This window comes from Phoenix dactylifera, chromosome 1, assembly GCF_051530095.1.
Source record: "Phoenix dactylifera cultivar Ajwa chromosome 1, Ajwa_hap1_PhDact_Kaust_v1.1, whole genome shotgun sequence".
NCBI lineage: Eukaryota > Viridiplantae > Streptophyta > Magnoliopsida > Arecales > Arecaceae > Phoenix > Phoenix dactylifera.
In genome coordinates this window covers 15016815-15159243 of record NC_143190.1, presented here as the reverse complement: position 1 = coordinate 15159243, position 142429 = coordinate 15016815, and the positions used below count along the sequence as shown (strand labels likewise).

Genomic DNA, 142429 nt, shown 5'->3' with positions numbered 1-142429 from the left:
ATATTCATGGTTGTTTTTTGCTGAAAACTTTTGCAGAGGAGGATGGAGGGATGGAGTTGGCGGAGACGACGAGGCTCCGGGATCGAGGGAGCAAGAAGGATCGGGATCGGGATAGATCTAGCCGGTCCAAGAGGAGGAGAGGCGAGCGGATGCTGCACGGGAACAACAGAGACGAAGGGGATGATAGCTCCGAAGAGAGCGTCGACGAGGAGGAGGAGGACGAGGAGGACGACGTGTCCGTGGCCGTCCGGCTGCCGCCGCCGGCTCCTCCTCCGCCGAATCCGGCTTCCTCGTTCTCTTCCCTACCTCAGAGCAACCACCATCACAACCACCAGCAGCAGAACCGGAAGAGTTTTCCAACCAAGGTCTCGACGAGGACTCCGCCGGTCTGGAAGCCAGACGAGATGATCGGATTCTCGGTGCCGAGAAAAGCCCGGTCAGGTAAGGGGAGAAGAGAGTCACAGGGAGTAGATATGGCTTGGGATTTGTAGGGCGAAAGTTTTGCGTTTTTTGATTTTTTTTTTTTTTTTTTGTTCTTTTCTATATCACGGTCCGACTGGTTGAAGCCTTTGGTTTTATTTTTTCTCTTGGTTGGTGTTGCAGCTTCTACGAAAAGGTCACATGAATGTTGGGTTTCAGGTGGCTCTGGAAGTGGAGAGCAGGTTCCACGGCAAGCTCCGGCCTCTCCGTCGAGGCTTAGCCCTGCCTCTACCACCCAGATCTCACCCTCCTCCAACGCCACCGCTCGCAAGAAGATGGTCCGATTCTCTCTGTTTCATTTGATCATCTTTCTTTAGTGTTAGTCCTTAGCGAGCTTATACTGATGGTCTCATTTGTTTCAGAAACCGATGAGTGGACCCAAGCACCGGCCACCGAAGGTCTCCAAGTCGCCGTCTTTGATCGAGGAGGATATCGAGATCGAGGTCGCTGAGGTGTTGTTTGGGATGACGAGGCAATTCCAATGCCCGCCGAAGCAGGAGAACTCCAAGATTGATTCCAAGGAAATGAATGGCAGTGCGGGCAACGAATCTAAGTCGAGAGTCTCCTCACCAAACGCGATCTCTCCTCCTCCCCCAGTATCCCAGACATCTGTTCTTCCTCCCTCGAATTCTACCTCTAATCCCAGTTCCTTGTCTGCTATTGGTGAGCAGAGTGGGCCAAATGCTTACTTTTTTTTCTCTTCATTTTTCCACACACTGTGACTAATGGCGTGACGCCGATGTTGCAGCTCCGAAGAGGAAACGGCCAAGGCCTGTTAAATTTGAGGATGAAAGCCCTACGAGTCCTGTTGGCCTAGACGCTCCTCCAAGCACATCTGTGTCTTCTTCAGCTAAGTTGGAATCTGAGCAACCGGGGAAGACCGAGGCTTCGTCGCCCAGATCAGAGAAGAACACTGCTTCTCCTGCCATCGAGAACGGTGGCGGTTCAATTGATGTCTCTGTCCCTCAGGTGGCTGCGACCGCTTTGGATGTACAGCAAGAATCGGCAAAGACGGAGAACAATTCAGTTCCTGATGCGAAGCTCTTGAAGGGAGAACTGAATGGCCAGAATCGGACAGAGAGCCGTAAAGAAGCTGCTTCACCTGCAAAGGAGACTTCCTGTGCCGATTTGGATGTCAATCATGTTGAAGAAACTGCAGCAAAGAGGTGAGCTTTTGAGATCTGATTGGTGGTCATTGATATTTATTCCAATTTAGGATTCTGGAGAGGAATTCTCATTTTTGTTTTGGTTTAATTTTACAGATCTCCAACGGCTGACAGCGTTCGGGAAGAGAAGTTTAATATTGATCTTATGGTGGGTTCCTCTCTGATTCTCTTAAAGTCCGCGAAAACTATTTGGGCAGCTTCACATATTAAAAAGAATTTTTTATTTTGCAGGTTCCTCCTCCAGAAAGGGATGAATTGTGTGATTTCGATGCATATCTCAAGTCGCAAGTTCCAGAGATTGACATGGTGGGCGATCTGTCTGCAAATTTGTTGTAAAGGTTTTTAGAATGATTTAGTTTAAGTTCCATTGATTCGGTTTTTTTTCTCTCTTTTAGGTGTCAAAAATAAGCAGGGAGAAGAAGGAAGAAGGAAAGGCGGTGGAGAGAACAACCCAAACAGATGAAATTCCTGCGGACGACCGGAAGGTTGAGAAATCCACCAAGGAGGAATCCAATTCAAATTCAAAGAAGCAGATGGGTAAGGAGAGGACTTTTGACCTGCAACTTGATTTGGAGAAGCCAGATAAGGACAGCCTTGATGGTGGCAGGCTGCCGTTCCAGAAGCAGCAACCAAAAGTCCCTAAATCAGAGCCTGAACCAGAGAGGACTGGTAATTGCCTTCGTTTCTATCTCAGTATTCTCTATTTGCTTTTACCTTTGTTATCTGCAGAGGTGATTTTTATTCTGTTCCTCCAAAATTGCTTGCAGCATCATCTGCTTCCGTGCCTATGCCGATGGCTGTCGCAGGCTGGCCTGGAAGCTTTCCATCTTTCGGGTGAGCAGTTTGATCTTTTTCCTTCTTCCCCTGTCGCTGTCGAGATTTCTGGTGATTTACCTTCTTCTCCATGGACAGGTATATGGGTCAAGTCCCCTCTCTGCAAGCAGCCGTTCCAATGGATGGAACGCCAGGGTCTTCTAGTATCTTGCAGGTATTACATGCTGCCTTTTTTCCCTACCCTGCTCCCTGCTTTCTGCCCTCCCTCTAAATCTCTGAATTCTAATTGATTCTGATATTGCAGCCTCCTAGCTTCCTTTCGCCGCAGCCCCGCCCAAAGCGCTGTGCTACACACTGCTACATTGCACAGAACATATCCTACCATCTGCGACTTGCAAAGATTAATCCTTTTTGGCCTGCAGCAGCCGGCAGCACGCCACCTATCTACGGGGTCAAGCCATACAATCTCAATGCTGTGCCACCGGCAGATGCATTCGCCGGCGGCTTCCCGGGAAGGAATGCGAGCTCCTTTCAAGACAATAAGAGGGCGGCTGCATCAGTGTCTGCGCTCTCCGTGCCTCCCTCAAAGGAGATGATGCCATCGGCCAAACATAGTACCGCAGAAGCTCCCCAGAGGAAGCAGCAAGGCCACCAGCAGCCACCGCAGCCTGGATCGGCAGCCAATTCTCTAGTGAGTCTTCTACCCTCATTTCCATTTATTTTACTCTGTATATGTTGGATTGAGAAGTTAATTATTCTTTTCTTCCTTTCCCCCCTATTTCTTGTTTTCAGCCTGGCCCTGCATTCGTTTTCCCTCTCAACCAGCAGCAGGCTGCTGCAGCTGCCGTGGCCGCTGCTGCCACCCGATCTGGTGTGTCAAAATCTACTCCAGGGCCGCCGTCTTCTGGTGCCTCTTCTTCAGCAGTGATGGGCTCGGCAACTGGCGGACCGGCAGCACCCATGAGCTTAAGCTTTGCGAGCTTGCCCCCAAATGAGACGCAGTACCTGGCTATATTACAGAACAATGCGTACCCTTTTCCTATTCCTGCTCATGTTGCAGGAGCTCCACCTTATAGAGGAGCAAGTCCTGGCCAAGCAATGCCCTTCTTCTACCCTTCCCAGGTGCTCCACCCGTCGCAACTCCAACAGCAGGGACTGCAACAACCTCCCCATGCCCAACAAGGCCGCCAGAATACGAGCACATCGAGTGGATCATCATCCTCCCAGAAGCACCTGCAGCAGCCACAGCAGGCTTTGGGAGGTGGAGCCAGTGGTGGCGGGAATTCACTTGGTTTTCCAGCCACAAACCAGAGGCAGCACCTGCTCCCCCACCAGGCTCGGCAGCAGGAGTCTGATAAGGGATTGGAAGACAGCCCCTCCACCGCGGATAGTAGGGTTTCTCAAGCACAGAAGAGCATCTACAGCCACAGCTTTGCAATGCCGATTTATTCTCAGAATTTTGCCTTGATGTCTAATGCCAGCACCGCTGGTGCATTGGGCACTGTTGGGGGACACAGTGACAAGCAATCTTTGCATCATCATCAGCAGCAACCACTACAGAACCAGACATCGTCCCAAGCTTTTCCAATGCCCTTTGCATTTAGTGGGGCTGGAGCAGCTCCACCGGGCCTTGACTTCCCTTCCATGGCACAAAAACATGCCCTTTTTCAGAGCTTCCCAGAGCAAGCGAGGCATGGATACCACCACTTCGCCACAGCTGCTGCCGCTGCTGCTGACCAAGCAGCGCAGCAGAAAAAGGCCATGGAAGATGGGAAGCCTGCTGCGGACTTGATGAATGCAAGTGCTGCGCCTGAAGAGGAGAGGAAGATGATGGCCGGCAGCAAAGCTCCAGCTAGTGGTTCACAGCATTGCCTTAACTTCTCCAAACCAGATAGCGAGCCTCCCATTTCTTCTATCATTGGCAACAGTGTCATTGAGAGCTCATCTCGAACACTGAATCTCATTCCAGCTGCTTCAAATGCTGGTCGAACTGCAAACCGGTCCGGTGGTGCCGCTCCCTTGACCACATTGGCTGCCACGGCTTCGGTCAACCTTTCCAATTCCCAGCAACAGCAACAGCTGCAGCAGCAGCTATTTCTGCTTCAAAGGCAGCAGCAGCTTCAGAATCTGCACCAGCAGCAGCAGCAGCGACATCTTGCATCAACCCATGTGAAGTCCTCTACATCAAGCAACGGTGCAAGTGTTTACTCCGATCGTCTCCCTGGAGGCTCTACCAAGTACCCACAAACTCTTCCCAATTTCCCTCAATCTCTCATCCAAGGAGGCAGCCCCACCCAGTCACCGCAATGGAAGGCCTCCGCTGCGAGATCCGGCACGCCTGCCCCCGCCCCTGCCCCTTCTCCTGCCCAGTCGGTAGTGAAGAACAACCATCTCCTTCAGCAACAACCTAGTAGTAGAGCGTCCCAGCAGCATCTTCCAGCCGCAGGCCACCAAACTCAGATATCTTTTGGTGTGAACTCGATGAAAACGGTATCCACTGGAGGACAGCACCACTCCGGGGCAACCGGCAATCCATCTCCATCTCCATCTGCCACTCCCATGGCTGTTGGCTCCCCCTCAAATTCACTTTCTAAGACCGCCGGCGGCAGTCCCCGGGCTTCGGCAAGCGCAAAACCCGGTCAGCCACCAACCGCAGTGCCTCTTCCCCCACAATCATCTGCCAAGAGTTCTGCGTCGAGTTCAAGCTGCAAGTCATCGCCGGCAAGGAATCAAAACGTTCCATCGATTCTGGGCCATCCCCACATTACTTCTGCCCCTAGCTCTGGTTCTAAACCCCACCAGACGCAGCAGCAGCCTCAGCAGTTCGCTAGACCGCATCCATTCCCTAATGCTCCGCTCATGTTTTCCAACGTCTACCCGCTGCTTCAAGCACGGTCTCCTCAAGCCAACGCTGCCGCGGCTGCAGCTGCTGCTGCCGGGTACTACCAGAGACACCCATCTGAACAACAGCTACCACAACAGTCTCAGCAGCAGCATCAACACCAGCCAAACGCGTCAGCAGCCTCCACCGGGATGCTTGCCCTCGGCGGCCCTTCTGCTCTAATGATGGCTGGTGCCTCCACGACAAACGACCTTGCAAAGGCTGGGGGAGCTGCCGCTGCAAGCAACATGAAGGGATTTTCCCCTCCAGGCCTTATGCATGCTGCGCAGCTTGCTGCGGCTGCCCAGTCTGCTGCTGGCGCTCCCCACCATATTATCCCCGGCTCATTCCCTTATATGATGCCGCCGGTCCCCGTGAAGCCTGCAGCTGATCAGAAGCCTGCAGCTGGTAATTAGCCATCTTCTCCATCCCTCTTTCTTACTTAAAAATGGCTCTCATTAATTGGTTGGCGGCGTTTGTCCGTAGTTGTTATGGAGGTCTCGATTTTTAAAGGAACGGTTTGATTTGCCCAGGGAATGACAATTTGCATGCGTGCTGGCAGCCTGAGAAGAGATGATGGAGCTGACGCTGCTGCTGAGGCCGAATGGGACCACCGATGCCCAGGCACGCCATCGGGGGGCCATCTTCTTTCTTGTTTGGGTCCAGCGGTGCAAGGGGGATGCTTGGTAGGCTTTTGCGTCCGCCATTTCGGAATGATGAAAGAGGCCGTTGAAACTTCGCCTCGGCGTTTACACAGGTGAAGAGTTTGCAAGAAAGGAAGTTGGTGGTCGGCCATAGTCGGGGGACGGACGGGCTTCTTGGTCTGGGTAATGCCTTGGTTTTCGATCCTTCTCTGCTGCCGTGAGCCGAAAAAGAATACGGGGCTGAGACCTAGAGGAGGGGGGTAGCGGGCGAGATAAGGACAAGCACCGAAGAAGACTTCGAAACAACGGCATCGATGTGTGTAGAATTTCCTCCTATCTCAATTTTGTATTTGGTGCTCTGATGCCTGCTGCCATCGTTTCCGCGCCTCTCTTTTTCCTTTTAAATTTATTCTAACTTCATATCAAAAAGAGAAGAATGACAGTGATTATTTTAGATTATTTTCTTCTTGATGATTGCCTGAACTCAAGCAGGCCAGTGCACCCAACATTTGGTTTGATCGTTCATACTAAGATCAAGTTGGGTGCCCGATTTTAAAACTGGGCCGCCCAACATTGGAAGCTAGAAACTGTGTGACAGCATGGTTGGCTCTACTGTCGGAAATGTAGTGAAATTTGTTGGTGAGGTTGGAGTATCTGAACACAATTGCAAGTCTCGAATACTCTGAATGTAGTGTATCCATGGATTGATGTTGGTTTATAGGTTTTTCTGGATGGTGAGATTGATTTCCTTGTTCCTCTTTATCATGTTTATCTGACAAATCTGGCCCTGACTGGGCAAATTATGCCCCATACTGCATGCTCCGATGTGGTGGTGCGTCATGTTGATTTAGCTTCACGGCATCCAAATAAGCCTGCTGTCCTGAAGTAGTAGGGGTGGCTGCAGGAGAACATCCTTCTTTTTGTTAACAGAATTGAAAACCCTACTTCCTAAGCTAGAGGTTTTCGTGTTGCAGTTGGTTGGCGGTTGTTTCAATCAATTTATTAGCCTTCGAGGTCTTTACATAAAGTGGATTGCTCATGGGCACACGCGACCCCTCCATTGACAGTAATGTCCCATGGACCTTGCTGCCTTTGCGTCTGTTTATCTTCAGGGTTGATAATTCTACTTGCTTTTCTTCGTTGAGCGGTAGAAAGTTGCTGTGTACTTCTTACAAAGTGCAGACAGGCTAACTAGAGAATCTTCAGTTTGTTCATTAGACTGACGTTGTTATGAAATAATGAAAGGCCACCTTTATTGCATTGTGTTCGCTCTCCACTAATTGCGTGTATGCGTATTTGATGATCTACGTCTATTTACGTATTCTTTTTATTAGCTTCATTTAGCTATTTAGCGTAGGTGCCTTTCGTGCGACTTTTGAGTCCTGATCTAACTTGCCATCTGGCCCCCTAATGTACCTGTTCTGCCGGGATGTCATCATGCCCAGGCGTCAATTCTCTTCGGCACGACGAGGAGGATTAGACCGCGATAGTGATGAAATCCAAGGGGATGGGGCACTTGTTAATTACAATCACTGGTGGTTGAAAAGTGTTAATTAATAAACAACAATGTTAATTACAATCACTGGTGGTTGAAAGTGTTTAAAAAAATTAAGCCAAAGTAGTCTCCTATGAAGGAAGTACTCTAGTTGTAATGCTACCAGAAACTTTCATCCTTAGCATCCCAATTATTTCCTTCAAAACGAATGAAGTATTCTACTTTTTCTTTCAGAAGGAATGAAGTATCCATGGCCTGCAAAAACTCCTATGCTGTTACTGGCTCCGAAAGCCAACCGTTGTCCCCATGATCCAATGAAGTAATCTGATCATAATTGAACTCATAACCTGTTTTTGATTAATCAAAATTTTGAACCAGCTAGCCTCCTCCAGAAAAAGCGACGTGGAACATACTTCTAAAGCAGCCCACTTAACAAGGGCTCTAGAAACTATCGTTGCAAAGCATTAGTTTGTTTTATGTTGATATCAATATATCATTAAATTTTATTGCTTATTATGCAGTAGACATCAATGATGCTGATATTAATGTGCTCAACCATCACTAAAATCAATTACTTAATATGCAACAAAAATTTTGATATCAAACTCTTCTATTTATTATAATTTATATTATTGTGATATTATATTTTAAGAGTAATTGAAAAACAAGATAAAACCATGCCCTGTACTAATTATGTGGATATTGACTATCAAAATTTTTGCATAGAGGCTTGACTAGTGCAGAATTCTCCATAAGCCATGTGGACGCCAGCACTAATAATGTATGTTTCTACTTGGCCAATCAGTTTCTATTATCATTAAAGTCCTTTGCTTAATATGCAATATCTACTAGCAATTCTACCATTAAAGTGTTCAACCATCATTAAAATTCAATGCTTAAGATACCATAGAAATTTGGTTATTACAGCATTCTATTTATTATAATTTGCTATATTGTTACATTGTATTTATAATTGAAAAAAAAAATTAATACCTCGTGCGTCATGCACAGTCAATATTAAGCTTAGCTTGTATAGAATTCCCCATTCACTATATAGATGCCAATAATAATGACATAAATTTTTGTCTGGGCATTATTAAAGCTCATTATCTTAATATGCAACAAAACTTTAGCTATCAAAGTTTTTATTTGTTATAAATTAAATTTCTAGATTGTACTTTAAAAATAGTTAAACAAAAAAGAAAAAAATGCTGTACCATGCGTATTGTGTGGCTTCTAATTAAACCTCAGATCCCAAGATCAGTTCAAAGCTGTCTCTTAACCAAGCATGGTACATACTCTTGCTTATTTCTAATGTTTTATTTGTTTGATGAAGCTGGAATGGCGCAAAGAGATTGGATCTCGTAATTTTGAATTAATTTGGAAGGAAAGTGAGGAGATATGTTCGTACAATAATTACCCAGACTTAGATCTTTTCTAAGACGCATCATTAAAGAATTAAACTACATCCAAATTCTCTTGTCGTTAAGGAGAAGGTTATGATCATTGGAGCAAGCCCCGCTTCACTCACAAGGTCACAATCTGAAATCATCAACCAAACCTACCGATGAATGGATATTATTATACTGATTTAGCCGGTTGATTAGATTAATGTTTGATAACACCTCAAAGCACCGGCTGCAGTTCCGGACACACGAATCCCACGTGGCCGCTTTCTGGCCTCGCGCAACATCCGACGTGGCATCTTCCTAACCTGACAAATTGCGGGTCGATGTGGGCCCAGAATCCACTGCAGTCCCTGACGTGTCAGCTGTCGGAAGAAGATGAAAACGTGCGACAGTGCCCGCACCACGAGGAGATCTCCTCCCCCAGCAGTAGATTCTCTCCTCCCTTCCCCACCCAAAAATAAAAAAAAAAACTGCCGTACGATTCGGAGCTCCACCAACCACTCCACCGTTGGATCCTTCCCGTTTAGTACTGCCATTATTACTCCACCACCATGTCCTGTCTTCTACTCCCCTTTATCTTTTTGGAAAATTACTTCCCTTTGTCTCTGCGAACAGAGATTTTTTCTTTTTTTATTTTACCGTGACCGGAAGCTCTGCAGCTAATTAAAAGCAGCCAAATCCATGCGGTGGGTGGGGCCCTTCCCCTCTCCTTCACCCATCTTCCCTTCTTTAATTTTCATCCCCGGTCGCAGCCAAATTTCGCCAGCGTCTCGCCCAGGCGATCCTGATCCGCAAGTCCTCTCTTCTAGAAACAAAGAAACAAGAGCCTTCCTCCTCCCTCACCTCATGGGTGGGCCCCAGTTGCTTCCCTCCACGTGGCGTCTGCTCTCACGTGGGACCCGTCGCTACAGAGCTTTTGTCCTTCTGCGACGCTTTGCCACACGTGGACCACAGGCCAGAGAAAAACCCGGTACCCCATCCTGACGCGGGGAGCGGGACGTGACCCCTGCTCTCGGCCCCCCATCCCGGCCGTCCAGTTAGAAACCAACGGGCCCAACCATCACGGGCCCATGCTTTTTGATAAGACGTGCGGATGCCAGCTGCTTTATGGGCGTGGGGCCCACAATATACCCCCGGCTTTGGTGGGCCCGCCGAGGGCTGGGGTTGGGATTCCGGTGACGCCGACGGCTGAACCAAAGCATCTGCCTTTTTATCCCTTTCCTTTTCTCTCATGCGCGGAGCACTGGAGCCACACAAGACAAGCTAACTAAAATGAGGGTGCTGCCGTGGGCCCGCCGGCTCCCATCCCATCGTAAATAAAAGATATCTCTAGAGTTTGCGTGAAGGGGAGCTCACCTCCGTCGGCCGGACCGGGAACTACCAAATTGGGGGGGGGGGGGGGGGGGGGGGGGAAGAGCCGCCTACGGCCTACCGCTTGTACGACTACTGCTGGGGCCCGTTTCTTGCCCTGTTTTAAAGAGTTTAATAATATTTATATGATAGGAACAGACAAGGAGACAAAGTGGTAATCTATAATAGAGGTCACGTGGAAGCATGGAGCCGAGAGAGAGAGAGAGAGAGAGAGAGAGAGAGGCACGCATGGCTTCTTCATTCACCAAACCCGGGACTCACGTGAGAGCCACCCAATTACATTCAAAAATCCAGTCCCGTACCCAAACCCAATCTTGGGAGCCATTAAAAAGAAAGTGCTTACAACTGTAGTCCCCACCATATGCAAGCATGTACTGTTTAACAATAAAAAAATAACGTAGTAGATAGAAACATGAAGATAGAGACCTGGGAGAAACTAAATTAATCACCTTCAGTATTTCGTCTTTAGAAAAAAAAAAAAAAAATAGAGATAAGGGGTAGGAGTGGTGGGCATTTTGACCGCCGCACGAGGAAAAACTGAAACAGTAGGAAATCTAATACACATCTGCAAATCCGATTTCCTTCCTCTTCAAACTGTTCCCCGCCCACTCAGCTCTTGCACTCTCCCCACCTCTTCCTGGTTCTAGTACCCGAATTTCAAAAAAAAGAAAAGGTCAAGCTGGCCCCTCCTTTTCCGCCAATGGTGGCCGACCACCACCTTTCCTTCCCCAATCCTTTGCTTTCGTGCTCTCCTCTTTCTGCATCCTTCTCTTCGCAAGCACTTCACCAAGCAGCAGCAGCAGCAGCAGCAACAGCAAAAGATGAAGTGGGGCAGGGGGAGGGTAGAAGGATACAGCCTTCTTTCCAAGACGGTAGGCATCCCGGCCAGGTCCTCTCACATCAATAGCACCCTTAGGAGGAACAAAAATGGATGAACTCCGCAGGTGCGCCTCTGAGCAGCAGCAATCCCCATCTCCATCATCATCTCTTCTCAGGCTGCCAGCACGCATGCAGATTGTCATTTCCTGGGCAAACCAACCGTTACTTTACAAATGAGACCTCCATTAGTAACCACCATCTACTACTACTACTACTACCATCACTACAACTAAAAGAGGCTTTAAACTCTTTTCGGTTTTAAAGAGCGCTCAATAGAGAGGAAAGAGGGAGGGACGGTTACCGGCTGCAGGCTTCTGATCAGATGCAGGCTTCAGAGGCCCGGCCGGCACAGTCATATAGGGAAATGAGGCAGGCATAAGAGGGTGGGGAGCGCCGGAGGCTGACTGGGCAGCCACAGCACGATGAGCAGCATGAAGAAGGCCTGGTGGAGGCATCACTTTCATGCCATTGGCAGCTGCCGCTGCTGCTGCTGCAGCTGCTGCAACAGCCTTCACAGGATCAGTCATGGTGGATGCACCTCCTAATGTCGCAGCTGTGGGACCAAGGGCCAGCATCCCAGAAGAACCTGGCGCAGAGTTTGACTGCTGCTGAGCTTGCTGAGATGGTGGTTGCTCGGATGGACGTCTTTGATAATACCCAGCGGCAGCGGCAGCACCAGCATTGGACTGAGGAGACTGGGCTTGCATGCAAACATTCGAGAAGAAGAATTGAGCTTGAGAGAATGGCTGCTGCTGCTTCTGTACTTGCTGAGCTTGCTGCTGTTGTGGTTTCGTGCTCGAATTGGGGGCAGGATCAATGTGCGGATGGCCAAGTATCGAGGGTGCATGTCGGTTGTTCGCTCGAGAAGACTTGTGGCCTGAACTTGATGCAGAACTCCTGACAGATGATTGGTGAGGCAGTGGTAACATGGCGGACGACAAACCGGGTTTCGCACTAGCAGAAGCCTGTGGGCTTCCATTGGCACTCTTGGACACTGAATTTGGGGGAGAACCAACGGTAATGGCAGAAGCAGATGAGGATGATGGGTTGCTTGTCCCTCCAGCAGGCACTGCTTTCATTGAATTCACACCGAAAGATATCTGGGTTTGGTGGCTTTGAGCAGGACAAGACTGTTGAGGTGCTCTGCCTTGCTGCTGGAGGGGAGGATTGTTCTTCACCACTGTTGGAACACAAGATTGGGTAGGGGCAGGTGTTGCCGCTCTAGTAGTAGAGGCCTTCCACTGGGGTGAGTGAGAGGAGCTGCCACCTTGCATGAGAGATTGAGGAAAGCCAGCCAAGGCCTGAGGAAACTTGGTTACGCTAGAGCCCGCACGCTCACTGGCATTATTGCTTGAGCCAGAAGACTTCGTGCGGGATGATGCAAGCTGCTGCTGCTGCTGCTGCTTTTGAAGTTGAAGAAACTGCTGCTGCTGCTGCTGCTGCTGCTGAGAGTTGGGAATGTTAACTATTGGCACTGCAGCAGCTGAAGTGGTTGTGGAAGCGGCACCAGAAGAAGAACGGTTCGCCGGAGCCGGAATGAGACCCAAGGTCCGAGATGAGCTGTCTATGACATTGTTGCCAAGCATGGAAGAGAAGGGAGGTCCACTATCCGGTTTAGAGAAGCTAAAGGAATGTTGTAAACCACTACTTGGACCTTTGCTGCCTGTGATCATCCTCCTTTCCTCTTGACCAACAGCATTTGTACCCATTGATTCTCCACCAGCAGGCTTCCCATCCTCAGGGCGGGTCTTCTTCTGCTGTGCTTCTTGGGCAGCAGCTGCTGCTGCTGCTGCAGCGATCTGGTTGTAACCATGTCTAGCGGGGTCAGGGAGGGCCTGAAAGATAGCTTGGTTTTGTGCCATGGAAGAGAAATCAAGGCCTGATGGAGCAGCAGCAACCCCACCAAAGGAGGCAAACGGCATAGCAAAAGCTTGTGAGGTTGCGAACTCCACTTTCATACCGTGGTTCTGCTGAGGTTGCTGCTGCAACATAAGCTGCTTATCACTGTGCCCCCCACCACTGCCCAGTGCTGCTGCCGTGGCAGTAGTAGGCATCAAGACAAAATTCTGAGGATATATCGGCACCGCAAAGTTGTGCGCATAGGCATTCTTCTGAGCTTGAAAATTCCTACCATCTGTGGTCGATGGGCTCTCTTCCAAAGGCTTATTGCCCTCCTTCTGCCGCGCCTGGTGGGGAAGCAAGTGCTGCCGCTGGTTCATTGCTTGAAACCCATTAGTGCTTCCACCAGCACCACTGGCCCCACCTCCCGGAGCCTGCAGTGGCTGTGGGTGCTTCTGGGAGGATGATGATCCGCTAGATGTGCTTGTGTGCTGGTGCTGGCCTTGTTGGGTGTGGGGAGCTGGTTGCGGTCCCAGCAGCTGCTGCTGCTGTTGAAGCTGTGAGGGGTGAAGCATCTGAGAAGCATAAAAGGGCCCATTGAAGAAGGGCATTGCCTGGGCAGTGCTTGCTCCTCTGAAGGATGGAGGTCCCCCGACATGCGTAGGGATAGGAAATGGGTATGCATTGTTCTGTAGTATCGCCAGATATTGAGCCTCGTTTGGGGGGAGGCCAGTAAAGCTTAAATTCATCGCAGCTGCGGATCCCCCACCAGTTCCATTGCTCGCTACTGCAGAAGTGGAGGCACCAGAAGACGCACCCTCCTTGCCAGTCCCTGGAGCAGATTTTGACGCTCCAGATCGGGTGGCAGTGGCGGCAGCTGCAGCAGCAGCAGCAGCTGCTTGCTGCTGGTTGAGAGGGAAAATAAATGTAGGGCCATGCTGAAGACACAGAAAAATATTGGAGGAGGAAAGAATTAGAATAATTGCTTTCTCGAACCAGCATTTCACATTGTTACAAAGTGAAAGGAGGAGGATGAAAGCCTTACAAGCATGTTGGTTGCTGCTGATCCAGACTGGGGCATCTGATGGAGGACTAGCTGCTTCTTTTGGGCAGCTTCAGTGGTGGCATTATTTGCTGCCGGCATCCTCTCCTGCGAGGGTGGTCCTGTAAATGCTGCTACTATTGGTGGTGCCCCCTTGTTATCTTGAAAGGAGGCCTTGGTCCTCCCATCCGAAGGAGGCACGACACTGAGATTGTACGTCTTGGCTCCATACAGTGGCGCACCGCCAGCCGCTGCAGGCCAGAAAGGATTCATCCTCGAAATTTTCTGGTGGTAATCTATATTCTGTGCGATGTAGCAGTGTGTCGCACAGCGCTTTGGTCGAGGCTGCGGTGAGAGGAAGCTGGGAGGCTGCAACACCAGAGTCCGTCAGACAATAAGCAGGGAGGGTACAGAGGGAGAAGTTTGGAGAGAGGACCGGAGGAGACCTGTAGGCTATTGGAAGCTCCTGAAGCCCCATCCATGGGAACCACCGCTTGCAGAGATGGGACTTGACCCATGTACCTGTTAATGGGAAAGATGAATCTTCTTTCCAAACACCATGATAACAAATCTAGAATGAAGAACAAGAACAGGTTGCTCACCCAAAAGGAGGAAGGCTTCCTGGCCAGCCGGCAATTGTCATAGGCATAGCAGGGGGTGGCGCAGATGGAGCTACGGCCAATTAAAGGAACAGAGGATCCATATTAGATCCCTGGGACATAAGAAGGACAAAGCTAGCAAACAAACAAAACAAGTCATTCAACAAGAATTATTACCAGGCTTCTCATGTTTAGGCTCCACCTTAGGTGACCTTTGTTGCTGCTTCTGCAGCTGGAGTTTGCTGCTGCTGAGGACGTCCTTATCCGGTTTCTCCAGATCAATTTGCAGGTCAAAAGTCTTCTCCTTCACCATCTGCTTCTTTAGATCGAATTCCTCCTGCGTGGACTTGTCGACCTTCCTATCCTCCAGAACCATTTCATCTCCTTTTGCTATCTTCTCCACAACCTTTTCTTCTTTCCTCTCAATGTCAACTTTCGGCGCCTACGAAAATAAATAATAATAATAAAAACTTTAGACCAAACAGAGCGCTAACTTGTGCAAGTAAATTTACTCAGGTCTCTCACCACTTCAATCTGTGGACCCTGAGACCTGCGATCTGCATTGAATTCGCACAAGCTGTCCCCCTCTGGAGATAACTTCCCAGGGGGAGGAGCCTGCAGTAAACACAGATTGCCTCAAAATCCATGGCTGCCGAAACAATTCTGAAGAAATATTCGTGGATCGAAGAGGTACCCACCATTAGGTCAATGCAGAATCTCTCTTCCCGACGGCTATCCATTGCCGGAGCTCTGCAAAATTAACGAACAAAAGGAAAACATCAGGAATCCATCTCAGAAGTCTAAATAATAGCCTATAAAATAGGGGACAAAAAACTGGTCGGATCTAAAGCTTACGTCTTTGCTGTAGTTTCTTCCCGACGGTGGACATCCAAATCAGCACAGGGAGTTTCCTTTACAGGAGGAGTAGGTTCTTTCTGGTTCTCCATCCGATTTTGGCCATCTGGTTCGCCCTTCAAAAGCTTCGAATCAGGAACTGGATTGCTTTCTATCTTTGCTGATTCCTGCTGTACATCCAAGGGGGCTGCTGCAGCCGAAGGGACAGAGACATCAATTGAACCACCACCATTTTCCGTAATTGGAGATGCCGTGCCCTTCTCCGATCTCGGAGACGAAGCGCCTGCCTTCATCTGGTGCTCCGATTCCATCTTAGAAGTTACCGGTGCAAGTGGGCCCCCCGGACTCGAGGGGATTTCCTCCTCAAACTTCACAGGCCTTGGTTTCTTTCTCTTTGGAGCTGCAGAAGAGCAATAACACTATCAATCAGACAAAGGGAAAACAAAATTAGTGGAGAAAATTAGATCTTTGGTGCACGCTACGCACCAGCAGTAGGCAAGGAATTAGGGTTAGAGCTAGAATTGGTGGGGGGAAGAACAGATGGTTGAGATGCTGGAGGAGCAGGGGAGATCGAGTTCGGAGAGGAAACTCTGGATTTGGCTTCATTGCCCGACCCACCATTTGTATCCTTGGAATCAATCTTGGAGGTCTCCTGCCTCGGTGGGCATTGGAATTGCCTCGTCATCCCAAATAACACCTCAGCGACCTCGATCTCGATATCCTCTTGGATCAAAGACGGCGACTTGGAGACCTTGGGAGGCCGGTGCTTCGGTCCACTCATCGGTTTCTAAAACAAATGAGGCCATTAATGAAAGTTAGGAAGGATTAAAGCGAGAGAAGGACGAGCAAATGAAAAAAAAAGGAGTCGGACCATCTTCTTGCGAGCAGAGGCGTTGGAGGAGGAGGGTGAGATCTGGGTGGTGGAGGCAGGGCTGAGCCTCGATGGAGAGGCCGAAGCTTGCCGTGGAATCTGCTCTCCACTTCCAGAGTCACCTGAAACCCAATATTCATGTGACCTTTTCGCAGATGCTGCAAGACCAAACAAGAGAAAAATAAAACCAAAGGCTTCAACAAGTCGACCGTGGCATAGAAAGACAGAAAAAAAAAAAAATCAGAAATGGAAAAATTTCTCCTTCCAAATCCCAAGCCATATTCACTCTCTGCCACTCTCCTCCCCTACCTGACCGGGCTTTTCTAGGCACCGAGAACCCGATCATCTCGTCTGGCTTCCAGACCGGCGGAGATCTCGTCGTGACCTTGGTTGGAAAACTCTTCCGGTTCTGCTGCTGGTGGTTGTGATAGTGGTTGTTCTGAGGCACGGAAGACGAGGAGGCCGGATTCGGCGGCGGCGGCGGCGGCGGCGGCGGCGGCGGCAGCCGGACGGCCACGGACACGTCCTCCTCCTCGTACTCCTCCTCTTCGTCGACGCTATCTTCGGAGCTGTCATCCCCTTCGTCTCTGTTGCTCCCGTGCAGCATCCGCTCGCCTCTCCTCCTCTTGCTCCGGCTAGATCTATCCCGATCTCGATCCTTTTTGCTCCCCCGATCCCGAAGCCTCGTCGTCTCGGCCATCTCAATCCCTCCATCCTCCTCTGTAAAAATTTTTAGCAAGAAAAAAAAATTAAAATCCAGAAATGGAGATGAAAAAAAGAACTAAACAGTAGCGAGACGGATCTGAGGAATCGGACCAGGGGAGTCTCTCAAGCTGCTGCTCCTCTGCCTCCTCCTCGACAACCCACCGTTCACAGCCGCCACGGTTCCTCTCCTCGGTTCCCTATTCCTCTCCATCTCTCCCTTCGATCTCTTTCATCCAATCAGATCATCTCTCCCCGCTTCTTCTCATCCTCCTACCACTCTCTCCTTCGAGAACCGATCTCGTCAATAGATCTCCGCCGTTTCTTTACGGATTTTCGCCGGGAACGCCCAGAAAACCGATCCCTCCGAGGTATTAAATCGGTTGGCCTCGTCGGAATCCTTCAAGAAATCGGAAAAAGGAGGGTTTTTTACGCGAAGATCTTCCTCACCTCGACCTCTTTGGACACTCTTCTCTCTCCTCTCGTCTCCGGCTCCTCTGGTATCTTTCTCCCCTCTCTGGTTTGCTTTCCTCTCCTCTCGGTTGTCCCCCCTCCCTCCGGTTTTAGTCCCCCCCAACCCCACTCCGTGCGCCACCTGAAGGCCCGGATCGATTCCCCATTCCGTCTCTCAATCTCGTGCGTCGATTTATCGTCTCGATCCGATGGCTGTGATTTATCATGAGCCACCGTGGCTGAACTCCGACCGTCCGATTGTTTTAGGCAATGAGAGACCAGACTGCAGCGGCGCCTGATGGCCACGTGTAGTAGATTTCGCTCCTTTCCCTGCAAGGATCGCCAATTACTCGTTTTGGATTAGTTAAACGCTTTATCGTCGCCAACCGACACGTGTCCCAATTAGCGTTATAGAATCCCCAATTGTCCGGTATCAGCACCGGCTGTAGCCAGTTGCTTGGAGGTCTGGAGCCATTCTCCTCCCCATCCCGGGAGGACTCTTTGCCTTCCCTTCTCGGGCTTGATTGCGGGACCCATGTTGAAAGCGACCGAAGCGCAAACCAACGGGTCGGATCACGTGATGCCGCCCCTGAATTGCTTGCATCCGTCCGATCTCCAAGCTGACGTGGCGACAGCCTTGCAGGTATGGTCAAAACTAGGGCCGCAACTTTCGCGAGGCCTAGCTGGCAGCCACGAGCACCTGCTCCGGCCGCACCGACCCATTCCGCCCGTTCATCTCGATAAATCCAACGGCTGATATGCCCTTATCTCTACTCCGAATCAGGAAAAGTCGCGAAATTATCTCTACGTGCCGGTGGGACCCGCCGATCGGGCAGCGACTATTTCCTCGCGCGCCCACCCTCCAACGTCCCGCTCCGGTGACGTCATCCGGCCCCACCACGTCACTACCTCCCCCAAAAAGTACATTAAAATAAAAAATTAAAATTACCATCCCACTTTGGACGGCCGTGATCGTCGTAGGCGCGGGTCCGCCCCTCCACCCGCCCGCCCCCTCCGTCCTTGTACCCTGTTGCAGTCCACGCGGTATCGGTGCATCACGGGGCCCTGCCAGATCGACACGTGTCCTAATTACATATCTTATCCGTTCTGATGGAAACGTGGCGACCACTGGGTATCTCATTGGTCCTCTCGGACCTGTTTATTATTGGGCAGCGGCTCCCACTTTCCCAGGCCAATCGCCACCAAATATCTTACAATTATCACGTTATTATATTTAAAACCGGCAGTAAATAATGACCTTAGTTTAATAATATTTAGTATTAAAAAAATTCGTGCTGTGGGCCCGGGTGTTGGTGGGGCCCGCGAGGGCTTGGTTGTCGCATGCGCCCGCTCATTCCCCTCGCTTTCCGATGGATGAGTCTCGATAAACGTGCGAGGCTTCCACGTGTTCCATCCTGCCACGTCAGTAATGCCAGCGTCCCCCGCGCGGTGGATGCGGGCCCGGGGCAGCCCGAATAAAGAAGGAAGTGAGATTATTATAACCATATAAGAGAATAAAATACCACTTCTTAGTTCTTATCCTTTCTCCTTTGAATCCAACAACCAAATATATTATCCTGTGGTCTCAACGTTTCACCTTTCTCCATCCTCGTGCCAATCTCCCACTAGAAAAAGAAGTTTTTTTTTTTTTTTTTGAGAGAGAGGCAGGGTGAGAGCGAAACTTTGGTGCTATATTAAATTTCATTCTTTAATGGGAGGGGGGTAATTAATTGATTAACTATGTGGAACAGCTGAACTTGTGGGTGATCTCCAGTGACCTTCGTGCTATTTTAGCATTTGAGGTTTGCTTAAATGGAAAGCATGCCTCTTGGGAATATTTAAGGGCCTATTTATTGGAAAGATCGAATAAATTAATGTAGATCATGCTTTTATAGGGAGGAAATCCCAAGAGGGACGCCTTGCATCTGCACTGCACAAGAAACCCACGTTACAAAAGCACGAGCTTTTATTATATTATATCAATACTTTATTGCATTAGGATTATGCTATCATGTAGCATATTTGTTTAATAACCATCCTATAGCACTTTTTTTTTTTTATTGACTTGTGCTTATAATAGTGCTGATAGATCAACAACGATATTTTACAGGTTAGATGGCGAGTTGCCCAAGAGAAGATTGTTGGAGTTAGATTATTCTTGTCATGGAATCGATACTTGCACACCTTTCCTAAGCAGATGCTGCATTCATGTATTTGTCCGAGGAGAGTGCATATATTAAAAGAGAGTATTTGTACTGTCGTTGTTTGAAATAATTATTTTAACATCAAATTCTGCAGTGGTCTAAATTAATGACTTTAGGGTGCCCATTTTGGCCCCCGAATTGTCAAAGGTGAGGGAGGGTTCCCGTAGAAGACTTAGAACATTGTGGATGACCATTCCAATTAATATATTCCCACTTTCAAAAGCAATTGTAAAACTTAGTATATTATTAGCACATCAGACTCTACTTATATATATATATATATATATATATATATTTTTTATGAGTATCATGATGCTAGGGATATGAAATTGGATAATCTACTATACGAATAAAAAAAAGACTGCGGTGGAATTATTTAACAAGTAATTTTATAGTGCTCCGGTCGGTCATACAAAGAGTTATTTTATGCCATAAGATTCATAGGGATTGGCATAATTCATTGGTTTGATTTGAATCAGGAATAGCCACATCAGCATTAGCATGAAAAAAAAGATTAGGTGAACGAACTAGAACCCAATCATATTTTTCTTATTTCTAATTTACATAAGTTTTTGAAAAGAGGATGACTTGTGCTTGGAATAAGATTGTTCAGTTTAAAAATATTTAAGTAACCAATAAATCCCAAAAGATTATAACCAGATTAATTAAATAAATAATTAGTCTAGAGGGAACCCGAACGAACACAAAATCATACCAATGTTGAATGATCCCGAGAGTTAGAACTGATGGGAGAAGAATCCCGAATGCATATTAAGTTTAACAACCAGGGTGGTTCGACATTGTTCAGGCCTATTAAAGGATGGCGCAGCCACTTATAAACTACCATAACTAAAAACTGGAGATATAGGATTCTCGCTAGGCTTAGGATTCGCCCTCTTTAAGCCAAAACTGGAGATATGGGAGGGTGGTCCGCAAGAACGGCGGAGAAAAAGACTTTGACTTGGTTGAGTGCGAAAGTTCCTAGTGCCGTGGACCATTCACTGTTATCCTGAGAGTCGAAGCCACTCCACCCAAATAAATTCAAAGAGAGATGCTTTAAAAGATCCAGCGAACATACAGAGGAAGTGTGCTTTCCTCTTAGTTTTTCGTTAGGACATTTCTTGCAACGCTGGATATTTGTAATAAAGCCTTTCTACGTGTGGCCACTCATGCCCTCGGCCTTCCCCACGACTACCACGCTAACCAGAGGCCACCTTAACCCCCAAGAGTTTAATAGAAGCCTGAACTCCAAATATAAGGCCAATCAGAAGTTACACGCTAAATGCAAGAAGGAAACTCGGGATCACAATATAAATGGGAGAGACCCCCCTAGTCCGTTGGTCTAACACCAACACGGATGGATCCAAGTGGCCCAACCACGAATTGGTGTTTCATTATACGGCCACTGCTAACTTGTGTTTGCCCGGAGCATATTTTAACAACAAATCTCGAATTGTGCTAAGAAACTATTGGATGTTCAATCAACCAATATTTAAGCACTCTTTTTACTTGTGCTATATATGTGCAAAATATTTTACAGTGATATTAATCAGTCTTCTGCAAGTTACCTCGTAATCATGGGCAACAAAGAGTAGGAACAAGCGAGAGCTAGCGTGCTGGAAGAGGTCTTGTGTTATTCCAAAGCCATTCACGAGCAGAACCATCAAGCAGAGGTGATACCTGCATTGATAATGCAAGAAGTTTTCGATCATCAGCAACATCAAGTCAATTGGTTGCCAATAAGGCTTGCCAGAAAATTGAGAATATCTAATGAATAATTTCTGCAACCCATGCAATCATGCACAATAGCAGAAGAATATTTGTTGGACGGCCATCCCATCAATCGATGAAATATTGGGAGAGTTTTGGCCATGAGGTTCTTGTATTTATAAGACGAAATCGATGGATGTCCTCAGCACTCAATCTCCATGATTTCTAGAGACAATCAAGCAATGTATCATTTGTTTAGATTCATCTCGTAGAATTGATACATCCACTCCCACAATGTACGAATAGATAAAGACAGATTTCTTAGTTAGCAATGTAAGAAGAAATGCCAGGGGCATCAGCAGATTTGAAATTAACATGTTAAAGATTTGTAGCGGCACTAATCAGATCACAGGGTCAATTTCACATATGGCCTATGGATGCAGGTCAATCATTCAAGATGTTGACTTTTTTCCTTCTTACCAGTAAGCAAGGTATAGTTAACTTTTACCAACTGATGAATCAAATGATAAAAAACAACCGGAAGGAGTTGATGTCCCTTCTTAGGCAATGAAGTAGTGAAGCATATATAGGACTCGGCTATGCTTTGTTTCTTGCAGCCAATGAACAAGGAAATATTCCCTTAATAAAATATTTTGCTTCTATGTTTATTCCCCCATTGTAACATCTCTTCTACAATTCTACACAAAGATCAAGCAATATAATACAATAGTTAGAGCAAGGTACACCATCTCTATACCGGGCCTTATACCGGTACCACTATATCCACTATGTCAGTACACCCAGTCTGTGGCCGATTTGGCGTACCAAGTGTCGGCACGCTCTTTATACCATGTATTGGTACCAAACCGGTACAATACCGTATGTTCTGTACTGTCTGGTTCGGTACAGTATAATGTACCATAGTTTAGAGCTATTCTAACCAACACTGTCAGTATACCACTAGCCGGTATATATTATATAATTGTATGATTGCATACTTGGTAAGTTTTACTAGATTGTGAATATCAGATTGGTGAGAGCATAGAGAAAATAATGGCATATTAGGATATAGGATTTTTAAGGTAACTGACCTTATCCCAAACTTGTGAATGGTAATCGTTGAGCCAATTGATCTCCATAGGAGATAACAGGGATACATCAACTAGTTTACTCTGCAAAATAGTGCCAGTAAGGAAGTAAAACTAGCATAGCTGGAATAGGACTTCTTATAATAAATTTTAACAAATCTTGATACCATGCAGCAAAAAAATCCAAGAAAGATGACAATAATAACATAATATGGGTTTATCAAAAGCCATTTTGGTGCTTCACAGATTATATCACTTTGTGCTACAATGTCGCATAAAGCATCAAATAGGAACCCACTGCAGTATGTTGTGTAACTAGTCCAACTGAAACTTGAACGTTTTTCTAATATCATATGCACTATATTAGAAAACAAAGAAATTCAAGATAGTCTAAACCAAAACTTTAGCGCTTATTAAATCCAGCTGAAATGTGACCTTCCTTGACAATGGTATATGCCATGATTCAAGTACAAGATTAGCTACTAAAACAAATATTGATACCAAGAATTTGAACCCAACAACTACATAAAGTCATGGGAAACCCAAGACCTTGTTCGTTTAATTTGATCGATATTTGTACACAAAAGGAAAGACAAATTTTTGAGCTGCCACACATTTGCATATATTCAAATCTTTTAAGAAAGTGCTATTTCACATAATGAATGTTCCAGTAGTTAATAGTCTCATAAAATTCCAAGTCAGTAAATTTAGTAGATGAACAAAACCATTTTTGATCAAGCCTAAAAACCTAATTAAAATACACATTCTGAAAAAAGTTTTTAAATAATGCATAACCCAAAATGTCCACGAAAATGATCTTGCTAGAATATCTATTTTCGTTCAATTGCATTGCTCTTGGCAAGTAAATAACCAGACCTCATATTAGCAGTATGAAAGAATTCAAGATGAATAAAAAGTCAAAGATGAGTTGTTAGCACTTTTTTGGACTGCAGGATTCCAGATTGTCCTGGAAAATAGGAAGGGTGTAAATAGTGATGGAATAAAAATTTTAAGAACAAAAACTCAAAAGATACCTGCCTCATTGGAATTTGTTTAGGAATAGCATTGGTGTGGATAGTGACTTGTCTAATGGATAGATTGGTTTCATAGCATTTTGTTGCTTAATAATGACAACCATCCATTTACAAATGTGGATGGGTGGCACTAACTCAGTATAGTTTGACACTATTCTGAATAATATTGGAAGCAACCTTTAAATTGAAACCATTCCCTAGGAGCACCATCCATATTTGATTCAACATAACCCATCAATTTTAAGTCATAACACAACTCTAATCCAAGTGATAACAACAAATAAAAAATCAAGGTATTTGACAACCCACCGCAATAATTGGTGAAGCATAGAAATCCTGTAACCAGCCCCATCCCATTACCCCCCCCCCCCCCCCCCCCCCCCAAAAAACACACAAAAAAAAAAAAAAAAAACTATACATGCCACTCCCTGGCTCCAACCATGGGTGTAAATCTGGTGGTAAAGATATATGGTAACATTTTCTACATATTAAACCATTACAATTATGTATGCCAATTAACATAAATTACACAATGCATAAGAAAACAGAAATATAACAAAATGTCTAGATACCTGAATTGGGACAAATGTAAGTTTTTCAAAACCAAGATATCCTATGCCTCCAAAGCAATTTGGTAATTTAACCACTTCAACAAGAAGGAGATTCTGCAGAGAAACATGAAAAAGTGTAACATTTAAGCAACAGCTAGCAACCACAACAATTTTTTTTGGAAAAATTAGTGTCCTGCCAAGTCAGATAGAACATACAAACAATGGATCCATTTAACAAAGTAAAAAGACCACACAGGAACAACGATGCAAGAACAGAATAACAATCTGCCACTTCAAATTATGGAGGAACTGGACCTACTCACGATAATCTGGACTTTCAAAATTTTGACATTACTTAAATTGGATCGAGTAATAAAAAAAAATTACATTTAAAGCAGCATCAGGAATATAGTGTTCTTGTTAATCTAACATAGATACACTAAAAAATAAAAAGTTTAAGGATAAACTAACAAATTAGATAACTTTCTACAGAAACCAGCTTCAACAAACTAAAAATAAAATATTGATAAATCAGGAAACATGTTGGATTGGTGATTCTAAAGTTTGGAAAGTAAAATAAGCTCGATATTTGAAAAGATGAAATGTAAGAAAATGTTGAAACAGGTAGCTAAAAGTTTTCAGGTTGTTTGTCCCCATAAAAAATGTTGGTGGTTTCAAACCATCATTATCTTCTCCCATGCTCCACCTCTCTTCATATTTTCTACCTTCCAATTACTCCAATTTATCTATATACTACTATACAGGTGAATATCTTAAAGGAAATTCTTCTAGATTTTATGAAATACAATAATTAGGCACAAGTGAGTGAGCGAGAGCTAAACCAATTTGCTGTCTAACCAGTTGGCTCGTCTCCATACCATTTCTACATATATAATTGAAATGAAATCCTTAGAACATATCATGAAAACTGAAATAAGCTCAAAGAAAAGGCCATAGAACGAGAGGTCAGAGAACTGTAGTTTAGACATAAAAGCTTATAAGAAAAATTCTATTAATGGGTGTAAAGGTTTCAAAAGAAGCTGAAACGCATTCCTTTTTCTTATGTGCTACAATTGATGGCAGGATTTGCAAGCTCAAGGTACTAAGCTTATAGGCATTCCAACATAGTCATATGGCATACCATGGTTAAATGATTTTCTAAATTTTAAAAGAACAGAAGTTCTTCATAAGGAGGGCGAGCCTTAGCATAATGGTAAGGTTACTCCAATGCGACCTAGTTGTCATGGGTTTGAAACACAGAAATAGCCTCTCCATATATAGGAGTAAGGTTGCGTACATATAGCCCTCCTTAGACACCACAATTGCGGGAGCCACGTCCACTAGGATGTCCTTTTTCAGAAGTTTTTCAAAAACGAATATTTACTGCATCACTAAAAAAGGGTTTCACCAACTAGGAAATTTTATACATCACTTTGGCAGTTGCATTCGTTCATCCACATCTACAATAGTACTACATCTGGATTATTAGTAAATAAGCAAGAAATTAGGCATAAGACATTTGCTAAATGAAACTTTATTGTAATTAGATGTACAATAGGCATGAACAGGCATTGAACGAATGAAGTATGGATAGAGTACTTTCAACGGCTTGCAGAAATTTTTGTGTTGAAATGTATAAATTGTCCAAATTGATACCTACCTTTTGTAGTCAGTTGATTCTATATGTCATATTATATAACATCAATATATTTGCAGACAAAGGAGATTCATGAATCTTATCTTTCAGGAATCAGACGAAAAGATTGCTTTGTGAACTAACAAATGAAAAATCACAATTTTTTTAGATGAAAAATAGCACACATATTAATTTCTTTGCAACAGAGAAAAAGATTGTCATAAACTAACATTTTAGCCAGATGTTAGTAGTACTACATGATTGTATACTAATTTAAGGAATTAACATTCAAGTGAAAGAGTTTGAAAGAACTGGCTCATATACCTTTTCGCTTAAATCAATCATCTTTTTAAACAATTTTGTCAGCAGAAACTTAAAGTTTACCTTTCCATGTAGGGCACAAAAACTATGAGCCATTGGTTGTGCATGACATTGTTTTTGGGAAAGGAATTGGTCATGTAACTTACATTATAATTTCATATGGGTAAGATACAGTATCTATAATATAACAGCACAGATGAACATAAAAACAAAGAAAAAAAAAACTATGAAACCTACCTCAATCCGAATACCAAATGAATTGTCTTCGTAATAGCCAGGTTCGTTGCTTACAACCATACCCTTCTGCAAAGCAGTCATATTTCCATATCGGAAGCTTATACTTTGAGGGCCTTCATGGACATTTAATGCAGCTCCCACCCCATGACCAGTCCCTGAAACATGTAAAGGTAAAATCCAACTTGATTACGTAGAAAGTATCGGTCTTTAAGCAGTCATAACATGTGAAAGATAAATTTGACATAGATCCTTCAAGAAAATAAATAGCTGTTTGAAGAGGAAACTACCATGTCTGTAATCAAGCCCAATTTTCCATAAAGAAGAACGTGCTAGTACATCCAGTACAAAACCAGGAGTGTGCTCAGGGAATACTGCCTGATCAAGAGCTATATGACCCTGAATGAATAAGATAACTCTATTTGTAAGGCCAAAATCCAGTTCAAATTACAATCAAGTGTAAATAACAAAAAATCTAGTAGTTTGCCAATGTTTACAAGCAGGCAAGAAGATATCTGGACAGGATCAAAACAAGTTAAACATCTTATTTACAGTTTACATACTATAGCATCTGTATACCTTAAAGGGAAAATGTCAAATGAACAATTTACATTAAAAAAATTCAAATAAGCAAGTCACCTGTAGAACTCTTGTGAAGCACTCTTTTTGTCGTGGTGTAGGTTCACCAAAATGTACTGTTCTTGTTATGTCAGTTGTACCATCAACATACTGACCTCCACTATCTAAGAGGAAGAGGTTCTTGTCATCAACAACACTGCAACTATCTGGTTCTGGACTATAATGTATTACAGCACCATTTGCACCATAACCTGAAACAAGAGTTACTTGTTGGTTAACTATTGAGACACTTTGTTCCATTTTAGCCAGTAATAAAGAAGAACTTAAAGCTAAATTACTCAAAAAGACCATACAGAGATATGTAGTGTAAGAGCTATAGCATTTATTCAAAAATTCCAATGGAGGATGGAACAATAAACCTGTCTTTCATGCCTACAACCTAAAGCATAGCACATCAAATTTGAAGTGCTAAACATGGAAGATAACAGTCTCTTGTCTGAAGGGGGGTTGTATGACAAGGCCAAACTATGAAGAGAAATATGAAATTGACAGGGATGGTAATCAAGTAAAGCTACGTATACAGCTTCGTTGATCCCTACAACAGACCAGGCTCAAGAAATAGCACAGCGGATATTCAAGAACAAGTTAAATAAAGGAGAGGGCTAGATAAGATTCAAGGGAGAGTTGGAGACAACTTTCAGAATCTGTTGAAATCGAAATATAGTGGATCTATAAATTTAGAAAGAGAACCAACCATGGTGGAAAGCAACTAAAAAAAGTTGGAAGAAACAGAAACTTTCAAGAAAAGCCAGGCATCTTAGTCAACAAGATCTAGAATGTTAATTGCCCGAAAGAGCGATTTAAGGGAATAGAGGTTAAGTCTGATATTGCTCAAATTACTTAAAGGTAAACTAATAAGTCTGAAAACAAAGATTATATAATTAACTATAATCTTCATAAAGACAGTTTGGCTTGTGAAGAAAGTTGCTATCAACTGAATGATTGTAACTTCCTAGAAACAAATGTAGCAAAAAATCATTAATTTCATGTGTGAGAATTTACAACAAAAACTGGTGGCTTATGGTCATACACAACAGATCAGTCTAGTAATATCTATACACTTGTGATAGATTACTTTACAGGTGATCAATCTGAAATTATGGTTGACCTGTAATTAGTGTTAATAACTGAGATGAAAACAAAGATGAAAAATGAATCAGAATTATGACAGGAGAACATACAATTGATTAAGGGTTACAAATAGGTCTAACAAATTAGAATCTACTGAGTGCAATTTCTGGGAGAATTTGAATTAAAACTGAGACCATTACAGAGATTGACAGCCAAGAAATGCCTTAGAATGATTACATTCACTATATCAGATCCCTGCACAAAAGAAATTTATTAGAAGTCAGAGAAAATGATGAAGTTATACCCAGAAAAGTTAGACCAAGGCAAATAAAATGAAGGACGGAAAAGAAAATGTCATTGTGGGCGTGAAGGATGTTTCAATAATATAAGCACAGCATTATAGAGAAGATGAGATCAAGGTGGTGTGCAGTAGAAGTAGAGTTACAAATACATATATTCGAGGAATTCTAGATTGCTGCCATAAAGGATAAATTGGTGTATGGCTGAAATGACACTGTTTGAATATCCAACATACTTAATGTACAAGTAGGAGTCCAAAAGAACATTGTATGACCTAAATAGTTGCATCAGTATCAATGAGAGAATCTGCAAAACTTTTGTCAGAATACATTTTAGTTTCAATAGGAAAAATGACAAGCAAGGGGCCATACATCAAAACCAAGGGGATAAGTTGAATTGCTCATTGATATGGCAAATTAAATCAATTTCCCTTTGTTATTATGAATAAACTAACATAACTTTCTCACAATGAATTTTGAAGTTCCATATTAGAATAAAATCTTGTGTAGACCTTCTCACAGGATCAGAAAATATTAAATTGTAGCATAGAAGACATGAAGAAATTAGGGAAAAGAAAAGAATGAAATAAATTTACCACTAATAGTATCAAAGCTTGTGTCCATGAAACCAGCTTGCTTTTTACGAAATTCAAGTAGCTTATCAGCCACTTCTACTTCTGTAAGTACTGCATTCTTATGAATTTCCTCTTCCATCCAAGCCCAAAACTCCACCAGAGCAGCTGCATCTCTGCAAGAGTTTGCATTACCAATGATAAATTTTGTGGCATACCCCTTAACTTTCATCTCTGAGGATAAAAGAGAAGGGTTGATGCAGTTGAATCTTATCAGTTCCGCTAACACTGTCTCAAAGATAACTACATACCAACATCTAATGTTGTCACATAAAATATATGGAGAGAAATAAGACTCCACATGCAACCCGTAGCTCATTTAGTCCTATTTAAGCAGGGTTTCAAGCATCTAAATTATTGTTTACTTGTAGCTCATTTCCTCTGCATGCCAACCCAACAGATAGAGGGTGGGATTGTGGGAGCAATTGTCATAGCAAGTGGTAGGAGTTCCAATAAAGTGTTTGCATAGCATTCTTGCACATGAGATACTATCCTAATTTAAGCTTGCTTCCACCTTTCAGTAAATTAATTAATGTAAAAATACCAAGGTTTCAAACTATATATAATATCTTTACTTCAAATCATTTTATACGGACTCGTGATAGCTATAACTGGTGGTAAAAACTAAAAGAATCTAGAAGCATCTGAAAGTGGGAGCTGGAGTAACAGAGAGAGTGGTTCACACAGCTAAAATATATTCAAGAGTGCAGCTTGTTTTTCAAATGGGTGCAAGCTGCTGCTGGTGGTAAAAACTAAAAGAATCTAGAAGCATCTGACAATGGGAGCTGGAGTAACAGAGAGAGTGGTTCACACAGCTAAAATATATTCAAGAGTGCAGCTTGTTTTTCAAATGGGTGCAAGTTGCTGTGCGTAAATGGATGCTTGCAAGAGCAAAAGCCATGGACTCACAGAAGCAGCCTTTCATTTGCAAGTGAACATGCATCCCACCAATCCTTAATGATGGAGCAGCAAAACACAAGCTATTTTATTTTATTTAAAAGAAATATATAAAGAATAATCAATGTTATGAGATAAAGAAACAAAAAGGATGTTAGGATTGCATCTAGACTTGCTCACTTTTTCAAATTTTGCTAAATATCCTGTGTTGCATGCACTAAATGTGCAGAACCAAAAAAGAAACATAACAAAATGTGTTATGTTGATCAACACTAAAGTACATACGCTACCATAATTTGGCATTTAGGGGAATATTATTTTTACTATTTGTTGTGCTATGTCTGATATACATTGTCAATACTTTCCCTATCAATTTAAGCTTTTGCGGTATAGTAAGTTACATTGGTATTAGAGACAAAGATCATGGGTTCAAATCCCATTCAGGCCAATTTTACCCATTTGGTTTCTTTTCTTATCTAGACTCATTTCCAGCTATTACTTGAATCATTGTTGACTTGTCATCTTGACTTCTTCATGCCTTCATCTGCGTGTTCCGGGCTGCACAGGTGTTAAGGCCTGATATGAATTGTTGATCCTATCCCTACTAGTTTAAGCTTTAGGGATTAGGTGGTTATTTAACAGTGTCAGAGCTCAGGTTTGCTGTAAGTCATGAGTTCAACTCCCCTCAAGTTCAGTTATTTACTTAATTATCCCTGATTATTTGTTATTCTTATACCGATCTTTCTTGACTCACTTACCCCACCACATTAATGGTCCGGGCCACATGTGAGGAGGGGTGTAAAGCCTAATTTACATTGTTGACCCTTTCCCTATCAGCTTAAGCTTTTTTGAATTAGTTGGTTAGTTGACACATTGGCAGTGAAACAACCAAAGCCTGGTGCTTCTTGTGCCCCACATCCAAGGCATAAAATGGCAAGACTCAAGGTGTCCGTCTGCATATGCTTTGTATGTGATGCATCTGTCTCACCTAGAATGTAACCTTCCCATGAGCCTCAAGGCATCTCTTCAGAGCCTTCCCTTAATGTATGAGGTGAGGCAAGTCCCAAATAGATCTTTCTAAAACCATGCTGTCAAATAATTTTTTCAACACACAAATGCTTATATAGATAAAATGCATGTATATGCTATGGTAGAAGAATTTCTGTTTGGCTAATTCATGTACTACTCTAAAGAACTTTAGTTCTGACTAACCTTTTCAACACATTTCCTTCTTGGCTGCATAATTCATCCAGTTGTAATTTGCACCACAACTAAAAATTCGTATTATATTCTACAGGTTAAATCAAAAGGTACCTTAAATGACAACTGCGCATCCCGTCAATCTCTGACTTATTTTTCACTGCTTTGGCCAGGGTGACAGGGGAAAGCTTGTACAATCCAGTTGGCCCTTCAATCCGAATATCTTGATGCTTGTTTGTTGCCATATCTGGAGATGTTTCTCCGTCAACTTTTTTGTCCCTTGCTTGCTTTTCAAATTTTGCAAAATGTTTATTACAAGCAGATTTAAATCTGCTAACAATTGCAGCATTTACACTAGATGTATCCAACCAGAGTTTTGCTCCTCGTGCTGCCAAACTGAATAATGGTTATTATGAACATAAGAGCTTAAAAATAAAAAGAAAAGAACTACCTTATAATGGACACGACAAACTTAAAGTTTTGAAACTAAATTGAGAGATGAGATCATTTTTCCAGTTTAGATGCTTGGATGACGATAAAAAAAAAAAAAAACAAACCTGTTTGCCTAGTAAAGCCATTATACCAACAAGCTGTTGCAAAAGCATGTATGACACCAAAGTAGCTGCCTAATAAAAAATTGCACACTGAAGCAAGATAAAAAGCAATTTCCTATCAAACTGATACATGACTCTTTTTTGTTTTAATTTTTAACAAGACTCACAAGCATATTCCTATGACCACTCAAGCTAAACCAAGTCAGCTAGTTAAGAATAGTACTATGAAGAGTTTTATAAAAGTGAGTGAGAAGAAACACGGCCACCGCAAGACAGTGAGTGTCTAATGCTTAAAGAAATATATCAGAAACTGAAGCAATCAAAAGCAGGACAAAAATCGTCAAACTCTAAGTACCGACTTCTGATATCTGCTATGTAACTAATGAGGCCAACTCAAGATGTCACATAATACTACTGTTATGTAGCATCAAATTTTTGATGCTGGGAGAACCTCGATTATGCTTTGATGGTTGTTTGAGTTCAACTCATTTTGCAAATAAGCCAGATAAATCTGACCCATTTAAGATAAATCAAAAAAATGCCATATATGGCAGTATATATTGTTCGCAAATATCACAGAAATATAGTTAGCTGAGTCAAGCCAACTGTGACACAATCAAGACAAGACAGTCTTTTAAAGCCTGGTTACACAGTTACCAGTTACCATCACATTGATCAGCCAATCGATGTTATGTCCGGTTGACTCATCTAACTGAAAATCCATCATTATTATGTAGGAAAGGGAGAAGAGGACTTTTCAAGAAAGATTTTGTTGAAGGGCCACTCTATCAACAACACTCACATCTGAGAACCAAAATCACAGCCCTTGTAAATCATTTATTTCTTCCACATTCATTCTTCTAATCTCGCTAAGGCATCACTTGAACTTCATGCTTTAAGCAAAGTTAAATTTATAATGAGGCAAACTTATTTTTTCCAATCCAGAATTAAGAGTAAGCTATTGACTCAAGATCCAGAGAAGCATTTCATCTACGTCTATCATCTAATTCTCTCTCTCCACTTCAGCCGAAAACCTAAACATCCACCTCTCCACTCCCTAAAATTCATCCTTTTTATGCTCGCAAAACTTATGCTGCTAATTGAATAATTGATTGTCACACCCCGAGCCCGAAGCCCGACAGACGCCGCACGCCCGCACGGTGGGCCGTACAGGCGTGCAAGGCTGATCATAACAAAGCTATTATAGATGCTTAAAACTTACTTAAATATTTATATATATTCAAAACAATTTTACAAAGTTTCAAAATAGCATATGTCAACATAATTAAAGTATTTCAGCTAGTCTAACCAAAATTCTGATTTGAGCAAAATCTTCCAAAAAAATCCATCGCACTCCCCAATCTTGTGCAATCAAGCCTCTGGATGTGAAGAATAGACAGAATAGGATAATAAGCTACACTAGCTCAGTAAGCAACATAATACCTCAAAGTGGGGTCAAAGCATACTAGATATTTAATCAAAACACAAAATAATGACTGAAAATTAAGTCACAAATAAGCATATATTTTTTTCAAAACTTATTATCATTTTCACAATAACTCTGATATCAGACTCCTAACATTAATAAACTACGGCCACGTAACCCAGTGGCATGGGTTGCACAAGTGCCAAAAACCACTATTATTAACCATCAGTGGCAACGATGTCCAAAAACCACTATTCTAATCATCGGTGGCAACGTTGTCCAAAAACCACTATTCTAATCATCGGTAACAACGGTATCGAAACTAGTGTCTCACAGATACAAGTCGACAGGGCCAACAAATAATCTCCATTGGCGGGGCCAGAACATAGCCATACTGGGAATACATTCATACAAAATAGGTAACTTGCCCAGTCAAATTTTACATATTTCATAGCATATAACAAAATTTTCAAATGGTATTTAATATGTCTGACCCATTTTACTAAGTACAAAACATATCTCAAAATTTAATCCACTAATAATTAATTTATCAAATAATTTAGAAAATACACTTTGAAGTATTAAGTTACTTACCTCTTTTCGCTTAAATCCCACTTCACACAAACAAGTCAGGTGCACCTATTTAAATATCATTAGAATATAATTATTTTTTCATTAATCTCAGAGCTAAGCAAAACCAAAAATACTACTGGACACGGTCCAACAGGATCCCACACGGTTGAATTGAGCTGGGCTCACAATAGATACGACCCAAATAAGGCCCAACAAGACTGGACTGGGCCCAAGTTAGGCCCACAAAGGGTACGGCCCAACTGGGCCCAACATGGTTGAACTGGGCCCAAGTTAGGCCCGCAATGAATAGAGCCCAAGCTTGGCCCAGTTCGGCCCACGATGGGCCCTTTTTTTCCTTTTCTTTTCTCTCTTTTCTTTTTCTTCTTCTCCTTTTCTTTTCTTGTTTTCTTTTCTTTTCTTCTTCTTCTTCTTTTCTTTTTTTCTTTTCTTCTTCCCGAACCTTCCTTTCCTCTCTTCTCTTCTTCCTCTCACCTTCCCCCCCTTCTCTCGTGAACACAAGGGAAGGAAGATCCCAACCCGGGGTGCTCAGGAGAAGAACCCACGGCGGAGAGGGAGCTCGGGAGGGGAACGGCATGAGGCCGGCAGTGCCGGCGGCCGGCCAGTGGTGCCTGCGGTGCCCGCAGCCCAGCCTCCTCTTTCCCACGAACACAAGTAGTCCCTCACCGGAGTGCTCGAGAGGGCCAGGCCGAGACCGGCGACGCCTACGGCGGCCGGCCCTCACCTTCTTCCCGTGGAGGAGACACGTGCACGGGTGAGCCCCCCCTTCTTTCTTTCTCTCTCTCTCTCTCTCTCTCTCTGTTATCCCGAGTAAATCAGGAGGAAGCACGGAGAAAAAGAAACGAGGGGGTCGGGAGGCTCACCTAGTTCCGGAGAGGAGTCACGAGCACCTTCTCCGACGACACAGACGTCCGTTCAGGAAGCCCCGTCTCTAAGGAAGGAGGAGAACAGTTCGACGACTGAGCCACCGTACATCAATTTTTCCCCCTCGAAGAAATAGGTAGTGGCCTCCAGATGGGCTGCCGACTTTGGTCCAGGTCAGCCCATCTGGCGGCCTAGTAGTCACATTCTTTCGTCCTTTAAAAAAATTTCGTTCTCGAAATTTAACATACCTTAGCTTGCAAAAAGGTCCGGATATTTTTCCATCTCGTCCTCCAATTCCCATGTAGTCTCACGTTTTGAGTGACTACTCCACTGGATCTTGACATAAGGAATCGTGTGCCTCTTTAATACTTGTTCCTTTCTATCAATCACATGTACAGGCTGCTCAGCATAGGTCAAATCCTCTCTAAGCTGCATAGGAGCTACTTCTACCACATGGCTCGTATCTGGAACATACTTTCTAAACATGGAAACATAAAATACATTATGAACTCCAGACAGTGACGATGGATGTGCCAGCCTGTATGCAACAGCTCCAACTAAAGGGCCCACATAGCGCGGATTGAGCTTTCCGCGTATTCGAAATCGCATTACCCCTTCAGTAGGAGACACTCTCAAGATACATGATCTCCGACCTGAAATTTCAATTCTCGCCTTCTATCATCTTCATAACTTTTTTGTCTGCTCTGAGCTATCCGGAGGCGTTTTTTGATTAGCTAAATCTTTTCTACTGTTTGTTGAACAATCTCGGGTTCCATAAATTTTTTTCACCTATATCATCCTAACAGATACGAGATCTGCACTTTCTCCCATACAGCGCCTCATAAGGTGCCATCTGAATACTTGCATGGTAACTATTATTATATGCAAACTCAACTAAAGGCAAGTGACGGTCCCAAGAGCCTCTCATATCAATCACACAAGCCTTCAGCATATTTTTTAAGATCTGAAAGTGGTCTCCAAAGCTTTATGCAGACTATCTCAAAAGTGAGATACAAACCGCAAGTCCCTAACGGAAACAATGGATATGGGTACTCCATGCAACCTCACTATCTGCTTAATATAGAGCTCCGCAAACTTTTTCAGTATCATTCCCACTTTGAATGCCAAAAAATGTGCTGACTTAGTCAATCTATCTACAATCACCCATATAGCATCATAACCTTTAGGAATACGAGGCAACCCAGAGACGAAGTCCATTGTGTTGTGTTCCCACTTCCATTCAGGAATTGAAAGGGGATGTAACAATCCTGCCAGTCTCTGGTGTTCTGCCTTAACCTGCTGACAAGTCAAACACTGGGCTACAAACTATGCAATTTCTCTCTTCATGTTATTCCACCAAAATATATTTTTCAAATCTGTATACATCTTAGTACTCCCAGGATGCACTGTATATCCAGTATTATGAGCTTCCCTCATAATTTCTCTCTTTAAATCAGAGTCATTTGGAATACAAATTCTGTTCCTGAATCTCAATGATCCATCCTCATGAAGTCTGAACTCTAACTGAGACCCTGATTCAATGTCACGTCTAATCTTTTGCAACTGAGGGTCATCTGCTTGAGCAATCCTGATCCTCTCTATCAACGTAGGTTGGACACGTAGATTTGCCAAATGTGCATCAAGATCATGCCAACATAACTCAATTTCTGCTCTCCTCAAATCTTCCAAAATTTTCCTCTGAGAGGTGAATAGAGCAGCAATACTACCAGTAGTTTTTCTGCTCAGTGCATCAGCCACCATATTAGCTTTTTCCGGATGGTAATGTATAGACAAATTATAATCTTTTATTAACTCTAAGCATCTTCTCTGTCTCATATTAAGTTCCTTCTGAGTAAAGAGATATTTTAGACTTTTGTAGTCCGTATACACTTTACAAGATTCACCATATAAGTAATGTCTCCAAATTTTCAATGCAAACACAACCGCAATAAGTTAAAGATCATGAGTGCGATAATTTTCCTCATATGGCTTAAGCTGTCGAGAGGCACAAGCAATCACCTTATCATTCTGCATCAACATACAACCTAATCCTTTCTTTAAAGCATCATTGTAGATGATATAACCTTCACCACTGGAAGGAAGGGTAAGGATGGGGGCTGACACCAAACGTTGCTTAAGCTCCTGGAAGCTCTGTTCATATTTATCTGACCACTCAAACTTAACTCCTTTACGAATTAGTCGAGTTAAAGGCGCAGCAATGGGAGAAAAACCCTCAACAAATCGTTTGTAATATCTAGCTAGGCCCAAGAAACTACGAATGTCAAAAACATTGTTTGACCTACTCCAGTTGACCACTGCTTCGACCTTCTTTGGATCCACATAGATTTCCTCCTTAGATATCACATGTTCTAGGAACATCACACTGTCCAGCCAAAATTCACTTTTCTTCAATTTACCATACAGTTGCTCATGTCTTAGTGTTTACAGTACTGTCCTCAAATGCTGCTCATGCTCGGCCTAACTTCCAAAATAAATTAAGATATCATCAATAAAGACCACCACAAATTTATCTAAAAGGGGTCTAAACACCCTGTTCATTAGATCCATAAAAGCTGCAGGGGCATTTGTCAGCCCAAAGGATATGACCAAAAATTCATAGTGCCCGTAACGAGTACAGAAAGCAGTCTTAGGCACATCTTCAGCCCTTATCTTTAACTGATGTTACCCAGAACGAAGATTAATTTTGGAGAATACCTGAGCACCCTCTAACTGAACAAATAGGTCATCAATTCTTGGTAGAGGATACTCATTCTTTACTGTCACTTTATTTATCTTCTGTAATCAATACATAACCTCAAACTACCATCCTCCTCCTTTACAAACAATACTGGAGCTCCCCAAGATGAAACACTGGATCGAATAAAGCCTTTATCAAGCAAATCTTGCAACTATTCCTTTAGTTTTTTCATTTCAGCTGGAGCTATTCTATATGAGGTTTTGGAGATTGGTGTGGTACTTGACAGATGCAATCGACAATGTACTTGACACCACAATGTTGGATGCCTGAGCATCCTGCTGAGTTAGTGCGTAAACACAGCCTGTGTGCGCGGTCTCTCCCCTTTCTGTTGCTTGGGAGAAGAAGGCTAAGCCGACTGAACTGGAGCAAGAGAAGCTTGCACTTGTTGGGTCCTTTTAGCTTGAGCCTTTGAACTGGTTGAGAGTCTTGTTGATTGCAAGGGACTCCGCTATCTTATGACCCTGATGGCCGCATCTAAAGCAGGCGCCAGATAATCGTCTGCAATGTTCAGTCTTATGCATACCACCACATGCATCACATTTAGGCTGGTCTTGCTGATGTTGAGTAGCCTTCCCATAAGATCCCCGCTTCCCTGATTGCCAAGATCTATTGCGAGATTTTGTAGACCTGACAGAATTTTGTCCACTACGATTATCGAAATCTCTGCTCCTCTTCTTTTGTTTTCCTTCTCTAGTATCCTGAGTCTCCTTCCAGATAATTTCTATATTCTTGGCCCTGACTACCAGATCAACATAGTTTACTGAGTGCACTACGGCCAAACCTCGACGTGAGGCTTCAACCCTTCTTCGAATCTCCTCATCCTGGATTCTACATCCATGATGAAGGTGGGAGCAAACCGAGACAGCTTATCAAACTCTACCTTATACTCATCTACAGTCTTGGTTCCTTGAGACAGATTAAGGAATTCCCTCTCTAGCTCCCTCAGGCGACTAGGAGAAAAATATTTGGAGTATAAGGCTGTGCGAAACTTCTGCCAGGTAACTGGCTCATGCTCGTCCGCAGACTTCCACAGACTTCCACCAATGATGAGCTCGGTCCTGAAGCATATAGATGGCAAATCTGGCCTTCTCTTCATCAGTGCACTCTATTGCCCTGAAGGCTTTCTCCATTTCATCTATCCAAGCTTCGGCCTCTTGAGGACTAGTGGTGCCCTTAAAGGCCATACAAGAACCATTTTTTTGAATTCCATAATAGTCCTTTGCTCAAAGGAACCAACATCCTGCTAGACTGATTGCTGAGGTTGCTACCTCTGTTCACGTACTAGCCCAACGACCTCTTCGATTAGTTTGAGCACCTGGGTCTGGTTTCCAACAACATTTCCTAGTGTCAATGTCGACTGACCCAGGGTTGGCTGATTCACCATTGATTGACCAGCCCCTCCTGGGTGAATTTTGAAGGCCTCATTCTGGTTAGACTAGCATAAATACTTGAATTACGTTAACGTATGCTATTCTGAAACTTTGTAAGATTGTTTTGAATGTATTATTTTGAATGTATTAATGTTTAAGTAAATTTTTAAGCATTTGTAATTGCTTTGATATGATCAGCTGCCTTGCACGCCTGTACGGTCCGCCGTGTGGGCATGCGGCGTCTATCGCGCTTCGGGCTCGGGGCATGATAGATTTGGTGGTATCAGAGCCTAGGTTTTAGGATTTCTAGGATCCGTTAGAAAGGTTGAGTGATGGGTAGAATTTAGACAAGGGGATAATATTAATTGTTTTTTGCTAATAACCTTTTGATTAAACTGTTTGGATGATCTTATGACATTTGCCTATTTTCACTAAATCAGAATGTCGCCTCGCCGTACTCGTAGTCCGAGACAGATGGCTGGGCACTCTTGGAGTAGAGTTCCTACTAACCAAGCGGCCGAGGCATCGCAAAGCCCGAGGCCCCAGAATGAGGCCTTCGAAATTCACCAAGAAGGAGGGGCTAGTCAATCAATGGTGAATCAACCAATCCCCAGTCAATCAACAATGACTCCAGAAACTGTCGCCGGAAATCAAACCCGGATGCTCAAACTGATTGAGGAGGTCGTTGGGTTAGTACGCCAGCAAAGGCAACAACCCCAACCAAGGTCCGCCGTACCGGTACCGGTCGGCGTACCGGTGGCCGGCCGGACCGGTACGGTACCGGTCCGGTCCGGTACGTACCGGCTGGTACCGGTCCCGTACCGGCCGGTACGCGGTGGTTTCAAAAACCACAGCGCGCGGCGCTGTGGTTCTAAAAAAAAAATCGTACCGGTGCGAACCGACCGGTTCGCACCGGTACGAGGCCGGTACCGGCCGGTTCGGATAAAAAATCGGAAAATACCGGTTTTTTATCCGTTCCGGTACCGGTCCACGGCCGGACCGGTACGTACCGGCCCGTACCGGCCGGTACGGACCGGTACGTACCGGCCCGTACCGGCCGGTACGGGCCGGTACGGCATTCCATGACCCCAACAATCAATCCAGCAAGATGTTGGTCCTTCCAAGCAAAGGAGTGTAGAGGAATTTAAGAAATTGGCTCCTTCAGCCTTTAAAGACACCACTAGTCCTCAAGAGGCCGAAGCTTGGATAGATGAAATGGAGAAAGCTTTTAGGGCAATGGAGTGCACTGATGAAGAGAAGGTTAGTTTGCCATCTATATGCTTCAGGACCAAGCTCATCATTGGTGGAAGTCTGTGGGGCGCACATTGGCACATGAGCATGAGCCAGTTACCTGGCAGAGGTTTCGCACAGCCTTCTACTCCAACTATTTTCCTTCTAGTCGCCTAAGGAAGCTAGAGAGAGAATTTCTCAATCTGTCTCAAGGAACTATGAGCGTGGATGAGTATGAGGCAGAGTTTGATAGGCTGTCTCGGTTTGCTCCCACCCACATTATGGATGCAGAGTCCAGGATGAGGAGATTCGAAGAAGGTTAAAGCCTCGCTTATGTCGGGGTTTGGCTGCAGTGCATTCAGTAAACTATGATGATCCGGTAAACAGGGCCAAGAATATGAAAATTGTCTAGAAGGAGACTCAGGATACCGGAGATGGGAAACAAAAGAAGAGCAGCAGAGATTTTGACAACTGCAGTGGACAGAATTCTGTCAGGTTTATACAATCTCGCAATAGATTTTGGCAATCAAGGAAGCAAGGATCTTATAGGAAGGCTACTCAACGTCAGCAAGAGAAGTCTAAATGTGAAGCACGTGGAGGTGGCCATAAGACAGAAGTTTGCAGACGGTTATCCGGAGCCTGTTTCAAATACGGCCAGTAGGGTCATAGGATAGCGGAGTGCCTTCATAATCAACAAGACTCTCAATCAGTTCAGAGGCCTCAAGCTACAAGGTCCCAGCAAATGCAAGCTTATCTTGCTCTGGTTCATTCGGCTCAGCCTTCTTCTCCCAAGCAGCAGAAAGGAGGGAGACCGCGCACACAAGGCCGTATTTACGCACTGACTCAGCAGGATGCTCAGGCATCCAACACAGTGGTGTCAGGCACATTACTAATTGCATTTGTTTATGCTCACGTGCTGTTTGATTCTGGTGCTACACATTCTTTTGTGTCATTTACATTTGTGCAAATACATGACCTGCCTTGTGTGCCATTAGATTATGATTTGCATGTTGGCACCCCTGCTGGGGATGGGTTGATCGCTAATCAGGTCTGTAAGACTTGTTCACTTCAAATAGTCTGTAGAGACATGACTGCTAATTTGATAGTCATTGATATGCATGATTTTGACATAATATTGGGTATAAACTGGTTAGCGACACATTTTGTTACCATTAACTGCCATGAAAAACGAGTAAACTTTCAGATCCTTGGAGATACTGAATTTAGCTTAATGGGTAGTATATGATTTTGACATAATATTGGGTATGGACTGGTTAGCGACACATTTTGCTACCATTAACTACCATGAAAAAGAGTAAACTATCAGATCTCTGGAGATACTGAATTTAGCTTTATGCGCAGCGGTGCATATGCTTCCCCTCGAGTTATCTCTGCTATGCAAATAAAGCGGCTACTCAAAAAGGGGAATATGGCATATATCGCCACGGTAGTGGATACCAAACAATCAGACCAAAGATTGGAGGATATCCCAGTAGTGAATGAATACCCTGATGTCTTTTCGAAAGATCTTCCTGGCTTGCCACCAGATAGAGAGATTGAATTTGTAATTGATTTGATTTCCAATACCACACTAATCTCCAAAACCTCCTATAGAATGGCTCCAGCTGAAATGAAAGAATTGAAGAAGCAGTTGCAAGATCTGCTTGATAAAGCTTTCATTCGACCTAGTGTGTCACCTTGGGGAGCTCCACTATTGTTTGTAAAGAAGAAAGATGGAAGTTTGAGGTTATGTATTAGGAGATAAATAAATAAAGTGACAGTGAAGATAAATAAAGTTTGAGGTTATGTATTAATTATTAGGAGATAAATAAAGTGACAGTGAAGAAAAAGTAGCCTCTACCAAGAATTGATGACCTATTTGATCAGTTAAAGGGTGCTCAGGTATTCTCCAAAATTGACGTCGTTCTGGGTACCATCAATTAAAGATAAGGGCTGAAGATGTGTCTAAGACTACTTTTCATACTCGGTATGGGCACTATGAATTTTTGGTCATGCCCTTTGGGCTGACAAATGCCCCTACAGCTTTTATGGATCTGAGAATAGGGTGTTTAGGGCCTTTTTAGATAAATTTGTGGTGGTCTTTATTGATGATATCTTAATTTATTCCGAAAGTCAGGCCGAGCATGAGCAGCATTTGAGGATAGTACTAAAAACCCTAAGATAGGAGCAACTGTATGGTAAATTGAAGAAAAATGAATTCTGGTTAGACAGTGTGATGTTCTTAGGACATGTGATATCTAAAGAGAGAATCTATGTGGACCCAAAGAAGGTTGAAGCGGTGGTCAACTAGAGCAGGCCAAATAGTGTTTCTGAAATTCGTAGTTTTTTGAACCTAGCTGGGTATTACAAACAATTTGTTGAGGGTTTTTTCTCCATTGCTGCACCTTTAACTCGACTAACTCGTAAAGAAGTTAAGTTTGAGTGGTCAGATAAATGTGAACAGAGCTTCCAGGAGCTTAAGCAACACTTGGTGTCAGCCCCCATCCTTACCTTTCCTTCTAGTGGTGAAGGTTATATCATCTACAATGATGCTTCAAGAAAAGGATTGGGTTGTGTGCTGATGCAGAATGATAAGGTGATTACTTATGCCTCTCGACAGTTTAAGCCATATGAGGAGAATTACTCCACTCATGATCTTGAACTTACTGCTGTTGTGTTTGCATTGAAAATCTGGAGACATTACTTATATGGTGAATCTTGTAAGGTGCATACGGATCACAAAAGTCTAAAATATCTCTTTACTCAAAAGAAACTTAAAATGAGACAGAGAAGATGGTTAGAGTTGATGAAAGATTATGATTTGTCTATACATTACCATTTGAGAAAAGCTAATGTGGTAGCTATGAGAAGATAATCCACTGGTAGTATTGCTGCTTTACTCACCTCTCGAAGGGAAATTTTCGAAGATTTGAGGAAAGCAGAAATCGAGGTATGTTGGCATGATCTTGATGCACATTTGGCAAATCTATGTGTCCAACCTACCTTGATAAAGAGGATCAGGATTGCTCAAGCAGATGACCCTCAATTGCAAAAGATTAAAAGTGACATTGAGTCGAGTTCTCAGTCAGACTTCAGACTTCATGAGGATGGATCATTGAGATTCAGGAACAGAATTCGTATTCCAAATGACTCTGATTTAAAGAGAGAAATTATGAGGGAAGCTCATAATACTGGATATACAGTGCATCCTGGGAGTACTAAGATGTAGACGGATTTGAAAAATATATTTTGGTGGAATAACATGAAGAGAAAAATTGCATAGTTTGTAGCTCAGTGTTTGACTTGTCAGCAGGTTAAGGCAGAACACCAGAGACCGGCAGGATTGTTACATCCCCTTTCAATTCCTGAATGGAAGTGGGAACACATCACAATGGACTTCGTCTCTGGGTTGCCTCGTACTCCTAAATGTTATGATGCTATATGGGTGATTGTAGATAGATTGACTAATTCAGCACACTTTTTCGCATTCAAAATGGAAATGACACTGAAAAAGTTTGCGGAGCTCTATATTGAGCAGATAGTAAGGTTGCATGGAGTACCCATATCCATTGTTTCCGTTAGGGACTTGCGGTTTGTATCTCACTTTTGGGATAGTCTGCATAAAGCTTTGGAGATTACTCTCAGCTTTAGCACAGCTTTCCACCCTCAGACTAATGGCCAGTCGGAAAGAACCATTCAGATCTTGAAAAATATGCTAAGGGCTTGTGTGATTGATATGAGAAGCTCTTGGGACCGTCACTTGCCTTTAGTTGAGTTTGCATATAATAATAGTTACTAGGCAAGTATTCAGATGGCACCTTATAAGGCACTGTATGGGAGAAAGTGCAGATCTTGTAGGGCCAATCTATAAAGTGGTCTGGTCAGAGAAATATAGCTCTAGCTTATAAATATATACACGTAGATAGACATATAAATGTAGGTTTAGTCATGACCTGGTCGGAGAAATATAGCTCTAGCTGTAAATATATACGAGCAGAAAAACATATAAATGTAGGTTTACTCAAGACACCTGTTCGCTTTAAGGACCATGCTGCTACAATCACTACTTTCTACTCATATCTTTTTTATACATGAAACTGCATAATATGCATAAATTCTAATTAACAAAATGAGAAGAATGGTTCGCGTAGAACAAACATATACGTGAATAAGAATATTAAAACATCGACCACCATTTGGAAGTAACATCAAGCACTAAATAGATATCAGAGACAAGAAGTAGTTTCAACAAGCAATAGCTTCATATTCACAAGATTACCTTTCTATTTCAGAAAGAATGGATTCATATGGTTTCAATTCTACTCCAGCACTTTTCAGGTGGTCCATTACTTCCTTGGTGACTTTAGCCTCATCAATAAACAGTTTAGCACCGTCGATCTCCACAATTAAGTAAGAATAGAACACAGGTGAATGTGGAACATCATTTCCTCTCTACACAATATAAAGGTGGGATGCATCCATCAGTCGAATAATTACAATGATGCATATCATATTAATGGAAAATCAAGACAAGATAGAAAATTTTGAAAAATAAGTCAAAATATCATGCTAAAGGGCACATGGTATTTTAAACAAATTTTCTTTGACATGATGTGGAAACCTCCTATATATCTCTATAAAAGATAATCATATATAGGAAAATCATTTTCAATGAGCCAATTGCTATGGATTTACCCTATTGATATCTGGACCACTTAGATACTATCACGTTGCATTTATTAGTGCTTCTGCACCCAAAAACCTTTCACTATTGCATATAAGACACAAATCAAAGTACTTGTATCATTAAATATGGTAGGAGCTACCATGACTTTGATTATACACACAACCACATGAGGTATCATACCAAAAGAGTAATAAATACAACTTACAGTGTTGAAAAATAATTTGCTAGAATCTATACAATATATCTAGATATACTGTAGCAAATCTTTGGGCACCTCCCCATGCATATACATGCTCACACATGTACCTAAGAAAAAAGATATGGAAATGGGTTTTTTCCAATACACATATTGGACTGGATACAAATACTATATACAGACATGTAACTCCTAATGCACAAGTGTTTTTCCCCCTTATGACTTCTACATGTAACCCTCCGCCTGAGATTTTTATGCCCTTAACAATTGAATGCATCTGAAGATAATATTAACTACCATCCGCGTGAAACATAATATTCAGCATATCATATCAAAAAAAATTCAGCTTCCAGTTAATTCATATGCTCCAAATTAAAGTGAAAGCTTTAAATCATAAAAATATCTACCAACAAACATGTTCAAATGGCATAGGAACTTCCAAAAAAGTATAAAATCAAAATCAAACAACACAAAGCAAAATGCTCATGAGATGCTATCACACATTATAATCAAGAAAAGTCAGCAAGCAGTATTTTGCTTATCATCTAATGTTATGACATCACTTGGCAAATAGCATGATAGAATGGGTTAGAAAGTTTACCATATTTAAGAGCCAGGCAACTTCATCAAGCATTGATATAACAATAGCTGTACAACCAGTTTCAATCAGTTCAGATCTTAATGAAGACAATTTTGCTGAGACATCTACACCAGCATACTTAATATCATGGACTCTTGTTGGTTTCATGGGAGGTTTTGGTCTTGATTTCCCCCAAATCTCATCAACAAGATTATAGCCGTATATAAAAACTAATTCATGATTCTTCTTGGAAATTGCCTCCTTCAGTTCCTCTGCTGCATCAGAAGAAAAAAGAAACTGCTCCCTTCAAAAGTCATAAAGGACATGGCGTTATAGGAAATGCAAGTGTGATGAGAAAAATTATTACAACTTTGAAAATGAAAATTGTATATTATGAGAAATAAACTGAAATTTGATTACTCTGCAAATCCTAATAAATGGTTAATATATGGCATAAGATCGCCATGTCTGAAAACTCAGCACAAAATATAAAGAGAATAACGAGATCTTGCAAACTTTTACCTCGAACACATAAGGTGCTGAAAAGCTACAATTCTCGATATGTTGATTAACAGTTGTGTGCAGGAATAGTACATAGCTGAAGTAAAAAATTGAGGGTTAAATTTTTGTCATTTGAATATCAAAACTACAGAGTACATAAAAGGTCTTTCCATTATGTTGGCATTGATGCCATTAGAACGGACGGCTAGGCGCAAGGTCCGCCGAACCGGTACCAGAACCTATGTACGGACGAAACCAGCAAGCTCTTTTTTTTTTTTTGAGTATTCAAGAATATTTAATTGGTAATCACTCTTTTTGGACTTTTTCAATGATTTTAAGTCAAATTTGATATTTTTTTGGTATTTTCTTGATTCTTTTTAATATTTTTATGATCCCGATTTAACCTAAATGATGTATTTTATTATTTTTAAATGATACAAATCATAAAATGATTAGTGAGATGTTGCATGCTACAAAAAATAACATAAAATATCCTCAAATCAAGTAGTGACATGAAAATTATAAAATAATACAATTAATTACATACATGTAAAGTACAACATACATACCAATATCTAAAATCATGTCGAGTGGCGATGACTCTTGTAGATATCCGGATCATCAGCATAATCAGAAAGCACATCAACCCATCCCTCTAACCAAGTAGCATTGTAGTCTTGTACGTTCATCCCATAAGGAACACGTATCAGGTTATAAGCACTCTAAAATCCCTTGCTAAAACTGGCTCTGAGAGCTGTCCTCTAGCTGATAATACGGCTGTGGAGGGATCCATCCGAATATGCCAACAGCAAAATCCAACCCATGAGATTCTCTAGGCTGCGTAGGGTAGTAGCCACCGGAAGATGCCTCAGATGCACCATATTCATATTCGTATGGGCTATAAGCTGATCCAAAATACGACTCGGAACCTAATACATCTACGGATCCTACTCTACGTGTAAGGTCATCTGCAGTTACATCATGTCCTCCTGAATAACCTCGAGAATCCTGTCTTCTATATGCAATCGTATCATCCGGGCTCTACCAGATCGTGAATCGAAGACCACCCAGCGGTCATGTCTCATAATCAATGGTCTTCGGTCCTCCACTCTCTTCCGGGCCAGCAGATCCATAACCATCAAAACTGTCATCGCTGCTACTCCTGGACTCTAAATTTGAGTGTACTGACTCCTCCTCAACACTTTCGATTAGGGCTGCAGGTGCCTTTTGTTTTTTCTCTTTTGGTGTGCTAGGCAGCTGCCCCCTTTCTGTGGTTGATCAGCTGAAAGAATGCGTGGAATATTGTGCTCAGCCCATTGCCCTGCATCGATCCTAGCATCCCTAGCTATGAAAATGGTCGGTTGTGGAGGCGATCCTCGCTCATCAAGCTCTGACTCCTGTTGCTGGCCCATAAGCTATCCGATCATAGGATCATCCTCATCATCAACGAAAGCACTATGGATCGAATCTATATACTTAAGGTTCACTTCCTCCTAAATGCACTTCAGCCTCAACCTCATATTGTAATGAATATATACAAGATCGTTGAGGTGCTTCTGTGTCAAACAATTCCTCTACTTGCTATGGATGAAGGCGAAAGTGGACCAATTGCACTCACAACTACTCGAGGAGACCGTCTAAAAGAGGATCTGTATAGCTAACCGCTTAAAATTTCTTGCAAATAGCCCAAAATGAATCCACCATTCAGCTACAAAAATATTGAAAAAATTAGATATAAAATAGTATCATATTAGTAACCATATAACGCCAGATAAATGTCCTTCTGATATATAACATACTTGAATTCATCTTTTCTTACTTACGACAGCTATTGAGACTCCAAAGTTGCCACTACCCTCTCTACATATTTTAGTCTGTGAAAAAAACCGTTAATAATAGAAGATAACAATTACTTACACATGTCACTTAAGTTAACTTACCTCTTCTAGATATAGATCTGCGACTTCTAGATCATGCTCCATCTTGTAACTGACATTACGTAAAGCGGCCAGAAGTTCATCATTCATATCGATTCCAACTACATTGTACTAAAACCGAGAGTTATAGTCTTAATAAAATTATATAAGTACAGGAACAATCTAATTTTTAATGTTCTTGCTTACCTGTTAGATGCAAGTTCCTACCCATCTGATAGTCCCACCGCCGCTCAATGATGCCGATGTGCTCCTAAGCATGGGCTAGATCTGCCTCAGTGATCTGAGTCTTTATCCTCTCCATCATGTGATATAGAAAGCTCATATTGGGATACCTCTTACTGTCCACGGCCCAAAATACTTCATACGCTGGTCTCATAGCCTTCACTATCACAATAGCCCGCTGTCAGAATGTTTACCTCGTCACCAAGCCCTCGACACTACTTTCTTCAATACCGACCCTTGCACATCTACTTTTCTGCTACTTGAGACTGACAAACATCTGACGTAGGATTGCTTTCTTCTAAAAAAGCTATCAAGCACAACGTAATTAATAGCAAACCATGTGACTTCTAGTCTCAAAATCTCTTCTCTGCATACCTCCTCATCAGTGAAAGGACCCATATATGGTTGTAAATATACCTAGTGCCGGTTTGAGCTGTGTCCATTGTCTGCTGCACCCTACGAATTTTCACAATATCCATCCACATGAGGTCGATACAATGTGCAACACATGGAGTCCAGAAAATATGTAGCCGTCGGTCCATTAAAATCTCTCCGACGACCTTATATTGTGGCCCATTATTAGTGATGACATGCATGATATTTCTCTCCACCCTGGTCAATCACCTCCTCCATCAATTTGAGAATGTACTCAGCGTCGTACACCTCCTCCATCAATTTGAGAATGTACTCAGCGTCGTACACCTCCTCCATCAACAGACTTATTGAAAAAAATCTTTGTATCACAGTATGTCAAAAAGTTGATGCTCCGCCTGGTAGGATCGGCTAACCATCGCACATTACAGTCGGTCCATATGTGGGCCACTTGCTCTTATAGAAGGCAATCCATTTCTCTAGCTCCTTATTACTATCAAGAAGCTCACCGTAGATATTCTTTGGCCCTGAAGGATCTACACCGGAACTGACTATCTATATGGCGAAAATGGCATACCTGTAGTACGTATTATCTGTCACATTCACTGGGATGTGGCTGAAGTAAAACCAGAATTCAATAGCTCACCATATATCCTTCTTCTTATCCTTCTTCAGTATTGAGTCAACTCTCCACTGCTTCGAATCTTTGTTAGAGAAGGCATGTGGATCTAAATCATGAATTCGTGCTCGCCACATTCGCACCGAGTCTTCACCGAGCCAGTCGCCACATGACTCCTTGCACATTATATCAACCTCATGTTGATGTACATTGCAACGATTCATAGGGTGAAGCAGACAGTGGAGACAACCAAACCATCACCAGGTATATTTATAACCATACGCGAGTCCTTTCACTGATGAGGGGTATGCAGGAGGAGAGATCTTGAGATCAGAAGTCACAGTTTGCTACCAACTATGTTGCACTTGATAGCCTTCTTAAAAAAAGCGGCCCTACGTCAGATGTTTCTGTCCCGAGTGGCACAAAAGTAGATATTTGAGGGCCAGCACGGAATGGAGCAGTGTCGAGGACTTGGTGACGAAGCAGACATTCTGGTAGCAGGCCATTGTAATAGTGAAGGCTATCATACCATTGTATGAAGTGCTTCGGGCCGTGGACAGTGAGAGGTACCCCCAGATGGGCTTTCTATATCACATGATGGAGGACAAAGACTCAGATCATGGAGGCAGATCCAGCCCATGCCCAGAAGTACATCGGCATCATTGAGCGACGGTGGAACTACCAGATGGGTAGAAAGTTGCATCTAGCAGGTAAGCAAGAATATTAAAAATTAGACTGCTTCTGTACTTGTATAATCTTTACTAAGACAATAATGAACTCTATGTGCAGCATACTATCTGAATTCTAAACCCTCAGTTCCAGTACAGTGTAGTTGGAATCGATATAAATGACGAACTTCTGGCCGCTCTACGTAATATCATTTACTAGATGGAGCTTGATCCAGAAATTGCGGCCCTATGTCTAGAAGATGTAAGTTAACTTAAGTGACATGTGTAAGTTAATTGGTATCTTCTATTACTAACATAGTACAACATGTTTCTTTTTCACAGATCAAAAAATTTAAAGAGCGCATCGACAGCTTCGGGGTCTCGACAGCTGTCGTAAATAAGAAAAGTATGAATTCCAGTATGTTACATGTCAGGAGGACATTTATCTGACATTATATGGTTACTACTATGATACTATTTTATATATATATTTTCTCAATATTTCTGCAGCTGAATGGTGGATTCATTTTGGACTGTCCGCGAGTAATCTTAAGCGGCTAGCTATCCAATTTTCTCGAGTGGCTGTGAGCAAAACTGGTCTACCTTCGCCCATCCACAATAAGCAAAAAAATTGTTTGACACAGAAGCACCTCAACGACCTTGTATATACATTACAATCTAAGGTTGAGGCTGAAGTGCATGCCGAAAGAAGTGGACCTCAAGTATACAGATCTGATCTATAGTGCTTTCGTTGATGATGAGAATGATCCTATAATCGAATGGCTTGTGGGCCAGTAGCAGAAGCCAGAGCTTGATAAGCAAGGATCGCCTCCACAATCGGTCAGTTTCGTAGCCAGTGACACTAGGATTGATGCAGGGCAATGGACTGAGCATAATATTTCATGCATTCTTCCAACTAATTGACCACAATCACAACTACAGGAGAGCCAGTCACCATATGACTCCTTGGCCGGGTCAGATTTTGCTGTCGGCATATTCGAATAGCCCTCCACAGCCGTTTATCAGACAAAGAATAGCTTTCAGAGCCAGAGCTTCAGCGAGAGATCCGATGGTGCTTATAACCCGATGTGCATTCTTTATGGGATGGACGGACAAAACTACAACGCCGCCTGGTTAGAAGGGTGGGTTGATGTGCCTCCTGATTATGCTGATGATCCGGATATCTATGAGAAGCATCGCCACTTGACCTGATTTTAAATATCGGGCGTGCCAGTATGGAACCACACCCTACCCGTACCGGTACCGGTTCGGTACCGAACCCGACTGTCGACCGGTACTGGTTCGCCGGACCTTGTAAACAACAGTATATGCATATGCTTATGTTGTCTATTATTTTTTGATATTGGTCTAACACAAAAAATCAAATAGGTTTTTTTCATTCAAATAGGCTAACATCAAACTTTGATCAATCATGGTTGAGGCGTCAAGCTAACATTCTCATAGAATTTACTACATAATCACTTCCGTTAACTGAATTATTCATAAACGACCATACCAGAAACTAAATCCATTATAACTAGTGTCTGATCTCTATAACATTTTCAGTATCCTGTTTGGGGAGTTGAAGAACCTAACAACCGCTATTCTCTCTAGTTTCTTATAGAAAAGTTACAAGAACACAGCTATCGAGACTCCAATATGTACCGTATGGGACAAACATCAAAATGGTAAGAATTTTAGCATCTGATTTTTGTGTTCGATCAGCTTTGCTCCAATCAACTACTAGATGATGGTGAACTTTTTTTTTATTTCAAACCTAGACATTTTTGTAATCTTTTTCTTTGGTTTTGTTTTGTAGAGAAAAAAAGGTAGAGTCCATAGACCCTTAATGCCATGTAGACTGTTCCATGAAAAACTTTTGCAAATTGAACTGAGAAGAAGTGATGCACATTAGCTAATTGATTTACAATTGAACTAGAAAAAGTATATGATCAGCACTTCGGGGTCATCGACTTAGGTCTATCTGCAAATAATTCAAAAAAAAACAAAAACAAAAACAAAAGCATGTACATAGCTAATCTAAGTATTTAGTCAAAAGAACATGTCATTTGCATCAGTTAGAAAAATTTGATAAAGTGATTACATTTTTCTAAAATAATGTTCAATACTAAAAAGTTAATATGACACCAAATAACCTAAAGACTCACAGAAATCTTAGACATCGGGTATCATCAAGAATGTACAAAAGGAACAAAACATATTATTCAACCACATCAAACATTTGATTGGTTATCATAAAATTCTGAAACCAAATTACTGTTACAACACCATTAAGAGGTGAAATGAAACTCACAGGATCAATGCCAACTCTGCAACCAGGAGCCAAGACATCATTGAGCCACTCAGGAGTTGTAGGAACGCCAAGATTTCCACTGCGCATAAGCTTCCAATCACAACTCAGCTGCTTCTCGGCCTATTCATCATAATTATAAAAAATTGGCATTCCAAGTGCAATCAATATGCAAATAAAAGCTAATTCTTCAACATTATCAATGCAAATTTTAAAGTAAACATCAAGTTTTGTTTTGGAAATATCTAAAATGTGGATTTATTACCTGAAGAAAATATCGGCCATCAGTCCATAGAGCAGCCTTCTCTTTCGTTACTACAGCAGTACCAGCACTACCAGTAAAGCCTGTTATATAGGCTCGTCGCATGAAACATTCAGCAATGAACTCACTCTAGAAACCACAGCAACAGACATGGCGTAAAGACTATTTGTGTTGGGAAAATCAAATCAATTTTACCAACTTCCACGCTAATGTTAAAAATATGCTAAAGATGTAAAAAATATTAAACAAGCTCCTCACATGTTATAATGTGATTCTTTACCTGTTCCATATATACAATTAGAACCAGCCCATCATGACACTGGAACAATCTTAATACTCTCATGGCTAAGAACTATAGCTAAAGTGAAAAATCATAGTTAAATAGATTTTTAAAAAATCCCATATAAGGACCTCCAGAAATTTCACTTTATACACCTCAGTTGATCATTGTCTTTTGTGACCTGAAACAAGCATTACCATGCAGGAATATCCTTGGAGAGTAAATTGAATATTCATAATTTAAAAACTAACTAAATACACAGTTATTTATAAAATATTGATACGAACTTCATGCAATGAAACCTAAAAGCCACATAATCCTCTCCTAACCCCCAACACCTGCACACACAACTCACAACTCCCACACCCTCAATTACGCTACTTTCTTAATGTCATAAAATTTTTCATCATTCCTGGCATATTTAACATTCCTTCAACTTTAAAAATTCACATGTTAAGGATGGCATGTTTCCTGAATTCTTAAAATTCTAAAAGCCAAAATCTTGCAAATAAATAATTTCTACTCTTAAAATTGAGTTTAGGAAAAGAACCATCTTTTCCTATCTAATTTCTTTTATATCTTGTCTCTCTAGACGCAATGTTGCTCAAACCATTATGCCTAATAGGTTTAAAGAGTACTAAAGTGACTACAAGATTCAACTGAAGGCAATAGAGAAAGAGGTTACATCCAAAGGATAAATAGTTTTTGCATATTGTTATAGAAAGGAATGTAAAGCATCCTAGAAAAATACATATTTAAGGATGATCTTTAGAGATCGCATCATGTGGAATACAAACAGAACATCAAAGTTTACTTGACAATGCCACAAACTTCCAAACTAGGATACAGATGCAGGAGCATATACAGTTTCAAGAAAAAGGGAATAAAGCCGCGGGGTGGGGGTAAGGGGGGATAAATTATGCATATTTTGCATCAAATAGAATAAAGCATACTAGAATAAACCGATAAATATTAAGGATGATTCGAAGAAATTGCACCATATTGTCTGCAATCAATATTGAGGTTTTCCTGGCAATGCTAGGAGCTTTCTAACCCAGGAAATAAATTCAAGAGAATCTTTAGCTAAAATTGGAAAAAACAATACAATAAAGAGATAGTTTTATTTCTCTCTTCAATTATTTGTTTTGCAAGATTTTTAATTCTTTCAAGAGATACGCATCATTTTTACTTGGCTCTCTGAATTTTCTTAGTTAATCCATGAGAAATCAGGAAGACTGGGGTGCCAATGCAAGACAAGGGGAGGAAAAATTGAATCTAAGAAGGACATAACTGATTACGAAAAAAAAGTTAAACAATTTAGCAGGAGAGAAAATTGCAGTTTAATTCATGGTTTTGAATGTTTATTTCCCGGGCACATGGAAGGCTAAAGCTATTTTGTGATTGATCTCCTCAAGTTCTATACCAAACCAACAAGAATGCATATAAGATCAAAGCTAAGAAGTTATTGGGGTTTCAGTGGCCTTTAATGCAGAAATTCAAAGTTTTTTAAGATCAAAGCTAAGAAGACACAATGAACACATCAGCCAACCAGCAGCAACCAACGTGGATAAGTGGAAAAAGGGCCAGAAGGCATCCTTATCCTTTACTACGAAATTGGAGAGGTCTTAATCCATCTCATTCATGTTAGAAAACAAAAGTTTTACTTGGTTTTATAAGGAATAGTTGACATTTTCAAACTGTTTCTGGGTGTGTTGGACAAGGTATTAAATCCTATTTTGTTTGTTCATCGATGGGTTCTTGCACTTGGGGTTATTTCATGCTTGTTTTTTTTTTTTTTGGGTACAACGGCCGCTCACACATATCGTGTGCGGGTAAGGCCGATAGAATCAGAGAAAAGTAAATGTACAGGGCGTGGGGCACCTCGGCGGTGTCGACCAAATGAAACCTCCAGCATGGTGGGTTACTTCATGCTTGTTCTCTGAAACTTTCTTAAGAAGTTTTTCACGTATACAATTGATAAGAAACAGGGAGAAACCTAATAATGCGACCCCCTCCTCCACCCCGAAAAAAACAAAAACAAGAAAAGGAACGGAATCACTAATATCAACTGGCTCCTCCACAGTCTCCCAGGTTCAAGAGTCAGTTTCATCCAAATTGTATTAACCATCCAGATCTAGTTATAAGGAGAAGGGGCAAGGAACGATATCCTAAATTACTTCAATAACATCTAGTCCAGCTACTTTCTTTAACGTCTAATTTTTATATAAACAGAATCAAGAACCGTATAGCACGTTGGAGTTCTCGATAAGGAAGGGAAAACCCTAACCTGGTGGGCGTCCTGAGAGGGGATTATATAAACGTCGATCCCGATACCGGGCCTGGAGAAGAGCTCGCGGAGCGCTCGAAGCTTATCGTCCTCGGTGAGGCTCCCGCTGGATTGCTTCTTCCGGAGCTCCGACGACGGCCGGGCGATGATCCCGTCGCCGAAGCTCCGTGCGGCGACGGAGAGCCGGAGATAGCGGGGTCTCAGGGCAACGCAGCGCCGCGTGTGGAGCTCGCCAAGAAAGGGGACGGAGAGGGCCAGGAAGCGGAACCCGGGCGGCCGGAGGCGGGAGGCGGGGCGGGAGAAGAAAGCGGAGAGAGGGGAGGAGGAGGCGGCCGCCGCTTCCATCGGAGAGGAGGAAACGATGAACGGCTTGATTAGACTAGGGGAGTGGAGTAGCTTGGAGCGGAGGCAGAGAGGAGGAAGCGCTGGCGATAAGAACCAAGTGGCAACCCGGCCTCTCTTTTTTCTTTTCTTTTTTTTTTTTTGACCGATACTTTATAAATTATAATGTACGAAAACATCCACTAAAAATAAAAAAAACACAAGCTCACGGTGTGCATGTGGCAGCTCCCCCTCTCCTAACTATAGAATGTACCTTAAGTGGTGGGCCGCATAAGCAATCACCAGTCGGCCGCCTAGTTGGCTTTTTTGAATACATGCTTGGCCTAGAAAGCACACCCCATCTCTTATCACCATCCCCATGTCCCGGATCAGATGGTGGTCCGTGCTCTCGCCCCTCAGCCCCCCCGAATCTATCTGATAACCGTGGCTAAATCGCCCTCTAGGATAATCAAACTGGCCTGCAGCACCTTCCGTGCATGTTGGAGACCTGCCCAGGCAACCTGCAACTCCGCCTCGGGAACTGACGTGTCAAACAACTAGCAGCCACCCGCTGCCACCACTCTAGAGTGCGGGCTCTGTATAACAAAGCCCGCACCGCCCCGCATATCTCTATCTAGTATCGATCCATCGAAGTTGACTTTGAGGAAGCTCGGGGATGGGGGATCCCAGGTGAAAGACACCGTCTGAGGAGCTGCCTGAGCAGAGAGGGAACTTCAGGTGTTCCGAGTTGTCAAAGATCTATCTAAAGAAAGGATGGGTATGATCTCTGTCGCCTGTACTCGAGCGGACTCCGCAACAAACCTCGGTGACACCTTGCACTCTCCGAACGTACAAGCGTTCCTTGCCAACCAGATCTGTTGCGCAGTGCAAGTCGCTCTAATGGCCTCCTGACATGTCTGCGAACTGGCCAACCATTGTCGATCACCTATAGAAACTGCAGCCTCTCACTTCAGGCCTCTTGCGGGATTCCTGTTCACTGCCATGTCGACCTCGCCTATGTGCACTGAAATAGCACATGATCCACCGACTTCTCTGCATCGTAAGTCCCACACTCTACGGGGATCCTCAAGCCATGTCTGCTCAGTACTGCTTTCGTCGGAAGGCGGTCCTATGTTATATTCCATAAAAAAAGTGCTGCCCTCGGATGAAGCCCAGACCTCCAAATTCAAGTACAGTCTGAACCAGCTCGTGCTCTGCCCTACCTTCTCAGAATAAGAACAGGAGTTCCCATCGGTCAAGAATTTATAATAATGGGCTAAGCCTTTAACGGCTAGTCGGGCCTTCTCAAATAACAATAGGAGCTCTAATGGGGGCCAGCTAGCCCAATAGTCAGCGGGCTGCGTAACTATAACAAACAGATTAGATTTGTTTTTGTTTTTTTACTGGAAGAGTGCAGCTTCAACTTACAGAGAGGCATTATTTTTTAAAAGAGAGAGAGAGAGAGATTTTCACAGGTTACTGAAAAAGTGCAGCCCCTATCAGAGAGGCTGCAGACATTTACGGCTCACCACTCTGAAGGGATCATTTGGGCGGACCGTAGGTCAGTGCTAAACCTCTTATATATATTTTTTGATTTTATTTGGCCGCATCACCACCACCGTTGTACCAAAAAGAGAGAGAGAGAGAGATCGGTCCAAAAGGCAAAAACATGAAACACTTCAGAATGTCCGCAGGACAAATCTAACATAATTCCATTTTTTTCTTGAATCATGACAAAAGTTTTCCCAATGCATATTATGCAATATGTTGTGGGTGATCTACGGTCTCATGCAGGGTTACCTTAACTCAAATTTTCGGCTCTCTAAAGTCCTCATTTTTTTGTCATCGGCCCCGGGTCGTTGTTCTGGGGGTTGATACAAGCCTAGGATTAAACCCGCTTCAATGGGTAGCGTCCTTATGTGGTTACCCACCTGAGAGTAATGATCCAGCAGGAGGCAACACATTTATCCAGAAAAACATTAGTTTGTCAGCAAGTTGAGCAATGCAGCTAGTACTCCCTGTTTCCAAAATTATCAAAAAGATAAGGTAATTTATGCTTACCAGCTAACTAATCGATCCCGGGCTTCACAACTATCTGCAATATCCAAGCATTTGATGGGGTTTAAAGGGTTATGCTGCACAGCAGGGTGTATTAGCAGTGAAACTTTTGTCAGCCTTCCACATCAAAAGTAACATGTAACAATGAGCTTTCGCAAATGAGCAAATTACTTCTATTGGATTTCCTGAAGAGTAATAAAATAATTCTCTTTGAACAATTGATAAAGGGCACAATGCAATGCACAGTAAATTTCCCTCCCCAAGAAGGCAAATTAAACCTGCCTCTGCCAACTTAAATATTTCTATCGTCATTCTCCATACACAAAAATATGGTGAGACCAATGGCAAGCTTCAGTAATAGGGTAAAATAGCCTCCACTGTAGCTGATCAGTTTGGAAGAAACTAAAAGTCTCGAAACAGGTGCTGGGAGATGCTGTCTTAATCAGCACTCGATTGTGTTGATCTGGATAACTTGTCAGTCAATTCTAATTCTTGTTGTTTCTTCAAATATTTCTGAGCAGTAGATTGCACTATCTTAACGGCGAAGTTCATGAGCATTAGCCATATGAAAGCATTCCAGATTGTCGTAAAGCTAAGATTCCACTGCTTTCCCTAAAGAAAAAACAAGATATTCAACTCGTTATCATCAAAGAAAATATGGTAAGTTGAAAATGGGCGGAATTTCAGATAATATGGACAAAATTAAAGCAAATCTGCTTGATGACTCCTCAGGTTTGGTGTCATGAAGATATATTCAAAAATGTAAATGCTCAGTCTTACCAGGTAAACAACATTTACGTAAGAAGTTCTACCTTCACAGTTGAGGGGTCTGGAGCTGGAACAGGCACGGAAAATTTTTCCTTGACCACGTGCAATTTGGCAATAATGTCAGGCAGCATAACAGAGAATGCAGGAACCTCACCAAAAATCCAAATCAACTTGTTCTCCACCAGTTCTAAAAGTTGGTTATTGCATACAGAGATGATAAAAACTGTCTGTAGTAGCAATAAAAACAATTACTGGATAATACAGAAACACAGAGAAAATTGAAGAGCTAAAAGCATTAATTCTGTATTAAACTGTGTTTCAGCAATTTCAAGTGCAAAACCATGTTTGCAAACCCTCCACAAAGGGGTCAATGGTACCAAAGGGAAGGGAAGACCCACCGCATTTGCAGAATCCATTAACTTCCATAAAGTATATTAAAACTTCCAAAGAATGTGGAGAGATCAGTAACTGGCTGACAGCATACCTGTATGTGAGCCTTAATGATTGCCTTTCCAGTCAATGTTGCAAGAAAGAACTTCCAGAATGGGATTCCAAATTGTCCACACATGATACCAGCAAGATCAAAAAGCGGGTTTGGCACCTAAGCACACAGAAGCCATTGTAAGAATTACCATTCTTCAGCTACTAAAGCAACAAGTATATTAAGTAGAATTTGTCTTGGAATCAAAATGAATGCAGAGAGGCCTTTACAATATTGTTATGCAAGTTCAATCATTAGAATAGATGAAAGAAACATGGAATTCTTTTTAAGTTAGTAAAGACAACTTGAAAAGTAAAGGTGCAAGATAACTGAAAGGGCATTAAAAAGCTACATTACACTCTTCTCATACTCTCTCTCTCTCTCTGTCCCCCCCACCCCGCATGTATGTTTTCAGTCAGAACCCTGTAAAATCCCCAGCTTGCCTGCTTTAGAACCAGATCTTTTAAGTAAAAATTTTTAAGGAACGCATTCTAAAATTTTTTGATTCAAAACTTGTGCCATTCAAGAACTACATACCATGTTCTTCCAATAAATAGGGAAGATAACAAATTGAGAAAAACCTTGAGAAAATAATAGGGAATATGCAAACTAACCGAAGCAAGTACTAAAATTGTAAAAAAGTTGAGATGTTGCGAGTGAGAAACAAGCCAGCGTTTAATTTGCTTTAGAGATGAAGATACAAATCCATCTTCTTTTGAGGAAGCAGCATCTAGTTCCTCCATGGCTTCCACTTTACTTCCTGACAAACGTGCTGCCACACAAACTTAGGTTAACATATTACCTCCACCAAGAAAAAATTGGATCACATACAACTAAAACATCCAAAACTCAAAAACTTTTCATGCAAAATAGATATAGTGCTTGCTTTCATCTACTTGACCAGAACACCTGATCACGGTAAATAGGCGAAAAATAATTAGAAGTCCAATGAACAATAAAAGAAAAAATCATGTCTTCTACCAAGTAGGGTTGTTTCATTAAAATGGAAGTAATTGCAAAAGATCAAGTGTCCGCTGCTGTTTATTACTCTAGTTTACTGTATTTCACGTGTGCATATCTTTGGTGGTTCTGGTGGATTATGTACAGTATAGTTTATGGACATGAAACAAAAAAGAACAATCTAAACATGGCATCTGAAATTCTATATAAGGCACAGCTATAACATCATTTCAAAGGGCAAAATTGCTACAATTCAAAAGGCACATCAGATTTACCTGCAAAGAGAAATATTTTCACAATTTTTATTATCTAAAAGACACAATGTCATTGACAATTTTATCTACGTGAAGCTTGCTGAAGGCCAAAGTCAAGCTGCAAATTTTGAAGAATTGCTTGACTGCTAAGCCAATCTGCTCAAGAATTTTAAGAGATAATGTGCAATGCTGTTGAATACAACTACAAACACCAAGAATTCTCGAGTACAAACTGCAATGTGTCAAGTTCATCCCTACCACTGAATGCTAAAATATTAAATTGGCTACAGGTTCTGCATTCATCATTTAATAAACTACATGCAAGATAATATTTTGGGAAGCTACCTGCTCTTGAGATAAAATAAGGAGGAAGCTCCCCAAGCGCAGTACCAATGCCCCAAAGAACAGCTTCTAGTTGAACCTGGTGAAGTATTCTGCTGACTGGAACCCTAACTAGAGAATTAGTTGATGACGGATACAATGGAGGCCCAAATTCTAAGCAATCCTTTTCGAGCCATGAGGGTCCTTTCTTCAGCTGTATGGTATCATACGGAGCAGTTTTCAAATCAACTCTACCACATTGTGTGGCTTTAATTGTAAATAAGGCAATATGGGGGCCTAAGTACAGCACAAATGTGTGTAAACCAGATCCTGCATAGAAAACAATAGAAGCCGATCAGTATTTTAGAAACTTGATTTCTGCCACTAATAAATATATTAACTTACATACACAGAGAGACAAATGAGCACATGCAAAAGCATACATGCACATAGACACACACCTATGCATGCACATGCACATGAATGATACATTCAAGTGAATCTCTTTTGATGCACATAGTATGTGGACATGAAGATGTGCCACTCGATATAATAAGAATTAGTTCCGCATGTTCCAAAGAGAAAGCAAGAAAAATGGAAAGAAAATTATCTCAAAGTCAGAAAATGAAATAATAACAATAGGTCACAATGGCAAAACAACATATTAAACTATATAACTTACATAAAATTAAAACACAGTTATACTTTGCAGTTAATTTATAACCAACAAAGGCTGATAACAACATTGCAAAACTGATGCAGGTCAGCTGGAAAATGAAATTTTAAAAATGGTATTAGTTTATAAGATTAAGGTAGTTACACTAAAGATTAACAGAAGATTTTACAAATCCAAAAAAAAAAAAAAAAACTCACCACTTGTGGTTTGGTTGAAGAATTTTATTGCATCTTAGATCTGAGAATTAACTTAGCACCCAGATACCTCTATCTTGAGCTCTGCACCAATCTGGAATTCCACTCCAGCATGGGCTTTCTGAAGCTTTTGCACTGTCTTAAATCATGTATCTTTTACCATTAACATTTTTTTATCAAAAATAATATTCCTCTGTACATAAAATAAAATTCATTGTTTTATCACAATTTTATCACCCGTATGTTTTTAATTACTAGAAAGTTTAAGTATTAGGCATGCATACTACAAATAATTCCATATTATTTTGTACCATTGCTCTATACTCATTTACAGCTCTACTTCGCACTCCCAAACCTGCTACAATTCTGGTGAACAAACTCCGTTGCTAGTATACATGGAATCTGTAAATCATATGTAGTGTAAGTTTGCAAGTATACATGGCATCAATGCATACAAGATGCAACAGGTTGTGAAAGAAGGCTTTGCAAATGATGGAGATAAAAGTATGCCCTTATAGCAACCTTAAAAGAACTGTATATCTGTTTCCAAACTCTTGGAAATATCAACAAAAACTGATAATTAGCCCCTTCTATTCTTATTTGCTAAGTAAAACCTAAATTGTTAGAGTTTCAAGAAATTGCTACAAATTAACCAACTTCTTCAGCTATCAATGAAAACAGATAATTAGCCTCTTCTATTCTTATTTGCTAAGTAAAATAGCATACAGAAGTAACCCTAAATTGTCAGTGTTGCAAGAAATTGGTACAAATTAGTCAACTTTTTCAGGTTTATGAAGTCCTTCAAGCTATCTACTATGTATGGGAATACCCATATAAATTTGATAATGGAATGCTAAAGGCTTGGTTCAATGTACCTGACCGAACCGGATAGTACAGGGCGTACTAAACCAGTACGGGTGGCGTACTGACACTCAGCATGCCGAAAAAACGCCATACCATACCGTACCAATACAGTGCTAGTGTGACACTGGTTTAGGGTCCGGTACCGAAATAGCAAACCATGGCTAAAAGTCAGATTAAACAACTGAAAGGTGCTTTCAACTTAGTTCCTCTAGATTAGGGACTGACTTGCCAGATTCAGCAACTCTCCTCAGTGTAAATATGCTACATAGGTTCAGTTCATGAGTCTTTTATCTTATTCTGGAAACATGCATTATGGCTGCTATATTAAATATCAGATTCTTTAAATTCATTTTCTATGTTGCTGAACTCTAAATATATAAATTTGATATCTAAATTACAAAATGAAAATTAAACAATCAAAAAATAGAACAAAACAAGCATACAATAGAAGGTTATTGAAATGTGTCTTCAGATGGGAGAATGAGGTCAATGCAAATTATTCAAGAACAAACGAACAGGGAGGTTAGATAGAATATATGAACAACCAAAATACTGATTCCACTCACCTAGTCCAATAGATGATGCCACACCTAGCGCCACCCACCACAAGCCAAATCTGGCATAGCAAAGAAACTCCTGGACATGCTGCAACAATGGCACAAAACAGGTTAACAGCAACTAATCAAATGATACATTTGAAAAGCATAAGCAGAAGCACAATCAGGTGAAGTAGACAAAAATTTATTTATGCCAACATGATAGAAGCCATTTTCTACCATTAAGCCATTTTCTACCATTAAGAAAATCATTGATAACAAACTTAGGAAGACTCATGAAATTTCCATCTCAATTAGCCTGCCATTGGCAGCAAAGTTGCCTCCTAAATACAGGATTTATTCGTGAAGATCACAACTTAGCAAAATAAGTTTCCATTTATACAGCATAAGAGGTTTCGAATTAGATATGAATTTGATATAACATAACCAAACCTAGCTTATAATTTCAAAAGAGAGATGGATACCTTTTCATGAGAGCCATCAACAGCCACGAGCACAAGAGCAAAAGCTGCTATCAGGATACTCAACACCTTAAACCAACCACCTTTCCTCAGAATATATAGAAGTGATTTTTTCAGATTTTGCACCGTAGCAAAAAAGAAAAATTTTAGTGTCCTAAAAGGCTGCATGATCAATGTTAAATTTTCCAGTTCCAATCGATGCTTCTTATGAAGTTCTGCAAAATAAAGGACATCTATCAAAATCAAGAACAAAATAATATAAAAAGCTTCCACTTAGCTCAAATTATTATTTCGTATATTGTTAAAGGTATTTCAGACTCCTTTTTTAACCCTTTTTCTTTTATCATTAAACAAACATACACCACATACTTCACATCTACGAGTTTCAAATCGTCCTCTTTTAGATCCTTTTTTTATACGAGGAATGATTGATTTTTTCCCTGTACAGGTTAGGTTATTGTGCCCATCACACTTCCAAACACCAAATTCACATGTCACTAAGTTAAATGTTGACTACTAATTGGGAATATCAACAATCAATCAAAAATGGCTCTGTACCCAGTGAGAATTATTGCTATGATTTATACCAACCTGAAAATCTAAAACTGTTTATTTCCTTTTTCTAAATACTCTTTGCTCAAGTGCCTTGCTTGTGGTACAAAGTTGCGACTATGGCGTACTGTTTGGGACAATAATTTTCATCAGTAATAACATGCAAGTTAAAGGTCAAACAATGTGATAATGTTTGAAAATTTTGTTACTTCATTGTATACAAATTGAAGACTGATACATTTAAGACATATATGTGTCTCCCTTACAAGCACATGCAAATCATTGGCATGGTCCGACATGGTACTGTTTTCTATTATGCTTTAGCATGAGAAAGAAATCAAGATGTTCAAATCTTAAAGGGTCTATTGGTAGTTGGTCGCCAAAATCTGTTCGATTCAATTCGTTCATTGTTTAGATGGGAAGGCCTGGACAAGGCACAGGACGCGGAAAATGGTGAGTCAATATGAGAGCCCTTGCTGGTGGGTAATTTGGTTACTCCCCTGAAGTTGCATAGTTAGAGCACCATGTCACATGGCGATGCATGATAAGCTTGGAGAGCACATAAAACCTTTATGAGTAAGAATATATCAAGATAAGAAAAAAAAAGATAAAAGAAGGATAAGACAAGAGTTAAGAAGAGGAGGGATTATGGAGAGAATTCATCACCAATTCAGTGTGTTACCAATCTCAAATCTCGAAGAAACCTTCTTACCCCCTTGTTGTTAGATATATAGATAGATCTCAAAAATATCAGTGCTAGAGAAATTCTAATCCAGACACTAGATCTGACTAAATGACTCTAACTATGAGTAAAATACCAAAAAATGGAATAAGTATATCAAATAATTACAAATGCAGCTATTGACCGGTATTTAACCCTGAAAGCACAGGAACATGGCCAAGGTCATGATCAATTGCAACGAAGACATATTTCAAACATGTTCAAGATCATTTAAGTATGCAAAAGGTTCCAGAATGTTGCTGATTTTTAGAGAATGCAGAATGCAAAATATTTGGACCATTCATTCAATAGATCTCCCAATCCATGCAGCACCAAAGTTTGAAGATGCATTTATTTCTCTACCTATTCTTGACATTAGCTAAAAATTAATTAATCTGAAAATGATGCATATGCGAGTCTTTGCAGTTACTTCTAAAATACTAAGGCAATCACATTTTGCACTTCATGTTTAAAGAGTAAAAGTGACCGCTGAAAATTACAACTTTGTCAAATAATCATGTTCTGCCTGAAATGAAGTGTGCAACATGCTGCGCTGACTATAATTGCATCGCTCATAATTTTATTTTATTTTATTTTTACATCAGCAATTGCCCATGGAGAAAGTGATAAGACATTCTTAGCACAAGGCAACACTCTTACGGTCATTCAGCTGTATCAATTGATCTGGAGATGATTTGGCTTTGAAATTCCAATTGTTTTTGACCATTTCTGCTAAAACAATGTGCATCTTGTTTCAACCATCAATGATCATGTTGCATAAGTCCCACATGTTGACGTTGATTCAAAGATTCAATTGTGGAATTTGCATCAAGATTTTCTTATAGTGCATCCTCTTCTTTTCAAAAATGAGCAATATCAAAAAAATTTGTTGAGCTCTCGACTGTAGAAGTCATCTTAACACTTGCATCTCTACAAACAGAAACTAGTCTAGAAGGCAAACTAAGAATACTTGAGAAGGATGCAAATCTCAGCTTGCAAAGAAAAGCAGATCTAATAAAACTGCTTTGAAGAAGGAGCTTCTCTGATTCATGTTCAGAACTGCAAAGATGGTTAAGGAACTTCAGCTGCTTCAGAATTTGGTGGTTGGTGTACACCTGAAGACATAGGTTAGGTATTTTCTTTGGGTCACCAAAATACATGCACAACAGGAGCACGTCCTCATCTCAAACAGAGCATTGATAATAAACACATCACACCTTCATTCTCAGATGCTCCTAAACATAAGCTAGGTAGTTAAAATAGCATGTTCATTTGCATCTCATCCATTTTCTGTCTAATATGCCAGGTAAATCCAACAATGCATCAGATAGAGAGATTGCATTGATGATAATGTGCTTACTGATTGATTATTTTCACTGTTTGTTGGGTCACTCTAAAGACTACCCTGCATATGCTCAGGCAAAATCTGCTTAGTTGCAATGAAGTAGAAGGCAGAGGAATACAAGCAACTGGAGAGGTACAGAAATTAACCAAGCCTAAAATCCATAATGCCTCTGAAATTTGGAGGGTGTGGTAGCACTCCCAGTTTGGCAAAGCGTAGAAACTAAACGAGCATACATTGTGCTAAGGATTTGCAGTATTTTGTTCAAAGAAGCAGCAGCCTTTGTCAGTCCACAAACTATTGCGCAGATCCGGAAGGTTGTGAAGATTAAAGGATTAAAATTTAGCACTGCAGTATATTGTCAGGACAACGGATTTTCAGTAAGTAATGAAATCATAAATGCAAAATTCTTGATAAGGCACACCAAGCAACCTCACCATAATTTCTTTAATTATTTTTCAAAAGGAGACTAAAGAAGTTAACACCAAATTATTCACCATATCATCTTAAGGCAATGCCAAAGCAAGTTCTACAATATCAATGCTTCCAAACAGCATTTCTTCATTAAGGTCCAGAAACATTTACAACCACACCCCCCAAAACCTATAAACCATAACTAGCAAGGCAAGAAATAGATAAATACAAACAAACCTCAAAATTACTGCTTATGAAGTTGAATTCAGATTATGATCTTAAATCCGCGGCCCTCTTTCGTGACACTGTTCTATCTCATCATTCACATTTATTAACAAATCACCGGATCACCAGATATCACTCGCATTAATCAAGAAAACAGCAAGCAAATAGCAATAGAAGCAAAGGATTCAAATTCCTCAGCCGTGTCCATAAGAACTTAGATCATGAACAACAGAGAAGAAGAAACCCACCCGAGATCAACGGGTCGACGCCTTCCGACAATGAGGGAGACGCCTCCGCTGCTCCGCCGGACCCCATCGTCGCTCTCTACCTCCCGTCCCCGAACCCTAGAATCTCCCCACACATCAAGCCAAAACGATCGCCGGAATCGGATCTGGAAGCCTGGAATCAAGGCCGATCTCCTCGTTTCTAGGGTTCGCGAGCCGGATGGAGGATCCAAGAGGGCAGCACTGAGGGCAAAAGAGGAGGAGAGAATCGTTGCGCAGAGCCAATATCGCTCTCCGGAGCATAGCGAGAGAACGGGATGGCTTAAAAAACGTTGTTTCCGTTTAAAAGCCCGGAGGCCGGACGCTGGGAGTCACCCACGAATTTATTATAGATTTCTTCGGCCTGCCGCTTGGTTCGGCAATTTCGTGCACGGGTTATCCCGAACAAAAAGGGCGTATCCCTTCTAGGCTTCGATAATTTATCGACAAAAGGACGGATGGGAATTAGATTGGGATAAAATTATCCCGGATAATGGGGTGCAATCACTACCGTTGATGTGCGGTCTCTGATGCCGAAATTTTCAGGAAAGGACGGACGCAAGTTCCAACATTCCATGGTTCTGATTGGTTTGAATGTCTGTCTGAAGCCCATTGGTTCAAGTAAACGACCGGCCGTTAAAAGGCTCCAGATTTCAGAATCATCTCAATCTATGTTTATTAAGGCTAACCTTCCCATATAATAAGCGGGTCCAGGGAGGAGCTGCCTTTGTACCCATCAACCATTTGGGAGCGTTGAAATCATCATTTATTTCAAAAACTTAAATTTATAAAATAAAATAAATTTATTTATATATTTTATATTTTTTTATACTTTTTCTCATATATACCGAATTTTTTTTTAATAGACGAGTCCATCATGTTTAAATCACTATTTGTCCCAAAAATTTAAACTGATGGGATAAGATAAATTTATTTATATATTTTATATTTTCTTATACATAGATGCCCTGTGAGTTGAAAAGAATGAGTTATCTAGAGCGCTCCAAAAAATATTATTTTTTATTTTTTTAAATATATTTGTATTAAAATTGTATGATACAATCGTCTTACTAAAAAAACAGAAAAACTAACCTTGGACATGCATTTCCAAGACAGTGGTGTTGAAGAAAGAGATTTTTTTTTGTCCAATATATTTGATGCAGTACACACAAACTTCATGAGAGTACAACCTGACACTGTTAGGATCAGAATGGCTCCTACATAATATTGTTATCTAACATGAGCTTTTTGTAATAAGTAGCTTGTTATTGATCAGCAATTCCTTGATCTATTTCAAAGAATTCAATGAAAAGCTATAGCGAACAAGCAAGGGCTGTACTTAATTTCACTGTAACTATCAATGAGAGCCCCAGATATTTTTGGAACAATTAATGCTTCACTGCACCATACTATTATTCCCCGCTTCAATCCCCACTGTTTGGTGATGGATGAAATGGTACAAGAGATGCACCTGTATCTGTGCTCTCAGTGGGGAATAGAGTGGTGCTGAAAAGCAGCACTCATCTCCTTACGAGAGAATAAAATGAGTCAATATGATGGAATAGTGACATTTTCTGGAACCCTGTCTGATGTTCCTTAGATTCTTGGAATTCTTCCAGAAAATTGTCCCATTAATTTTATCTTTTACCCCTTCGTTTTTGCAAGCATCACTTACTTATTCCCTTGGAGGAACAATCGAATAAAGATCAAGGAGTGGATTGTGAAGGTGAATGCAATAGCAAGGGAGGGCTAAGGTGCCTTCCACGTTGCTCCACATACCATTACTTCAATTCCACCTTACGTTAGTGGATTCACTAAGAAGAGTGTTCCCGGCCAGTAGTATATCGATATGAACTCACTGGTGCGACGTGACGTATCATGCCAACTGTACCCGATAATCTTCCCCGAAGTGGTGTAAACCGCGATATTTTATGCCAAACCCGGATATTAGGAGGAGGTCGTTGCAGCGGAACCGCCGGATGCTCGTCATCGGCGAAAGGGACGAAACGGGATGGAGGGGAGAAAGAGGAGGAGAAGTCTCGCTTCTCCTGCTCCGGCGATTTGCTTGTTCGATGGCTTTTCCCCTCGCTTTGATTTCGGTGCAGCACCAGCGTAATAACGCTCTTAAAGGCAGGCTTATTAGCATTGGGACATGTTACAAACAAGATTTTATGCCCATGTGGTAGAGCTTTTGATGAAATAGAGGCGTTAGTGAAAAAATATGGAGCAACTATTTTAACTTTCTAGCAAAATTAAAATAACTTTTAGGAAGAACTCCAAAATGAAGTTTTTTGGAAAAATACTTTTAACATACATCGAAAAGCTATTTTAATTTATAATTTTTTATCAAAATACTCATAATAAAACATTCTAATTATAGAAAATATCTCTTTATATTTATTAATATATAATAATAATAATAATAATTTATATCTTTATTATTGTATTATACTATAAATATAATATTATATTACTTTATATCATAATATATTGGTATATTATGTTATATAATATCAAATTATATTATGTTATTATGTTTTAGTATACGATATTATATTACTATATTATAATAATATAATATTACATTATAGTAATATTATACTATATCATATATTTATTATTAATATATATTATATTTTATTATACTCTGTTGTATAATACTATGCAATATTTTTTAGAGTTATTTTGTCATACCAAAAGTATTTTCTTGGTTTATTTACCAAACACATATTAAAATTTCACACCACTTTATAAACATAGTTATCAAATAGCAAATAGTTTTTTATAAAAGCTTTATTTTAAAAAGTTTTACTTTCGAAAGCTCTATAGCCAACAGCTATGCCAAACAGGACTTTAGTAATCGCATTATTCTATTTTAGCAGGTTTCATTGCAAAGTTGCTTCTTGATCGCTATAATAGTTACAATGTTGGTTATTTGCCTCAATTCTACAAGCATATATATTATCTCGACTTTCTAGTATTAAAATAATTACTATTATAAGAGTAAAGAGTTTTTATGATATTCTGTAATAAAAAATAATAGATAATGAACAGAAAAGACAGAGGTAATATTTTTCCAACAACCTCTCCATCTCTTTCTGAGGAAAAGTTGATAAAAAAATCAACTTTGAAAAATGATAATAGTAATGGAGGGAATCTGATATTGTTACGATGGTGGTTTTCGTAAACATCGGCTATAAGCCTATAACTGGATGGCTGTAATCCATCTGCTCCAAAATCTCTTATAGTGTGAAAAAACCAACCCCTCCTGACACGTGGCCTTGAAGTTTTTTTCTTGATATCAGGTTTGCACTTGAAAGCATTTTCCTCCTATCTATGTAGCACTGATAAATGCATTCAGCGTGCGCTTCTTTTTGTTTGAAGAGAGCATGAAACCAGGTGTCATGGAAAAGGAGGATCAGTATGCAGAGCTCCTGTACAGGAATGGAATCAGTAGGTTTCGGTTCTTATACGAGATCACTAATGAACAAGTCCAGCCAAAATAAAAAAAATTGTGTATTCAAGTTGCTGAAAATAAAACTTAAGATCCTTCAAGCTACTGAGTGCTACAATGTAATTATCCGACTACCTGGCTAAAAAAGTTTGAACCCAATCAGGGTTCACAATTTTCTAACCATCTTGATCGTTTCACTACATTCTGACATGAATGCAAACACTAAGCCTGATCAAGTGCCCCTGCAAGAACTCTTAAACAAATTTGAAACAAATAATAAGTGAAAGGCAACAGTAAATGCTCACACTCCAAAAGTAATTGCTGCACAAAATAGTCATCACTATTTTTTTTTCAGGAACCAGTATGCTCCATGAAAAATCCACAGATGACGCTCACTTCCCATTTACCACCAGCTGCTGCGCAAGAGTCGAGCACAAGGATCTAAAAGAACATGTCCAATAAGAGTGGGGATTAAAATCCTAGTAAAGCACAGGTAATGCTTAAGATGGCATTTAAGTCCGAATTTTGATAGCAGAGGCAAGACAAAAAAAAAAAAGAGGCAGAAGCTTCTCTTTTTTGTCAAAGCCTGTAATGAAAATTTTAAACCAGTCTTAACAGAGGCAAATTTGATCATGACAAAACATTGAGATCTAGCCAAATGACCTATAAACAATCAGGTGGAATATAACTATTTAGAACATCAGCATACATCTTCATGGAATATCTATACTGGTTTCATAATAGAATATGAAAATTATTCCTTTGTTGCAGGCATTAACTGAAGCCTTTCCTCCGATGTTGATTTGCCCACCCCTCTCTCCTCTGCTAGGAGAGACCGTAGATCACTCCCGTTAGCCAGGCTATTAAACTCAACCGATTTGGATGGGTTTGCTGGGTAGCGACGTTGGCAAAAGGTCATTAGTCTCTTCACAGACTGCAAGTACTTTCGAGTTGTCTCGTCATTCATGATGTGGGCCACACTATTAGTGTAGATCTTCTCACGAGCCGATCGCTCGTGGATGCCAACCATAGTCACACCAATAGGCCAGGGTCCATTTCCAATAGCCAATTTAATGTACTGATCCATTGCTGCCAAATAATCTCGTTTCATGCAGCATTCAACCACAACCAGCAATGCGTGACAGATGTCATCTGGAAGAACCTATGATAAGAAAAAAAACTTAGTGTATCACTACATGGTTCATTCATAATTCTTATTGCCGTGATTAGAAGAAACATCACAACATACATGGTACAAGACTCACTAATATGCATAGCAATAACTATATGGGCATATGTAACCCAAAAAGGACTATGGAAACATAGCAGAAAGAATGGAAAAAAAAAACTTGATAATTAAATTTGGAATTTTTTTTCTGAGGGATTCCATGGTTATGAAAGTTTAAGTTATGCCCTAGACCCTGATCATTCTGCTAGGTCAAAATGGATTTGAACTGAGTGTGCCGACAATGGAATAATTAATCAAACATGAATGAAGATGTCATTACACGGACATTTCAGTAGACTTTCAAATTGTTGGCCATGTAGGCTGAAGATACAAGTGTTGGATCAATGATTAGCATATGCTTCCCTTTTGCAAATGTACCAAACATTTAATGCCTTTTGAATTTCACGTCCCTATATTAACCAAAGATAACAAAAGAAGCAGTCAAACACCTTTTTTTTGGTGAATAAAAATTATTCATTAAGGCAACACATGAAAAAAAGAATAATGGTGATACCAAATGGTGGCTTGAGGACCACCATGAGAACATCATGATCACCAGAATTGTAATTACGAGACAGAATATCTAATATCATCAGCAAATCAACCCTTATATGGTTAGAACCTCCAGGCAATGATCTAAACTGCTTAACTGCTAAACCAGAACAAAATAGACTTGTGAACAACAACTTCCTCATTCGAGCACATAAAAATGATCAACTTGGTTGAAGTCCTCAAGTTTCAATTCATCAGACTCTTAACAGGTATCTAGGAACATTGGAATTAAAAACAGGGGATAACCTTTATTGGGTTCCCAACAATAAGCTGGCACTCCATGTATCATGTATGATATGGCTTCACAGCTAATATTCATTTATCATCCACCAATACTCTCATGGTTCTCCATGTGGCCCATCCAATCTCTCCAACATCTGCTCCCTTAAGCATGGAAACAAACAAACATCTCAAACTCTCTCATTTATAGACAGGAACAGTCAAACAAAGCCACTTATAAGTTCCTACCCTAATATAATTAGAAACCCTGCAATTCTTTCTCATATATGGATCCTGATGCAGCCTCTATTAAAACACACACTCTTGGTCCTGAATTCTTTCTGTCTTATGTGAAGCCAAGATAGTAGGCTTCTCTGCTTTTTTTCATTTCTTGTAAGATTATACATTCTAGTTAGTTGTTTTTCTTTTCGTTGCTATTGTGATAATTTTCACGGTACACCAATCCCTACGTTGAATCTATGTAAGATGTTAAACCAAAATCTTATAGGATTCAGCGTTCTAGTAAAAGCAACCACTTATTCTTCAGGCTATAATGAGCATAATAATCCACTAGCTTAAGAAAGGATTCCCCCCTCATAAGCATAACGTAACTTTGCTTTCCAGATTCTGTGAATTCTCAAGTTACCTTAGTGGAAAGAGCCAATCACATTAAACAAGCTTTAAGTTTATTATATATACAATAACATGATGATCGGTACTATATTTTTTGCCTGAAATTATAAATTTGGGATGAAATAGGTTTAGTTTCATTTAGCATAAGCTCTTTAATGCATCTAGCGTCCATGAACGTTAAAGTTTTGTTGTGCCTTACACTAGCTAGAGAAGATTCTTACATGGACTGACCAAGCCAACAAATCCATTGCTTGAAAATCAACACGCACATTGGTTCCCCTAAAGTTGCTGTAAAGAATTATAAATATGGTTCAATAGAATTCGGTCAAAAGGTTAGACATGAAAGACATACAAAGTCTCCAAAATAATGTTTTGACCTAGCAAGGCGTAGGCTAAGTGCCCTCACTTGGCCTTCAGCAGGCTCACAATATTATGGAGTTTACTAGGGTTTAAGGTCGCCCTCGAGATTTTGTGTCAATCTTGATAACACTGAAAAATCTTTTTTGACCTGGGAAGGTATAGCTCAAGTGCTCTAACTTCGCCTATAGCGAGTTTAGAATATCCCAGAGTTTCCTTTGGTAAACTTTCCTTGTGTATTGGGGTTTGATGTCTTGAGATTTTACCTTAATCTTGATAATTCTACGAGGGAAATCCTTTATCTTTCCATGTTGTGGGGGTGGGTGAGTAAGCGTGCATGCGGAAGGGGGGTTGGAAATCAGCACACGGTTGCAAGCATCTAGCCTTGACCGTCAAAGCTTAGGCTAACAATCTCCCTAGCTATACCACTTTTATTGAGCACTTTAGGTAGTGAGCAACCATCTGACAAGTTCTATGGTCATTATCCTAATTCAACTCCCACTTCCAACTTTCAACCACCTTGAATTCTAAACCCAGCTTCCCATAAACTCTATCTCAATGTGAGATTCCAAATCCTTCACAAATGAACAGTCAAATATCATTGTGTCACCTCCCAATGTCTCTCTTATCTTTCAAGCACCAACCATCTCCCAAACTTTGTGCTCGAGCAAATTCAGCAATCCCTTGTATTCTCATGGTTACAAAAAAATGATGCAGCATCAATATTCCAAAACGCTCATACAAGTGTTAGAAGATTTAAATAAATGTTATCTATTTCATGCAATGAGGAGAGAATCTACATTTCATGTACGAAGTAGCCCCCTTCACTCTTTTTTCTCTCTCTTCCATCCTTGCTTTTAGATCTGGAAACTAAAACGGGTATCAAAATCTCTAGAAAAATGACACCATTTAAGCTTCATTTGTTCCTCACATAATTCCAGATTTACATGCTAGTCACATCAAAGAGAGAGGGCTTACAACCATGCAATGCAATAAATTATAAATCTGCCAAAACTTCAGCATCAATTTTCCATCCAATAGTAGATGGCAGCATGGGCTGAAGGGGCAAATTTCTACATCAAAAAAACTTAGAACTAGTATAAGAGATGGTAAATAACAAGACTCGTTATGCTTGAGGTTGGTGCCCTGCATTTAATTGATCTCGAGCTTGACCACAGACAGTTCAAAGCTGGCATAAGTCTCTCCAAATCTAGCCTACTAACAACCATGGAACCATATGCCAAGTAGCTAGTTGGTTGAGGCATCATAAACCATGAACCTGAACCCCCCATCCCTGGATCGTATTATTCATGCATATTTTTTTAGATAATTAACTGACTTGTTCATAAGCATGCTTTCAGTGAGAATCTAATAATCATACAAAAAGCATAGATTGACAACGTCGAGAACATCCGTGATGAATCAAATATGCATAAAAATAAAGAGAAATCCAAGTTGCTAACAATAACAAGAAGAAGAAGAATGAGGCGGAGGAGGACTCCATTACCTTTTTCCTGCAGAACTTGAAGAGGGGATGCAGGTAACGAGCGCATTGCTTAAAAGTGGCGACCATCGACTTCCCCTTGGCCGTCCTCTTCTCCGCTTCCGTCATCTCCTCGAGCTCCAGATTCCACTCATTCAGAAGTCTCTTGAAGAACACTAGAATCTTGTCCTCATCACATAGATCCTCAAATTTGGTCTTCATCCGCTTCAAATCCTTGTCGGTGTTCTCTCCTGACGACCCTCCGTCCGCGCTCAGATTCTTGCCCCCATCCGCATCAGCCCCATCGTCCTCCAATCCAGCCCCGTCCTCCCTCTTGCTCTTGCTCCGGTCATGGAGGAAGGACACCGAGCCGGACTTCTGGCGCTTGCGGAGCTCGTCGATGTCGCGGAGGAAGTCGTTGGTCTGGCCCTCGATCATGTCGCTGTCGATCTCCAGGACGCCTGACTTGAGGGTGAGCTTGAGGCGGTCGAGGCGAGCGTCGTCGTCCTCGCCGAAGAGGGTAATGGGCTGCTTCAGGATGCGGAGGCGGCGGATGACATCGTGGCGAGGAAGGACGAGGTCGTCGATCCTCTGTTCCTCGGAGCGAGCTTCGGAGGGCTTCTTGGAGGAGGAGGAGGAGGAGGAGGAGGAGAGGGTGGGGGGGAGGGAGGCCTCGGAACTAGGGTTTTGGCCGGAGGATGCGGTGGAGGGGGCGGAGGAGGGGCGTGATTTGGAAAGGCGTTCGCGTTGCTCCTCGGCGCGAAGCTTTTGGATCTCCTTCTGTTCGATCTCGGAGCGTTTGAGGAGCTTCTTGCCGCCGAAGTCGGCCTCGAGTCTCTCCCTCTTCTTCTGGAGCTCGCGCTTGAGGAGATCCATGGCGGTCGTTAGGGCTCTTTTTCCGTCGTCCCCAAATCTGAACGCAAGGGGCCTAATATGAGGCGTATCCAGTGGCCAGTCTCCGGACCCCAATTTTCATAAAATTATTTTATAACAAATTATGATAATTATTATGATATAATAAATTTTATATCGACTCATATTTTCGTTTAGCTATATTGAATCCAGAATCCTCCTAATTCTAACATTGAAAGCAAACTCTCACTCTCTCTCTATATATAACATAAGTAAATATAAAAATATAAAAAAATTGGCCATACTATTGGTGTTAATTTAATTTTTTTTTCTCGTGTATGTTCTATTTAATTTTGACCGGTTATCATTATAGTTTTAAGTATCAATTGATATGTAGATTTTGATTTTGTTTCAATCAAACTAAATATAAGCAAAAATTTAAATTTGTTCTAAAGCAATTTGATTTTTCCAAAACCAATCGGCTACTTCCATAATTTCTTTTATGTTGCAATCTGTTTCAGACTATTATAATAAATGTTCATTAAGTTTTGAAAATTGCTAGCTCTTGATTAATTAATCTACTAAAATCATGTGCTAAAGTAAATCTAAAAAAACTGGACTCGGAACCGAATATGTTTATTAGTTACGTTTACTGAGAGTTTGAAGCTTATGATCCAAATACAACTGGATTTGACTCAAATTTGACCCATTTACAACCCTAGTTGCACAAATTAACCCTTAGTTGTAATTTTATTAGATATAACTGCACGCACTGCCTGCATTAACTAATAATTTATTGATGTATTATATATTTTTATTTATAGAAAAGGAATATTGGGTGGATGGATATAATACAAATAATTAAGTTCAATAAATAAAATTAGTAAAATATTTGCATAGAATATTCACAAGTTTTTATTGTATTTGCCATAAATTTTATATTTAGAAACGAATTTATAAGAAAATATATGCAAGAAGAATGAAGATACATGCCTACTTTCATAAAAAAATATTTGTAGATTTTGCATAAAGATCTATTTCTTTATCAATTTTATAAGAAAATATCAAATTAATTTTTTCAAAAATATATATTTTTAGGGATTTCTAAACAATTGTATCTTGGGCCTAAGAATAAAACATGCCATAGTCTACACAAATTTGTATCAAATATTAAAAATATGTATCACCCATATTTAAATTTATCCAAAACATTCTAAATATGCATTTTTTTCCAAAATAAAAAGGCGACCATTTTAACAAAATCAATAATTAAGTAGAACTTTCATCCAAAATTTATAAAATATTTTGTGCTTAGAATTATGACAGGAGCTAAATAAATAGAGGATGGAGACACATGAGCCCCTTTCCTCTTGCTATTCTTGTTATTAAAGTTAAAACTGAGCTAACATGTATTGATTAAAAATTTGAGTATATCTTGAGATGTTGAGTAGAGATTCACAACCACATGTATAGGAATCAAGGACCTCCATCATAATTTAGGATGTTGGGGCCCAATGATATTTGGGACAAGGAGTAGCTAAACGATTATGGGCTTCCTTTAAAAAAAATCAAAAAAACATAATAAAAACCACCTAATTAAAATTTTGATATTTTGATAATAGAATAGCAATTGTCATATCAACTATAACTAGACCTTACAGTGGAAAATAATCGACAATAGTTTCCGAATAATTTATGTCATTAGGGTCAACTCAACCATGAAAATCTTCCAACAAAAGCATTAGGTTCTGATATAATACAGATGTGCTGCCTATAACTTTGTTTTTACTCCTGCTAATCAACCAGTGAAACAGAAATAATCCATAATTAGATAAAAGTAATTTAAATAATGGCATAATATCTACCATTATAATGGCAAAATCTTTGCAAATGAACTTGGCAATTATGTAGAGAGATGAATATGAATTCCTGTTAGGGCCAGGTTAGAAGTATGAAAATGTTCCAAGGGATTTACAAAAGTTCAAACTGATACTGATTTATGGACCAGATCATACATGGTCACAACTTTGATGGATAATGTCATGCCCCAATCCAAAACTCGGGTCCGAGCATGCAATACGGCTGCACATTCTCTAGGACAGAGCCCTAAAGAATATACAAAGCCTAAAAATATAATACAACCTCAATATCCGTAACCAACAATGATCTCATTCATACCAAGCAATAAAATTGATCCAATTACAAAATTTGATCATCCAACCTAGTATCGGAGATACAAATTACATAGTACATGACTATGATTGAGATTATAAGTGGAAGTAATAATAAAATAGAGTATCACTGATTATGGGGTTGGATGATCAAATTTTGTAATTGGATCAACTTTATTGGTTAGTATGAATTGAGATTATTGTTGATTGATTTTGATGTTGTATTATATTTTTAGACCTTGCATATTCTCTAGAGCTCTGCCCTAGAGAGTGTGTGGCCGTATCGCATGTTCGGAACTGAATTTTGGATTCGGGGCATGACATATAAAAGGTTTAAACTGAGGAAGCTAGTTCAGAGATATTTTCTAGCAGTAGATTCTTCTCCCATTCCCCAGCATGGAGGCTCCCAATGCTTTACTGAGTAAATTGCTTCATTGCTTTGCTAAGAGAGCCGCCATTACTTGGCAAGTATGGGAAGCTCTGGTTTCACTCTTATTTGCACCAAGCTAACCTTTGTGGAGAGAAACCAGGCTGCAAACTCTGGATTAAAACAGAAACAGTTCAAGTACCCGACGACACGTCCACAATATCTTGCTCCCAAGAATTGCCCCTTAGTAAAATTTTGGATATGGAACAATCCTAGTTCCCGGCAGTATTCCTTGCACCACCCTGTGAGCTTATAAGGTTCATTAGCAACTACATTAATGCTGGGTACCTGTGGCTTGAAGCAATTACTGAGCATGCATTTGTACTCACATTTTTATAGTCCCCTGCAAGCTTACATGCTTCATGAGCAACTACATGAATGCTGGATACCTGTGGCTTTAATCAATTATAGAGCATTCATTTATACCCACTCTTACAGTGCCCATCAGTTCATGAACATTTAGACAGATTCCAGGCATCTGGTTGGAAGGCATCAATTATTATCCCATAAGCTAAAATTTCCATTACTTAGTGAAACATAAAGTAGTATTTGCAAGAACTATTCCATCGAATGACAAAGTCTAGCTACATTACAAAAAGAGCTTTTTAGATCTCTCCATCTCCACCCACCAAACTCACTCACAACCTTCTATGTAGACTGGAACTTGGGACAGCTACCGTGACCGTAGATGAACTTAGCTGTGTGCTCTGTGTACACTTGAGTTTCTTTTTCTAGGCTGCCAATCCAAATCAATCAGATAATATTCTTAGTAACTCAATGGGGCAGGTTATAAGGAGATGGATAAGAGACTTACGATTTCCTAACAGCTTTGCTTAAGATTGCAGCAGATGCAAAGGTCTTGCCATCAAGATATCTGCCTTCTCCTTTAATTCTTTGTCTGATCCTCGCATCAAATTCCTCCGCATCCAATGTAAATGGACAATCAGATGCCTGCATGTTTCACGCACTATTTAGGAATAATTCTTCATATACATGCTAATGATCATGCTAAAAGTTCCCATTAGTTGTATCGTAAAAATTTCGTAAAATATCACCGCCAATCATCATTCAGCGAAAGGATAATCACAATTATGGGCTCTGGAACTTGAAGAAGCCAGCTAAGGGTACTTACTACTAAGCCTTGAACACACTAAACCAAATTAGCTATATATGAGGCTATGGAGAATGAGATGGAAGTTATGATTATATGTATGTGTCCTACCATGACCCAGCCCCAAGTGTCGGCGTAGGAAGGGACATGAGCTGAGTAAGGCACAACATCTGCACACAAAACAGTAATTCTCCAAGTCAATGCTGAAGCTCTAAAAGAGAAGGGAAGCAATTCAGAGCACCCTAAGGTGAAGTATTGAGTGGCTCTCTAGTCACTACATACATCTGAAAACCTGTCTCAGTGTGTTGTAGATGCAAGAGAAGACCTCTGTATGTGTAAAGACTCCTGCTGGCCCTGCCTGCATTAAGAAGAAGGAAGTCAATATATTCATATGCACCAGTCATGGAGGTTTTAGCAGGGGTTGAGTTCATAATTAATGGCTTCCAACACGTACCTGCGTCACAAAGATGCCACCCTCATTTAGCTTAGGTTTGACTGTTGACTCGTAGAAGGATTTGGTGTAGAGTTGGTAACATGGACCTCCCTCGAGGGGATCGGCCAAGTCTCCTATGATCACATCAAACTGATCCTTACTCTTCTCCAGCTGAGCTCTGTATTTGCCATCGATTACTTATTAGAAAATTCCGAAGCTAACATATATAACATACTATCCATTGCTGATCATACTGGTATCACTAACAAAACTAGCCATAAGTCGCTCAACAGATGAGATCTTAGCTATAAGGAAATTGAATTCTACAATGAGATCATAAACTAGAACAGTGGAACATATCTTCTTTTTTCTTTTTTCTTTTTTCCGAACAAGTAGTTGCAAATCTTCTACACTAGAATAGGTTGGTGGTCTGCCTTTAAAAATTAGAGAAATGATTGAAAGTGGAATTACTATTTACGCCAAGATTTGAGATTACCGAGCATCGTTGATGACGAGTTGAAGTCTTGAATCAAAGAATGCATCTCGGTTAGCAACCAAGTGCGATTTGCAAAAGTCCACCACTTCCTGCCATGAAAACAAATTTAAATAAACCAAAAAGACTGTAGCAACAGAGTATATAGCCTTGGCCGGTGATTCTGAACTACCAACCGCAGCGAAAGTTCAGAAAGTAAATTTCAGTTATAAGCCCACTTTGAGAATAAAACTTATGTCTATGAGAAAACCCAAGATACCAATTTTATGTCACAAGAAATAGTACAAACAAATCCAATCCCAAAATCGAATTTGTAATCCATAAATATATATTACAGTGATAGAATTTCCAGCAATAACTTGAAAAGACTGAATTTTAGTAACATAAAGCTAATATCTTTACCTCATCTATGTCACACATGACTACCTTCTCCACTGTCCTGTGCCTAAGGATCTCTCTTGCAGTGGAACCTTCTCCTCCACCCATTATAAAAATCATTTTGGGACTGTAAAAGATGATCTCATGTCATTCTATCTCAATTATATTAGAAAGAAAAGAAATATTAAAGTTTCACTTTTCTACGAGGAAAAAACAAGGAAATCAATAAGAAAAGGTACCTTGGGTGGTGCAGAAGAGCTGGATGAACAAGGGATTCATGGTAGATAAATTCATCTATCTCCGTGCTCTGAAGCTTTCCATCAATTACTAAAGCCTGCAAGAAATATAGAAAGGAACTAAAATTCCATTTTTTTTTTTTAAAAAAAGAAAAGGAACCTAAGAGATATATATACTCTTTTTGATGTACAAGAGGTATATATACTAGAATAAATATTAGTACAACCGTTTAATTCTCTGTACAGACCTTTCCAAAGGGTTTTGTGTCCAGCAAAGCAATGTCCTGATATCGAGTAGCTCCAGTGTGCAGGACGCTGACAACAAGAACATTTAGACAAAAAAAAGTCGAATTAATGAATTTTTCTTTATGAAAAAATAATGCCTTTTTCTATTCTTTTTCTTTTTTTGTTGTTTGTTCACTGGTATGGTTGGGCACTGGAAATTTTAACCCTCTCTTTCAAAAGAAAACTGAGTTTTACTTCGGGAATGGCAGATTATTTGCAGAAAAAAAACTAGAGAAAATAAGTGAAAAGAAAACATAATCCATTCCAACATCTGAAGAGCCCTCATTGTAATAATTATAGTAGCATGCGTCCAAAAAGCAACATCAACTGCTCCAAAACCACCAAGCAAAAAGCCACTCCTTTTTGTTCCCTTCTCCCTTCTCAGGGATAGTGTACTGCTAAAGTATTAAAAAAAGAGGAAAAGAAACTCCTCCATGTTTCAAAAGGTACAAATAAAACTTCATTAAAGAGAAAACTAGTAAGTCTGCAAGTGTGTATATCATCTATAAAAAAAAAAATGATAAATGCATGCGAAATACCTGTTGAGAGCATAACACCATCTCAAGTTCTGTGCAATCTCTTCTTCATACCAACAATTCTTCCTCGCACCCTCTCCATGAATTCCATTCCCACTCCCATTCCCCTTCCCATTAGAGCTCGAGATATCACCCATTTCCCTCGACCAAACAAAAACCAATGCGAAAGAGAAGAACCGAGACGACCCTTCTTTTCCGACTTCCAAGGACAAGGGAACGAGAACACTCGCTAGAAAAAGTGATACCAAGTTATCAACTTAGCAGAGGAAGAAAGAAAGGAAGGAACGTGAAGCAGGGGTGGAGTGGTGGGTTGGAATATAAGGAGAGCGAGGGAGTGGCGTTGGCAGCGGAATCGACAAGGAGGTATGATTTCAAGCGTTTGGAATGAGATAGATCTTTATCATTAATCATACTCTTTCCCTGGAGATGATAAAACAAAGCGGTGGGGCTTCTTGTTGCGCTCGATTCTATAACATTTATTTGACTACGAGGGGGCAGGCGTCAAGCTGGGAACGACGGAGAGAAGGGAAGCGGGGAAAGAAGTGGAATGGAAACGTGCGAGGAATGCATGGGTACTGGAGAGGAGGCAGAAAAAGAGAGAGAGAGAGAGAGAGAGCCCGGGTTCTGAGGTTGATTTGAGGCGCCTGCCGCGCGTGGGCGCGAGTTTTCTCGGGGATTGGCCGCTGCCGCGCGGCGTTTTGCGATGGCCATCATGGCCGTGATGATAACGATATCCATCACACCTGGCCTTGCCTGACACCCGGATCGCAGCGGATTTCGTCCCCACCCCCGGGCGATTCCTCGGCAAAACATCGCCGGCCGAAACGTCCGGAGTAACGCCGTTTCATAAAAACCCCCGGCACCACGAAGATTTCCACATCTGTGAGCCACCATTGTACCAAAAAAAAAATAATAATAATCTAAAGTAAACGCTATTTCATAGAAACCCACCATTTTTTTGTTTTATACAATGGCAACTCACACGCGCAGGAGTACACCCAATATATATATATAATAGATATAAAACTCTTTCAAATTTATTTTTTTTGAGCATGATAGGAGACAATCTAATCATCAGTAACATTGTTCGTCTCTTAAAAAAAAAATCTATCATGATTTGCAAGCATGCAACAACTCTTACAACCATTTTAATGTTATAGCAGGCGTTACCCTGCTAAATAATTTAGGAAGCCATGGCGATGCCTTAAGTTACGGTCATGGCTGATAATTAAAACTAGGACCACATTAGAAGTGCAGGTGCTGCTAGAAATCCGTCGTGTTCTGGAATAACTCGCTGACACACTGTAAACGTTAAATTGATGATGTATGTACATATCGATGATGATGCATGATTGCTTTGCATGATGGTGGTGCAGGAAAATACGGGAAAGAAAGCTCAACAAGATTTTAGAGAGAGAGAGAGAGAAAAAAAGCTTGTGAGGAGACGAGAGTGAGCGTGCCACTGGCCATCATCATCGTCGTCAAGAAAGGAAAAACAAGAACATTATTAATATGATATCGAAATAGATGGCGTGCCAGAGCAGGGGGCATGCCCTTATAATCGCACAGCTCCATCCCCCCTGCCATCTTCCCGCTATTAATTGCTACAGAGACCAGAAAAGAGCCATCAAAACACACCCACTAACTTAAAACCAACCACTACTGAGCTGGGTCGTCACTTTGCACAAGCATGACGTCACCTCGATGTATAGCATTGCTGCTTTAATTCTCTCGCCGAGTGCTGCAACCATTTGATCGTTCCCGATTGTCATGATCTTGTAGAATAGCTCTGATCAAATATCTTGTTTTTTTTTTTGGGTTCATTTGAGGGAACAAGGATTAAAAAAAGGACTTAGGCTATGGAAGACCCCTGAAGTACATGTCAAGCATGTCCAGGAGAGATAAAGGTTTTTTTTCTAGTACTGTACTTGATCAGAACTAAAACCTATTGGAATGTTCTTAGGTGAAAAATGCTAATCTAAAACTCTAACAATCACTTGGACTTCGTCAAGTTAAAGCATGGGGAGTTGATTTTATGAGACAGGAATTCACCTACCATACTTCTGCTGTAGAAAAATCATTGTCGGGTTCAAGCTTAATTATTAGTAAAAATTTGAATAAATATTTTTTTTTTTATTTTGTACTGAAGCGGATGACTCCTGCAGTTCTAATATTAATACATCCAATAAGATTATAAAACAACAAATTCCGAAGTACTCTAGGCATCTTCTCTTTCCCAATTTATAGGATTCTTTCGGAATGATTAGTCACATATGAAGCCACTCAGTCTGAAGCTCCATTTTACCTTTTTAAAGATATGTTTGGCTGGAAAGTCACACCACCATATTACTGTAAATTGTTGAAAGTTAGTTTTGTCCGTGAGTTTTCAGTGGTTCTGCAGGTCAAAAAAGTACTCATAAAATCATGGTAAAATCATTATTCATGGCATTATAAATTCATTTTCGTAGCAGGTGCTATTGATATCAATACTTTTTTTTTCTTGGCTTTCTCAATATTACAATTTTGTGATGTTGCCGACCAAGTAAAGCTAAAAAAATTGCAACAGCTAAAGAAAAATTATGAAAAAAAAATATAAACATTATTTATAAGAAGACAGGAGAATGCGAGGCAATAGCACCAAAAAAAATAAATATTCTCATCAGAAGCTTTTCAAGATGTAAGACATGAATTTCACATGGCAATTCATAATAGAGATATTGAATGCTTGCAATAGCCAAGTAATCAGATACAAAAAACTCAATTGGAAAAAATGTTGTCATGCATGATAATCTGAAACTTTTTTCTCATTCAATTCACATTTCTACCAGATTCTGAATTCTCTCAGATATAAATTTTCAAGTTCTGTTGATAGATTGAGATAGATTAGAGACTATTTTATTGTGTCTTAGAGATTCGGTTGTTCCATATATTTTTATAATAGGGAATCCATGGTCTTGGGCTGGTAAAATGGAGAACATAACACAAAGGCAGCATTCACAGCTGTCCCCTGTCTGTGCCATGATGAAGAGGCACCTCACCGCAGATCCGGGCAGCAAAGTCTCCCACTGAATCATGCCTCCCAAAAGGGTCATCATAACTCTACCATACTAATGGCAAGTACCTCGCAAGCCACCAAGCGGCTTGTGGTGATTGAGGAGAAAAGAAGGAGAGATATCTCTCTTGGAGATGCCAAAGCTTTTGTTATCATTCCAATTCTCCTTGTAATACGTTCCATTTGTTAATAATGACAGGGTGTGGACTGTGGAATAATTCCTTGATGTTAGAAAGGCCTTACATATCAATGCAAGCAATGTTGCAAACACTATGGTTTTAGCTGTTCTACTTCTACAAAGACATTTATCAAAACCATGTTGTGTGCTGCATATCCCAATTAGATCTTCCAAAGTTACAGCTTAATTACAACAACCACATGCCTCTGCATTATTAACATAATGATTGTTGTGTATATTTGCATTATTTTAATTTAATTATGACTTCAAATACAATTTAAAATTTTTCATGACACAATTTTTCAGATACTAGATTTCATTTGTGAGCAAAATTGTGTTGTTCTTTTTTTTTAATGAAATTTTTTTTTTCTTTTTTTGATTGTAAGGGAGGCTAATACAGACATGCATGCCATGAGGACGCTGTATGGAAGTTATTAATTACAATGAAGATTAATGTAATAGAGTGACATGATGCTTTATGAATCTATACATGGTACATATGTTTGTTAACTTGTTGTTTGGTGAAATTGTTGATTAACATGTTGCCATAATATGTAGAAACTTATTAGAAGACATAGGCGATGTTGGTCATATGCAGATTATCATAGGGGACGCACGAACATAGGTGCGTATCAATGGTTAGGTCTGAACATGTGGCTAGGAAACAAAATCAGGCTTCATTCTAGACTGGGTATGGTCCAGAGCTAGGACTATGATTTTTTTTTTGTTCTCTTTACTTTTTTTTTTGTTTTTTTTTTCTTTTTTTTTTGTGTGTGTGTGTGTGGGGGGGATTTTCAAATCTATGCAGGCAGATGAATGAAAAAGTTCAGCATACTTTGAGATCTGTGCAAAAAGCGATACAATAATTTATGTCGTGAAAGACATCATTCTTTCGCACAAAAGATACAACTTGAACCGACCAGGCTTGGGCAAGCTTCGGCATCAAAACTGATCTAGCTTGCATATACCCTATCTATCTTGTCCTTCACAAAAAAGATGGATATTATCAGGCTAATTTTTGAGGTCGTCAAGCATATTTTCCCATAAAAATAAATAGAAAAAGATGCAAGTATTTATGTCCATTCATGTTGTATGCTGTAAGGGATTCATGTAACCTACTTGGTGAGTGTGGATTCTCTGTAGCCGAAGTCTCTTGGCAATTTCTTTGAGGTAAAATCTCTTGGCAATTTCACCTGCATGGCATGGGCCAATTACCACACTACACTACACTACCACTACAAAGGCCATAAGCAAGTATAATTCATTACTGTGCGCTGCTATATGTTGCACCTCTTAAAATGACATTTGTTTTCAATAGATTCGTTGGATCCAAGTTCCATTGTTCATGACGAGACATGCACGAACTAAGTGGTTAGCTCAATTAGCGTCTGATTAGGCTGAGTTTGATAGAACTTGGTTAGGTTGGGTTGGGTGAATTGAGTTCCTTGAATTGATTGGTTTGCCAAAAGTGTTGGAGACTCTTGTATCTAAAGTTACAGGCATGTTTCATCAAACAAAAAAAAAAGTGACAGGATATTTAAGAAACTCAACGTCTTTTAGGATTTGATCCTTCTCGGCACTTTTTTTTTGGTTTTTAGTAAGATGGAGGGAGGCCTCCACGCTCAGAAACGTTACACAAAAGTGCTATCACGGTACAATAAGACTCTCTATATATCTCTTCAATAAACCCCTCCCATTATTCCAAGTGCTCAATGCATTGCTGCGAATTTGATAAGATATTTTAGTCTTGTTGGTGAACGCATGCTCAATGTGTTCTAGCCAAATACTCGAGTACTTGAACACGCGCGCATTCTTGGACACATTTTCAGCAGGTGGATACCTGATCATTTCATATCCTTTTGGATGGATTTCATCAAAAAATATTCCTTTGGATGGAGAATAAGGGGGGTTATTTCCAAAAGTGGAGAATATCCTGCGAAGGACCAAAAAATTGGAGATAAAATAGGTTTAATACCAGAGGAGAGGATAAGTAGGTGATCGAATTTATAATTTTATTCCACGATTTAATTTTGGTGAAACAGACTTTTACAATGGAATAGAAAAAAGTGATGGTAATTTTGATTGTGTAACAAAATTCAAATCATTGTGAAATCCGATGCACATCAAACGCAATTTATTCTCTGCACTATCCCTTGAACTAAACATCAAGATCCCTTGAATAACTTTAACCATTGGTATTCATTATCTGGTTGCTGCTCCCATGATCAGTGAGATAAAGTTTGTGGAAGAAATGATAATGTACAAATAGAGAGCGAGCTACATTTAGATGCTGAATAGCTAGCCATCGCTCGAATAGCTTTAGCCACTATTCACCCTCTAACCAGTTAACCAACCAAATGTTATTTCATTATTTGGATGATGCTCCCAATGGTTCGTGCATGGGATAATGTTGTGCAAGGAGTGAAAAAGTAGCGTGAGAGAGTGCTTTGAATGGTTAAAATTATTTCCTATGCTCTCTCGAATAACTTCAATCAGGTTAAGTACCTTTTTTTTCAGACGTTGATCAAACATGTTTATTTATGACTTTTTTGGTGAAGTTTGGCTGGTTTTTTAGATAACTTTATTTTATCAGCCTTTAACGAGCAATACAAACATAACCCAAAAAACCTCTACTAGCTAGTACATAAGTTCTACTCCTCCAATAATATCTGAATAAATTTATTCATCTACCAAATACAACCTTAGGGTGATGTAGAATATAAGCCCCTGAGTTACACCCTTTTCACATTGCAAACACAATCCAATTTCAACCTGTAAAAGCCAGGGCACTTGAGTGTGATACATAGATCAATTTTATAATTTAGGAAATTATAGTTTTTAGAACTTTACACAGTTGAGCACCATATTGTAAAAAATGAGATTCATTTTAAACATTGAATTCAATAAAAAAAAAATCATTAAAATGTTTAACATTTGTTGAGTTCTCTTCTTTAATATTATTTAAACTTTTTCCTTAGAGGTTTCTGGTTTAAACAACCAAATACTTTCAAAAGTATAATAGCTCTCAAAAAGTTAAAAATTGTGATCTTAAAATTTTAAAATCTGCAACGTAATTAATTTTAATCATTCAAGAAATTCATAAACAAACCAAGCAACAACTTAAACCCACCAATTAATACCACCCTAACCTCAAAAATCCATCAGCAATACCGGCCACCTAATTGCACGCAAGAGAAGAAATTCTCCTTAACCAAAACCAAAGATATATTTCATAATATGAATATCAAAGGAGGAGAGAGAGGGGCGAGATCATAAAAATATAGAATTACAAGCGTAGCACCGATCACGAGATCACAAATCATACACCTGCTTGCCCGTGAACTTGACCTCGATAGGACTAGCGTTCTTCCCGATGGAGCGGAAGTTCACTCCCACGCCCTGCCTTCCCGGGTTCACCTTCTCCGGGAACACCCCGTCCTTGGGGTGCAGGTACTGCACCTCTCCGTTGGGGAACACCCGGTAGAACTGGTACGTGATCTTGTACTTGGAGCGCAGCCTGGTGCCCAACGCCAAGCACTGCTCCTTCCGGGCCAGCTTCAACAGGTTCGGGCCCTGCCGCATGATGGCGGCGCCGCCCGTCGGCATCTCGAAGATCTGCTCCTTGGGGGAGTCCCATGTTATCACGTAGAACTCCTCCACCTGGGCCTTGCGGAGGAGGCCGCCGGTGCTGCCGCCGAAGATGGGGGAAGGGGTGTTGGGGTCGAGCTGCGGCGGAGTGAAGCCGGCGGGGGCCTCCGTCTTTTCCTCGGTGGCCGAGACTTTGATGGTGGCGTTGCGAGGGGCGATGGAGAGTGTGAGGGGTCTCGGGGAGGCGGCGAAGGGGGATTTAGTCCATGGAATGGCGGCGGAGCGGGGAGCGGCGGGCTTGGATGCGGGGAGAGTGGGAGGGGTGAAGAGGGAGGCTTGGGTTGCCATGGCCATGGAGATAGATAGAGAGAAAGAGAGAGAGAGCGTTTGCTCGTTAGGATGGAGATCGAGTGGGTTGGAGTTTGGGGAATGGGGGAAGGTGGCAAGGTTATGTGTGGAGAGGATGAGAATACTAGGGATGGGTGGTTTGCCTGGGAAGTAGATAAGGTGATATGGGTTGGACCAATGGGAAGGGGTGATTTTGATACCTTCGCTTGCCCACACCACAATTGGACCTTGGCCTTCTCATGTTGCAATTTCGTTTATTGGTTATCATATCTAGAGTTATTTGTTATTTGGAATTATGTTTAAATGGGAACGCAAGCAGCTAAAACTAAGTAGCAACAAAAAATTAAGTTGCATAACTAGTTTGATATCCTGATGGATGGTTTGGATATCCCAACAAATTACTAAACTATAAGTTTGATGTCTTAATTTGCAAATCATTATTTGATGGAACCATAACTAAGTCATTGACCCTTCTCATTGATCCTCTTCCACCTCTGAGTAAAGTTTATTCCCCGTTGTTACAAGAGGAAAGACAGAGAGAGGTTGGAAATAGCCCAGTCCTAGACTCTGTTGCTATGATGGCTAAAGGAAAACTATCACTGCAGGAAAACCAAACTTTTCCGGCGCTTTTTGCAACCTTTAGCGGCGCTTATAAGTGTTGGCTAAAGCTCCCAGAAGCGTCGGTGATACTAGAGTGGTCTATATATACACTGGGTTCATCGAAGAAGGAAAAATTATTCTGTACTCACTGTAAAAAAGATAACCATACCATTGACAAATGCTTTGTCGTTCATGGTTATCCACCCCGGTACAAGGAAAATAGATCCAAAGGTTCTTTTGGTTTTAATGCTCTAGTAGTTGCTGTTATTGGTGCTAAAGAAGAAGGGGCTGAACCAGCAAATCATCATTAGCTTTTTCATTTACTCAGGAACAGTGCGACCAGCTTCTTGAACTCCTCAAGAGTAAGGGTTCTTAGCCCCTCACTTCTACTTTCTCGATAGGTACTGGTTCCAGTTCAAACATGATAGGTATTCCCACTTCTCTCGCTTTGTCTGCTCATATCATACTTTTGGTTTTATCTTCACAAAACAATTTCTCAAATGGTGCCTGGATCATTGATACGGGTGCTTCAGATCATATCATATCAAATGTCTCTTTCTTAACTCATGTCAATGCACAACTGAATTCCAGAGTTCAACTTCCAACTGGACAAACTATCCAAGTGACACACATAGGCAGTGTTAGATTAACAAGTCACCTCTTATTAAAAAATATTTTATGTGTCCCAACTTTTCATTTTAATCTACTCTCCGTTCAAACACTTGCCTCTGACCTTAATTGCCAACTTACATTCGAATCTTCTTCGTGTCATATTCAGGACCTATGCAGTAGGAGGATAATTGGTCAGGGTAGTGTAGTTGGTGGACTTTATTAGCTGCAGGTGTCTGGCTCTCAAAGTTTAACAAAAAATTGTTCTACTTCACCTCCCTCTTTTAGCTGCCTAACAAAATTTTCTACTGTAGACCTTTGGCATTATCACCTCGGTCATTTATCTTTTCCAAAACTTTATATGTTACACAACATTGATTCTGCGATGAATTCTAGTTCTACACATGTTTGCCCTATATGTCCTTTGGTTAAACACACTTGGTTACCTTTTTCTTCCAGCATGATACGTACTAAATCCTCATTTAAATTAATCCATAGTGATGTTTGGGGACCATATCCCATTCCTGCAAGAGATGGTTCACACTATTTTCTTACCATTGTTGACGACTTCACACGAAGCACATGGTTATACTTAATAAAGAATAAGTCCCAAATAGAACAAATCTTTCACAATTTTAGCATGCTGGTGCAGACACAATTCAATAGCAAAATAAAGGCCATTAGGACTGAGAATAGAATCGAATTCATCATGAAAGACTTTTTTCAAAACTATGGGATAATCCACTAGTTAATATGTGGAGCCACTCCACAACAAAACTCAGTCGCAAAACGGAAACATAGACATCTTCTTACGGTGGCTAGAGCTCTTAAGTTTCAAGCCTCACTGCCTATAAAATTTTAGGGGGACTGTGTTTTAACCGCAGTATACATTATCAATAGAACTCCTTCCAAAGTTTTAAATAGCACTGTATGAACTGTTATTCTCATCTCCACCAACCTATGATCACATGCGGGTTTTTAGATGTCTTTGCTATGCATCCACCTTAGCTCATGACAGAAAAAGATTTGATACTAGGGCTCGGACCTGCATATTCATTGGATATCCTTATGGAACAAAAGGTTATTGTCTTTATGATCTGCATAATCATTCTGTGTTTGTATCTAGAGATGTCATCTTCCATACCATCAGAGCGACCGTGCAGCCATCCATGTATCTAGCAGATCCTTCGCCGGTGATGTCTCTTGTCTTCACACTATCGGCTAGACTAGGTATCTGCTGGTGAAGAAAAGAGAAAATGGCAAGACCCCAACTATATGAACCTAAGCGGTCTAAATCATCAACATATGAACATAATGCTTTAGGAACATAGTAGTGTATAATTGGGAAGAGGATAGTCCCAAAGAGATATAAAATCCATAATTTTGTGAAATCCTCCACATCTTGTCATCCGGTCTTACCAATAAGGTATTGTAATCTATTTTTAATTGTATCTCTATCAGCTTTTTTGTGGTCACCCTCAAAAAATCGGATGATGAGGTCAGACGTAACCCTCCCCTTCCACTTCATCACCCGTGGTATTCAAACCAAGGATTAGTGCCAAGTCAATCCCTACAAAAAGCACTAGAACCCTACCAAACCAAAAACCCTCCTCAACATCATCCCAAAAGGAGAGCAATGTATCCAACACAAGCCTACTCTGTATTATATATGATAGACCTAGCATGTGCCCAAAAGGAGTGCTACTCACCCTTTTTTTCTGTTCACGAGACATACACGGAATTAGGATGACCATAAAACTTGCAAAGTGGGTGAAGTAACAGCTTCATTGACCATATTAATGGGGCCAAGAACAGGTGTTTTGCCTATAATCTGCTTTAGGACCATCTACGATGTCTGCATCAGAAATATAGTCAAAAAGAAATTTGAATAATATCAACTCAAAATGAATCATCTTAAAAACTATAATGAAGAACACAATTAGCACGGAATAGTCATATTTTTTTATAACAAATACCTCAAATGTGCTACCACGACCTCTCTGTCCATTAATTCTGCAAATCCTAACCATTCCCATAATTTAAAAAGTAATGCCCCAGAATACTACATATCATGTTGGTGTTCAAAAAAAATAATTGGAGAAAGTATGTGGCAACGGTTGACAAACCCGTTGAAGAAAATGCAGAGATGCCTCAGAGAAGGTTGGAACGAGCAATGTCGACCGAAGCTTCCGCTACAAACAAACAGGGCGAAGTCGTTCGAAGGTCGACTCCGAGGCCGGACGGAAAATATCTCCTTGCTCCAAAAAATCGGATCGAAAGGGTTCTCCTTTTCGATGAGGAGAATGGCTTAACATGAGAAAAGATAAAGATTGAATATTGGTAGGATACGGTTTGCAGTTGTGAGGTTTGAAACCGAGGCATAAAAATCAAATGGAATCAGGCGAGAAGAAGAAGATTTTTTTTCGTTCGAAGAGAGGATTACCAAAGGAACTTTGGGGATGAAACGAGGGCTGGAATCGGTGAAGAGAATAGGGCTTCTGTTCAAATGAACAAAGAAGTATATAGGGCTCGTTTGGTTCGCGGGAAGCATTTTCCTTCCTAGGAATATGATTCCTGGGAAACAAATTCCTAGGAAGAGGATGCCTAGGAAAGTACTTTTGGCATGTTTGGTTGACCATGGGAAAGTGACAAATTTCCAAGATGCTTATGTTTGGTTGGCCATCCACTTTCCTAGGAAAGTTATATATAATTCCTATTATGCCCTTAATAAAAATTAGGTTTTTAATGCCTCTTTAATGCTTCTTTAATGCTGAAGGGACTTTTTGGGAAAAAGTAAAAATGGAGTGATTCCCGCCTCATGGGAAAGTAACTTTCCCATGTTTCTCATGGGAAAGACTTTCCCATGAAATGTGGAAATCACATTCCCATGGGAATACAACTTTCCCTTCTCTCTCCTTTGAAAACTCCAACCAAACAAGAGGCATCTCATTACTTTCCCGTTGACCACACTTTCCCCCCTTCTTTTCCCGCGAACCAAACGAGCCCATAAAGAAGGACGGAAGAGTGGATGGGTCAGGGGTATTTTGGTCTCCTTATGGCATTTTGAAATGTCAATGAACCGCTTGTTATAAAAGTAGTCAATAGGGACTAAACGTTATAGCTGGGTCTAAGTTTGGACCACCAAGTAATTTTCCCTAAAATTTACTCGCCCGATTTGTTTGATTGATTGATTGAAGTTTTTGTTATTTATAGTTTTCTTGGAAAGATTTTGAAGAATCCTTTGTCGAAATTCCATCTTTGGTTTCGGAGCAGCATTTTGATTTCTTCAAGTTTTCGCCTTTTCATTCCAAATGGATTATTTTGGATCATAGATTGGAGCATTGTTAATTTTGCTACGAATTATCAGAGAAGCCGCCTCTATAATGATCAATGTTGCATGCTTTTGTTTGAACTCTGTGTAACAACCTAGAACCTTATCCAAAATGGATAGCCGAAAGATATTATTTGGGTTCCTTAATCCTGTATAAGTACCCAAGATCTAACTGATGTGGAACTAAACACATGCTTGCACGGATCCTCACATACTCCCTCTGTTCAAGTCTTGACGTCCTCGTCAGGCTAAGAGTTCAAATCTATTCAAATCTAATCACAAATACCACGATTGGCTCGTAGTCAGCCCCAATGAATCTGTGCTGTAGTGTCCCCTAGTCTACATAGGTTATGGGTTGGGTTTGCTTTGATACCATTTGTAACAACACAGAACTTCATCCAAAATGGCTAGCCGAAAGGTATTATTTGGATTTCTTGATCCTGTATAAGTACCCAAGATCTACCCAGCGAATAACCGATGTGGGACTAAACACATGTCCGCATGGGTTCTCATACTTTGAATACCTTCTAAGATCGGTTTTAAGTATTACTGTTTTGATTAGGCTAGTAAATATTTCGATTTGAGGATGGATGACTATGGACCCTGTCCGTGTAACTGCATTAACTGTGGCAATTGTAATTACCTGGGTTTTGCTCTTCCAGCTTTAAGCTGCTCTATTTGTTTCCTTCACTTTTGGTGATTGAAACGTTGTGAGGACATCACCTTTTATTTCCAAAAAAGAAAATAAATTCAATCACCTATTTCTGGTGACAATATTGATAGCTACTAGAAAAAAGGTTGAGTCCCTGCCCTGCCATTGTGCAGTGATTTAACCTGCAAGAAACACTTGGTCTGGTGCTAAATTTCTGGCTGATCAATGAAGGGTTGTTTCTTAGGCATGAACTAGTGAATAGCAGGAGGGATTACTATTGCTGACTGCAGTCCAATTAGCTTGGCAACTAGAGATTTCTTTTGGTCTTGGCTTCTTCTCCTTGAGTTGGGATGGCATTTATGACTCTTCTAGCATCCTTCATTCCTGAGTATTTTTAATGTGACCTAATTTGTAAAATCTGGTCGAGTATGATTCAACTGCCTCTTGATCTCAAATTTCTCTAGTGGCAAATTGCTTTACCCACTCTCACCTTTACCGATCATTTATCGGTGCTCTCTAAATAGATTTACGCGTCTATGGATTTATATATTTTGGGTTGCCCTGTTAATTGGGCTGTTCAGATTGCTTTTTAGTTCCACTAATTCCTTATTCGACCTCTTTGGGTTGATACCATTGTTATTTGCTAGGCATTCTCTTCTCTGTCCATCCTTTGAGTAGTTCATGTGTTTTGGCAATTTTGCCAGTTTTAACCAGTGTGATCAAAATTAGCAAATGTTTGGTTAGTTTCAGTTGTTTCAGCCAAAAGTGACATACATTAGTCTAGAGTTCTATTTTGGGGTTATCTCTGTTTTCTTCTCCTTGAGTTTGTACCTTCATTGGGCCCTAATGTAGGGGAGTCATCTTTAAAGGTCTTGGAGACCTGTGGGAGAGGTTAAACTTAATTATATGCAGGATTTTAGTTGCTTAGAGAAAAAAAGGGACAAGATCTTAACACTAAGAAGGGAAAGCTAGGTTTCTAGGATTCTGTTATATTTAAATGTCAACAACTCATTTGATAGGAATGTTTCTCTCAGAACTTGGGACTCTCATATTGCTGTGGTGATATGTAACAAATATAATTAGAAAAAAAAAAACAATAATGGGTTTCTGTACTTCCAGCAATAGATTGATTATAGAGTCATCCTAATTCAGATTATACTTTTTCTCTATTTCGTATCCTACAAATATTTCCACTTCACTTCCAGCTGGTTTCAGCACAGAGTTGAACTATATGGATATCCTCTGTAAAAGGTCAAAGAGTGTGTTAATCAACCTCTGCTTGTTAGTGCAAATTTGTGGAAGATCAACTACAACAGCTCTTTAGCTTAATTCTTTTTTCCGTTGGAAGAATCAAGATTTTGACTACTGTTGTCTTCTTCACCTACTCTGTTTCGTAACTATTGATATTGGTGATGCCAATTAATTCAACTAGAAAGATGCCTTTTTTCTCAGCTATTCTGTTCAAAGAAGATAGAACTTCTGTTACTTTATAATAATGGGAACCATCTACATTGTTATTTATGTATTAATTTTATTAAGCAAATTTATTTTTACGTGCTCAAATATTCTTTGCAGTAGTACTGCTTGCATTCTCAATCAATTGGCGTTCACATTTACATCTTTTCCATTTGTCGTATGACTATGTTGTACTCGTTCTCCTCCTTTTCTAGGCTTAACTGCATCCATTTTTCCACAACTTTGCAGAAGCTATGGAAGTGCTCCACTGAAAAGTTTTTAAAGATATACACTGGTCATGTCAACAGGAAAGACTCCATCACATCAACATTTTCTGGTGCAAATGTTAAATACATTGTCAGCGGTCAGAAGATAATCGTGTGTATCTGTGGGACCTGCAAGGCAAAAATATGGTTCAAAAACCGGAAGGCCATGCAGACACTGTCATTTCAGTATCCTGTCATTCTACAGAGAACAAAATTGCTTCTTCTGGCCTTGACAATGGTAGAACTGTGAGGGCATGGATTCAGGTCTAGGGCAAGTTATCAAGGTTGTGTCAATTGCATGGAAAACTACTTCATTCTTCAGGTCTTAATTTCATAAGTTAGTGTGTTTTCAGTTAGTAAGTTAGTTTTGTCTGCATTGATGCAGTACTGTTTATATTCTTACTTGTTGTATCCATTACCTTTAATATTGTCCTTGTGGTGCATTTCCAAATTTGTGCATGAATAGAGCGTATGTCATTAATTTGATCCCATGAACCGTGCAGAGTTTGTCACAAATGGCATTCTAATTAAATTTTCCCTCTACCATGCAACTTCAAAAGAGATGAGAGAGTCAAGTAGGTTCAACATCATCTTACCTTGGCATTTCCTATGTTGAGGCTTCCAGGTAGTAAAAATTTTAGAAATGGCGAAGAAAGTAATGAATCCTAGAAAGCTATACATGACAAAGGCTCTCATCAGAAAAGTCTCATATAGCTTGCTAGAAATGAACCCTAGATCCCATAACTGCTTCCTAGTATAAATGACTCGTATCTGAGCGTGGTCATCATCACCAGAGAGTAGAGAAGTGGCCCGTGCCCCATTAATGATAAGCCAATAGCCCACTATGCTCCCCATCACAATCTTCTTATTTGGATTTACCGCCGATAGGTCAGCCAGCTTTGAATGGAGCTCCAACCATGCGTCGGCCTCCATCTTGGCTATCTTTTTGACGATGGTCGAATAGCTCTTTCTTGAGGTGCTGCCATTGGTCACCCTAACTGTTTTAAGCATGAATTTTATAAAGGAATTGTCGGAGTCGTCGATGTCATGGTCAAAATAGAAGGCGATCAGATGGTCATCGTAGATCCTTGACACACTTTAGATCTGACCATTGCTGGCCTAATCGGGCCGACTAATGAAAACTCGCCATATGGCCTTCGCTAAAGGCACCATAAAGATAATTCAAGCCCACCCAAATGGACGGTTGTTACTGCTCGACTCATGCATAATTAAAGCTCGCAATATGTACAACATGCTGATAGTATTGCTTGCCAAGCAATTAAGACGCACATCGACCTTTTTTGGTAATTGACACCGACCCTCATTGCATCTAAGCTACATCTGAAGAATCTTCGGATACATTGTGCTACTCTTGCTTTCATAACTCTTTCAAATCTTCATTATACCTTAAGATTTGGCTTGACTTGAGCATCAGCCGGACAAAGTCCAGCATCCTTTTATGCTTGTCCTATTCTCTTTTGCAGGTCCATTTTACCATTTCAAGCTCGTTTTGATCTTGCTGATCAAGCCAAGCCCATAACGTTACTGATTTAGCAAGCACTAATCTTAAAGTGCAACCGGATTAGGTTAGATTTTGGTGGCAAGAATCTCTAGTGTTCTTCGCTAATAACGTGCCATATTCATTGTCGTCGGCCATCATTTGGTAGGCATGCGTGCATGACATGCCCTGGACTTGTAGAAAATCTGTTGTTAGTGATACCTAGCTAGAAGGACAAGTAAAATATCATAATTTTGTGATAAGAATGTTTTCTTTCATTAAAATTCTAGAGGCTAGGCGATTCAAAGAACTTTTAGTAAAGTTAAAGGAGAGCCAAAAAATAAAGCATACCATGTGAACCATTATTATCTCATTGTCACGCCATACAAGTCCAAAACCAGCCCATATGTTTTTCTTCTTTTTTTCCCCCTCTTTTTCAGAGAAAAAGAGTTGCCGATACCGAGTTGGTTTAATTCGACACTTACCTCGATGGATTGGGATCCTCTCAAGTCTCAACTTGGCACGGAAAGGGTCTGTCTGCCAATCATGCCCATGTGGGATCAGCATGACATCCATGATTGCCTGAGGCAAATCACCATGCTACCCTATGTACTGGACCCTATCCAATCATGACCATCGCATTAATCATGGATGGCTATAATTGGAAAACAGAATCTCTTCAGTTCAAGCCAGTCCAAGAAGATTCAGACCCAACCTAATAAGATAGTGTGATTTATGGTGCCGTAGTCTCATTATATATATCATTGGACCTGGCCATGTAAGCAAGTTATCTATCCTAAGCATATTTGGTTGGAAAAAAAATAGTAATACTTTAATTTTTCAAAACTCAATTTCTATTTTTTTTAATTTTAGTATTCAAATTCTATTCTGATTCCAATTTCGGTTCCAGCCACGAACCAAATATGCCTGAAGATATAGCTATTCCAATTTTTATCTAATCCATAGATTCTAATTTCGATTTTGATTTCGATCATAAAACCAAATACACCCTTTGTGTAAAAATATAAGTAGAAGGCTAAACCCCGCTGGTGTAATGTAGGATAAGATATTGGATGACCAAAATAAAAGAACTTAACCAAAAAGTGGAGGGAAAGAAAGGGGGGAGAAAAATTAAGAACATAGAATCTGTTGCTGGAAATTGGACCCGGGGGGCGGCCGCGGATCGAGGAGGAGGAGCTTCGGTGCGGGAATGGCGGGTGGCGGTCCGTCGGCGGGCGGCGTCCTCCAGAGGACCTGCAAAAAGCCGGTGGCCGGAGTTTCCGGCGCCGGCCCTCCGATGCTTAAGTCAGGGGGGGGCTTAATTTTGGAGAAGGAGAGGGACTGTATGTAGAAGTTCAAAGCCTCCCTTGGGAGGAAGAAGCCCCTTTTTAGAGGGAGAAGCTCCCCTTTTATAGGGGGAGTGCTAGGGTTACCTGTGATGTGACTAGGCGAATTAATAAATTACCATCACGATTGGACGTGGGCATTTGAAGTGATGAGTTGCCGTAGATGGCCCGTTCCCATTATGGGAGGAGATGGCGTGCAGCCAGAGCTTGCTTGTGGCGCGCAGTGTAGTCCATTCTTGGGAATGGTGAGGCGTTGACAGTCGTAGCAGGGTATGGTCCCTGGTTGATATGTCGTGGCGTGGCCGGCAAGTAAAACACGGTGCGGTGAGGCTGCTGCAGGGCATGGCCGCAGCATGTGGATGACGAGGTCGGACTTCTGAGGTCAGCTCGGCCTTCTGAGCTCGGCCTTCTGGCCTCGGCCTTCTGAGCTCGGCAGCCATCTGAGCTCGGCTTGGATGAGCTCGGCAGCCTGCATGAGCTCGGCCTTCTGAGCTCGGCAACCTGCATGAGCTCGGCTTGGATGAGCTCGGCAGCCTTCTGAACTCGGCAGCCTGCATGAGCTCGGCCTGCATGAGTTCAGCAGCCTTCGGAGCTCGGCAGCCTGCATGAGCTCGGCTTTCGGAGCTCGGCCTTCTGAGCTTGACAGCCTTCTGAGCTCGGCAGCCTGCATGAGCTCGGTCTGCATGAGCTCGACCTTCTGAGCTCGGCAGCCTGGATGAGCTCGGCAGCCTTCTAAGCTCGGTAGCCTGCATGAGCTTGGCCTTGCTGTCGGATTTGGGTGCTTTAATTGTACTTGTGGGATGGTCCATTTTTTTCCTCCAACAGAATGTTTTCCAAAATTTGATGAAACCACTTGTCTTAAATTCCCAATCCATTACACAGTTATAATTCCTTGTACTGGTCACCATCCTCACTACGAGACTCACATCAGCTCGAATCTCGGTGATTTGTAACACACCTCTAGGTCCAAATGTTAGGACTTGACGCCCAACCCTAAGGCCAATTCAGGATCCTTCTCTTATAATTACTAGTCACATGCCAGGTCTCCTAGAATTACAATCCCAGAATTGCATTTTGAATCCTAGCAGGCTCCTCATCCTGCCCGGCATAGTACACATCGATGAACACTGCACTGGCTAGTTAGTCGATCATCGGCTCGAGGAACAACATTGAAGGCCCTAAGCCGACATCCCCGACATCGAAGTGAGTTTTGTAGTACCACTCGTTGGAGGGATCCATGTAAGGTGCGAAGATTTCTTAAACATAGCCCTCATACAAGACACTCCGACAAAGGAGAAATTATTAGATTGACCAGATCCAGTGGACCAATCCAAATCCCAGGGCACATATACGGTGGATAACGGGATGAATTCTCATCCCTGTTTGTATCTTGAATACTTAAAATACAAGAAGATAATGTGGCAAGTGACTATTAGACCGGTCTATTAGATCTGATCCATCTAATAATTTCTCCGAGCAGGGGGCTTTCTCTGTGTCCTGAACTGATGCTAGGAAGATGATAAGATATTAAAGGTGTTAGGTTCATGTGTTACTAAAATAGTCACTTCTATATCTCAATGCAACAAAGGGAAGTGGTCTGAATGATCGTAACGACACAAGTAAATCGGACCCTTGCAAGCCAGCGAGAAACTGTTCCTATACATTAAGGCCTCGTAGAGGGCCCACTTCCAGTTGGGCCTAGAATTGGTTCATTTTTGGCTGTTTGCATTATTTTGATGATATCAGAAAAAGTTGACGGTTGCTAATGGGTGGAGTAGGACATGGATCAGTATGTGTATGCCATCTAAAAACTAATCAGTATGTGTATAAAAAAAAAAGAACAGTAAACAACGTTAACAACCCATTCAACATAAATTATGTCTAAATTCTTTTATTATTGTATAGTGTATACTACCAGAAAGGGTGGTGTGTTCTTGGTCTTCCATGCGATCAAATATGACATTGGCAATACTTCAAATGTTACATCACTAAGGTGAAGTCATGTATGTTGAAGCTATTGTAAGGTATAAATAGGCCGGTAGAATGATAGCATGATCTCATCTTCCACCTCGTACATCCGGCTAAATTTGTTTTTCTTTTTTTTTTCCGAGAGGGGCAAAACCCTATGAGTTGGAAAACCCTCCTGTATGGGATAGGTGGCAATGCTTAATTTGTTTAACTTGATCCAACCTATTGTAATTCGGATTAGGTTACCTGTTTAATAAAATGATCAGGCACAAGTCTAGATCTTTGACCCATCTAATTAACATGTCAAACTTAGATTAATAGGTTTTTGACCTATCCTATATCTAACCTAATCCATATCTGGTTCGACCCAACACGATTGCTACCTTTGTATGGGTTAAACCAGTGATGATGAGTTCCACAATTAGGGCCATTTATGAATCATGCAACTCGTCAAGGGTTCTCTATGCATGTGCAGCAGATTGAGGCCCAAGCAATCACATGCCATCATGTTATTTATGAACTTGCAAGATTACAAAATTGGTCCTTTCCAACTCAATTCCAACCTAGAGAGTATTGCGACTCAAAGCCTATGTAGTTTCTTGATAACTCCCCTGTTTTTTCCCTTTTTCCTACTTGTTTTTTTCTTCTTTTCTATTCTATGCTTGTATCTCCGCCTTTGATCTTATTTGTTGCTCTTTTCTTATTTCATCCGCTAATTACGAGGTAGCTTGCCATCATTCTGCTGGTAAAAAATTATATTATGCCTTGAGTTATTAGAACTCAAGGTATACACTTACACTTAGTGATGAGGTTTAGTACTTTAGAGAGAGAGAGAGAGAGAGAGAGAGAGAGAGAGTAGTGCTCGACCATTTATCATAATTTATTGTAATTAATTTTTTAAATAATTTTTTGTAATGTCTCTCGCTAAATTTATTTTTTTCTTCATATATTTTCATGTGTGAGATGATCTTGGGTCTCATACAATTTGCCTACATTGGTCCTTGTGATTTTACATTTTATTGGAGCTAGGTGAACGTTCATTATGGTGATAGAGTGCAGCTTAAATTGAAAATATGCATAGTTTCCTTTTCAAGCAAGGATCATGCATGTGGTGGCTTGCAAAATTTGTGGTTCGATGTAGATTGATCTTTAGGTCATACTTGATAGGGCAAAATTTATTAGATATTTTGAATAGCCTAAAGATAGAACAATGCTATAGTAACCAAAAAGATCACTCAAAAAAGATACTTAGGTGCCGTGCACCAATCATTTTACTTCATTTAATTGCGCACCTTAGAATGCTCATTCAAAGGGAGAATGGCAATACACCATGCCAAGTGAGTAACTTTTTGATTTTTTTTAGTTACTAAAGTATTTTTCTTAAAGCCAGTGATGCTATCAAATATAAAGATAGCCATTGCTAAAACCCAAAAAAGTAAAATGGATCTCGAAGTCACCATATAAAGAAGGAGAATTACCTACGCATATAGAATATAAAGAAGCCAAAGAAAGTATAAGATGTTTTTATAGCCATCCACTCACAGCTTAATAATATACAATATCAAAGGATTGTCAAATCAAATTCGCTAGATAAATAGGCATTCGAGCTAAACTTGAAGAATGAAGATGAGGAGCAGGTCTGGTTAGATAAAAAAGGGAGAAAAAAGAAGACCCTGAGGTTGGGGGAGTTTGATCGAAAGATGGCTATGCAAAGTCCAGAAGAACATCAAGATAGGATGAGTAAAGATAAGTTAGGTCCAAATGAAAATCTGAAGTATGAGGACCCTAATTAAGCAATGCTAAGTCAACCCTAAAATATATCGGTAAGGCTTAATTGTAGTTGTGCATATATAGTGTCAGATATTCCTTGCATTGATTTAATAGCCTATTTGGTTGAAGAGCTGGCTAGCTTTAATAAAGCTGCATGAGAGATCAGATGATTGAAATGTGTTACATATTGGGAGATAGACCTTGTAAGCATGGGCGAAGCATAGTGATGCGAGAATGTGGTCACAAAATGGAGAAGATTAGGTTTAGATATGTGACTACAGGCACCTATGAACGTGGCCAACGCAAAGTGCGCGTGATGACTTTGGAATTTGGCTGAAGCTACTGGTTTGGTACTGCAAATTAAGTTTATTACTATGTATGCTTGGATTGGCAATGCAATGAGCAATAATTATAAGCTTTGGCAATGAACTATTTGTTGCTCCTTATTAAATATTTATAGAGTCAATGCTGAGAAGGAGTGTTGAAATCGTTGTCTATTATGCGCATGCAATGCACGTTTGAGAAAATAACAATAATCAAAATATTGAAATAATAATCAAAATTTATAGTGCTTTGATGATATCGGCAATTATTAAGGGTTGCAATTGGGAGCAGAATGGATCTAGACCATTCAAAATCTAGACCCATAGGAGAAGTATGATATTCTTCTGATAATCCAATGATAAGTAGGTTTGGGCAACTTCTCTTTGGTTCGAAATGGGGCCTCTGAGATGATTGACTAACTTAAGCTCATCAAAGCTTAAAGAAGCAATTACTATATATTATATAGTACTCTAATTATTATATATAATAAAATCTATTAAAAATTAACAGCATGAATTGGTTACTAAGTAATTCCTAAGTCAATTATACAATAAAGCAACAAATGAATAGCATGTACATGATGAATAACCTATTCTACATGGGTTTAAATGATAACTACTTATATATTATCAAGAGAGCATGTCATGCTTGTTGGGCTCATCCAACCCAACATAATGGAAGGTTAATGAATTTGATGAGCCGGGGCTGGAGGATTTTATTGTGTGGTGGATTTTGGAGACTTTGGAAAGGGTTAGGGGGTCGTGGGGATGACAGTACCCAAGCCGTCAAAGTTGGCCGGAGAGAGTGAGATGCAGTTGCTTGCTAAAGCTAGTACGGTTCCATATATTGACGTTACCTGAACCAAGGGCCTAGTAAGTCCATATTGATATACAATTAAGCTAGTATTAGAAGAAGACATGAGACCAATTTAATATAGCGTAAATTAATTTACGACCCCCCATGACTACAGTGTAACGCTAAGTCCCTGTTGACCCAAACCGAGCTTTCCGGTCCAAGATTAGAGTCACTCTTAATTACCGATTCTTAAGAGAGGTTTGTTTTGTTTTTTTTTCCGAAGTTACCCTTTCGTTGCCGTTATGGTTTTAAGAGAAGAAACAGTGGGGAAATCGTCCGCAAACAGAGGAAACAGTTTGGCTTCTTCATTTCTGTTTGTTGTAGCAGAAATAATCAAGTGGAAAGAGGAGATTTTCTACATTGGTATCGTGGTTAAGGAAGTATCTCCATTAGTAGTCGTCCGCAAACAGGGGAAAGGGGAAACAGTTCGGCTTCTTCGTTTCTATTTGTTGTAGCAGAAATAATCAAGTGAAAAGGGGAGATTTTCTCCATTGGTATTGTGGTTAAGGAAGTATCTTCATTGGCAGGGAGTCGGGGAGAGCTTCTCGGTTGGTTCAGCGCCCACGTTTCTTTTTCCTATTGCGGTGAGTCGGGGAGAGCTTCTCGGTTGGTTCGGCTCCCACGTCTCTATTTCATGTTGCGGTAATTACTGATTCCTTGCGATATCCCTTTTGCAAACTTATCTGTTGGTAGAGAGTTGGGGAGTGATTCTCTATTGTTAGTGAGGTAAAGGAATGTTAGATGTTATAGGTGAACTGTTGAAGCAACAAAGAGTTTCTTATATGTAAGTTGGCGAAAATTCAGATTCTTCCTTATTTCTTTGCTTAGAGTCCCTTTCGATTTTTAGCTGCATGGTTTCATTGCACAAGAGTATTAGAGGTTGAAATTCTATTCCGATTTCTCATAATCCACTGAGACATCCCTCTGTTCTTCTCTGTTTTCCAATTGTGATCGAACGAAAACCCTGTTTTAGCTAGATTAGCTTCTTGTGTGTCTGCCATTGCTCATATTCTGTTTGGAAAACTTCTTGTGTGACTTCAATTGCTAATATCCTATACGGAAATAGTTCCTATGGCAGCATTTCCTTTGCTTCATTGTTGAAATAGTATTCGGAACTTCAATCAGTTCATCTCTCTATCCTTTTTCCATTATCATGGCTTCAAAAAAAAACAAGTAGCCCTGTTTTCATGGCTATTTGTTCTTATGGTGGTGAAGCTCTTATTATTTCCATCTCCGAGGACAGAAATCTTGATCAAATTTACACAGAAATAGTGGAAAGGTGGAGACATCTTTCTGATATAATGGTAGAAGTTAAATATTTTATTCCAAACAAGTCTAAAATGCTTGTTACGCTCCTGGGCGATAAGAATGTTCGGAATATGCATCAAATCCACGTCAACTTAAATGCGTCGATGATTGAGTTGGTTGTTAGTCACATTCCATGCTTGATCGAAGCAGCCGATGTCGTCATTGATATGAGGTAATGCAGAAGTTAATTGTATCTATTTCTATTTTGGTAATCTTAGTTTAAACTTTGTTGTATTGCATATTTCATTTGTAAGTTTGTTCATGTTAAGCACAAATTTATTAGTTAGTATGCCGAATTTTTGTTTAACTTATTGTAGGGATAGTGGCCCATCCCAAAATGTCGAGTGGAGTTGCAGATCCAAATTTTTTTCAAAGGGTAGCTCAAGTAATTTCGGTCGAGTTGTTGAAGAAACAAGAGCTGCAATCGAAGAGCAACCTAGTCAAACAAATTCTTTGGATGCTTGGAAAACCTCTATAGAGGGTGTTGGTCAGGAGTTCAATGATGTGGAAACTCTTCGCGACACGATTCGCAACTTCTGCATTGCAAATTATAGAGATTGTCTTTGTGAAGAACGATCATCTGCGACTGACCATGAAATGTGCATACGAAGGATGTGAATGGCGTATTCATGCTTTCCGACTTGGGAATCAAGAAATATTTGTAATTAAAAAAATGAACAGTCAGCATACATGTGGCGGAGGGTTGCAAGTCCGGTCGCATCCTAAGACTTCGAAACGTTGGGTTTCAAACATTGTTAAAAAAAAATTCAAGATATGCTATTATATAGGCCGATTGATATCGTAAAGGATATTCGTCGAGAATATGGTGTTGAATTGCCGTATCATCAAGCTTGGCATGGGAAGGAGGTGGCTATGAAGGACCTTTATGGTCACGGATCAAAATCTTATGATCGGATACGCTGGTATTGCGACGCCATTCTTGAGACCAACCCCGGCAGCATAGCTGAGTATGAAACTATTGAAGGTCGATTCAAACGCCTATTCATTTCATTTCATGCTTCAGTAGTTGGTTTCATGAGGATGCAGACATCTGATTTTTACGGATGAAACATTTATAAAGCATAAGGATGGAGGAGTAGTATTTAGCGCGACTTCCAAAGATGCGAACGACGATATGTTTTCTATTGCTTACGGTGTGGTCGATACAGAGACTGATGACAACTGGGACTGATTTTGTCGGATTTTGAAAGAAGCAATTTATAGTTACAGCGAGTGGCGAAGTGAGCAAATCACATTTATGATGGATAGACATCAAGGAATTATTAAATCAGTGTCGAAGTACTTTTCTGGCAGTTACCACTCATATTGTTTCCGTCACGTGAAAGACAACTTCAAGAATCAGGTATGGAATGTCATATTCTTAATTTCAACCCATAATTTATCTAACTAATTTAGGATATTGTAGATCTCATCATTTGATTATTGTTAATGCAGGTGCTTGTCTATTATCGTGCAAGTGAGAGAAAGAGGCTACTCGATTTACTAAAGGTTGCTGCCTATACTTCAAGGTTGAATGTTTTCCACAAATTAATTAACAAGCTTACATTAGAAGCTCCAGGGAGTAGAACTTTTCTCCTGCATGCAAATCCGAAGCATTGGACAAATGCAGTATTCTCAGGTCCACGATGGGGTATTATAACGTTTAACGTGGCAGAGTGGTTTCAACAGTTGGATCATGGAGGCTCGGCATCTCCCCGTTCCTCAAATGGTTGACCATATCAAGCTTCAAATAATGACATTGATGCATGAACGGGGTAATCGAAGTTACAATATTCAAACACATCTGTTGGGGGAAAAACCCCAAGTCATCGCCACGGAGGCGCTCGGATAGGGAGCGCCGACCGAAAAGGCGCTCGGCCAAAGAGCGCCGACCAGAGAAAGCGCCAAGAGGCGCCCAACCGAAATAACCAAGTAGGGATGCTCGGCTAGAAAGAGCCGACCAGCGGGTGCCGACCAAAGAAGCGCTCAAGTAGAAAGCGCTGACCAGAGACAGCGCCATGTAGAGGCGCTCGGCTAGAAGGCGCTCGGCCAAAGAGCGCCGACCAGAGAAAGCGCCAAGAGGCGCCCAACCGAAATAACCGAGTAGGGATGCTCGGCTAGAAAGAGCCGACCAGCGGGCGCCGACCAAAGAAGCGCTCAAGTAGAAAGCGCTGACCAGAGACAGCGCCATGTAGAGGCGCTCGGTTAGAAGGCGCTCGGCCAAAGAGCACCGACCAGAGAAAGCGCCAAGAGGCGCCCAACCGAAATAACCGAGTAGGGATGCTCGGCTAGAAAGAGCCGACCAGAAGGCGCCGACCAGGAGTACTCAAGCAACCCCGCCACAAGGTGCCCCACTGGGCGACCAGCTCGGCTCGGCACCCTTGCCGAGCCGATGCCTTTACCAAATAATTCAACTCTCGCTTGACCCTCTAAGGGACCTGACAACTCCACTATAACCTGCCGCTATCTTCAAGCCATCAAGGCATAAGATCTCTGCAGGTATTCAGCACGACCTGCCATTAATGCACGAGGCTCCCTCAAGTCTCTGATGCACTCAGTCATTTAATGAACACGGCCCAAGACGATCTCCGGATCACTGAACCATCAGAGCGTATGGCTCTCCCTGACCGCCGGTTCATTCGGTAATAAATGCACTTACCATCCACGGACCCCAGGCCCACCACGGCCGGCGGTTCAACCACTTCAACAGGTCCGATCGACCGTGACAACTCCCTGATTCCGGTCTGATCCGGTCCCGTTCTCCATCACGCCAGTAATGGGCCAAATCGTGCCCAATTATTACAGAACGGGACAAACCTACTGTCACCTCCCAGGCAACCGAATCCTCCTATAAAAGGGAACCTGGGAGGAAGAGGAAGAGGACCAAAAACGGGAGGAAAAACCCGAAGCCGGAGAGAACCCTCCTGGACCGGGTGGAAAGAAGTAAACAACACAGACAATTGAGGAAACTGATCCTCTTGATTTTATCCAAATATTCTCTCTGTCTTCTCCACATACTCTCTTCCCCGCTCTCTCCACATATTCGCCCCCTCTGACTTAGGCATCGGAGGGCCGGCGTCGGGGAGCCCGGCCACCGGTTCTTCCTGCAGGACTCGCACCCCACAGTGGAGGACGCCACCAGCCGGCGCACCGTCGACCACCCTCCCAGCGGCGGAGCTCAGCCCCTCCAGGAGGACGCCACCAGCCGGCGCACCGTCGACCACCCTCCCAGCGGCGGAGCTCAGCCCCTCCAGGAGGACGCCACCAGTCGGCACGCCGTCGATCGCCGCCCCTACGGCGGAAGCCCCTCCTTCCCCTGGCTTCGCGGCGGCCCCCGGGTCCAATTTCCAGCAACAGTTGGCGCTAGAGGAAGGGACCGAGTTCGCTGCCATGAAGCTAAGAAGCAAAGGGGCTTCCAATGCCTCTCGACGTCCGCCACCTAGCCCGGAGCGTTCCGTCCGAAACCCATCACCTCCGACCAAGTCAGTTCATCAAGTTCGGCCGGAGCAGTTCGATGCCCTGGTACAACAGGTGCAGGCCCTGGCTACCGCTGTCAAAAGCCTGCAGCCCAGGGGCATCCCAACGGCACCGCCTCCTCCGGCTCCAGTTCAACCGGAGCCTCCCACAAGCGGACTTCACCTTCGAGGTCAGGACTCCCAAGTCCAGGCCTCCCTTTGGAGAGAGCACCCAGTTGGAGGCCACGGAGGCTGGCCACAGCCTTCAGAAGCTGAATCGGTTCCAGGGCAACCTGCGCTCGAACGAACCGCTGCAGCGATCCTCCAGAACGATGAACTCGATCGGAAGGTCGAGAGGCTGGAACGTCAAATCCAGGCACTCCACGGGAGGAAGTCAGGACATAACGGCGACTTCGAGTTCAATACGAAGTCGCCCTTCTCCCAGGAAATTGAAGATGAACCGGTCCCGTTACGGTTCAAGATGCCCCAGGTGGAGCCCTACAACGGCAAGGCTGATCCCCTGGACCACCTGGAAAGCTACCGGGTCTTAATGGCCCTACAAGGAGCCTCGGAGGCCATGATGTGCAAAGCTTTTCCGGCGACACTCCGAGGACCAGCCCGGCTGTGGTTTACCGGGCTAAAGCCGAGTACTGTCTCCTCCTTTGAGCAGCTCGACAGACAGTTTGCTGGCAATTTCGTCGCCAGCCAGCCCCAGCGGCGGACATCCGACTCCCTCCTTGATATCAAACAAAAGGAGGGAGAATCCCTCAAGGAGTATTTGGACCGGTTCACCGCCGCAACATGGGAGGTCCGGGAGCTTGACCAGTCAATCGCCATGTCGGCGCTGAAGACTGGAGCCCGGTCCTACAGATTTCTCTTCTCAATTGAGAAGAATTTTTCCGCGGACCTCACCGAGATGTTCGCTCGGGCGCGGAAGTACGCCAAGGCCGAAGAAGCCGTGGCCGTCAGACGGGGCGGGACCGAGCAGAACCTCAAGAAAATACGCCGCGAGGAGCGTGGCCAGCCCAGAGGCCCGTCTCCGCGACGAGCCAAGAATCTGCCCCGCCCGAAGAGTCCACCCCGGCTAAGGAGACCGCCACAGCAGAGGTCACCACTCCGCCCGAGGTTCCCACTGCAAGCCCCTGCACCCGAAGGGAGGTATGAAAGATATACTCCCCTCAACGCTCCTCGGGCTGAAATCCTCATGGAGATCGAGAGTCGGGATCGCATCCGGCTCCCACCTCCGAAGCCAGACACCCGAACCCGGCGTGACAACCGGAAGTATTGCCGTTTCCATCGGGATAAAGGCCATGATACCGAGGAGTGTTACCAGCTCCGAAATGAGATCGAAGCACTCATCCGCCGAGGGGTGCTCGATCGGTTTGTGCAAGGCCGGCGTGAAGAAAAGCAGCCAGCCGAAAGAGCCGCGCAGCCTGAAGGTTCAAATGCCAACAGGCCCATCGCTGGCATCATCAACACCATCCGAGGCGGAGCCTCGGCATGAGGAGCTTCAGGGGAAGAAACCTCCCCGAAACGCCTGCGCGCCTCCGAAGCTATCTCCTTTTCAGACGATGATCTAGAGGGGGTCGAAACCCCCCATGATGATGCCGTGGTCATCTCCATGATCATAAATAGATTTGATGTAAAACGCATCTTAGTTGATAATGGAAGCTCGACGAATGTTTTGTACTTTGATGCATATTGTAAAATGGGGATGACCAAAGAACAGCTGCGGAGGATGAATGCTCCGTTGGTTGGATTCACTGGGGATTCAGTCCCAGTAGAGGGCGAGATCGACCTTTTGGTCACAGCCGGGCTCGCCCCCCGTGAAAGTACCGTGGGGATGAACTTCCTCGTGATACGCCTTCCCTCGGTCTATAATGCCATCCTCGGAAGGCCAGGCCTCAACGCCCTCCGAGCGGTGGTCTCCACTCATCATCTGCTCATGCGATTCCCCACCAGCCAGGGGGTCGGCGAAGTCCGAGGGGACCAAATGGTGGCAAGGAGATGCTACCTGGCGACCCACGAGGCAAAGCGACCCGCCGAGGTGCCTGCCCCAGCGACTGACCAGCCCTCAACTGAGGTCATGGAGGCACGGGTCGACCCTCAGAAAGAGCGGGTACAGCCTGGTGAGTTACTAATCCAAGTTTCCTTACGAGAGAGCTTTCCTGAGCTAACCGTGCAGGTCGGCTCTGGCCTCGATGAGCACGAGAGGAGTCGTCTCGTCAATTTCCTGCGAGACAACATGAATGTCTTCGCATGGTCGCCTGCAGACATGCCGGGGATAGATCCAGAGGTCATGGTCCACCGGCTCCAAGTAAAGCCAACCAGCAAGCCTGTGCGGCAGAAGAAGCGAGGCGCCGCCCCTGAGCGCCAGCGAGCAGCAGCCGAGGAGGTCAGTAAGCTCCTTGGAGCTGGCTTCATCCGGGAGATAGCCTACCCGGAGTGGCTCGCCAATGTGGTCCTCGTCAAGAAGGCCAACGGGAAGTGGCGTATGTGTGTGGACTACACCGACCTGAATAAAGCCTGCCCAAAGGACAGCTTCCCACTCCCCAGCATCGATCAGCTCGTAGACTCCACCTCGGGTCACGAGCTGCTGGCATTCATGGACGCCTTCTCCGGATACAACCAGATCCGCATGGCGCCGGAAGATGAGGAAAAGACCGCCTTCATCATCGACGGAGGAACTTACTGCTACAAGGTGATGCCATTCGGCTTGAAAAATGCCGGGGCAACTTATCAAAGGCTAGTCAGCCGGATCTTCAAAGACCAGATAGGCCGGAATATGGAGGTCTATGTGGACGATATGCTGGTAAAAAGCAAGGTGGCACAAGATCATGTAGCCGACCTCGATGAAGCATTCTCCACGCTCCAAAAATACCAGATGAAGCTCAATCCAGCCAAATGTGCATTCGGGGTCACCTCCGGCAAATTCCTCGGCTTCATCATTACACAACGAGGAATTGAGGCCAATCCAGAGAAGATCCGGGCTCTCCAAGAGATGACGCCTCCCAGGACGGTCAAGGAGGTACAACGGCTCACCGGCCGAGTTGCAGCCCTCGGGAGATTCATCTCCCGCTCGGCTGAGCGCTGCCTTCCATTCTTCGCAGCCCTCAAGAAGTCAAAGAATTTTTTGTGGTCGGACAAGTGCCAGCAATCTTTTGAAGAGCTCAAGCACCTCCTGGCTTCCCCTCCCCTGCTCACAAAGCCTCACCAGGGCGAGCTTCTCTACCTGTATCTGGCCGTCTTCCCTGTAGCAGTAAGCTCGGTCCTGGTCCGAGAGGAGGGCAAACTTCAGAAGCCAGTATATTACACCAGCCGGGTCTTGAGGGACGCCGAGACCTGATACACCAAGCTTGAGAAGACTGCCTATGCCCTGGTCATCTCAGCTCGGAGGCTCCGACCCTACTTCCAAGCCCACACAGTGGCTGTGCTGACCGACCAGCCGGTCAAGCAGATCCTGCAGAAATCAGATCGCGCGGGACGGATCGCCAAATGGGCCATCGAGCTCGGGGAATTCGACATCGAGTACCGACCCAGACCGGCGATCAAAGCACAAGCGCTCGCAGACTTTATTGTCGAGTGCACTATACTGGATGAGATCGAGCCCGAACCTGAACCACCAGTGGAGCAGACCCCGAGTTTGACATGGACTCTGCATGTCGATGGCTCTTCAAACTCGGGGGGTAGCGGAGCAGGGCTCATCCTCACTAGCCCAGAAGGGGTGGTCGCCGAGCAAGCCTTGCGCCTCGAGTTCCCTGCTTCCAATAATATGGCGGAGTACGAAGCGCTCGTCGCCGGGCTCAAGCTAGCCAAAGAGCTAGGAGTGAAGGACTTGAAGGCCTTCAGCGATTCTCAGCTCGTCGTCAACCAAATTGTGGGCGACTTCGAAGCCAGAGACCCGACCATGCAGAAGTATCTTCAGAAGGTACGGGATCTCGCCTCGACCCTGGACTCTTTTCACATTCAACATGTTGCCAGGTCGGAGAACCTCAGGGCCGACCAGCTATCAAAGCTGGCGTCCTCTCGCATGAGCGAGCTTCCCAAGGAGGCAGTACTGGAGTATCTCCAAAAGTCTAGTACAGATGAGCCCGAGCAGACCCTCTGCACTGAGTTCGAGCCAAGCTGGATGGACGAACTCATCGGCTACCTGCAAGACGAAGTCCTCCCCACCGACGAACAAGAGGCTCGCCGGATCAAACGCCTCGCTACCCGGTACATATTGTACGAGGGAAAGCTCTATCGGAGATCCTTCACCTCTCCCCTCCTCAGATGCCTCCGCCCAACGGAGGCTGATTATGCCCTACGCGAAGTCCACGAAAGAATTTGCGGGAACCATTTGGGAGGGCGAGCATTGGCCCATAAAATTCTGCGCCAAGGATATTATTGGCCGACACTCCAGAAGGATGCTATGGACTTCGTCCAAAGATGCGACCGGTGCCAAAGGAACGCCAATGTTCAGCGCCGGCCTTCGGCTCCTTTGACTTCTATCAGCTCTCCTTGGCCCTTTGCCCAGTGGGGAATTGACATCCTAGGGCCATTTCCACTGGCCACCGGGCAAAGAAAATTTCTGGTCGTCTCCATCGACTACTTCACCAAGTGGGTGGAAGCCGAGCCCCTTGCCCGGATCATCGAGCAGAAGATGCGGGATTTTGTTTGGAAGTCCATTATCTGCAGATTCGGGCTTCCCCGCATCCTCATCTCTGACAACGGTCGCCAATTCGACAACATTCACTTCAGAGAGTTCTGCTCCGAGCTTGGCATTGATCACCGCTTCACCTCGGTCGCGCATCCTCAAACGAATGGAGAAACCGAGGTAACAAATCGTACTATTTTGCAGGGTCTCAAAGCCAGGCTCGACAAATCCAAAGGACAATGGGTCGAAGACCTATATAATGTCCTGTGGGCTTACCGGACCACGTTCCGTGTCCCCACCGGTGAGACTCCCTTCAACCTAACATATGGAACGGAGGCCGTCATCCCACTGGAACTTGGGCTTCCCTCTCCAAGAGTCGAGCATCATGATGCCGGCTCCAACTCTTCGCAGCTCAGAAGCAACCTCGACTTGATCGAGGAAACAAGGGAGGCTGCCCGAGTTCGTATGGCGAGGTACCAGCAAAAGACAGCTCAGTACTACAACGCCAGGGTCAAAATCAAATCTTTCAGACCAGGAGACCTTGTCCTCAGGAGAGCTGAAGTCTCCCGACCAACTGAGCAAGGGAAGCTGGCCCCAAACTGGGAAGGACCATACCGAGTCACGCGCATCCGCCGACCCGGGACTTATCAGCTAGAGTCTCTAGATGGGACTCTCATTCCGCAGAGCTGGAGCTCTGAAAATCTCCGCGTGTACCATCAGTAGAACCCTAAGGGGTTCCCCATTATTCAATTATTGAATTTCATTTTATGAATTCCATTTCATAACAAACTTATGATCCGCATACTCATTTTGAGCTCACCGATTCTCCTGATTATCTCATGGTGTCAGGTTTATTTCTCCTATCCTGACCACGGTCGGGATGCCCTGCCACAACGGGATGCCCCGATCCGTCGGAATGGCCCGAGACGCCGGGATAAGAGTTAGCGGTCCTCTCTGACCGGACGAGCTCGGCTCGTGCTCCATCGGCTATGAGTTAGCGGTCCTCTCTGACCGGACGAGCTCGGCTCGTGCTCCATCGGCTATGAGTTAGCGGTCCTCTCTGACCGGACGAGCTCGGCTCGTGCTCCTACCCTGAGACGTCAGGATGCCCCAATATATTGGGATGCCCTGCCACAACGGGATGCCCCGATCCGTCGGGATGGCCCGAGACATCGGGATATGAGTTAGCGGTCCTCTCTGACCGGACGAGCTCGGCTCGTGCTCCATCGGCTATGAGTTAGCGGTCCTCTCTGACCGGACGAGCTCGGCTCGTGCTCCTACCCTGACCACGGTCAGGATGCCCCGAGACGTCGGGATGCCCCGATCCGTCGGGATGCCCCGGCTATAGGGACGCCCGAGACGTCGGGATATGAGTTAGCGGTCCTCTCTGACCGGACGAGCTCGGCTCGTGCTCCATCGGCTATGAGTTAGCGGTCCTCTATGACCGGACGAGCTCGGCTCGTGCTCCATCTGCTATGAGTTAGCGGTCCTCTCTGACCGGACGAGCTCGGCTCGTGCTCCTACCCTGACCACGGTCAGGATGCCCCGAGACGTCGGGATGCCCCGGCTATAGGGATGCTCGAGACATCGAGATGAGTAGCGGTCCTCTCTGACCGGACGAGCTCGGCTCGTGCTCCATCGTCTTCAGCCAACGAGCTCAGCCTGCTCTTCTACTTTTGGATTTCTCTGCCGACGTCCCCAAAGAACGGAGTCCGAGCAGAGAAGCGTCTTCAGTCGCCTCGGCGCAAGGACGCACACGGTACAAGGTACCCATTTACTTAATGTTTCTACATTAATCTCTATATTGTCTATTCTATTTTTGGATTTCTGCCGACGTCTCCAAAGAACGGAGTCCGAGCAGAGAAGCGTCTTCAGTCGCTTCGACGCAAGGACGCACACGGTACAAGGTACCCATTTATTTAATGTTTCTACATTATCTATTCTGTTCTCGGATTTCTCCCTGCCGATGTCCTCCAAGAATGGACACCGAGCAGAAGAGCGCCTTCGATCGCCTCGGCGAAGAAGTGCTCATGACACCAGCACAATATTATGCTAAGTCCGGCGAATCCCCGTCACGAGCTGACGGGCATTCGACCCATTCGTTGGAAACGAATCTGGTCCGCCCCGGCAACGCGAGGATCGAAACTCGCTAAAGTTCAAGTCCTGGTGACCGCCTTAGGGCTCGGTCGAGTCCTGGACTAGGCTCGGAAAAACTCTCCGAGCCCAAATCCTTGGTATAAGCACAAGCGTTGCTATACCACTGATTGAAGGACCGAGCAATGGAGCTCGGCAAGCTAAACTTAAACTCAAACCCTGTGGCGGGAAAAGCTGAGGCCCTAGAGCCCATATCCTCGGAACCTAAAGCGGATCCGAGTAGGAAAACTAGGACTACGACAGACGAGTTTCCAAAAAAGAAATGTATATTCATTTCAAAAAGGCCCGTAGGCTAAGTACAAAATTCGGGTTTGGCCCTTACAAGTACGGGAGGCCATCCCGACTTTACAAAACGAAACAAAAATTACACTAAGGCCCGCTCCCGACCACTTCGGCTTCGGCAGTGTCGGGAGCGGCGGGCTCAGCAGTCGGGACCTCCTCGGCCTCGGCAGCGATAGGAGTAGCCTCGGGGGCGGCTTCGGTCGCCTCGGCCTCCGGAGTCTCTGCCTCCGCATCCGGCCTTTCGACCCCTGCTCCCGGTTGGAGCAGGTTCACATCAAAATCCGGGAAAAGCCGCCGCAACTGGTTACGGAAGTCCCGGAAGCCTTGGATTAGCCCGTTCACGCCCTCCTTTTCTAGAAGGTCGCGGAACTCCGCCGATTCGCGAAAGAGCGCCACCGCGCTCTGAGCTTGCTCCCGAGCCTCGAGCTCCCGAGCCTCGTGGTAGGTGGCCTTCTTCTCGAGGGTTTTTATTCCCCGCTCAAGCTCCGAATGTCGGAGGCGGGCATTCTCCACCTCCTGCTCGCGGGAGGCCAGCGCTTGCTCGACTTCGGCCAATCGAGCCTCAGCGGCGCGCAGCTCGGACCTCGCCAACGCATGCGCGCCCTTTTCCTCATCGAGCTCGGCGGTAAGAGCTCGAATCCTTCCCTCAGATGCTCCGACCTTTTCTTGGAGCACCTGTCGTTCGGCCTCAGAGGCCTGGTACTTCGCTTCGGAGGCTTGGTACTTCGCCTCGGCGGCCGTGTACCTCGTCTGGGCCTCGTCGTACCTGTGCTGGCACCTCCGGGCCTTCTTTCGGTATTCTTGAACAAGGTGCATCAGCATCTCCGTCTCGTGCAAATGCTGTAAAAGAGACGAAAAGGAAAACATAAGACGCCACAAATAAAAAATCTATACAGATTACACAGGTGGAAAATTTTACTTACCCGGACGGCGTTGCAGCGGGTATAGTCCATGAAAGCATTATAGCTCATGGACTGCATCATTGCCCGGTCGGCTGGGAGCAGCGCGACCCGGAATATCTCCAGCGCTACTCGAGGGTTTTCGAGGGCTGAATCACCCTCGAACACCGACCAGGTGGGTGCAAGGGGCACCCGTCCCCCCGAGCCCGATGGGCCCGGAAGGCCAGCATCGGCTGGCCTAGGTAGAGCCGACCCCGAGGCTCCCTGATTGCTCCCCGGCTCGGAGCTAGGGGGCTGGGGTCGGACGAACGGACGATCAGACCGCCGCACAACTATAGCGGGGCGTGCAAGCACGGGACCCGCTGAACTCCTCCCCTGGTCGGCAACTGGAGCGTCCTGCCGACCAGGAATCTGCGCCAAGGGCGCCGGACATAGGGGCGCCATCGAGGCTCCTCTGGAGCCCGAGCCCCCGGAATCCGCACCCTCCCTCCGACCAGCTTCGGGGCGCGCGGGCTGAGAAGGACCCGCCTCGGAGCGAGCGGGGCAAGAAGGACCCGCCTCGGAGTGAGCGGGCCGAGAAGGACCCTCCTCGGTCACTGCTGTCGCTGGGGCCTTGGAGGTCGCCGAGACCTTTTGCTTTTTTCTCGGCTCGGTCGGCTCGCCCGAGAGCTCGGCTGCCCTCTTTTGGAAGCGGGCATAGAGGACTTCACTTTTCATCACCATCTTTGCGATATCTGCAAAGGCAAAAAGGATTAGAACATTAGAACAGTAAGGAAATAAATACACCTTGAAATTACCCTTACCATGGGGATGCGCCAAGCTCAAGCCCACGTTCACCAAAGCGTCCTCACATATGAGGCCGTTCAGTAAGATGCCGCTCCCGAGGCTGCAGACGGCGTCGAAGATCCCCTGCTCACGCTGAGAAAGTCTGGGGGGTTTGTTGATGGCCTTGAGCTGAGCCGGTCCCCACCTGGGGTCAAACCCCCAGGACTGTGCAGAACCAAGGAAGAAGAATTTCTCCTTCCAGCCATGAATGGATGAGGGGGCGCCATGAAAAAGTGGCCGACCCACCCGAAGGGCGATGTACAGCCACTCTCCGTCTCCCGGATTCGACTTAAAGATAAAAAGTCGCCGGAAGACGTTGACAGAGGTCGGAATCTCTTGCAGTAAACACAGGGACAGAAAACCGACCACCGTCCTCCAAGCGTTCGGAGTAAGCTGCGCCGGGACCAACTGGCACGTCGTTAGCAGCTCATTCACAAAGCCGTGAAGAGGAAATCGGAGGCCGGCCCAGAGCGACTCCAGATGCACTCCGATCCGGCCTACCGGAGGATCGGTTATCCGATCCCTCCGCCTGGCGGGCTCCAAACGGAACCCGTGAAGAGGGAAGAACCACTCTTCGGTCATCTCGACCTCCAGGACACTCATGGTGGACTCAACTTCGCTAGGGACAGAACCCATTGTAAGAGAAAAAGAAATCAAAAGAGGAGGGGAACCTGGGGAAGACGCCGGAGAAAAGGGACTTCGGTCTGAGGAAAACTGGAAGAATAAAAAGCTGGAAGCAGAAGGCAATAGAAAGAGGATAGAGGGCCAGGGGAGAGTTTAAATAGACCTCCTCAACGGCCTGGATCAGCGAGAAAAATGCTGCATCCGGTTTAGAAGGCGACGCGTGTCGGTCCAAAAGACAAAGCGACGCATCTAATTAGGGCTAGCGCTTCGGACGCCGAAACGCCCCATCGGATCGTGCGGCCCCATCATGAGCCCACGACGCAAGGACGCTTCGCAAGAAGTGTCCCAATAATGATTCTCCTCGGGTAAGGAGAGACGCCGCCTATTAAAGGCATCTCGAAGCGCTCGATAATTCAAAACGCACGACAAATTAAAATTTTCGGAATCCGTAATGCCCCAACTAAAGCTACTTCCCGCGCTCCAGCTGGTAGCCAACTGGAACTCGGAAGTCGGGGGGTAGTGTTGGGGGAAAAACCCCAAGTCATCGCCACGGAGGCGCTCGGATAGGGAGCGCCGACCGGAAAGGCGCTCGGCCAAAGAGCGCCGACCAGAGAAAGCGCCAAGAGGCGCCCAACCGAAATAACCAAGTAGGGATGCTCGGCTAGAAAGAGCCGACCAGCGGGCGCCGACCAAAGAAGCGCTCAAGTAGAAAGCGCTGACCAGAGACAGCGCCATGTAGAGGCACTCAGCTAGAAGGCGCTCGGCCAAAGAGCGCCGACCAGTGAAAGCGCCAAGAGGCGCCCAACCGAAATAACCGAGTAGGGATGCTCGGCTAGAAAGAGCCGACCAGCGGGCGCCGACCAAAGAAGCGCTCAAGTAGAAAGCGCTGACCAGAGACAGCGCCATGTAGAGGCGCTCGGCCAAAGAGCGCCGACCAGAGAAAGCGCCAAGAGGCGCCCAACCGAAATAACCGAGTAGGGATGCTCGGCTAGAAAGAGCCGACCAGAAGGCGCCGACCAGGAGTACTCAAGCAACCCCGCCACAGGGTGCCCCACTGGGCGACCAGCTCGGCTCGGCACCCTTGCCGAGCCGATGCCTTTACCAAATAATTCAACTCTCGCTTGACCCTCTAAGGGACCTGACAACTCCACTATAACCTGCCGCTATCTTCAAGCCATCAAGGCATAAGATCTCTGCAGGTATTCAGCACGACCTGCCATTAATGCACGAGGCTCCCTCAAGTCTCTGATGCACTCAGTCATTTAATGAACACGGCCCAAGACGATCTCCGGATCACTGAACCATCAGAGCGTATGGCTCTCCCTGACCGCCGGTTCATTCGGTAATAAATGCACTTACCATCCACGGACCCCAGGCCCACCACGGCCGGCGGTTCAACCACTTCAACAGGTCCGATCGACCGTGACAACTCCCTGATTCCGGTCTGATCCGGTCCCGTTCTCCATCACGCCATTAATGGGCCAAATCGTGCCCAATTATTACAGAACGGGACAAACCTACTGTCACCTCCCAGGCAACCGAATCCTCCTATAAAAGGGAACCTGGGAGGAAGAGGAAGAGGACCAAAAACGGGAGGAAAAACCCGAAGCCGGAGAGAACCCTCCTGGACCGGGTGGAAAGAAGTAAACAACACAGACAATTGAGGAAACTGATCCTCTTGATTTTATCCAAATATTCTCTCTGTCTTCTCCACATACTCTCTTCCCCGCTCTCTCCACATATTCGCCCCCTCTGACTTAGGCATCGGAGGGCCGGCGCCGGGGAGCCCGGCCACCGGTTCTTCCTGCAGGACTCGCACCCCACAGTGGAGGACGCCACCAGCCGGCGCACCGTCGACCACCCTCCCAGCGGCGGAGCTCAGCCCCTCCAGGAGGACGCCACCAGCCGGCGCACCGTCGACCACCCTCCCAGCGGCGGAGCTCAGCCCCTCCAGGAGGACGCCACCAGCCGGCGCACCGTCGACCACCCTCCCAGCGGCAGAGCTCAGCCCCTCCAGGAGGACGCCACCAGTCGGCACGCCGTCGATCGCCGCCCCTGCGGCGGAAGCCCCTCCTTCCCCTGGCTTCGCGGCGGCCCCCGGGTCCAATTTCCAGCAACAACATCTATGCCCTGATCCTGAGAAAGTATTGCATAGAAATGCAGAAGACGGTCGGAGATTATCTGTATTTACGTTAAATATAATGATATATGACGTAAAGTATACAAACTACTCGTGCAAAGTTGACCTCCAGAATAGCAATTGCTCTTGCGGCGAGTGGCGAATATTCCGCATCCCATATAAGTATGCATGTGCATGCATTGAGAAGGCTGGTAGATCACTATACCACTTCACTGACAATTGTTTCCAAACTAAATTGTATAGAGCAACATATGCCGAAGCTAAAATTGACGTAAAATGGTTGAAGTAACACCTACTGTTGACCATATTTTTTGGGCCAACAGTAGGTGCTTTGCGTCTAGTCTGAATTGAAGCCATCAAAAATGTCTGCAACACAAATATATTCAAACACTAATTGTGAATAAAATCAACTCAAATATAGAAACAAATAATTGAGTAAAACATAGACGGGATAATGAATGATTTTAAAAAACTATAACAACGAACAGAAATGGGACCAAATAATCAGGCTTTTTGAAGACAAAAATCTCCATTTTGATATCACAGCGTCTCTGTCTGATAATTTCTCAAATCCTAAGCATTCGTACATTTTTAAAATAAATGCCCTACAATACTATATAACAGTTTGTTGTTAGGAAAAACAATTCGAGAAAGTATGATGCAGGGTTTACAAACCGTCGAGGGACTGGCAATACGCCTCGGAGAGGGTTTGGGAAGCAATGTCGAACGAAGCGTCGTCGACCAACTATCAGGGCGAAGTCGCGAGCGTCAAGGAAAGCTTCTGGAGTGGGACTCGACAAAATGCCGTCGACTCAGAACTCTCAATCGGAGACTTGCCAAAAAATAGTGTCGACAGAGGAATGGATTAATAGGACAAGGGAGCAAGAGCGATTTGCCGGTAGGAACTTGTTTACGGTCTTAGGGTTTGAAACAGGGGACTAAAAATCAACCGGAATCGGTGAGGAAGATGGAAAATTTCATGGGGAGATAGGATTACAAAAAGGGAAAAATATGAAACCCTAACGATGAGAGCTATTTCCGTGTGAAGATAAGAGTGAAAAATGGGAAGAGATGAAGCCGAATCGGTGAGAACTTTAGGGCTATTTTCGTCTCAAATGGAAAGCCAGAAACGAGATGGACCGGCTGTTACAAAAAACAGTCAACATGAACTAAAACTTATAGTCCGGTCCAATATTGGACCGGCCATTAATTACCCCTTAATATACCCGGTTCACTAAATCAGATTATCCTTAGGTGAACAAAGGTGGTTAGAAGAATAGACATCAAGTGACGCCAAGTCACATACTTTTTGATAAGGTCACGTAATTTTGATAAGGTAAAAATATACATCGCTCCGTGATGTGATTTCTATCGGCTACATTAGCCTAGGGCCTTCAAATGCTAAACAAAGACTGCTCATAAAGAGGTCCTCCTCTTAATGGTAGAACAAGACAAGCTTCCAAAATACGTGGAAAAAAAGGAGAGAATTCAATAAGCTAACCAGCCTTAGCTGATATCAAATTAACAATTCAAATTTATTGTGCCAAAGAATCTAACGTGAACAATCTGAAGACTTAGCGCCTTTAGTTCAGTGATTTTTGACTATAAAGAAGAAAAAAAAATTATGGCCAACAGAAAGTTTTCAAATTAAAAAATAAAAAAATAGCATTTCTATAAGAATAAATTTTTCATATTTTAAAAAACAATTTATGAAAAATATAGAAAATCTTCTTTTCTACCGGTTAGAAATATTTTTGAGTCATCAAAATTCATAAGTAAAAACTTTTCATTTATCAAGAGTATAATAGTTATTTCATATAATTTTTTTAAAAAAATACATGCTCAATCAAATGTAACCACTATAAGTGCGTCATTTTTTTATGATCAACTAAATATACTAAAATTATTTTTTAAATATATTTTTATAAATTAATTTTTTTAAATATTTTGATGGGAAAAAATTCTTGCGACCAAACTTTATAGCCAACAACCAAATGCAGTGCTTCCGTGGCATGCTGGTTGCCAAACGGCTAGTCACTGACAAAAGTACACTTTAGCAAAAAAAGAAAAAAAATCCACTTGACCGATAATATCTTATGCACCGTTCTAAATAATTACAGAATAACCAGCAAAGTAATTATCTAAGACTAAGATTAGGTGTCCAAAAGCTGCCTAAATTCTCGTCTAACATTATATAAAACTGGATATATTTTCTAACTTTTCAATCTCCCATAATAATGCTGTGGGTCCCAATCATTATAACAAGGGAGTTTACCCTCATAGTTGTCATGCCAGGTGGCAGTGATGATTAGTGAAACTATGAGGTTTGGGTTCTAAAACTTTTTTATCATTTAAAACTTTAACCTACATTAAACTTCAGTAAAAAGAAAAAAAAAGAGCTGATATTGCTGGATGTAGGAAAAATTGATGGGAGAAACTCTCCTCTAGAGTTGGGATATTTCAATGCATAATAAAAATTTCACGCCAAGGATCCAAAATCATGACAATTTATGAATCCAAATTAATAATTTATTAATTATAATAGCAAACAGATTCTATTTAAAGATTACATTTATACCTAATTTATTTTTAAATTTTTTTTTAAAATATCTTTCTAAAAATTTAAATTTACATGAATACTTTCTTAAAATTTATATTTATTTCTATACCTTCATAAAATACTATTTTTTATAAATGCTCCTAATATAACAATTCTTCATTAATAAAAATCATATTTATTTTAATTAAAAATAAAATATACTATTTTTTCCTCCATCACGATCGTCTTATAAATATTATTTTTTGTACATCTATCCATTAATAATATTTTATTCATTTTAATTTGATACCGTCATTTTTTTAATGGTATTAAATAGCGTAGATACATATGCAAAAAATAAAAATAAAAAATAAAATAACAAAAGAAGTATTTTATCATGATATATATATATATATATAGTAATTTTAAAAAAAATATTTGTGCAAAATTTGATATTTAGAAATAAACCTAATTTTTAAATTATTTTATACTTGACATGAAATATTTAATAGCCAAGTGCGTGGAAACTTCTAAAAGGAAAAATTGATATAGTTGCTCGGTCAGGTCAAACAACACTTCCTCGGGCCCGCGAATCGTCAAAAGCCAAGTTAAGTACCAACCACCGCTCTTGTATGACACCAAGTTTTCACCAATCATCTCTAGCTACGTGGCAGGGTAGGCCTGCCACGTGACCGAAGGAACCATCCCTTCCATGAAGAATAAGTGGCATTCATGAAAGCAGTCACATGCTCGCCAGGGAAAAAAAAAAAGCAGCCACATCACATGGGAGGATTCGATATATTTTGTTAGGTTGTGTCACCTTTTTTGCTGCACGTCACATGCATTTGAGACTGTTCTTATCGTACACTGCGGCCGATTGGGAAGCCGAAGCCGACCAAAGATAGCAAACAAGGTCATAGCCCAGAGCCCAGGCCTACGGAGAGCCCAGTACCCTAGTAATCGTCCCTCGACGCTGGATTAGAAGATTATTGGACCTCCCAACAAAAGAAGCGACAAAGGGATGCAGGGGGTGGCTCCCGTAGTGGAAGCGGCCATCTTTTGTTTTAAAATATTTGGGCTGATATGGCCTTTGAGGCTAAGCATAGTTTTAAAGAAGTAAACTAGGTTGCAGACTGAATGACTTCATATGTAGTCCGTCACTTCAGGGCACCTTATAGGTCGGAGAAGGAAAGTTGTTTAGAACGCTCTGAAATTTGTTGTTTTCTGATTTTATTGAATATATCCGTATTAGAATTGTATGAATTATCCATTTTAGTATTACAAAAAAAATAAACTTCTAATATAAAAAAAATATATCCTTATGGATATCATGCCTTTGTAGAACGTTGGGCCTGACAGCCAAACTCAGGTTCAACAATCTTTTTTGGGCTGTTCCTGCCGAGTTGGCCTAGCACATAATAGCTCTCTAGGCTTTATATCTTGAAAAAAAATAATTTTCATAAAAGAAATAAAATGCATTTTTTCCTTTTTATTGGACAAAGGGAGAGGCATATAAATTAGAAAAAAAAAACTATTTGGGAAGCTTTTTTTTTTTTTGATGATTGATGTTTGTTTAACAAAAAATTGACAAACTGTTTGATCAAATTCAAATCCTTTCACCTACACTGATAAGGACATCGATCGATCGATATCCTCGCTTTGACTTTATTTGCAATTTAACAGCTCGAAGGTCAAGATTAACCAGAAACCGTTACCAGCTGCAAAAGTGGTAGAATTCGATACCATTTGACCAGCCAACATCTTGACTATGTAAAAGTTTTGAGCTAATGTAAATTAATAATAATGTAACTAAGAAGAAAGTCTGCCGACTGTAGAAGATATTCGATTAAAACTAATTACCAAGTCAGTCTGTCTCAATTTCAGCAATCAATGTCTGCTCCATGAAGAACAGACAGACTTCCACGCATGAGACAACCGATGACAACATCCATGAAATTTTTTTTTAGATTAATGTCAATCAGTTGATGTAAGCAAGTGGCACCGAACAAATGCCAGTGAAAGAGAAAGCTCTACCCACAGAGAATTCATGCTTCTATTTGTATTTTAGAACAAGATGCAGGCCATCGGTAATCCTGCTAATCACTGAAATCAGAATTAATCGGAGGTAAAAGCCACGATTGGGAACAAATGGGATCCACATTGCTTCTGGGCTTCTAAACTTGTTGGAAATATCTTCAACCACGAGATCTCTGGAAATGGACATGGATGCAAAGTCAAATCTAGGATGGCCCATGTAGACAACCTTCTATCTTTTAACTTGATGAAAAGATGCAAAATCTAGATGGGATACCCTTGATATCTATCATTACATGCCAGGGGAATGAAAGAAAGGAGTTAAAGTTGGTCGGAACTCGGAAGGGAGAGGAAGCAAGCTAAGGTAAGAAAAGCTCCACCAAGCTCGAAAGCTAGCCCTTGGCATGCACCCACTCATTATATTGCGTATAGCCTTTTCTTTCTCTCTCTCTCAATGTACTCAGGCTCTATAGCTGGCCATAAGATTTTTTTTTTTATAGCAAATCGGCTACTCACACAGCTCCGGCATGAGCATAGCTAGCTACATTACTAGCGAGAAGACTACACAACATAGAAGGAGAAGTCTGCTGGATCCATAGAAAATCTCTTGAATAATGAGCAGCATATAAGGCGACTCAGCCTGCAGCTCGGTTAATCTTTCGAATAATATGTCTGACTTGGACAGCATGATACTCCCGCATCATCCGTCGTGTGTCATTGAGAAGGGCGCTCCGACACAAGCATCTTGTGTATTAGCATTGCACAAGCAAATGTTCCCCCGAGTGTCCGGCAATCATCCTGATAGGATCAGATGGCAGCGGCAACGGGACGCTGAGTCTAAAGTTGGTGGGTCCTTTGACTGGTCATGGGCCAAAGGTCTTGATCTCTCTACTAAGACCTTTGGTAAAGGAAAAGGCTGTGATCGTTAAAGCTTAATATCCCATGGTTCTTGTGCAGATGAGATTCCTGAGTATTTACAGGAGATAAGATCGGCCATTGACTGTGGAATCCTTCCCTTCTGTATATATGTTTCCACGCTTCCCAATAATGATATCTGATGGTGAAGTAACACCAAATAGAGTACATATGGGTTAGGCCAGTGTACATCGCAGATATTGTTGATAACTAATCACAGTAGAACTATTCAGGGAAGCACAGGAAAAGCCATGACTAACCTTGAGGCCCTTCAAAATTTACATGGTAACATAGGATCCATACTCTATACCCAAACATGAACATGATCGACAAACTCAACTATGTTCAGTGTAGCCCTTTCAAAGTTAAATAGCAGCATCATGCTGCTAACCCCATGAACCACACTCTCAATTGTTTTTGTGCGTGCTTTAATGTCCAATAAGTGTCTCTTAAATAGAGATAAGATCAACTAGCTACCCAAGTTTCAAATAATGGTTTCATTTATGCAGCATCCAATCACAATTAAAACCACTGCTTCTACAACCATTCACTTTTTATAATGCATTCTTTGTTGCATTTATTGGGTCCTCAAATATCAACTTTGTTTCCACATTTTGCAAGCCTTATCATCACAAACAATCAATGCTTTCATGACTGATTCATCAATTATCCTTAAATATTTGATGCTACCAATTGAGTACCATAGCAATGGCAGAATGTGCCCAAGTGGTTCTGATTTTACCTAAGTTTGAAGCCCAACATACTTTGGACTCCGCCGATGTCAATAAGCATAGGTAGAGACCAACATGGGCCGATGCTTCTCTACTGATACTAATTAGCGCCCGCAGAGTTCAAAGCAGGCCGACCTAAAAAAGTGTCGAATATTGGCCGACGCTTATAAGTGTTGGTGAACTCCAAAACAGACAACACTTAAAAGCATCGGCATATATTCAGTTTATAATCGGAAAGAAAAAATCCTACCCTCATCTGTCCGGATGTTTTTGGAAGCGTCGGTTTATAAGCGCCGATAAAAACTCTAAAAGTACTAAATAATATTTTTTTTTGTAGTGATAGGAGCACAATTTTTTCGGCCATCTTCCAATCGTTACGTATAGTTGCGGTTCCCATCACTCTCGACTCATCCCCGTGCAGTAAGGGGCCCAAACATACATGCCAAATGCCAGCGAATCATAGACACAAACGCGTGACTCCCACGCTTGCATGAACCGAAAGAATTCCATATACTCAAATGTGACAGATCATCCTCAATATAAAGGTTCCGGGCTCTGACCTCTCACTAGGAAAAGGATCTTAAACTATAAGAAAGTAATTCCTCATCATAACATGCAACCGGTGGCGTTGTGGTTATCATAATAAGGAAGAACAAAGTAATATCGTCCAATTACTTAACTACTACCACATACTCGATACAACAAAAAAAGAAGAAGCACTCGTATAGGCAGACCAAATATTTTAATGCCGTTGCGGTTGAATTGGCTATGGATAAGATGTTGCCGTTGCCCGTCCATGTCATTTCATGCGGCCATTTGAAGGGCATTGAGGGGAGGTTACCCATCTTCTTTCCTAATTAATGCCATCTCGTGGGTACAGTTAACCGGGGCCAGATCCAAAAAAAAAAAAAAAAAAAACTGTTCACCTTCTCATTGAGAACAGTTAGCGTACTATGATGCCTCTTTTTAATTCTATAATTGCTGCCGTTTCTTTATTTAAACCCCCCTCCCCCATTAAAAAGAGCAACCCCGCCCCCCTCTTCGTGAATCTTCCCCAATATTATTATTATTATTTATTTTTGAAGCAGGCACTCCATATATCATAATACACCTAATAGAATTCACAAATAAAAGATCCTAAAATGCACCAAGTATCTCACTTTCTCCAACTCATTAGGTGGTTTTCACGTATGCCGCCATCCAGTCCGCCGTCCCGTTAGTCTCACAATACATATGCATACTAAAATGTAATATTTTTATTCACCACTAACCAAATATTATGAAGTAGGGGATGAACTTCTCGATCACTGTTCGGCCTTTTCAGATCCAGCTGATTACCATGGCCGAATCACTTTTAAAGGAGATGGAGTTCGTTTGAAGCATTTGCGGCTGCGCATAATGCAATCCCATCTAAGCCGTCCGTAATTCTGCCTCTGGAATTGAGATATTGAAGGTCTGATTTTTTTTTTTTTTTGCCTATGTTTGGATGGAAGTTTGCACATTTGCATTAGTTAATCATCTGCTGTAATTTACTCAAATAACAACAACAACAACAACAAAATCTGCTGTAATGCATGTGATGACAACGGAAGCTTTTATTGTTAGATATCGAATATATATATATATATATATATATATATATATATATATATATAGTTATTATTGTGGGTGTGACATGTCAGGCTTGTATTTTGTTGATAGTAACGTTGTTGTCATTGTTTTCCGAGTTCAGAGATTTGAGGGATTGAGTCGAGGGGAACCCACCCACGCGTCCATCCCGTTCTCAAGGTCTTTTTGGACCTTCTCTTCGCCTTCCTTCGGCTCTCGCGAGCACTGATGGTGGATGAGTTGGCCGGAGGCATCTGGCAGTGTAAAGAGCGCGCCCTGTTTGTCTGCTTTTCCTTTTTTTCTTTCCCTTTGTGTTTTTTACCCGCGCACAATCTCCAAGCTTGGCCCTGTGGGCTGTGTTCTTTCCCTCATACTTTCTTTTCCAACCCCGAAACCGGAAAAAAAAATCCCATGGTTTTCTCTCTACCTCTCTTGCCCATGGAAGCGGTTGGAGTTCTTGATGCATTGAGGTAGGCAGGATATAATCCCCTCCTCCTCTTCTTCTTCTTCTTCTTCTTTTTCTTTATACTTCGGAAAGGTTTGATTGGACGATGCTCTGAAAAAAAAATATTTTTTGGTTTCTTGGCATCTGTGGAAGAAGAGGGGAGAGAACGGGGAGTTTATTTTTATCTCTCTCTCTCTCTCTCTCTCTCTCTCTCTCTCTCTCTCTCCTGGAGTGATTCGTGAATTCTTGATTGTGTGGCGGGAGGGGCCTCTTACGTTGTAATCTTTCTTTCAAGATCCTTTTCATTGTTGTCCAAGAAGACTCGAGGGGATCTGCTTTTGAGTTCTTGACTGGATGTGGTGAGGGGGAATCTTTTCGGTTGCAAAGCTTTTGTTGGGACGAGGGCGAGCAAGACTGGTGTTTGTGGTAATTCCCTTAGTTCTTGATTGGATGAGGCGAGTGGGGCTTGCTGTTTCTTCGTTCTGAAAAACCCTATCTGATCCCTTTGTTTTAGTGGAAGGTGCCTTCCGGGAGATTGAATTCTTGCCACCAGAATGAGGGATTTCCCTTCTTGCTTTGGGGAGAATGGGGTTCAGGTCGCCGATTCCTCATCGTCGTCGAGCGCCGGCAAGACGGCGCAGAATCTGGTGACCTGCGTCTACCAGACGCAGCTCTGCGGCCGGTCTTGCTTGATCACGGTGACATGGAGCAAGAACCTGATGGGCCAGGGGCTTAGCATTGGGATAGATGATTCTGCCAACCAGAGTCTCTGCAAGGTGGAGATAAAGCCGTGGCTGTTCTCAAAGAGGAAAGGCTCGAAGAGCTTGGAGGCGGAGAATAGCAAGGTGGACATCTTCTGGGACCTCTCTGCTGCCAAATTTGGATCTGGGCCCGAGCCACTGGAAGGTTTCTATGTTGCAGTGGTCTTTGATCTTGAGATGGTGCTCCTGCTTGGAGATTTGTCCAAGGAAGCCTACCGGAAGACTGGTGCGAGCCCACCGCCTTCGAGTGCAGTGTTCATAGCCAAGAGGGAGCACATATATGGCAAGAAGATCTACTGTACAAAGGCTCAATTTTGCGACAATGGGCAAGTTCATGATATTGCAATTGAGTGCGAGATGGTTGGGCTCAAAGATCCAACCCTTGAGATTCGCATTGACAAGAAGAGGGTAATGCAGGTGAAGAGACTCGTGTGGAAGTTCCGGGGAAATCAGACGATCCTGGTTGACGGGCTCCCTGTGGAGGTGTTTTGGGATGTTCACAACTGGCTTTTTGGGACACCTACAGGAAATGCTGTCTTCATGTTTCAGACTTGTGTCTCAGCTGAGAAATTGTTGCCATGGTCTTCCTCACAGATTTTCAGGGAATCTCAGTTGCAGGGGCTTGGTTTCTCTTTGATATTGTATGCTTGGAAAAATGAATAGGTGTAGGCAGGAGGCAATGACTACTCCTCCCTTCTCCCTTGAGTTCTAACAAAATACTGTAGCAAGTGATTTGTTTTTAACAATGTGCGTAAGGTTCCCATTTGTTTTTTTTTCTTTCTTTTTCCACCCCTTATAAATTTGATCTGTTTGAATATATTGGAAACATTCTGAAACTTCTAATCAGTTGCTCTCGATGTTTTTTCTCGCTTCTTCAGTTTGCATCTTATGTTGGAGCAGTTTTTGAATTATATCTGTGGGAAACAAAAGATACATTGTTATGTAAACTCATTCCAAATATTTTGGAAGTAATACAGGTTATATGTTGATATTAAAACTAAGATTCCTTTCAATGATATCCTTATTATCACATATTTATCTAATGTCAAATTTTTGTTGATTTTTTCCTTGGTATTCAGTCTTGTTGAATTATCTAGCTTCTTGAAATTATTACAAAGAGTTAGCAGACTATTCTGCATTGTAAGATACTCTGTTCTGAGCTTAGAAAAATACTTGTCCCAACTGTATAAACAATGAAAAAGAAACAGGTGTGCGGCAGTATACTTATTGTATCTGGAATACATGCATTGAGTTCTCTTTACATTCTTCTTGTGGGGACTAAGATCGCAGAAAATGGAGGTACTGAAGGAAAGCATGGTGTAAGATCATCCAATTTTCTGACCTTCTTAAACTGTGGAAATTTCTGTTCGGTTCTTTTGCTACTCTGTTTGATATGCCTTGTCCATTTCAGGAGACTAAATTATTATTTTCAGATCCCCAAAGAACATTTTAACTGGCATATGTTCTGCTTGAATTGATGGGAGGTCAACTAGTCTTTTCACAGGTTGGGAAAATTATGTATCTCCTTTGATTAGCAAAATTATTGATAATTTTTAGTGGTTAAAATGTCATGCTACTTCTAGGAGGGCAGTTTCATAAATTATCTAAATTTGTTTTCTATCGAGCTGACTTGTCAATACTCCTCAGGATTTACATCCCTATAATTCTGTTGCTTGTTCATAGGGATCAATTAAGTATGTCCATGGTAACCTGTCTGAAGCATGCAGGAAGGCCAGAGAGACTGATCACTGATATATTTCAGTAAGTCCTTCTCATGCTATTGCCTAAAAGCTTGTGTATATTCTCAAATATTACCGTAATGCTTTGGAAATCCATGGGACTGTGCATTTAGGGTCTTTTCTCCTGACGCTATCTTTCCATGATGTATGTTATTGCGGAGGAGTAATTTATGCATATATGAGTTCAGTCGATCAACAATTCTTTCTCCCAGTCTACACATCATGAGCCCCACCTCCCATAGTACATATTATAGTTCAGACTTCTGATATAACACTTTTTCCATGATTTTATGCTTCATCTAGTTGTACTTGTCAAGTGATGACATCTGGTTCCAAAACTTGCTTTATTCTTTGGCAAATCTTTTATGCTAAGATGTTAAGATGATACATTATTCTTTCTTCTCCATTACATCCTGCAAATTTGAACCAATGTGATTCTGGATATTTGCTGTATCTACTATTTTCATTTTTGGGGCTTGAGGAGATGCAAATCATTGCATGGCAAAATCTTTAGGGCTATACAGATCTTGGGAGAAATAATTTACCGACGTGAAAGTATACAATTAATCATCTTTCGACCCTAAATGCCTGACAAGATGGTCAACTTTTCTCATCTTTTTAAAAAGAAAATGGTGTAATTCAAAACAATGTCATTCTAGTGAGGTATATCATGGAATTGGGATTGCTTAAGCATTGCATGCTCAAGTAAATGAAATAGTTTTTGTGTTTCAACTATGTAACTACTGGAAAAACTTGGGAGCACACACGTGAGTGCAAGCACAACCTTGTTACTGCAGAGTCAAAGCTACATGCTCATCATGGAGTTGAGACACTGCAATAAGGAATGCAAGAGTTTTGATAAAGCAACCTGCTATATGGTATACAGGAACATGCATGTTTAGTGTATTAACCATATGGGTTATACATAGTGCATGCTGCGAGAAAGATGGACTGGTTACTTGATATATAGTATATCCAGCAATGGAAAAGAAAAAGTGTTTAAGTTATTAGCAAGCACACATAAAATATTAAAATGCATCAGTATAGTGGCCTAGGTGATGGGTCTAAAGATATATATATATATATATATGAACCTTGAGAGTGCATCACTGCTGAAGACTGGGAGCATCTAAAGGCACTAAGGAGGCCAATGAATGGAAGCTATGATTTCTAGATGCCGATGAAGATACAAATAAACATGGTAGCAAGAGGCATTGTTTAGAAGCTGACCATCACCATGATGATACCTCATGTTTATGACAGCAACCCAAAATGAGTCTCTATTTTCATTAAGATTTTTGAGGCTGACGGCTGACTGTCCGAGCATCCTTGAAATGCTGAGGTGGACGTTTAAACCCATAAGCTTGTAGTGAGATGAATAATTTAACAAAGTTGAGTGTAAAGGGAGTAGCTTGACTGACCACAAATTAGCTTGTCAGGCGCGTTTTAATACTTCAATATTAGGTTACAGTCAAATATTTAATACCAGATTTACAGGCTACAGAGCTAACATGAAACAAGACACAAATATTGACCACATGAAGCGGGGAAGAAAGTAACTCTTGTGGAAGAGATCTTTAAATGCTGATAGGGGAATGAAGAAGGGCAAGGTTTAGAAGCTGATGTGGCATGGAGGCAGCTAGATGGTCCCAAGGTCAGGAGAACCTCAAGGAAATGGAACAAGGGCTGCAAATTTAGGTCAACAACCTGGTGCAAGTATGGTTGTGGAAGTGATGATCCATGTTGCTTCTATATAATTGTAGATATGATGGAAAAAAAAAGGCTCTTCAATGTGAAAATTAGCAGCTTGATTTTGGGTTCTGCACCAAATCATCTGCTAGATTAATATTTCAAGTTGCGGAAACTATCATTTCCAAGTTATTCTGTAAGTTGCAAGAGGATTTCATTGGTAATGCAGATCTTCCACATAACTTGTTGATTCATTTTGCCAATAGTGAAGATAGAACCCTAGATATTGATTTCGAAGTTAATGCAAGAAAGGGAAGCATATATGTTGAAGAAGGTCTAGGATAAAAATATTTTAAACCTGAAGAACCTGATAATGGTTAGACATAAAAACCCATGAGATCTAAGGGACTTGAGCTAAAATAATAAGGTTCTGGTTTTCTGGTAAAGTAAATAATTTAAATATATGGATTATAATTTGGTCAAGCTACTTTAGAGTTTAACCTTTGGGAATGTTGGCAATGGGCATTTGAGGAAACTCAGTGATAAAATGGACTTGCTGGATAGTGTACTGATCGTGAAGAGAAGAATAGGGAAGGTAACTTCAATCTAGGAGATGGTTTTGATTATAATGATGAATTATTGTTGGCTCTAGGTAGATATGTGAAATTCCTATGAAATCTATACAATTATGGTAGAAAGAGTGCTAAACATTGCACATTAATAAAAAGGTTTGACTCAGCAAGTCATCACCCTTAAAATCTCAGGGTAATCACATGGGGTTAAAGTAGCATGCAGACTCATCACTATGTATATTGAGAAATTTGTTTAAATTCAAATCGAATCCTCAGAGTTCATTTAAATTTGTCACTCAAGTCAATAGTTTTAAAGTCAATAGTTTACTTAATTGTCATGAAAATAAACTTGAGAAATCAAAAATAGAATGCATCACACAAATAAGGCTTCTTTAGAAAAGAGCTCTAATCCACTCCTACAATTCACAACTTAACAAAAGCGTTGTACTAATATGACATCCCAACTTAATCAGCTCATTTTAAGAGGCGTAAAAATTAATTTCATAATAATATACATAAAATCTGAAATATACCTTTAGCAAAATCTAAAGTTCTTCTCTCATGGTCAAACTATTCCAAGATTTCAAATAGCGTAGTTGCTTCTCTTGTTCTATTCTCCTTGAACTTGATCATGTATTCATTGTATCTCTTAATTTGGATTTTTGTCCAAGAGAAAAAAAAGAAAAAGATGAATTAGCGATCATCCGTAAAATTGCAAACATCCTTTTAATTTTGCTCTAATGATATGTCTTAGAACAAATCAAGGACTGTCAAACCATCCCAAATCAAATGGGTTCGGGGCATACCAAATCAGACCGGTCGGTTATCGAGAAGGTTCGGCCAGTTGATCCAGTTTTTGAACCAAATCCTTTTTTAGTTAAAACCCTTCGCAGCGGCCTGATCTTCTCCCTCTCTCTTGATTCTCCTCTCCCCTCTCCTCTCTCTCGATGCTTCGCGGTGACGATGGCTCCGCAATGATGACGATACTAGGGTTAGGGTTCTACAACAAAGATGGCTCCATAGCTAGGGTCGGTAGGCCTCTTTCTCTGTCTCCTCCTATCTCTTCCTTTCTCTTCCTCCATCTCCTTCTCACTTTCCCTCCTCTCTCTTTCCCTCCGTTGGTTCTGCTATGCCTCGGCTCGGTATAGTACATACATAGTATCATACCAAACCAGTCGTCGATTGTTGGTACAATGCCTAGTACCAATTTGGTATACCTAGGATCGAACATTTCCAAATGGCTCGTTTTGTACTTGTGATAATCTTTCTTCCTATAATGGCATTTTCCTTTGAAATTTATCCATCACCTTGATACTTATGTTAGTTTATGTTAGTTCCTCTTGAAATTCTCTAATTAGGATTGGATTAAGCCTGCTTGTATTTCTTCTTTTGGATTTCCAGTTCTATGTAAGCCTGTCTTCTTTCATGTTTTGAATTTTAAGCATGTAGAATCTCAGGTTTACATTTATTTGAGTACCGGGGATCATTTTTGCCCCTTCATGGTGACCCTCATTTCTTTCCTATCATTATAAGTGTTTCCAATATAGCTTTGCAGCAAATTCCCACCTTTTGGTTCCTATTCTACTGTTTCTTCTCATTTTACATATGTGACCCCCCCCCCCCCCCTTTCTTTGCATTTTAAATTCTTGTCACTTATTATATATTGTATAATTACTAATCCGATGCTCTTCAACATACTCATACTTTAGCACTGCAACCCCCATATGGGTGCAATTGTGGACTATGGTGGAATTTGCCAACCCAAGGCTGGCCTGGTTTGGACAATTTGTCCGATCCTGCCCATAGTTTGAGTTTGGCTCAGATTGGCCTGCCCAAATTGCAGCCGTAGATGAGATTGGTGATGGACAGCTTCCACTTATAGATATAATTTGGTGTTGCAATACATGTCCTGTTACCCGCACCCAATTCTCGAGGCAGGATTGGACACATATCTTAAGATCCATTTAGTGGAGTCCTTGTGTCTTAAGATCTGGAGATAAGATGGATCTGCTTTTGAGACACACACCCCCACCTGACACCCATACCAAACACATATAACAAAGTATGCCTATGCTTATTGTCTTTGAAGATCATGGATGACATTTTTAACTCATGGTCCTTATACAAGCCACTTGATATTTTTTTGTTTTTTCTTTTTGGTATTACAGAGGGTGATTCAGACAGCCTCTCAGTCTTATGTTTGAAGGATAGTTTTTTATTATGCTGTTATAAATTCCTTTTTTTCACTTACGAGTATATATCCAACATATTGGTCTTTGTTTCAACTGCATGGCCATCTTTAAGCCATGAAGCACCCAGGAATATGGTAATATAATAATGTTAATAAGGCATTGAGATTGTGATTCATGCACAATCCTCTTATTAGTTGTATTAACGCACGAGAATCTGGTGCTGAGTGCAAAGCACAAAAAGCACGTTGTTTGTGAGTCATGTCCTATTCCTACAAGCATTTTCCTCAACAAACTAAGGGACTTATCCATATGCTTGCTTCCAAATGATGTAGAACATCATCTGGTAGGTGTGGTTTTGTGGAAAGTCTATGAGGTAATTGATGACCTTGTTGAAGACAAAATAAACTCTGCTAGTGATAGTTCACTGCTTCTGTTTGATTCATCCTGCTGTTTGGCCATGCTTTCTTGGTCTATATGTGGGTGGCATGTGGAGTATTTTGCTCTCTTAGCAGATGGCAGGTGTAACTATTGGTCACTTTTTCACTGTTATTTGGGTTGGTTCTTGGTTTCCCTGCAATTTGCTTTGCCAGTTGTATATGTTTATTTGTGTTGACTGTTTCTGTTTCCTGACAGTGTGAGTTTGGTAGATCTATGCATCACTTGTGACTCCTTGTTTCTGCTATCACTTTGAATTTTCTGGGATCTCTTATTTTTTTTAAATGTACTTTCGCTTCATTTCATTTTCTTCTTATTATCACTACCTTTTAACTCTTATGTTTTCTTTTATTTTTTCCGTAAAGAATGGTTTCACTTGAAATATCAAGAAAATGAACCCATTGTTTCAGTTAAAATGTCAAGAATATGAGCCCACTAATACACCCCAAGGAATCTATTTTTATATTTTCCATGAAATTATGTGCCTAGGCATCCTGTCTGATATAAAAGGACAATTTTGAAAACTTAGAACATGGGCAGAGTTTGGGGGCTTAGTTGAAGATCAAAGCTCGGCATGATTTCTAATGTCAACGATGCTTATGTTTTATATTCATACATATTCGAGGCTTGCAGGTTAACCAAAAGGGATGATTATACACAAGATGAGTGTTACAAACACACAGACATTAAGGTGGATGTCTGATGACTCTGAAACAAACACTTGAGCAGAATGAACTGATTGAGATAGAGTTGGACGTCAAGGAGCCATAGAATTGCACCATTATGGCAATGGAGTGGTGCAAAATTTGTTCTCGTATGGAAGGTTGGGAAGTAGGGAATGACATACCTAAGAATATCTAAATGGATTACTTTTGAAAACGTTTTGAGAATGCTTCTTTTGATGATTTAGCCTTTGAGAAAAAGGGTAAAAAGGGTTAAAAAAATGATTCCAAGAATGTTATGGTATGTTGATCATATTTAGCATGTAATATTTATATATGCTTTCTAGAAGCTTACCTCATCTGGTGGTGTTTTAACCAAAAATCAGATTGAAGTGACTAAGGATCGAGATTTTCGTTCAGAAGGTTGCTTCTATTTGTTGGTTGTTGAGCTGCTCATTGGCAACTGCAGTTCGCATACATATGTGGGCTATTCCTTCTTGTGGACAACCAATTACAAGCATTTACAAATATTCACTTTTACATCTGCATGTCGTAATAGACATTATTAAGAGAATAAATAGGTAAAGATAATTTCCTTGATAAGATCTCTTTTGCCATTGATGGCATCAAATGGGTTACTCACAGGTGTGATGTACAATTTTATCCTACAGTCTTTCTGAAAGGTTTGTATCAAGGGATGCTAAACCGGCCGGTACGGGCCAGTTCAGCCCATACTGAACCAGTCTGGTCTCTGACCGATCCAGTTCGGTGCTAAAAAAGGTATCGGCCCGTATAGGCCGATACCGGCTAGGAACCAGTGCGAATTGGTCGGTTCGATCGGTTCCAAATTTTTTTGGATGTGTGAATCAGGCCAAACCAGTGGTATCGGCTCGGTTCAGTCCTAATCAGTACCGGTTCGGCTCGATCTGTATTGGTGCCGAACCGGTCCGGCGGCGGACCGGTATGCCTACCGACACCAATTCGGCAATCCTTGTTGTTTGTATACATGCTTGCTGCCTGAAATGAAGATATCAGCGGAAATACTTGCTTTTGGAAGTGATAATTTTCTTTGGGGAAGAGAATTTTGAACTTCATGTTCAGAGAAAAATTGTAAAAGCTTGATTGCAAGTATTTGCTCAATTTTTGTCCGACTACTCCTTTTCATGTATTATACTTTTTATGGCCATTATATATGTAATAGCATTGGACTTGTGGGATATGAGCAGGGGTTGCGTAGTGTCGTGCACTACTCAAAATGTGTGTGGAAAGACAGAAAAGTTCAATATGCCGGAATCATCTTAAACTCAGATGCCACTTTATTCGTTCCCTTAAGCAAAAATTAAATCCTCTTGGTTGTGTGGAGAAAATTAAAAGGCATGTATAATGGAGATGAACTTCAACATCTAGCTTAAGAGGTGATATGAGATAGTGGGTGTTTCCTTTTTGGTTACCAAAGGCATTAGTCACCGGAAAGGTTCTACCTGAAAAGAACTTGGTATGAAGATGGAAATAGCTATTGAAATGAGAGACAAAGGTATTTGAATGGTGGCAAACTTAAGGATTGCCATCTTTGGATAAAGATATGTTGTTTCCAGTAGTGATGGTGACACGGTGACTTTCGAAGCTAATGCAGGCCAGGGCTACCGCCTGAGGATAGTAGGCCCATGTGCTTAAGGGACTTACACTTGCAATCATAGTCGACGAAACCCTCCCAAACCGCTCGGTTCCGGGTGTCCCGAGCCGTACTGGCAGCGGACCAGGATGGAGGGGGAGAAGAAGGAAAAGAGAAAAAGAGAGAGAGAGAGAGCCCCTGCCCTCCATGGGCAGAGTTTCTCTGCCGACATCCCCCTTTTCTCTTTTTTTCTCTCTCCCATTCTCCCCTCTTCTACCCTGTCGATACAGGGACGACATGGCACGCCGTGAGGCCGTACCAACCCGTGCCACTGGGCAATCGGTCCGGGGTCTGGTACCGGTACCGGCACAATAGATGTTGCTTGCAATAGGCTATATCAGATACCTGCATGCCCAGGCTAGGGTTTTTATCATTTAAGAGGAGAAAAGGGTTGGGGGTGGGGGGTGGGGGGTGGGGGTGGGGGGTGAAACAAGATTTTTAGGGTCAAAAAAAAGGAGAAAGGGAGATGAAGTAGAGGACAAGGAAGGCTAAGGCTTCCTACCTTCAGGAACCTTTCACCACTGGCTTCGCAGACCTTTCTTTCAATAAACATTAATAAAACATTAATATTTATGACAATCCTTAAACAAACCTGTGTAGTATCCTTGCCCCTATAGTACATTATCATACTGTTGGCTTTCTCCCTCAGAAGGCACCTTCCAACAAGAATGTCTCCACATACCTCCTTAGGCTGTTTTTCCATCTCCTCTGACATTTATTTCCACCCCAAGATGATAGGAACAATGCTAAACTTTGAAATTGACAGAACATATATTAATTGCATCATGACTTTTTGTTTCAAAAAACCCTCATATTTTAGGCTTGTGGAGATATGGTCATTCAGCCAGGTGACATTTCTGGTTTTGCTGTGTAAAATATGAAGGGCAATGACCATGGGATTGGAGTTGCAAACATTTTAAACTTGTATTTTCATGACCTGCATGTGTGTCTTAAAAGGTTCTATTATCTTTTTGAGTTAATATGCAGTGATTGGTCTGCCCTGCCTTTAGCAATTGGAACTCTGTGACATGTTTCTTCTATGATCTTTTGTTTCTAGGTTCAAGATTTTGTCCTATGGAGTGTGGACAAATGCCATGAGTGAGACATGGTGTGCTCAGAGCATACATGTTGGTGTAGTCTGTAGTGTTCTAAGGACCTATAGAGCTACTGGCTCTGTTAATATCCACATAGGTTTTTTTACTCTGATTAAGCCCCTTAACTCTTTTCATTAGACATACAGCTAGTTATATGCTCATGCAACTAATTGGAGGCCTGCATTGTGAACTCCAGTTTGGAAGTTTAACTTCAAATGCACTAACCATCTTTTCTAATATTTTTCTTCCTCTTAATATTTCTTGTGCTCTGGGTAGCTGCCAGTGGACATTCAGGTCCTGAACCTCCTATTGAATGCTACCACTTTAAGAAGAGGGCTTGTATCTTGGGAGAGGATCGGCAGCAACTTACTGTGCCAGGTTACAATCGTCTACCGTCATGCCTTGAATACCAGAGGATAATCGTGATCCTTCTTAGAGATTATCCTAAACTGTATGCAGAAATCTCCAGTTCTAGCTTTCCCGCATGCTTCAATGTCAAATTATACGAGTTCAGATTGATTATTATTTTGTCATAAGGGCCAACATTTGTATCATTATGAGTTTCCAGGATTTTAAAACTCCAGTCCCACCAAGACCATTGAAATCTCAGAGACAGACAAGGATGCAAACAGAAAAGACAATCTAGCAATAATATGTAAGAATCGGATGGCAAATCAAGATATTCAAGTGAAAAAAGATGCTCTTCTCGAGGTATTTTTTTAATATTTTCCACAATTTTTTGCCTTCATCTTAGTTCAATGTTGTGTATTAGCCATTATAACGATGTTGTAACAGCTGCTTACATATTATTAATTGTCATTCCCTTGGGCACAACAAGCGGAGTCATGGTCACCAAAACACGGACATCTCACCGGTGCCACATATTCTTTGCCGACGGACTCCATGGCCAGGCCTACTGTGAAATATCAGTGTCTCAAAATTAATAATGGGCCTCCTTGCGAGGGACCCTTCGCTTGTTTTGTTGACAAATTATGAGATGGTGGACCACCTGCACAAGTTAGATTTAATAGGAGCCAAAAAAAGGTCATACGGGCTGAGTTGATATCATACAGAAGGTAGGAAGAAAGAGAGTTTTTGTTTGTCTTGAACTGTAAGAAAATATAAGCCCGGCTTATCTGTCTATTGTTTATAGTATAGAGGGCAAGAGATTCTATGTTAGCAGGACAGCTTGAGAGGGAAGTGTTTGAGGTGGAAAGTGACAGAATACCAAAAGAAAATGTTTTCCATGATTGGCCTGCAAGGGAGTTGAATGTGGCAGGAGGTATAGTGAAATAGACTTCACCCACGCCTAAAGCAAACCAATAGCCACTTACTCTCCACCCCTCTCCCTCCTATTTCCCCACCCTCACTCATCATTCACCCCATCGATGAAACAATAACACCTCCCACTCCTCCATATGGGGTGGCTTCAGTACCTCATCTCCCCACTGAAGAAGCTGTGGCTTCGCATGCATTCTGCTCACAGGAAGAGTATGTTCAGCTGCACTCCAAGTTACCTATAATGTTTAGCATCTTGCCATTCTGGTGTCATGTTCTTCTGTATCCTATTCTTTTGATATCAGCTTTGGATAATCGCATTTGCATTGTCTCCATTCTCCAATCGTACTTCCTCTTGCTCTTAATGCACCATGCAAATCCTCTTCTAGCATGCTATGCTATCAGTGGAAAACCTTTTAGATTCTGTTTATGCATTTTACTGTTCTCTTATTCTTTTGTGGTTAGCTGCTCTTTTCTTGTTCTATTTTTCTTTTAGGTAATCTATGGTTAACTTTTCTAATAATCACTGTTTCTTGCACCCATTTACATAGCCTAGCAATTCTCTAATGTTGTTCTTGTTATTGTTTTGATAGATAGAGGGATATACATCCTCTATGAGGATGTGAAGTCATGCCCATACGAAGATGTGCACGTCCTCTGGTCGATCCTCGTGGAGTCGCACCCTCCGCCATTGAGGTTGAAGCAATGAGGGTTCGTGTGCTCGTAGAAAAGTGGAGCAGCTAAAAAGGAAAGGGACAATGAGTGAGGTTCTGATGTACATAGATACTTATACACGCATATAGGTGTCGTTCGAGTTGCATGTTATGTAGCTTCCCATGTTCGATGAGTAAGATTAATGAGCTGCTTCTCATATGGCCCTAGTTCTTTCTCATCATGTCTATTTGCTTACCAAAAGAAAATTAGAAGTATGACTTCAATCTGTTGGATGAGTGAGGGTGATATTTTGTACATACGTGCACATCATACAAGAAAAAAAAAGTGAAAAAAAGAATAAATATGTCACAGGATTTGGTAGAAGGCTTGTTCCTCTTCTTTTTTTAAATGGGTGGTTTGTCCATAGAAGGCTTGTTCCTCTTCATTGTTCAAATGGGTGGTTTGTCTATTCTAGGTGGTTGGGGGTTGCAGGGATTTCGTTTTCGTTTGCTTCAGTGGTTGCTTGAGGTAAGCGGCAATAATACACAAAGTGTGTACTATTACTGCTCATACGGCATGCACGTGTTTAAGTCTTACGTCATTCTGGGAATAAAATGTTGGGAGGTTGAGTTCTATTGGGATTACCTCGTGGCTATAAAATAAATGCATATGTATTCTGCTGGCATGGGGATTTCGAAATCTGAAGCCCGATGGATGGTAGCGTCTCTTGAAGATAAAACCAAATAAATCTCCGAGCAACTTACCTTGTTCCTCTCATCCTCCTCCTCCTCCTCCTACTTTTTTTTTTTTTTTTTGGTAGAAAATAGGAGGGAAGGGGGAGGGACCAGCCCACCCGCGTAGCAGCCCCACTACTAGGCCTCCCTTCCATCAAAAAATATTCGATACAGATCACAGGGCTCACCGCCTTACGTATGGGTACGTCACCCCAGCGCCACCTCGGTACAAATGGAAGGAAAACATATCTACCAACGAGCCCTCCGGACGTGGGGCATCCAGTCTTCTAATTTAATCGACGTCCGCGCGTTTCAAATCCAAACAACTCGGGTGGAATTATCGCCTCCTTACTATCAAGCTACCACCTTGGTGGCCTCATCCTTTTCTTCTGTGTCCAATTTTTATTTAGCTTTTTTTTTTCCCCATGAGTCGTTTTCATGGCATTCCATACAAATTGCTCAATAGTTTGTTGAAATAACCAAAATAAATCCATTTTTCGAGCAAGTTTTCCTGTCCGGTTCCAGCTACTTTCACCACAGAATCCTGTAATTAGCCAAAACGGCTTGTAAATAAAGCATGATCCATTTATAGACACACCACTCAATGCCTAGACTCAAAACGAAGACCTCCAAATGAGAGTCATCGCCACAGCGTAAGCGGTAAACCCCAGCTGGTCTCCATGAGAGGCCAAACTTACGAGCATGGCCGCACGGTTACACAAAATCCCTGCATATTTCCGTGTTAAATTAAACTGATGACAAAATCATTTTCATTGCTGGAATGAACAAGACGAACCATACCATCAAATCATTTTTTTCCATTAGATGATATAACGAAAGTGTTTTAAATAAAAGAATTCCAGCAATAATCAAGAACACAAAAGATCAAAGCACTAAGAACCACTTAGAAATAGTATAAAAGATCATATACGTACTCTAATTAATAAAATAGATATTACAAATAAACAGAAAATATTATGAGGAAGAAGACATGATTTTTTCATGTTCCACGCTTGAGCAGTATCGTGACCAAATGATCATAATTGCAGCAGCAGCAGCAGCAGCATCTGTCCATCACTGTAGTTCTATCAAACCGTATCTTTCAATGGGCCCCAGCAGTGGAAAATTGGGACACCAGTTCCTCAAATAGAAGCAATCACATGTACTTGCCAAGCTCCATCTTTTTCTTAATTGCTCGTTGGCCATGATAAATGAATGCATCAATTATTCCAGAAACTGTGAAGACACCTGAGCATCATCAAAATTCTTAAAATCAGGTTCAGGTAGCTTTGTCCTAAAACATACTTGTCTGAGCGAAGAATAACATACAAGCGGTATGAATTCTGTCAGCTAATGAACAATTGAAGATGGTACATACAATGGAGCAAGCTGCTACAGCCAGTTTTTAGCTCCGAAATAGTAAAACATGGATGCATATGTTATGTGAGTACATGCATCCCATTTCAGGTCATGATGGTAACGAGCACCTTGCCCTTAAACTTTTTCTTCTTAAAAGAAGGGTGAAAAAAAAAGTTACTTAA

At 41.9% G+C, this 142429-nt stretch overlaps 9 protein-coding genes, 1 long non-coding RNA gene and 1 pseudogene across 24 annotated transcripts in view; 3 read left to right on the top strand and 8 right to left on the bottom strand.

Moving 5' to 3' along the window:
- The window catches only part of LOC103716450 (protein TIME FOR COFFEE-like), a 7167-nt gene extending 535 nt beyond the window's left edge, over positions 1 to 6632 (top strand). Inside the window, exons 2-13 of one of the 6 annotated variants that reach the window (XM_008804447.6) lie at positions 37 to 441; positions 604 to 758; positions 843 to 1143; positions 1229 to 1646; positions 1743 to 1794; positions 1878 to 1952; positions 2042 to 2315; positions 2414 to 2480; positions 2559 to 2634; positions 2725 to 3111; positions 3213 to 5709; positions 5864 to 6632. In XM_008804447.6, coding sequence (XP_008802669.4) covers positions 37 to 441; positions 604 to 758; positions 843 to 1143; positions 1229 to 1646; positions 1743 to 1794; positions 1878 to 1952; positions 2042 to 2315; positions 2414 to 2480; positions 2559 to 2634; positions 2725 to 3111; positions 3213 to 5709; positions 5864 to 5868 — 4712 coding nt within the window. In that variant the 3' untranslated portion in view covers positions 5869 to 6632. Of the gene's footprint in view, positions 1 to 36; positions 442 to 603; positions 759 to 842; positions 1144 to 1228; positions 1647 to 1742; positions 1795 to 1877; positions 1953 to 2041; positions 2316 to 2413; positions 2481 to 2558; positions 2635 to 2724; positions 3112 to 3212; positions 5710 to 5787 lie in introns of all 6 variants that reach the window. The other 5 variants (XM_088721007.2, XM_088721009.2, XM_088721011.2 and 2 more) reach the window with 5 other exon arrangements.
- A 4015-nt stretch (positions 6633 to 10647) lies between these two features.
- Positions 10648 to 17557, bottom strand: LOC103716451 (protein TIME FOR COFFEE-like). Of its 4 annotated transcripts, none has more exons than XM_008804448.6 (13): positions 17122 to 17557; positions 16615 to 17025; positions 16306 to 16463; positions 15921 to 16221; positions 15435 to 15834; positions 15278 to 15329; positions 15105 to 15194; positions 14757 to 15021; positions 14583 to 14652; positions 14427 to 14502; positions 13984 to 14349; positions 11401 to 13876; positions 10648 to 11245 (listed from the first exon to the last, which is right to left on the bottom strand). In XM_008804448.6, the coding sequence occupies exons 1-13, from the start codon at positions 17219 to 17221 to the stop codon at positions 11202 to 11204; spliced, it is 4809 nt and encodes a 1602-aa protein (XP_008802670.4). In that variant the 5' UTR covers positions 17222 to 17557; the 3' UTR covers positions 10648 to 11201. The 4 variants fall into 4 exon arrangements, with proteins under 4 accessions (XP_008802670.4, XP_008802672.4, XP_008802674.4 ...); XM_008804450.6 differs by having other exon boundaries at positions 10648 to 11216; XM_008804452.6 differs by lacking the exon at positions 15105 to 15194.
- Positions 17558 to 21133: 3576 nt separating this feature from the next.
- LOC103716452 (Metallopeptidase M24 family protein) lies at positions 21134 to 55163 on the bottom strand. 3 transcript variants are annotated; one of them, XM_089930460.1, is made up of 13 exons: positions 54692 to 55163; positions 52128 to 52253; positions 51866 to 51985; positions 45254 to 45536; positions 44049 to 44221; positions 31091 to 31372; positions 28844 to 28995; positions 26878 to 27068; positions 26529 to 26637; positions 26242 to 26396; positions 24069 to 24161; positions 22466 to 22546; positions 21134 to 21344 (listed from the first exon to the last, which is right to left on the bottom strand). In XM_089930460.1, the coding sequence occupies exons 3-13, from the start codon at positions 51904 to 51906 to the stop codon at positions 21273 to 21275; spliced, it is 1632 nt and encodes a 543-aa protein (XP_089786586.1). In that variant the 5' UTR covers positions 51907 to 51985; positions 52128 to 52253; positions 54692 to 55163; the 3' UTR covers positions 21134 to 21272. The 3 variants fall into 3 exon arrangements, with proteins under 3 accessions (XP_089786586.1, XP_008802675.4, XP_008802676.4); XM_008804453.6 differs by having other exon boundaries at positions 45254 to 45529; positions 54692 to 55160; XM_008804454.6 differs by lacking the exon at positions 45254 to 45536 and having other exon boundaries at positions 54692 to 55153.
- A 2057-nt stretch (positions 55164 to 57220) lies between these two features.
- On the bottom strand, positions 57221 to 66537 carry LOC103716453 (vacuole membrane protein KMS1). Its single transcript, XM_008804457.6, has 8 exons — positions 66109 to 66537; positions 62610 to 62821; positions 62155 to 62233; positions 59879 to 60184; positions 58934 to 59091; positions 58323 to 58439; positions 57883 to 58065; positions 57221 to 57682 (listed from the first exon to the last, which is right to left on the bottom strand). The coding sequence occupies exons 1-8, from the start codon at positions 66173 to 66175 to the stop codon at positions 57509 to 57511; spliced, it is 1296 nt and encodes a 431-aa protein (XP_008802679.3). The 5' UTR covers positions 66176 to 66537; the 3' UTR covers positions 57221 to 57508.
- Positions 66538 to 70048: 3511 nt separating this feature from the next.
- LOC103716454 (uncharacterized) lies at positions 70049 to 75041 on the bottom strand. The gene is made up of 2 exons (XM_008804458.6): positions 74074 to 75041; positions 70049 to 70739 (listed from the first exon to the last, which is right to left on the bottom strand). Exons 1-2 carry the CDS (start codon positions 74923 to 74925, stop codon positions 70332 to 70334), a joined length of 1260 nt encoding a protein of 419 aa, XP_008802680.2. The 5' UTR covers positions 74926 to 75041; the 3' UTR covers positions 70049 to 70331.
- Positions 75042 to 78025: 2984 nt separating this feature from the next.
- On the bottom strand, positions 78026 to 81666 carry LOC103716455 (thermospermine synthase ACL5-like). The gene is made up of 10 exons (XM_008804459.6): positions 80975 to 81666; positions 80399 to 80465; positions 80154 to 80248; positions 79939 to 80041; positions 79540 to 79628; positions 79065 to 79221; positions 78893 to 78968; positions 78722 to 78780; positions 78314 to 78450; positions 78026 to 78235 (listed from the first exon to the last, which is right to left on the bottom strand). Exons 1-10 carry the CDS (start codon positions 81106 to 81108, stop codon positions 78148 to 78150), a joined length of 1005 nt encoding a protein of 334 aa, XP_008802681.3. The 5' UTR covers positions 81109 to 81666; the 3' UTR covers positions 78026 to 78147.
- Positions 81667 to 87408: 5742 nt separating this feature from the next.
- Positions 87409 to 88298, bottom strand: LOC103716456 (photosystem I reaction center subunit II, chloroplastic-like). The gene has a single exon (XM_088721005.2). It carries the CDS (start codon positions 88141 to 88143, stop codon positions 87514 to 87516), a length of 630 nt encoding a protein of 209 aa, XP_088577131.2. The 5' UTR covers positions 88144 to 88298; the 3' UTR covers positions 87409 to 87513.
- A 6644-nt stretch (positions 88299 to 94942) lies between these two features.
- Positions 94943 to 115468, bottom strand: LOC148715069 (primary amine oxidase 1-like; annotated as a pseudogene).
- An 11595-nt stretch (positions 115469 to 127063) lies between these two features.
- On the top strand, positions 127064 to 129164 carry LOC103716457 (uncharacterized). 4 transcript variants are annotated; one of them, XM_039116196.3, is made up of 2 exons: positions 127064 to 127431; positions 127921 to 129164. In XM_039116196.3, exon 2 carries the CDS (start codon positions 127961 to 127963, stop codon positions 128828 to 128830), a length of 870 nt encoding a protein of 289 aa, XP_038972124.3. In that variant the 5' UTR covers positions 127064 to 127431; positions 127921 to 127960; the 3' UTR covers positions 128831 to 129164. The 4 variants fall into 4 exon arrangements, with proteins under 4 accessions (XP_038972124.3, XP_008802684.3, XP_038972123.3 ...); XM_008804462.5 differs by having other exon boundaries at positions 127064 to 127832; XM_039116195.3 differs by having other exon boundaries at positions 127065 to 127431; positions 127702 to 129164.
- A 9780-nt stretch (positions 129165 to 138944) lies between these two features.
- LOC148715068 (uncharacterized) lies at positions 138945 to 140563 on the top strand. The gene is made up of 2 exons (XR_015982262.2): positions 138945 to 139713; positions 140094 to 140563. It is a non-coding gene; the product is annotated as an uncharacterized LOC148715068 (long non-coding RNA).
- A 1123-nt stretch (positions 140564 to 141686) lies between these two features.
- The window catches only part of LOC103716459 (uncharacterized), a 14871-nt gene continuing 14128 nt past the window's right edge, over positions 141687 to 142429 (bottom strand). For both annotated transcript variants that reach the window (XM_008804463.5, XM_088721002.2), the window contains one exon: positions 141687 to 142136. In XM_008804463.5, coding sequence (XP_008802685.1) covers positions 142045 to 142136 — 92 coding nt within the window. In that variant the 3' untranslated portion in view covers positions 141687 to 142044. The remainder of the gene's footprint in view (positions 142137 to 142429) is intronic.

Bases quoted from the DNA above. Each gene is read 5' to 3' on its own strand.
- LOC103716451 (XM_008804448.6), bottom strand. From the start codon at position 17,221: ATGGAGAGGAATAGGGAACCGAGGAGAGGAACCGTGGCGGCTGTGAAC. The intron at 16,222-16,305 runs GTCCGACTCCTT...CATTTGTTTTAG, and splicing joins CCTCTGCTCGCAAGAAGATG to AAACCGATGAGTGGACCGAA. The intron at 15,022-15,104 runs GTGAGAGACCTG...TTATTTTCGTAG, and splicing joins AGGGTCCACAGATTGAAGTG to GCGCCGAAAGTTGACATTGA.
- LOC103716452 (XM_008804453.6), bottom strand. From the start codon at position 55,036: ATGGAAGCGGCGGCCGCCTCCTCCTCCCCTCTCTCCGCTTTCTTCTCC. The intron at 51,986-52,127 runs GTAATAAATCCA...TATGATGAATAG, and splicing joins ATGGCCGATATTTTCTTCAG to GCCGAGAAGCAGCTGAGTTG. The intron at 24,162-26,241 runs GTAGGTTTCATA...GTTTCTCTGCAG, and splicing joins CATTTGGTATTCGGATTGAG to AATCTCCTTCTTGTTGAAGT.
- LOC103716453 (XM_008804457.6), bottom strand. From the start codon at position 66,175: ATGGGGTCCGGCGGAGCAGCGGAGGCGTCTCCCTCATTGTCGGAAGGC. The intron at 62,234-62,609 runs GTATCCATCTCT...CCATTGTTGCAG, and splicing joins TTGATGGCTCTCATGAAAAG to CATGTCCAGGAGTTTCTTTG. The intron at 58,440-58,933 runs GTTAGTTTGCAT...CTGTGTGCTTAG, and splicing joins CAATTTTAGTACTTGCTTCG to GTGCCAAACCCGCTTTTTGA.
- LOC103716454 (XM_008804458.6), bottom strand. From the start codon at position 74,925: ATGGATCTCCTCAAGCGCGAGCTCCAGAAGAAGAGGGAGAGACTCGAG. The intron at 70,740-74,073 runs GTAATGGAGTCC...TTCTTATCATAG, and splicing joins TCAAGTTCTGCAGGAAAAAG to GTTCTTCCAGATGACATCTG.
- LOC103716455 (XM_008804459.6), bottom strand. From the start codon at position 81,108: ATGGGTGATATCTCGAGCTCTAATGGGAAGGGGAATGGGAGTGGGAAT. The intron at 79,629-79,938 runs GTAAAGATATTA...TTTTCATGGCAG, and splicing joins TCATGTGTGACATAGATGAG to GAAGTGGTGGACTTTTGCAA. The intron at 78,236-78,313 runs GTAAGTCTCTTA...TTGGATTGGCAG, and splicing joins AGCAAAGCTGTTAGGAAATC to CCTAGAAAAAGAAACTCAAG.
- LOC103716456 (XM_088721005.2), bottom strand. From the start codon at position 88,143: ATGGCCATGGCAACCCAAGCCTCCCTCTTCACCCCTCCCACTCTCCCC.
- LOC103716457 (XM_039116196.3), top strand. From the start codon at position 127,961: ATGAGGGATTTCCCTTCTTGCTTTGGGGAGAATGGGGTTCAGGTCGCC.